The 140,738-nt window shown below is 40.8% G+C and overlaps 14 protein-coding genes across 20 annotated transcripts in view; 8 read left to right on the top strand and 6 right to left on the bottom strand.

Moving 5' to 3' along the window:
• The window catches only part of LOC147145950 (WD40 repeat-containing protein SMU1-like), an 8,451-nt gene extending 5,798 nt beyond the window's left edge, over positions 1 to 2,653 (bottom strand). The window contains exons 1-3 of the mRNA XM_086033476.1: positions 2,495 to 2,653; positions 1,061 to 1,271; positions 45 to 197 (exon numbers count right to left, since the gene is read on the bottom strand). Of these exons, the coding sequence (XP_085889602.1) occupies positions 45 to 197; positions 1,061 to 1,271; positions 2,495 to 2,520 (390 nt within the window). The 5' untranslated portion in view covers positions 2,521 to 2,653. The remainder of the gene's footprint in view (positions 1 to 44; positions 198 to 1,060; positions 1,272 to 2,494) is intronic.
• Positions 2,654 to 4,072: 1,419 nt separating this feature from the next.
• On the top strand, positions 4,073 to 7,623 carry LOC147145949 (perilipin-2-like). Its single transcript, XM_086033101.1, has 7 exons — positions 4,073 to 4,149; positions 4,238 to 4,264; positions 4,459 to 4,654; positions 5,987 to 6,069; positions 6,325 to 6,565; positions 6,651 to 6,787; positions 7,221 to 7,623. The coding sequence occupies exons 2-7, from the start codon at positions 4,247 to 4,249 to the stop codon at positions 7,572 to 7,574; spliced, it is 1,029 nt and encodes a 342-aa protein (XP_085889227.1). The 5' UTR covers positions 4,073 to 4,149; positions 4,238 to 4,246; the 3' UTR covers positions 7,575 to 7,623.
• Positions 7,624 to 9,977: 2,354 nt separating this feature from the next.
• On the bottom strand, positions 9,978 to 13,397 carry rps6 (ribosomal protein S6). The gene is made up of 6 exons (XM_086033103.1): positions 13,251 to 13,397; positions 12,564 to 12,695; positions 12,058 to 12,268; positions 11,258 to 11,404; positions 10,484 to 10,641; positions 9,978 to 10,107 (listed from the first exon to the last, which is right to left on the bottom strand). Exons 1-6 carry the CDS (start codon positions 13,254 to 13,256, stop codon positions 10,012 to 10,014), a joined length of 750 nt encoding a protein of 249 aa, XP_085889229.1. The 5' UTR covers positions 13,257 to 13,397; the 3' UTR covers positions 9,978 to 10,011.
• Positions 13,398 to 13,995: 598 nt separating this feature from the next.
• On the top strand, positions 13,996 to 30,629 carry acer2 (alkaline ceramidase 2). The gene is made up of 6 exons (XM_086033102.1): positions 13,996 to 14,341; positions 14,597 to 14,711; positions 15,671 to 15,812; positions 16,192 to 16,329; positions 25,184 to 25,321; positions 28,742 to 30,629. The coding sequence occupies exons 1-6, from the start codon at positions 14,228 to 14,230 to the stop codon at positions 28,926 to 28,928; spliced, it is 834 nt and encodes a 277-aa protein (XP_085889228.1). The 5' UTR covers positions 13,996 to 14,227; the 3' UTR covers positions 28,929 to 30,629.
• A 408-nt stretch (positions 30,630 to 31,037) lies between these two features.
• LOC147145946 (tetraspanin-5) lies at positions 31,038 to 40,973 on the top strand. The gene is made up of 10 exons (XM_086034353.1): positions 31,038 to 31,487; positions 33,739 to 33,789; positions 35,336 to 35,482; positions 35,572 to 35,742; positions 35,858 to 35,983; positions 37,514 to 37,561; positions 38,131 to 38,247; positions 38,345 to 38,406; positions 38,834 to 38,886; positions 39,231 to 40,973. Exons 1-9 carry the CDS (start codon positions 31,404 to 31,406, stop codon positions 38,844 to 38,846), a joined length of 819 nt encoding a protein of 272 aa, XP_085890479.1. The 5' UTR covers positions 31,038 to 31,403; the 3' UTR covers positions 38,847 to 38,886; positions 39,231 to 40,973.
• Positions 40,974 to 44,555: 3,582 nt separating this feature from the next.
• Positions 44,556 to 57,070, top strand: mttp (microsomal triglyceride transfer protein). Its single transcript, XM_086034270.1, has 18 exons — positions 44,556 to 44,761; positions 45,662 to 45,849; positions 45,984 to 46,127; positions 47,762 to 47,869; positions 47,947 to 48,063; positions 48,154 to 48,293; positions 48,803 to 48,953; positions 49,274 to 49,431; positions 49,565 to 49,733; positions 49,825 to 49,932; positions 50,035 to 50,247; positions 50,535 to 50,746; positions 50,842 to 50,939; positions 51,345 to 51,466; positions 51,559 to 51,786; positions 53,226 to 53,350; positions 56,028 to 56,198; positions 56,276 to 57,070. The coding sequence occupies exons 1-18, from the start codon at positions 44,701 to 44,703 to the stop codon at positions 56,421 to 56,423; spliced, it is 2,661 nt and encodes an 886-aa protein (XP_085890396.1). The 5' UTR covers positions 44,556 to 44,700; the 3' UTR covers positions 56,424 to 57,070.
• An 8,163-nt stretch (positions 57,071 to 65,233) lies between these two features.
• Positions 65,234 to 69,197, bottom strand: LOC147145944 (uncharacterized protein C4orf54-like). 2 transcript variants are annotated; one of them, XM_086034018.1, is made up of 2 exons: positions 66,209 to 69,197; positions 65,234 to 66,154 (listed from the first exon to the last, which is right to left on the bottom strand). In XM_086034018.1, exons 1-2 carry the CDS (start codon positions 69,137 to 69,139, stop codon positions 65,234 to 65,236), a joined length of 3,852 nt encoding a protein of 1,283 aa, XP_085890144.1. In that variant the 5' UTR covers positions 69,140 to 69,197. The 2 variants fall into 2 exon arrangements, with proteins under 2 accessions (XP_085890144.1, XP_085890143.1); XM_086034017.1 differs by having other exon boundaries at positions 65,234 to 69,197.
• A 5,883-nt stretch (positions 69,198 to 75,080) lies between these two features.
• Positions 75,081 to 80,842, top strand: LOC147145943 (leucine-rich repeat LGI family member 2-like). Its single transcript, XM_086032463.1, has 8 exons — positions 75,081 to 75,383; positions 75,599 to 75,670; positions 76,109 to 76,180; positions 76,283 to 76,354; positions 76,493 to 76,564; positions 76,812 to 76,981; positions 78,590 to 78,754; positions 79,281 to 80,842. The coding sequence occupies exons 1-8, from the start codon at positions 75,217 to 75,219 to the stop codon at positions 80,114 to 80,116; spliced, it is 1,626 nt and encodes a 541-aa protein (XP_085888589.1). The 5' UTR covers positions 75,081 to 75,216; the 3' UTR covers positions 80,117 to 80,842.
• A 717-nt stretch (positions 80,843 to 81,559) lies between these two features.
• On the top strand, positions 81,560 to 89,741 carry LOC147145942 (coiled-coil domain-containing protein 149-like). 3 transcript variants are annotated; one of them, XM_086032464.1, is made up of 13 exons: positions 81,561 to 81,874; positions 83,143 to 83,304; positions 83,393 to 83,431; positions 84,822 to 84,929; positions 85,723 to 85,839; positions 85,924 to 86,096; positions 86,164 to 86,236; positions 87,093 to 87,177; positions 87,292 to 87,436; positions 87,521 to 87,597; positions 87,814 to 87,849; positions 87,927 to 87,968; positions 88,380 to 89,741. In XM_086032464.1, exons 1-13 carry the CDS (start codon positions 81,824 to 81,826, stop codon positions 88,826 to 88,828), a joined length of 1,557 nt encoding a protein of 518 aa, XP_085888590.1. In that variant the 5' UTR covers positions 81,561 to 81,823; the 3' UTR covers positions 88,829 to 89,741. The 3 variants fall into 3 exon arrangements, with proteins under 3 accessions (XP_085888591.1, XP_085888590.1, XP_085888593.1); XM_086032465.1 differs by lacking the exon at positions 87,814 to 87,849 and having other exon boundaries at positions 81,560 to 81,874; XM_086032467.1 differs by lacking the exons at positions 87,814 to 87,849; positions 87,927 to 87,968.
• Positions 89,184 to 91,824, bottom strand: LOC147145941 (extracellular superoxide dismutase [Cu-Zn]-like). Its single transcript, XM_086032468.1, has 2 exons — positions 91,663 to 91,824; positions 89,184 to 90,510 (listed from the first exon to the last, which is right to left on the bottom strand). Exons 1-2 carry the CDS (start codon positions 91,674 to 91,676, stop codon positions 89,877 to 89,879), a joined length of 648 nt encoding a protein of 215 aa, XP_085888594.1. The 5' UTR covers positions 91,677 to 91,824; the 3' UTR covers positions 89,184 to 89,876.
• Positions 91,825 to 91,864: 40 nt separating this feature from the next.
• Positions 91,865 to 103,699, top strand: LOC147145940 (ATP-dependent RNA helicase DHX15). Of its 4 annotated transcripts, none has more exons than XM_086032462.1 (14): positions 91,865 to 91,990; positions 93,780 to 94,128; positions 94,216 to 94,409; positions 94,492 to 94,651; positions 95,096 to 95,314; positions 96,324 to 96,491; positions 98,668 to 98,754; positions 98,877 to 99,026; positions 99,104 to 99,212; positions 100,168 to 100,359; positions 101,833 to 101,955; positions 102,265 to 102,455; positions 103,046 to 103,215; positions 103,285 to 103,699. In XM_086032462.1, the coding sequence occupies exons 2-14, from the start codon at positions 93,880 to 93,882 to the stop codon at positions 103,400 to 103,402; spliced, it is 2,130 nt and encodes a 709-aa protein (XP_085888588.1). In that variant the 5' UTR covers positions 91,865 to 91,990; positions 93,780 to 93,879; the 3' UTR covers positions 103,403 to 103,699. The 4 variants fall into 4 exon arrangements, with proteins under 4 accessions (XP_085888588.1, XP_085888586.1, XP_085888585.1 ...); XM_086032460.1 differs by lacking the exon at positions 91,865 to 91,990 and adding an exon at positions 92,130 to 92,376 and having other exon boundaries at positions 93,822 to 94,128; XM_086032459.1 differs by lacking the exon at positions 91,865 to 91,990 and adding an exon at positions 92,133 to 92,376.
• Positions 103,700 to 104,222: 523 nt separating this feature from the next.
• LOC147145939 (solute carrier family 22 member 7-like) lies at positions 104,223 to 110,954 on the bottom strand. Its single transcript, XM_086033530.1, has 10 exons — positions 110,920 to 110,954; positions 110,398 to 110,772; positions 110,218 to 110,321; positions 107,731 to 107,885; positions 107,422 to 107,590; positions 107,124 to 107,247; positions 106,933 to 107,042; positions 106,633 to 106,847; positions 106,445 to 106,553; positions 104,223 to 106,286 (listed from the first exon to the last, which is right to left on the bottom strand). Exons 2-10 carry the CDS (start codon positions 110,722 to 110,724, stop codon positions 106,079 to 106,081), a joined length of 1,521 nt encoding a protein of 506 aa, XP_085889656.1. The 5' UTR covers positions 110,725 to 110,772; positions 110,920 to 110,954; the 3' UTR covers positions 104,223 to 106,078.
• An 11,935-nt stretch (positions 110,955 to 122,889) lies between these two features.
• ndnl2 (necdin-like 2) lies at positions 122,890 to 128,776 on the bottom strand. The gene is made up of 10 exons (XM_086034445.1): positions 128,431 to 128,776; positions 127,248 to 127,367; positions 127,119 to 127,182; positions 126,482 to 126,561; positions 126,239 to 126,333; positions 126,097 to 126,173; positions 125,970 to 126,012; positions 125,833 to 125,895; positions 123,929 to 124,043; positions 122,890 to 123,171 (listed from the first exon to the last, which is right to left on the bottom strand). The coding sequence occupies exons 1-10, from the start codon at positions 128,479 to 128,481 to the stop codon at positions 123,082 to 123,084; spliced, it is 798 nt and encodes a 265-aa protein (XP_085890571.1). The 5' UTR covers positions 128,482 to 128,776; the 3' UTR covers positions 122,890 to 123,081.
• A 5,884-nt stretch (positions 128,777 to 134,660) lies between these two features.
• The window catches only part of cygb2 (cytoglobin 2), a 13,693-nt gene continuing 7,615 nt past the window's right edge, over positions 134,661 to 140,738 (top strand). Inside the window, exon 1 of the mRNA XM_086034447.1 lies at positions 134,661 to 135,264. Coding sequence (XP_085890573.1) covers positions 135,074 to 135,264 — 191 coding nt within the window. The 5' untranslated portion in view covers positions 134,661 to 135,073. The remainder of the gene's footprint in view (positions 135,265 to 140,738) is intronic.

Below are 140,738 nucleotides of genomic sequence, written 5' to 3'. Positions count from 1 at the left end.
ACACCTGTGATCTGTTTTTATTGGGAACCTTGATTCGCTCTCACCTCACGTGGGTCAAAGTAGGAGAGTGCGAGCAAGTGTTCCAGGTGGCTGTACCTCTCGGGCTGGGTCTGCTTCAACATGATCATCGGGTCGGTTTGTCTGAGGAGTGAACGGGCGGCGCCCACCTCCCTCATTTCAATCAGCTCCATTACCACCTGGAGATGGAGTGATGTTTGTAGGAAATCATACAGCATAATAATAATACACTCAGCACTAAAGCTGCTAGGTTAAAAGTAACCGAGCCAATGCTGTGCTATTTATACCCACTCAAAAACTCACGCAAAAAACAGTTGGGTGAAAAATAACTCAATTTTGGGACAAAAGTGGACCAATCCAAAATGTGGGTAAATGTGACCCAACTTATGGGGTAGTTTTGTACAAAACAACCAAAACAATGTCTGTTTTGTACAAAACAACCAAAAAAAATGTCTGTTTTGTACAAAACAATGCAATAAGGTGGGTCAAATTGACCCAATTAGTGGATATGTTCTTTTTTTTTTATCCAAAATGTTATTTTTAGAGCGCATTGAGTTGAGGATTTGACTCAGCTGGGTGAAGATTTTGATTCAACAAGGGTAAAAACTATTCATACCAATGAGTTAAAGTTACAAAGAAATTGGTTACCAGATCATCAGTATAGCAGTGGTTAAAAATAAAGCTAATTGTATTACCAACATTTTCTAAGAAGTAACAATAACCACAGCAAGTCACTCGCATGATATTCTGACATCAATGTCCCTGGCTGACACAACCCACCTATGTTTAAATTCAGGATGCGGACCTAGGTACCCAATTGGACATTAGCTGTATTGATTTATCAGTGTATTTATTATTGTAGTAAAAGTTAGTTTGCTGTGCTGTAAAGCTGCTCAGAATCCTATTGAGAGCTGTCTAACATGTTTAAGACTATTTCTGATGCAGAACAGCAAACAACGAAAATCACATCTTTAAATGAATATAGGTCTTGGATAATGTCAATCTTAACCAAGCATAACCACATGCATTGTGTTTATGTCACCTGTTCGTAAAGGTCAATTAGTGTGTTGTCGGGCAATTTGAGAGATTCAATTGCGAGCAAGACCGAGTCCCAGTGGCCTTTTTGGATGTCTGCGATGAAGCTGTCGATGCTCTCCACTGTGTTGAGCGAGACCGTTGTTTCTTCCTGTAATGTGGTCAAGGTTCTGTAGAGGTTGTTCTCCTTTAGGTATTGCATTATCAGACGAATGACACTACAGAGAGAAAGCAAGAATCTAATAAATCCATTGTATGGGTCTAAACACCAAGTCTACTCCATGGGCTGCAACTTATTATATAGTCTTGATATTTACATGCTATTCTGTTGTATACTTTGCAGTCTGTTAGGTTGCTGATATGTGTCTCTTTGTTTAATTGTATCAGATGATATGCAGAAGAGTGTTAATGTTCATGTTCTCAATAAAATAATATTCAATATATGTGCTGATTCAAATATTCTCCTTTTAAAAAGATATTAATGTTCATTATTGATGTTATTTAACAAGATGTTCATTATTGTGGTTGTATATTTCAGTGATGTAAAAAAAAAAAAAGGGCAAAACAAAAACATTAAGAACACCACCTATCAGTTCACACTGCAACCACGTTAATAATTAGCATATTGTTTAAGTAGTATCAACTGTCTCAATCTGAACATTATTATCTTTGCATGTAAAGGCAGAATATTGAATACTAAGCTTGTATTGGATATCTGGATACTGTATTGTGCAAGTGGTCATGTTGTTGTGGCTAGGTGGTGTTTACCAACAAAGAGCATCGAAATTCTATACAGTATAGGCTACTACTACGACTACGACTACAATACTACTACTAATGATAATAATATCTATCAATTATCGTCACCGCTTATCCTCACAAGGGTCGATAATAATAATAATAACAATACTTTTTGAAAAAAAAAAACGATAAATGGGATATCAATACACGATGGATTGTACAATGACAATTGTACCTCCTGTGCATTCTCACACGTGGATCACATGTTGCCAGCTATAGTGATGCTGATGTTCTTCTCTCTTAAGACAACTGTCCTCATTAAACCCCTTTTACCCTTGTAGGAAAAATTACTAGAGCACTTTTCCCCAAAGGAAGCAAATGAATAGGAATTATGGACCATCAATGGCATATTGTACTTACAGGCTGGCACTTTAATTCAACAGGCACATGCATATAAAAACAACATACAGTACATGCAGTATGACTTCCTCGCAGCATGATCATACAGCACAAATAATTAAAGGACGAAATGAGGACTCGGGCATTTGCGAAAAAATGTGGCTGAAGCTCAAATAATAAATAGACAAACAAATATTGCCAATTATACTTCTGAATCGTGCATTTTAAAAATGTGTAAACGTGAAACAATTTAGGTGCCCCAATTAATTAGCAATTAAGTATGAGTTAAAAGTGTTCTTACTCCGAGGGCTCCATTTCCACGGCCATGCTGACGTTGTCTCCTGCAAATGCGGCAACAGACTGAAGTGCTTGGCGGCTGTGTGCTTGTCAAAGCCACGTGCAGCTGGTCCACCGAGGCCCGCCCACTGCACGTGTTTCTCGTGCGTGTCGTTCGTCTTCCAACAACAGTCCCGAACCTTGTGACTGCCCCCCCGCCTCCTGCATGCTACACAAAAGACCGAGAGGCTGCATCCCCACCCTCTTCACTGACGCATACCGACACATTGAAACATTTTCCGGCCGAGCACGTTGCGATGATACTGCCGCATCAGTCAACATCCTCCAGCATCAGCACCACGCGGGGACAGCCCACGTGGATCAGAGCGTGCACGGGGGTCAAAACTTGCATGTTTAGAAGAAGAAACGTGATGTTTTAAACTTACAAAATTTATTTATTTACCAAATCTGCATGGACGTATGTATGTATGTATGTATGTGTATGCACACAGCGTCCCCAAAAAGTATTTTCCGTAGGTAAGGATGTGAATACTTATGTACGTGATTTCTTATTATTTTTGATACATTTGGAAATAAATACAAATTCCATTTAAAAAGCCAGCATAAATAAATACACCGTTTTTTTCATGGGTTAGTTTTAGGGGTGTCGTGTAGAATTGAGTTAATACAAAAATATTAATTCCATTTAATTTTGGAAAGGGGCTGTAACGTAACAAAATGTGGACAAACTGAAGCACTGTGAATGCAGCCGGGATCGAACCTCTGAACTGTGAGGCGGACGTGCTAGCCAGTCGACCACCGTGCCGCCCGGCCATTAGCATTTATTCAATGTATTCAGCACTTAAAATTTCAGTGATTAGAAGAGTAGAGTAGAATAGTAGCAGAACTTTAAAGTCCATTGAAAAAAAAATATATATATATTATTATAGTCACGGCCGCACCTCCCTACACGCAGATCATGTACTGTCCGAAGGGGCCTATCGTCCGTGGGGGGGGGGCCCATTTTGATGCTCTACCAATTCAGCGATCGGAAGAGCGTGAACGCTCTAACAACTAAGCACTTCACATATCGTCCACATCTCCAAATGAAATTTTGCTTGGGGCCCTAATTGAGTCAGTGGCGGCCTTACTGCGATATCGATTTCAGACTTTTGACTGTGTTCCTGCTCACTCTTCCTGTCCATTTGCTGGCATCCATCCATCCATCCATCCATTCATCAAGGGAACAGCTCTGGGAAGCAAATTAGGTTATGTATTTATTATTTGTTTCATTAAGTAATTGGTAAATTGTAAATAAAACATAGTAAAATAAAAATGTTTTATGCAAAATTTAATTTTTACTGTTTTATTAAATACATCAGTAGGCTACTTGTCGTTTTGTTTGGAATGGCGGCGTACCCATCAATCAAAAAGCAAATATGGCCTTTGGGACAAACGTTTGTGCACCTTGCTGTAAATCGTTTCCCGCAGACATGAATCGCATTTATGTGGAGTTTCTGACAAAGTCAAGTGTAATTGGGAAAATGAGAGACCCTAATAATAATGCCTATATGTACACCTCGCGAGATTTGCGATTCACCGAGACACCAGTTGGCGTTAATTGGCCAGTCGCCGAAACGTGACATCCGAAATGTTCCCTTAAATGGTGTTTCGATTGCGGTGAGTCAGCGACCTATTTCCGTTTTGTAAAATCTTGAAAACCAAAACGTCCTGTCATGTTCTTTTGTTGTTCCCTCTTTGCTTTTAGCTCGCCAACATGTCGCTAAACAACCAGGTGAGCTCAATTCACGACATTAACCCTTCGCATGCTGCATCAAAATTCTTCACAGGCGGCATTATTATGACTACGCTTTGGATAGCTTCACTGCAGCACACGTTGGCGATTACAGGGCACCAAATGAGACAGAAATGGCCGTGTGGCTGTTTTAAATTGCAGTTCAACTGTAATGTCTTGTCTGTGTGCCGTAGACCGCTGCTGCCAGATTGGCCGAGCTGCCCCTGGTTCGCTCTGCCTGCGCCAACCTGTCAGTGTTGTACGGGGACACAAAGAGCAGCAACGCTAGACTTAAGTGTGTGTGTGAGGGCCTGGAGAGCAGTGTGACCATGTTGGGCTCGACGGCTTTTCACCGAGTGTCACCTGTCATCACCAAACTGAAGCCACAAGGTGTGTAAATCTTTTACAGAAGTAAAAAACAAAATAAAAGTACAGACTGAAGAATACTTTTTGTACAAAAGTTAAAATATATTTTACAGACACAACCGAAGCCGCACACAAAATAGTTTACATCCTTTACAAACTTGCATATAGTGATTGAGAAGAAAAAACCCTGCTTCATTGCAAATTAAATTCAGCAAGGATAATCAGGACTGGACTGACAACAGGCCAATTAATGGGCTAAACTAAATAGCACACTGACACAAAACGGTGCATTCTTGGGGCCACTCAGGCCATGCACGGGTAATATATTGGTTCTCCAAATCTGTTGTCATCGTCATTAATGCGCTCTGGTTTATCTTTCAATATCTAGGTTGTTTTTATGTCCTGATTGTTGAAAAAAAATACTCTGATTTTAACAAGTAATTTGTAGAAAGTCTAAATCTGTATGGAGTAATCCAACATCATTACACATTGCCAAAACATTTGTTAATTGAAGATTGAATTAGGACAGGGGTGGTCGGGGATAGGGCTGAAGTCTGCTAACTCGGCAAAATTGGTCAACACAAAAATATCTGCCTCCAAACTACAGTGTAATCAATCATTTTAAAACCTGGAGGTAATGTTTGGCCACTTTGGTGTTGCCACATGGACATTTGTTGCTGCGGACGCTCTTTTCCAGCGACAACTGTCCGTGGAGACGAAGGTGCCTACGGTTTGGGCTTGCTTTAGACTGAAAAGGGACAAAAATATGGTTTTATGTAATTACCGTAAAGCGGTGGCTGGAGGAAATTGGAGACTTAAACACTTGGACCACGTGACGACAAACCGGCGGTAGCTTCGCCGGCTGCTTGGCGGACGCCTGCTGCTAAAGGTAACAACAACACAGCTTTAAATTGGTGTTTTAAAGTGAATTAACAATAAACAAAACTTAATATTTGTTACAGTACGTCTTCCACTGAATTGTCGTGCCTGCTCCGTACGTGTTAAGTTACCTCTCCAGCTAACTTAACTTAGCTTGCTACCCGTATCTCATTGCTAAGTGCTGAGGAGTGATGTGTGAGTGACTGTGGAGGATTATTAATCAACGGAATAATCAATTCTAAAAAGATTTGTGTCAGCCCTAGTCTCAATCGCCCGAATGTGCGAGTGTGATTGGCGGCTCCACAAAAGTGTGCAATAACCAGTGATGTGTATCAGAGTAATTCTGCTGATTTATTAGCTGCTGGATTTGCCTTGATTTACAGTGAATCAGTATCTTTTCAGATGGGAGATAGTTGTAATTCTATGCAAGTGGTTGATGCCCTCTCACTGACCTCAGTTTCTTTTGCATCTCCCTAGTTTCCTTTGCCAATGATGTTGCGTGTAAAAGTCTGGACTGGTTGGAGGCCACGTTCCCTGTGCTGCACAAACCCACAGACCAGGTGACTATTCATTAACTTCACATTTTATCTTACCAGTGGCTGGTCAAACATGGGATAAGCTTCATGTCAGTTATGCGTTCAATGGCACATTTTCATTTTGACTGAGTGAAAATGGATAGGTAGATGGATGGATTCTGATGAGGTCACCAAACAGCAATTGAGAGTAATATTGTCCAATGCAACTTAGTCCCTTCTCCCCCCGTCTTTTTGAATGTGTTAAAAGGCAGCTCTCACGCTTTGACGTTTGTCTCCTAGCTTGTGGCTGGTGTCCGGAGTAAGGTGCTGGAGATTCAGGATGCAGTGAGTATTGCGGCCTATGGAACTGTGGACTGCGTGCAGCATGCAGTCACATGTATCATAGCGAGGGTGCAGCAACCGAACGATGAGACGCTAGTGGGAAGGGCCGTCAATGTGTCCAGCATGGGATTGGCTTCTGCGCTGAATGTATCTGAGGCTCTGGTGAACCGAATGCTACCACCTACAGAGGAAGAAAAAAGTAGGCGGCCGAGAGGGTAGGAAACAAAAATACTGTATTATGGCTTGGTTCTAAACGAGAAATGACATTTATGCCGAGTTTATAGAGGAGGAGGACGTCTTGGCGGAAGATTCTGAGGCAATCACGGTGGAGAGAAAATACTCTGTGCGACTGGTGACACTCTCCATTACGCTGTGCAGGAGAACCATTCAGCTGGCTGGAGCCAAGATACAGTCTGCTCAGGTCACTACTCAAGTTGGTTCACTATCCAAAAAAAGAAAACATGCAGGACTTAATGGAGAGGCACATTTAGCACAAGTGAATAAATTCTGCCTTTATAAACACTACTGTTTTTCTGAGAGGTGCTTACAATTAAAATAGTATGCTTTAATATTGTGGTTGTATTAGTGTAGAATAGCACTGTCTTATGTATTTGTGGGCTTTTGAGAAATGTTCTGCCCATGTTTGATTAAACAATTTAGATTATTTTAGGAGTGTGATTGGAGAAAAACCTACTCAAAATAATCTGCTACTCTGAGCACTGACAAATGGCACTCAATGGGAGTAAAACAGTCTTGTTGGAGGTCTGCCTCATGGAGTTTAGAAAAATAATGTATAAAAGAAACATTTTTGATCCGATTGAATGTGTGAATTTTCACCACTGTCCTATTTGCAGATCATGGAGGTTTTTTCCACATCTTCAGGTCAGCTTCGCATCATGCAGACTAGCTGGCTGGCCCTGGCATGGAGCCTGGAGAAGCTCCCGCTACATGTACAGCAGCAGATTGTGTCGACGTTCTTCTACTTCACACAAATGTACAACCTAAGAGTCGCCCAACAGGGCTGCTCCAATCAGGATACAAGCGTGTGCATCGGTGCAGCGGTGTCAGAGGCTCCACACAAGGGCATCAAGAATAGTCCGGGACCAAATTCTAACTGGCGAGCAAGAAGACCCGACAGTATCTCAGTGTTTGAGAGCCGACCAACTCCATTAGGAAAAGAAGTGGGCTGCGTTGACAGGTTTCACTGAGTGGTCGGTGTACTGGAAGTACATGTAAATAAAGGCATTTGAAGATTGATCGACTCATTCAAATGTATTTCGGAGCTGCACTAAAACCATGTTTATTTTTATTTGTATTTAACAAAATAATCACATGCACTTAGTTGTACGAAATGAAACTGCAAAACATGTTCCAAGTTTAGTTTAACTTCAACGAAGAAGGGTGTGCGATAGTTTTAGTTCCAGAAAGTGAGTGGCCTCACAGCTCCCAAGACGAATGGACCTGCACCACCAGATTCTTGAGTGTTCAAATATTAACATTAATTCCATATCCTCCTGACTACCAGCAGTTCAAATTTGTTCTCTGCAGATGACATTTGTAAACCTGAATATCTCCCACCCACTGCATTCAATCGAAATGCGTCCTACTGTACTACATAGAGGACATTTGGAGCGTTCCAATGATACCAAATGTGAGGGGGTGTGACTTTGTTAGCTTTGATTGCATCATCAAAGAAAATGGCTTCCCTCAGTGCAAGCACATTTTATGGGAAGAGGAAAAGTGTATCAATTTTTTTATTAAACAAATTTTGGCTTGAAATGTTCTTTTCATGTTTTCTGTAAGACTCTTAAGAACACAAAGTGTTGTTTGAATTATTTGAACTATTTCAGCCTAGTATTTAAACGTTTAAAAAATGTCATCCTGAGTGTACATTTGTAATTATTTACTCCATTTTGCTCCTTTTTTTCAAATGACAAGAAAGGGAGTCATTCTCAAAAGCAGAGAGAATTTTACTCCAAATTGTTGATGGAAATTCAGAAATCTTTGTGAATTCTATTTACATGGCCTGTCTAGGATAGCCCAACATTCAAATGTATCGGGCCTCTGATACTAGAGCCCCAAGGCAGCCACCTGTTCTTTGACAGGTACTTTACAAAAATCCACCTTCTTGACACTCTGATGGCAAAAGGACTGACAGGGACTGGACCCCTCATGAATAACTGGGTTCCAAAGGACTGCAAGACAATAGGTGATAAGTCCTTCAACTAGAAAGAAAAAGGGTCATCAGAGATTGTGATGAGACGAAGCACACCTGAGCTTGCTGTCATAAAGTGGTTGGATAACAAACCAGTGGTCATGGTATCGTCTGCCTAAGGGGTTGAACCTCAGGATGCATGCAGAAGATGGTCCAAAAAAAAAAACTTTGTCCAGGTGTCAAGGCCACTGGCAAGCGCAGAGTACAACACCAACATGGGTGGAATGGACCTGGTCGACCGAATGTTGAGTTTCTACAGAATGGCCTCTCGCACTAGGAAATGGACAGTGCGTGCAATATTCTACCTTTTTGACCTGGCAATCACCAACTCTTGGCTTCAGTATACGAGTGACTGGCAGTGACTCGGGAAGAAACCAATGAAGGTGCTTGACTTCAAACTTCTCCTTGGTGAAGAGTTAATTACTCGAGCCCAAGCAGAAATCACAAGTGTCACCAAAGATGACTATACTCCTCCACGTCAAAAATGGAAACGACAGCCAAATGCAGCTCAGAGACACTACCGTGGCATCCACCTTCCAGATGGATGAAGCACATGCATCAAGGTGTCGCAGATCCGGCTGCAACAGTAAAACATACGTGATGTGCACAAAGTGCAAGAGTTTCCTTTGTGTTTCCAAGAGAGGGAATTGCTCTTTGAAGTATCATACCAAATAAGCACAAAAGAAGCAGAAGACAAAGAAGAGATAATGGGCAGTTGCGTTTATGTTGAGCCCTCTCATGTTGACTTTTTGATATTTTCTGTTGGTCTAACTGGTTGCCAACAAAGTTCTGTTTCACCTGTATCGTGTTCCGATGTCCATTGTTGTGGACACATTATAGCTTAAAAATACACATTTCTTTTTCAGTATTCCAATTTACAAACAATGGGGAATTTCAAAATAAAAGTGATTGGACAATTTTTTTCCCGCTGGTAGTCAGGAGGCTGATCAACATTTTTTTTTTGAAACTTTGAAGAATTTATTTGCATTACATGGTTGCAAGTATGTATATCGGATACTTGACCAGAAATGGAAATGTGTGCCTCTTGTATACGTTGAGCCCTCTCATGTTGACTTTTTGATATTTTCTGTTGGTCTAACTGGTTGCCAACAAAGTTCTGTTTCACCTGTATCGAGTTCCAATATCCATTGTTGTAGACACATAGCTTAAAAATAAAAATGTTTTTTTCAAAAGAATGTCTTTTTCAGTATTCCAATTACTTCACAAACACTGGGGAATTTCAAAATAAAAGTGATTGGACAATTTTTTTCCCGCTGGTAGTCAGGAGGCTAATCAACATTTTTTTTTTAATTCTGAAGAATTTATTTGCATTATATGGTTGCAAGTATGTATTTACCTATTGAAATTGTGTTCTGAAAAGGACGAAACGGCTGAATGTAGACCAAACATTACTTTATTTGACTCAGAGTTCACTTTTGGCTGGACTCCGACTTGGATGTGGATGCTCTGAGAGAAGAAAGGCGGCGCCTCTTGGCGATCTGTTCCTGGCGCTTCTCTTTGGCTTCCTGGTGATGTGAAGAAAACACGTCAGTAAAAGGTTTCAAAACATAATTGGACATTGTAGAGAAAGTGTCACAATGTGAAGAACAAAAATATTCAGACAAAACGTTTTTGCATATAGCATTGTAGTTTGGATGGCTGATAAACGTTCTCCATATAAATGACATTGGCTGTTAAAAGGTATTTAAATACACAATTCTTATTGGCTATAATTCAAAGGCATATGCTAAAAAGAGAACCGGAGAAGTTTAGTGAGGTGTACATGCAATCAAAAGGGCCAGAAATGTTGAGTTTGGCCCGACAGCCTCATGGGAGCATTACACTCAACTAAATGCACGACTATTTGTGTTAAAGTGAGATGAGGCATGCCCTCCAGATTACCTTCATCCTCTTAGCCAGCAGCTTGGCATATTCGGATGCCTCCTCCTTGTTCTTCTGGGTGCGCTTCCTCTTGAGGGAAATGCGGCGGCGTTTGTGCTGCAGCACACGAGGGGTCACCAGTCTCTGGATCCTGGGAGCCTTCGATCTTTGCTTCTTTCCTGAAAAGATATTGACTGCCCCTTAGCACTCACTTATAGAAAATGAGACTAGCGAGCAGACAGTTCATTGAAGCTAAGTGATACATCGCGGGCATCGGGCTGAAACCTGCGCATGGCTAAATTGGGTACATTTCAGCCCCCCTACAAATCTATACATATGGTCAGTGTCGTATGTTATCTTTTTTGACAAATGAATGAAAATGGCTTGCTCTCTTTGACGATGTAATATTAATGGGTTCACAAACTTGCCACTTTTGGGATTTCACTGAAAAGTGCTGGTTTCTGACAAATGAGAACTGTGCCTGACGCCGGCAATAACAGATGAAGACGAAAACATGCCCTTTGATGCTATGATGTAGAGAACATGAACCATTAGCACAGTCAGTCACTTATTTCATATCCTCAATCACCAATTGCGTGTTATTAATTTAGATCGGATACTTGACCAGCAATGCAAATGTGTGCCTCTTATTACAAATTGATAAACTGCCAGCACTTTAAAGATCTGCACATTGTTTTCAATAAGGCTGAATGCCTTTCATTTGAACTGGTTTTAGAGTAACAGTTTGTCTCATTCACTGATCACGGCAGCATTTCTTTACACCTAAAGACTGACCTTCCTTATTCAGGGGTCTCCTCACAACATATTGTCTGACATCATCCTCCTTAGCCAGGTTGAAGAGCTTGCGGATCTTGCTGGCCCTTTTGGGGCCAAGGCGGCGGGGGACTGTGCTGTCAGTCAGCCCGGGGATGTCCTTCTCACCTAAGGGGAGGGTGGAAAAAGGTAACTTGTACGGCGAAATGTGTTATTCAAGAATCAAGAGTTCTCAGTTCACGATAAAACAGTCAAAGCTTTGATAAACAGTTACGGTCAATGTGAGAGGCCTGCAGTTTCAACCAGCCATTGTTTGGTCTGGTCGTATCCGGTGAGTCCTCTGTGGTTACTCTAGCAACACACTGTCCCTCCTCAATGACCGGAGCAGTCAAAAAGGATCCACTGGTGTGCCATGATTATACCAAAGATTGATGGTCCCACAGACGCAATGACATGTTCCCCATATTGTTTTTATTTCACCGATGTCCACATTGTGTGTGTCACTTGTTTTTGTTTGATAAGTTTCCTTAATTTGGCAGCGTGTCAGCTCATGTGACGCCTGCATATGACGTGAAGATTACATTCTCGACGCTGATTGGCTGTCGCCAAAGAGGGTCGGACTGGGACAACGCGGGCCGTTTAAATATGCAAACGGAAACTCTGTGACAGTTAGGTTATGCACAGCTCTGGCAATTACTGCACGTTTTTTTTCTGACGGCAAGAGGGGTGTGTTGTCTGCAATTCATTGTTTTTAACTTCTAACTAAACCTTGTGCATTCAAACTGTCAGCACAGCAACACGGCATGCTCCTTAAATGTTACCTTTCTTGACAATGACCAAGTTGAGAACACTGAGATTGGCATCAACAATGCAGCCGCGGACAGACTTGCGCTTGCGCTCGCCAGTCCTGCGGGGACGGTAGCAGGAGTGGCCCTTGCTAAGCAGCAGGCGCACGCGGCCGTGAGTCAGCACGCCCTGCTTCATGGGGAAGCCCTGCTTGTCATTGCCTCCGCTGATGCGCACCACGTAACCCTGAGAAAAGACAAAGGAGTAGGGGTTCAGTAAACTCACATCAATTCTATGTCAATCTTAAAGATACATTCCTCTGTTCAAAATATTCACATATTTGGCTGACAAGGCATGAGAGAGAACTGCAGTTTCAACCAGCCACTGTTTAGGCCTGGTCGTATCCGATGAGTCCTCTACAGTTCCTATAGCAACACCCTGTCCCATCTTAACGACTACAGGTAAGTCAGAAAGATACCACGGTGTGCCACATAGATGGAAATGACTTCCAAATCACAATTTGATTTAGATCACAACTTACCTTCCATTCATCTCCAAGGGGGTCAGCAGCCACCTCAGTGGCCATACGCTTCTCATAGAAGGTACGCAGCTTGCGTTCATCGTCTACTTCGATGAGCTTTTGGCAGCCAGTAGCAGGGAACGAGATGTTTAGCTGCAAGAGAACAATGCATTTATGGTCATTGATGTCCAGCTCTACATGCCAATCAGATGAGCTAACTAGCTGAGATTGCAAGTTTAGTACCTCAAAACATACTTTTGTTGCCACTTAGCTTACGTGGGGACCTTAAACGTTCAATAAAGTTAACTCCTGCAACGAAGGCCCATTGCTAGCTTCATCGCTAGTCATGAAGCTGAAGCTAATCATGCCCGAAAATACTTTCTAAACAGCAATTGTCGCGTTTGGCAAGGCTTCACCAACGACCTGAATTTACAATCCATACATTGTGCTAAAACACATATTTACGAACAGTCATTGCGTCTTTAACTTCGACTCGGTGCACATTTCTATGTGAGCCGCCATGTTTCAATACTAGACAACCTACAGGGCTAGCTGGCGCTACAATCAAAGCTCATCCTCAGCGACGAGCGTACTAATGCCACAGGTTTTGGGACCGCTTCATTTTTAATAATCACTAGTCTACAGATACGGTAGTATTTCAGAAAATCTTGTTTAATACAGACGTATACGCTTGAGAAAACGTTGTACCTTCATTTTGCCAAACCGGCCCAACGACGGTCCGCCACGAAAAAGAGACCGGATATCCGCTCCAGGATCTCACATAACCCTGAAATGTTCTCGCGATATCTCACGTTACACAAGTTTACGAATTAAACATCGTGACGTTAACCCACGCGACATAATGAATAAAGTTAAAAAGGTTTGCTATATAAGTGTGCTTTTTACGTACTCACTACGGTTGTGGCTGAAAATAAGTCAAATGAATCCAGTTCAATATTTGACGTGTCTACCAGGCTTTTGGAACAACTTAAGGTCCCCAGTGTTTGTTATCCATAGAGTTATGCAAAACCAAGAAAGTTACCTTCACCTTCACCATGGTACGTCAGCGTTTGAGCAATTCAAACCCTGCTGCAGACATTCAACAGCAAAAAACGCGGTGCGTAAATTATCCATCTGCATTGGATTTGCCTACTACAGTATAAGAAAAACGCAATGATCATAAATAATACTTATATAGTACTATCTTTATTGTCATTTTATTACAAGATGTAACAGCATAGAATGGTAAACATTACATTCATTATTTTAGTTGGATGACGCATAGTTGATCTCATAACTGACGGATTAATTACTACTGATAATAGTTAGCATATATCGATGTTTTTTCTTCCAAAAAACAAAAACAACCAAAAAAATGTGTGCGGACTGAACCCTCCAATCAAAACCAAGTACTCTTCGGCTGCAAACAGTAACTGAATAAGTGTCAACGCGATGACGTCCGGGGTTACGTCGGACAGTAATTTTAGTCAAGTCACAGTACGGACACTAGATATTAGGCAGTCAAGAAAATCTTCGCATCATTTTATGTGCATGTGTTCGCCACTATATATTAATTATCTGGAGACCAAAGACGAGACATTACAGATTTATCTCGCGTGTTTTTGTTTTTGCGTGAAGGGACGACAACAAGCGTTGTCTCTCCCTCGAGCGCAACTAGTCCAGACATGAGTAACGTTAATCTGATTTTCTGGGACCACTTGCAGGCTGGCAGCTCCGACGTGGATTGGTGTGAAGGCAATTACCTTATTTACCCGGGTATCGCTGAATTTTACAACACGGTCAGTGTGCACTTTTAGCAATAACCGTGCGTGCTTTTTTGTTTTCATATTAACGCAGCTCGCCTTGTCATTAACAACTGTCACGTTTCTAGTTGAGTTTTTCTTTGTATTGAACTGCTGCCGCTTTCAAGACTTGATGTTTATCGTTTGGGCTGCAGCATCAAGTTACACATGTCAGTGTAGAGCACTCGCACGCTGGAAAACATCTGCCTGTGTGCTTTTTTTTCATGGGTTTCCCTTTGTTTGTCATTTCAGATCAGCAACATTTTGTTTTTTGTTTTGCCGCCCATATTAATGTGCTTGTTTCGCCAATATGCAACACATTTCAACAGTGGGATTTACCTCATTTGGACCCTCCTGGTCGTGGTGGGTAAGTTGGCTTGAGTGACGTGATCATTTCTGTGTTATGATGACCCATTTTCTGCGCCAACAGTCAACTCAGTTACTGCAGCAAAGTAACACCCTGTCCTCTACAATATAGGGATTGCATTTATAGATGCACATAAGATATGCAGTTTACACTCAGGTTTATGAAATTCATGACACAATAAGAAGTTTAGGTTGCTATGGATTTTCAGTAAATGCGAAGTTTATCCAGAGTGAAAGGAAATTGTGTATCTAAAGGTAAATAAAGATCAATAGATTTGAAATAAAAATATATACCTGTGATTTGTGTGTAAAATAAAATTACAGCACTCTTCATACAGGTGTAGACAGAAGTTAAATCATGTTGGAAATAAGATGTAAAATCAGTAAAATATGTTGTTATACGTATCCGATATAGGACTACATAGGACTACATATGAAAGCGATCCAAGTCGCATTTGAAAAAATCGGAATTGAGCCGTCATAAAAAAATCAGATAAAGGTCGCATATGGGCAAAAAAATCCAATCTGGGTCGCATTTGCCTGCGGTGTGAACCTAGCCTTAGAGGAAAGACACACAGCTGAAAACTTGGCTGCTCTCCTGCAGAGTGTGATGGGTACGTGGGCACTAGAAAATAAAGTCTTCGCCTGTGTGCATGATAATGGAGCTAACATGGTGGTAGCGAATGAGACCCTGCTGGACTGGGAGTTGGTACCATTACTCATTACATTATTCATAATAAATGCAATGCATTGCATTGGGAAATGTATCAGAAATGTATTCCTCTTTCAATTGTTCACCTTTATTCAGTCAGTTGTTGTTATATTAATAGAATTTAAATTAACAAACTGTCCAGACACTGTTTGGAAAGGGGCAGGTCTTCCAATACACATCACATCCAAACTTATTGGCACATTTCAGTTTTCAAATGAGTACATCTCTTTTGACACTTCCCACTATAGGTATCGGATCAACATACTTCCATGCTACCCTCAGCTTCCTGGGCCAGATGCTGGATGAGTTGGCCATCTTATGGGTGCTCATGTGTGCCATCGCCATGTGGTTCCCCAAAAGATACTTACCCAGGATGTTCAGGAGGGATCGGTAAGGCAATCATTATGGTTGATTAATGACCTTTAGACTCTTTAACCTGATATTAATTGTGTTGTTACCCCTAAGTGCCTGGAATGAGGGATCTGTTTTTAGAGAAACATTTTTCTATTTGGACGGATTGAAGTATTGAGCAGCTATAGTATATGCCTTATGCTCACTATTCTGTCACAACACATGTCCAGTGCTGTCACACCTTCAGTTTAATAATAGACCATTCTAAGATAGCTGACACCAGTAAAAGCTGCATCACATGTCCTAACTTCTCTTTCCATTGTCACACAGCCCTTGTGGTCGTTCTAATTTCCCTTGCAGCTCTTCTCAAGTACAATCAAATCTTATTTATCTAAATTTGATTTGCTCTTTGCTCTAGGTCGAGGTTCAAAGTTGTCATCGCCATCCTGTCAGGGATCACTACAGGGTTGGCCTTTGTTAAACCTGTTGTAAACTCCTTGTCGCTCATGACGCTGGGCATCCCATGCACCGCACTGCTCATCACCGAGCTTAAAAGGTCAGTTGTCCACTGGTATTTGAAACACTAGTGCTAAATGCATACGGAGTCATGATTTGCTACCAGAGAACAATTTGCCATCACGCCCCATTTTCCGCTGTATGGTATCTATTTGGTTCAACAAGGCTCTACTTGCTTTTGACACTTTTCTGTTTGCAAAAGCAGATGCTAAGCAGGCACTGTGAGGTACTTTTTATTAGGCTTTACGCGATCAGGGTTTTGTGGTTGATCAACGATCAGAACGTTAGGAAAAAAAAAAGATACTCGATCACCAACTTGATCAGAAGATGGAGCAATATATCTGTTTAAACAACTTGTATATTTACTTTACAGTCAACCCCAGCCATAGTGAAAATTAATTGGAAAAAATAATTTAACCCCCCAAAAATTATTCAAAAAATGCTGATTAACATTAAATATAACATGTAATAGTTATATATTTACAATATCTCCTTCCCTGACATTATTGGGAAAAAATATATGAACATTATCAGTCATTCAGGTGGCCGGGGCTTTTGCTAAAGCTAATGCTATCTTGGTTCAACAGCTGTAAACAAGGCCATACACTTACTTACAGGAACAGCTACTTACTACAGTAAGTAGCCTACGCCTGCTTTTTTGGTTGTAGGAAGCTGGCTGTGTTGTACAAGTCTCGGTGCCCACAGACTGCAATGATTATTTTGTTCTACATTGTTTGTCCACTTTTTAGCTAGCGTGTATGTGTAGCTGTGCGGTGTAGCTGTACAAATTCGGCCCTGTCTAGCAAGCTGCATTGACTCTATGTGTAATCGTATCACGAGAATAGCTCAATTCACATTTGGCATGATTGCAGTATATCCCATATTCTTGTTTAGCAAATGTTTAGTGCGTCTGTCAACAATGGCGCTATTTCCATGTTAGTTCAAACACCACGCCTGCTTGCTGCTTGCATCTGTGATTGGCTGAATGCGCGTGGCCAGAAGTTCACGTAATTTACGGTGATTAATGATTAAAGAGATGTTGAGATGAAATAAATAACACATGTACTGTTACTACTTCTTTTTTATGTAAATAAAACGGTTTTCTGACTTTTTACAAGTAAATTAAAAAAAAAAACCTGAATGGTATTACTTTGTGTTTGGAAAACACGACAAGGCTAAAAATAGATTGGCTTTTGGGCTCATACATGATGGAAGCACAGATTGACCCCAGAGTGAATAATGTTGTATTTGCTGTAATGTCTTATTTGGCGGATCCGATCAATGACGTCATTGATAGATGGCGCAAATTATAACATTACAGTTGATCAGCAATTTTGCATGAAATGCAAAATATTGACCGATTTTGATCCACTCTATTAGATCGATGTAAAGTCTACTTTTTCTAGTACCTGGTCAATGGGGGTCCCGATCACATCAACCACTGCTGGTCCCTCGAACTTGTTCGTCATAAATGTGGCATAGTAATTTTTATGATACGTTTGTTGCTGTGCTTTTTCTCTGGAGACTGTAGCATTTCACTCCACAGTCTCTCCTGCAGCACTCAATTTTCTTACTCCCCTGAGTCTCCTCTCGAATAAACTTGTCTCCTTAGTGTGCTCAACAGCCACATGCTGAGAAGTTAAATACAGCAGACCATTTGTCCTTCTCCAGTGTTGTTGTTTGTTAGCGTGTGTTGTACCAACTGATTTGTTGAATGTGGGGTTTTTTTTTCTGTATTGTTTAGATTTTGAAAACTAAACTGCAATTAGAGCTATGTCAAACTGAGCTGAGGAAAGACAGTACTCTGGCGTTAAAAACAAAAAATCTGCATTACTGGTGGTCCCATGTGTGGTAATAAACAAGAACAATTACATAAATATGACTGGCAGAACTCAAGCATTGCATGCCATGCTGTTTATAGAGCAGTGTATACAGAAGGTTAACCAAAGGTCAAGGAAGTGTTTTAGACTAGAATGAATTGCTAGGTTCTAAGGTAGTGCTTTACATAATCATATTTCCTCATTAAAAAGTCCATGAAATTTCCTACAGGATCTCTCCATTAATACAATAATTAGTGGTTGTAATACTTCTGCAAATGCTTTGAAGATGGTGTGAATTCTGAGCCTGCCAAAGCAAGAAGACAACAAAAAGAAATACAAACCATAAGTGGCGGCAAAAATACATAATTTTGAACGGTTTGACTTTGCTTTTGGAAATTGATTGATTATTCTTGCGAGTCCTAGACTGATTAGTGTTGAAGCTTTGCTGGCAGTTGGCACTTTCTCAGGGCCACTCTGAATAACATGCTGCCTCCCTCGGGAAGCCTGGATCGAGACCATGCAGGGCTATTCCTAGTGCAGCCTCTACCTCCACATCTAATGTGGAGAAGTCTCTTGAAGAAAGGACCTTCCTTTAAGAAAAGAAAGTTTCTTAGCCCATTGACCCCTCACTCTTGTCATCCTGACACGTGATTGACTGGTGATCTGTCCAGGGTGTACCTCTCACCCTAAGGGACAGATTAATATGTTTGTGTTTTGCCTGTTTGTTTACATATCATCAACATCATATTTTGAAAACAAATGTAAACACTGAATGGTTCTAAATACTGGTTTTCTGTGAAAGCAGTTTATTACTATTCAAATCCGCTGTGGACATTCTTCAAAATGCGCCACTAGTACTTTACTACTTAGCGGTACCCAACTGCGTGTGCTTACTTCCATTGCGAGCCCCGGGGTTGGTTTTGTCGTATTGTATAATTATTTGGGTCCAACAGACAGCCCTAAGTCGCATTCAACAAGTTATTTATTTTCCACATTTCCCTTCGTTCACGGCCTTCAAAATAAAAGCACACCAGCAAACCGCTATACACAGCAGGTTTGCTACAGCGTATTTCCGGAAGTAGAAGATGCCAGAAGAAGTGCATGAACTCCACCTTGATGTGACAGCGTCATACTTCAGTGTTGCGCGCAGCTTAATATACTCCCGGACACAAGTTGCTTCATAACAGTTAAGTTCCAAGTCGGGGGGTGTCGCTTCAAAAAGACAGCGACAAGAATGGATATCGTATCGTACCTGCTACAACCATAAAGGGACCGAGATGACTAGACTGCATTTAATTGTATTGCCAAACTAGTTTGCTTTTGCAGCAGCAACGAGCTGCGTGCTGCATCCTCTCCCCTCCGTGTGGGAAACTGTATGTCATCGCAACATGTGACATAACGGACCGATCAGAGCAGCAACAATTCCTGATGGGTGCGTGGCATGTGTTGCAGACCTGTCGCCAACAGCACAATGCGTCGGTCACGTGAATCAATGCGGCAGTTGTCGCTCGCGCCGACGCTGGAGTAGAAAGAAGCCTAAAAAGAAGCCTTTCACTGAGTAGGCTGAGATTAAATTTGGCCGCCTCGCGACCACGTCAAACGTATGAGGGCCGATTAGTAGGCCGGACTAAAATCCACTTCCGGCCATGCTGAGTCCAGCCATTTAAAAAAAATTGTCACCCATACGCCCCCCTGCCCCAAAAATGGGCATCCGGCCGGGTCCAGCCCAGGGACGGACTGCCCAGCTCTGCAAATCTCTGTGTTGTGTCATTGTCCCAAACGCTTTTTCAAAGGTCTTACAGCTTTGAGAGATGCAAGATTACAGTAAGCTGATTTATTGACCCTGTAGTATGAGGTGGAGGCACAGACTTACCTTGAAACCGACGACCTTCCTTCTGCAAAGATGTATTACGGTGATTAGTTTTAACATAACGTGCTACCTTAAATGAATCTAACATTACTATTGTCACTCATAATTGTTGAAAAAAAAAAATCCAGAATTTCAATATAGGTAACAACAATTAAGCCACACGGCTTCTGCAGAATGTCAAAATACTTCTCTGCATTTTGAGCGCTCAAGAGTATTAATAGATTTGTTCTCAAGCTATTTTCACCACTTTAATTTGCTTAATATTGTCTAAAAATAACAGACAGTGGGGACAGACAAACTATCACTTTGTAAAAAAAAAAAAAGTCAAATTGACCGTATTTGGAGATATGTGATTTCCGCCTGTCAGCGATGATACGCACATACAGTTGTGTTCAAAATAATAGCAGTGTGATTAAAAAGCTCAACATCATCATAGTAGTTCTATAGTTTTTATTTTCATGCATTAGGAACACTGCTCATGTTATGTATAATATATTATTATATAACTATTTAGCAGTTTTTGGATTGCTTTAAAGCGGAGCCTCAGAAGGGATCAAGCCTTCTCTGTTGCTGGTCCTTCTCTTTGGAATGACCTTCTATTGAATGTTAGGCAAGCCCCCTCTCTGTCCTTTGTTTAAAACCCGTTTGAAGACACATTTCTATTCTCTGACTTTTGATCGGACCTGAAATTGACAGTTTTCGTCTGTTTTCCTCTGTCTGTTGTATATCATGTTTTATGTTAATTTATTGCTTTCACTTGTTGTACTATGGCTATGTTGTTGTTGTATGTAAAGTGCTTTGTTACAGCTGAAGCGGTTGTGAAATGCGCTATATAAATAAAAATGTATTGTATTACTGCCCACGTTTACATGGCTTTTAAAAACCCCAATACTGCCAATATTCAAGTTTTAAAAGTTTTATTGGCTGCATGTAAACGCAGTCAATGACCCTGAATTGGTGTAAGAAATAAATTGCCATAGATTTTAAAAAATTACTATCAGCTTCTAACTTGTAAACACTTGGACAGCGTCGGATAAAACACATTTCTGGCAATGGCTGTAATTTTATCACAAAGTGTATGCGTGTACTGTATGTTTTTGTGTATTGTCAGGGGCCCAAATGTCAACATGCAGTCAGCAGTACATTAACTACCCCTTTTTGACCTTCTGTACTTGCATTGTTGAGTGACTTGGCCCAAAGTCATTACAGAGGCGTATGATGCAAAAGAATGTCCCTGAAAACACATAACAAGCCAGCTTTTAGTCTGCAGCCTTTCCCTCTGTCATTGCAATTTGGAGTTGTTTCCTTTTTACCGTCATCCTCACTCACCATGGCTACTCTTACGACATCAAGTCTTCTATTGTTCAACCTGATAATAATTCTTGACATTATTGTCGGTGCCAGTCATCCACGGAGGCGGCTTGTTTTTGTTGGGGGGAGAATTCCTGCTGCCCTATTCCGTCTGACTTAGACCTTTGCTAAGTACGTGATATGTTGTTTATTGCTTGCCTTTGAGTGTATGACTAATTTCCTCTCACTTGCATCACATCCACTGGGACACACACACAAAAAAAAAACAATTTGATGTAAATAACATTCCAGTCCACTGTGACATGACTAAATGTGAGGGCAATCATTTGAATCATAGGATAATTCCATGAAAAATCAAAATCACGTTTAAAGGAGAAGTGAAAAATGTTCTTTACAATAATATGTTCTATGCGCCTCCACTAGTCTAAACAGGGCATTCTGATTAATATTGCATTTGAGGAATATGAGTTAAGCAGCAAAATCCACCGGATTTTATCCATCTCAGGGGGCGGCCTTTTTGTCACTTGCTGTTGACTGAAAATGACATCATAGTTGCTCAGAGCTCAGGTAACGACCAATCACGGCTCACCTTTTTTCCGAAACTGAGCCATGATTTGAAGCCATATTTTGGTTAAACTTACTTCCGGGGCAATTGACTATAGAGCTAGAATCAGGCCAAATAAAAAATAACTGGTAAAGAGATAACAAAAAGTAAATCGCCCTTTAGACTACAGTTGCCACGTCCATTTGATTGATGAAATGTATTATCCTTCAAAATGGAGAGATTGCTTTGAGAAATGAGGAAAAGAAGCCATAGCCTATACAGTGTATAGTCCCATGACTTCATGGAGATGACAGTCATGCAAATACTGCTATTTTGGGGGTGAAAGCAATCCTCACCCATTTGTATTTATAATAATAATAATAATGCTGAAACTTTTTGGTTTTGTTGTCAGTAGAACATTCACGAAGTCTCCCTGTCACTTCCTGTTTTCCCTCCCAGCATTTCATTGAGATTCCACCCAAGATAGACATGCCAGCCCATTTCACCACTTATCTCTGCCTTCAACTGTCACACATTCTTGACTTTCACTAGCAGGACCCCCAAAACAAGTCCTGGTGCTGCTTCTTATCTTGCATGCTTCTGTCATAGCTGATAGTCACTGTTAGTACAGACGTTCAACTGAGAACTAATGCATCTGGCACATTGGGTTTGTTGGAAGGAAGCACTTGTGTCGGTCGACATGTCCTAAGAGCCAAGATAGATGCTTCTGACTGTCTTTTGGCCGAAGTTGTCCGTGTGACATAACATAAGACATTTCCCTTTGGGAGGAAATATCACAAGCCAGCTATTCTTCAGTATTTCCTTTTGCCCGGGAGTAGCCTCTCCTGTCTGCCAAAAATCTTAAAATAATAGATTGATTTATAATGACCGAAAAAAAAACATAATGTACGTGGCCCTTCATGCGCTCCCTGTCAAAAGGTTATGTCAGGTTTTTATTTTTATCATGTTGCAACTGAAATATTCCCCTGAATTTGAAACCACATTTAAAATAAAATTCATTTTAATTTGTCTGCTTACGGTAAATCTCCTTTTGTGCAGCTCATGGTGCCTGTATTCATAAAAACTCGAGCTATTCACAAAACACACAGTGAAAAGTTAAAAATCCATTATCAGTTATAGATTGCCTGTCAGTGGATAAAGCACAATATACTGTATAGGTGGTTGTCTGTTTTCATAAATAGCCAGTCTAAATAATGTAGACATTTTTGATTAAAGAAAAAGGAGCATGCTTTGTTCCTTAATTCCTTAACCCGTTCAATCCTAAAGACATATTTATATCTTTTTACAGTCTAGCCATTCAATCCGAGGAACTTATTTATATATTTTTTCAATTTTTCTCAAACGTTAGGGTAAAAGAGCGCCTGAAAATGCCTGGTACTGAATTCCTTGAAGGAGGCAAATTATTCAATTTTTTTTCACAACTTAAAATGGGTGTCTTAAGGTAAAGTCTGTGATACTGTATGTTTTTGTCAGACCGTCTCACAGATTCAAGAATTAATGTCATTTAGTCTGTTTTTTTTTTTTGTCATGCTGAAATTAACCTGTTTTGAGGCATGGTCCTGTCTTGCACAAGTGAGCCACCCCGTCCTATATAGTGCTGGGCCAATGGCATTTCGTTGTTCATGACGACTTAGGGCGGAGCTCATGGTGCTGGACATTTGAAACCCAAGTGTAAAAAAACAAATATTGAGAACGAACTACGAAGCAAATGCGAGACCCGAACAAGATAGTATGGGTTTCATTTTCATCATCAAGCTGTTGAATTTGTGTGAACATCTGTGTATGTGGCACATACAGTAAGTATGTGCTGCTGATCAGAAGCCGACACTATTATATTAAGCTAATTTGTGCATACAACAAAACTCAATGAAGACTTTTATCCCCTCAAAATTCAGGAGGCAGGCAAGTGTGAGTGACTCCAGAAACTTATAAATGGAACTAACAGCAATATATTGTGAACCATCAAGAACTGAATTAAACCAGGAAACCAGGAAACAATTAGATGTAGTTCGTAGAGGAGCACAAGACCAGGTAAAGAGGTGATTTACTGGACCCTTTTAATTTCAAGGAGGCCTACAACTAATGCAATTAATAAGCTGCACAAAAACCTCAGCTAGTCAGTGCTTGGACCAAAACTAATCAAACCTAGTTCAAAGTCAAAAGAAGCTGGGTGTTTTAGTATTTTTAACAAATTAGGGCAGTGTGTAGATGCGTTAAATATTGAGATGAGGAGACAAAGGCGAACTGTGTATCTTTTTATTTTCACACAAAATTGATTCAGAAGTGACTCAGATCAAGCAGCAAGCTACTCTCTTTCAACCCTTCCACGTCTATCATGCCTTTGAAGTCTATCATCCCGTTGAACCCAGTCCCTTCCCTTTAAAGTACAGGTTGCTGGCCAATGTATCTCTCTTGTAGGTCAGCACAGCCACAGTGTAAACTAAGAGTTATTGCAGACCGTAGCATGCTAGCAAGACGTAGCTGGGTTAATGCTACATGTTGTTTTGTGAGGGTTCTACCAGCTGGTCTTTTTTTTTTTTTTTTTTTTTTTTTAAATCCTTTGTTGCATACATTCTATGCGCACTGTGTTTTGACCTTGTTCACCCGTACGCTTATCATTTCTACACCATGACACTTTAACTGCTGCTTGTCTTTCATTTTACAGCAGTAGTAAGAAACTTTGATGCACCTTTTTTTTTTCTGTCACGCCAATGTTAATTTATCCTTGAAGAGAGGGCGTCACAATGAAAAGCTTGTCAGTGAGAGTGAGTTTGTTACAGTGGCTGTACTGTTCAGCCAGCAGCGGGCTTATGTGTGTGCGCATGCTTAAGGACACAACTAAGAATAGTTTTGTATCAGCAGCATTGTGGATTAGTCTGTCTCACTGTCACTGACTCTGCGCAAGGGCACATATATGTAGATAACTAGATCAGAGGATCTGGCTTGCTGCTCTTCTCAATGTCTTTATCAATATCTTTTGCCATGTTTACTAATATTCAACAACACGTAAAAGCTCTCCAAAGGCCAAACTATTCAAATTAATTAATGTTAAAAACAACAAAACAAATCATCAGCAACATCAAACGCATTTATACCTGGTGTGCACCACTCATAAAATATGAATATATATATATCGCAATACATGGGATGGAATACGATTCAAGGACGGTAGATTTTGCATCAAAACCAATCTTCCAATCCAAATTGTTTTTTGTTACATTCCTTGATGATACACAAACAGACGTACTACATGTAGCACTTTGTGACAGCCATTCTTTGGTGTATGCCGGTAGTAGTTGTGGTTCTCAATGCTGTTTATTTGTCACAGGTGTGAAAACCCACGTGTGTTCAAGCTGGGTCTGATCTCAGGGATCTGGTGGGCTCTCGCTCTACTCTGCTGGCTCAGCGACAAGATTTTCTGTGAAATGTGGTCATCTGTCAACTTTCCCTATCTACACTGTGCTTGGTAAGATCACATCACAGCAGAAACCAACACAAGTTACAGCAATGAATATCTCTTGCTGGTTTGAAACTAAATCTATCCTGCAATTAGACATTTAATACATTTAATTCTAAAACGTTTTGTGTGCACACAACAAAAGCAGTTTTATGTGGAACATGTACTCATAGTATGACGTTGTAACTAGGGATGGACATAAATGAATTGAATAGACACTACCATATTATGTTTAATTGAATCACAAAGACATGACACTATTGTCAAGGAAGAAGCAGCTGGCCACAAAGAAGAGGAAACAGGCGAGAATAGGAAGGCAGGGAGGATATTTTAAAAGGTTGTTGGCAATGATCGATTGCCCCGTTTACCGAAAGACAGGGACAGGCTACAGCACACACGAGACCCTTGTGAAGATAAGCGGTTTGGATAATGGACGCATGGAAGTAGTATTGATAAATACAACATACAGTGCCCTCCATTATTATTGGCACCCCTGGTTCAAATCAAGCTCCCCTCGTGGACATTCTATCCCCAGACCACAACCCAATTGAAAACCTCAGAATAAGATAAAGAGGAGAGTACAGATGAGAGGACATAGGTCGCTGAATGATTTGGAGAGACTGTGCACAAAGGAATGGTTGAAGAGCAGAGCCCTATTTATGTATTCTCCCATCTTGTGAAACTTAAAAGATTAGGTGCTGTTTCGTAGGCAAAAGGGGTTTGGAAAAAGCATTAGCATCAGGGGTGCTAATAATTGTGGAACACATGATTTGATGTAAAATAATTATTTCTTAACGTGGGATTTTATTTTCACACTGAATAAATGCACTTGAATTAAAGGTTAGGTTTTCCTCTTTTTTTTAAAATTTGGTCCTATGTTATTCAGACAAAAACAGAATTTATTTTAGGCAAAAAAACACATCTTTAACCAGGGTTGCCAAATATTATGGAGGGCGTTGCACCGTATATACTGCATTGCTATGACTATAGATGCCATGGTAGTGACCGTCATGCATTTTTGATTGGCTGTTAACTCTGCGTGATTGCGATACCAAGTATCTGCAGCAATATTGGTGGATCAATGTTGCCCACTCATAAGAACACCTGACGCTGCCTTACAGCTGAGTCGGTGTCATTTACACCTCTCTGGTTGCGGCACGGTCAAGTTTAATTAAAGACTAAATTGTGCGCAGGTGTGAGTGTGAATGGTTGTTTGGCCCAAACCAATACCCACACTTGCATCCTATGCTCTTCGCTGAAGTGCACACGTAGTCGAAGGGTTCGAGGGATGCGGGCTCAGCCGAAGTGCGGAACAAGGGCGCAAAAGGGGTGGGGCGACAGAGCACTTCACAAAATTGGGACACCTGCACACTCCGTACCCTCGGCGGGAACGCGCAAATGAGGGGCACAAGGGTGCAAGTGTGGATATTGGGATTAGGCCATTGTCTACATGTGCCCTATGATTGCCTGGTGACCAGTATTGGGTATACTCACCTCTCCTCCAAATTCAGATGGAATCGGCTCCAGCTCACCCATCACCCAAATATGGACAAGCGATTTAGATAATGGATGGATTTTTCTTTAGTAGACAAAGTACATTTAATCAACTGCCCACCCCTATTTTGTTACCACAAGATAGACTACACTACTTGCACAAAGGAATACTGGAGAAAATCAAGATCTTCTCTGTTATACATTGGGGTCGTCTACAACAATTTCATCTTTCCAGGCCTTTTTTTTCCTTTTTATTTAAAAAAGAAAAGTTCAGTTTACATTTTAGATTTCATTTCTTGAGAAGATGGAAGCAACACAGTAGTGAAGTGGTCAGAAGCTGCAAAAGAAAAAGGTTCTGGGTTTGCATGATTTCCTGATACTTCTCTCTGAGTACTCCGGCTTCTCACTGAACAAATTACCCATAGATGTGAATGTGAGTGTCCATGGTTCAGGGTTATTAAAGTTGATGAAAACAAATGAAATAGCTAAAACTAAAATTGACAAAAACATTTTCATTACCAAAATAAAATAAAAACGACAATGCTTAAAAAAAAAAAAAAAAAAAAAAAAAAAAACTGAAACTGAATCTTACGTTCATAAAGATGACTAAAACTAACTATAATTATAATGAAAATGCCCTTTGTTTAAATCTTTGTTAATGAATATCATAAGTGAGCTTTCGGGGTTCATTTTAAATTGGTTTATTGTGGTACAGTATAGCTGTATGTCCGTACAGAACAAGGTAGGTCAGTCATTTGAAATTTGTAGTTTACTTTATTACACGGCGGCACGGTGGTCGACTGGTTAGCACGTCCGCCTCGCAGTTCTGAGGTCGTGGGTTCGATCCTGGCTCCGGCCTCCCTCTGTGGAGTTTGCATGTTCTTCCCGTGCCTGCGTGGGTTTTCTCCGGGTACTCCAGTTTCCTCCCACATTCCAAAAACATGCATGGTAAGTTGATTGGACACACTAAATTGCCCCTAGGTGTGATTGTGAGTGCGGATGTTTGTTTGTCTATGTGTGCCCTGCGATTGGCTGGCAACCAATTCAGGGGGTCCCCCACCCACTGTCCGAAGACAGCTGGGATAGGCTCCAGCACGCCCGCGACCCTTGTGAGGATAAGCGGCATAGATAATGGATGGATGGAAATGCTAATGGAATAGCCTATAAATCCAGTAGGGCTCTGAGGTCTGCAGATTTAGAGCCCAGAGTTCAAAGAAAACATGGTGAAGCAACATTTAGCTGTTGTTCTACACGCAAATGGAATAAGTCAGCTCAAGTGTCAATGTGTTTAAAACCATCCCCCCCCCCCCACACACACACACACACACCGATGATAAATCTATTTTAAAGTGAAAATAAACCCATACACATTTTTTTCAAGAATATGTTCCCAGCAGGCCCACTAGTTGAAACATAGGATTCTGATTGCCCGAAGACAGCTGGGATAGGCTCCAGCACTCCCCACGACCCTTGTGAGGATAAGCGGTATAGATAATGGATGGATACTTTGTTACACAATACTTAGAGCCACACCCTTTTTTAAATTTTTTAAAAAATTTTTTATCTTGCACTCCACAAATACCATATAACAACATAAATACAACAAAAACGAACAAAACCCCTAAACTAAAACGAAGCATTTTCTGAAAAAGCAAACTAATAAAAATTAACAAACTTGCTATAAAAAACGGATTAAAACAAACTAGATTAAAAAAAAAGGTTTGAAAATCCCAAACTATTAAAACCCTGCAATGGTTGTCTCTCTCTGTACCTCAGATATGTGATGATCAGTTTGAGGTGCACCCCACATCTTGCCCAAAGTTACCCCCCCTGTAACCCTAAACAGGATAAAATGATATTTTTATTCCTCTACATTTGCAAGTGAGTCTGTTCTTGTACTTTTCTCCTGTTCATTCACAATTATCACTCTTGCAGGCACATCCTCATTTGTCTGGCTTCCTACTTGGGTTGCGTCTGCTTCGCCTACTTTGACGTTGCTAGCGAGGCCCCGGAGCGAGGTCCAGTCATCATGTTCTGGCCCAATGAGAAATGGGCCTTCATTGGCGTCCCCTACGTTTCATTCCTCTTTGTGCACAAGAAATCGGCTATCAAGGTGACTTAAGGTGATCCACGACTGCTCAGCTGGTTGCACTTTAGCATTTCTCACCGGGCCTTGTCCATGCAACATTCATCACCACACCGGTTGCCTCCAATGGATCACAGCACGGTCAAAAGAACAAAACGTGCCACAAAGAACAACGTAATCTGAGGACATTTCTGGTGGCTTCATACGATGTCAGTGTTTTAAACATGCCATGAAGCTTGCCAGGAGGCGCATGTGTTATGTTATTAAAGTATTATGCATTGTCCGCTTTATTAAATGTTTTGCACATGGTATGTTAACTCAGAAAACATCAATGTAAAGTATCAGATTGCCTTGACAAACTCCAGCATCTAATAGGTGCACTCTGGCCGTTATGAAACCAGCATTACAGACAATAATGCACTGGATACAACAACTGTGATTATGACAATATCCAAAAACCAGCTGCTCAGACTTCAGTGCAACTGATGTCTTTAATACCAGCATGATAACGTGGTTGACTGGAAAAATACTCTTGTACTTTACTAGCCAATGATGTCTTTCTATATGAATGAATGAAAAGCCATATAAACAAAAAGTGAATGTTGACATCAAAATGGATTGGATTTAGCAACGGACAAAGAGCAAACCACTATCACAAAATTTCAGGTCAAGCATCAGTATTTCATTTTAGTTGTTCAGCAGTAAGTACCTTTCAAATGTTTTGCAACTGTTTTACATTGTATTTGATGGAAGTGTTTTTTTAATTTTTTTTATGTAACATAGAAGAAATCTCAACTCATGTCTTGTTCTCTGGGGTTTGTTTATTTAGTCCAGAAATACAATGTTAGACTATAAGTTTTAAAAATGTATGAGAATTATGCACAAAGCTTAAATCAAACTGGATAATGTGTTGCCGAAGAAAACAAAAGTGCAACGCTCTCCTGTAAACATGGTACAGTATATACTGTATGCTTTGTATGCTGTGGGCATTTATTCCCACGTAAGGGAAGCAGAGTTGGCTAATTGCTCTAACCAAGTGCTTTATTATATTACAGTTCATAATTGGACACATTTTTTATGTCCAATTTAAGGCTTTTTTTAATACCAAAAATGAGCTGTATGAAATTTGAAAAAGAAACATGGGTGCTAAAAAGCTAAAAAACAAAACAAACTTCACCTCAAATGATTGTATTCCATGTGAGAAAACGGCCTCAAGCTAACTCGCATGCACACATGAAGGGTCAAACGAATTGCCACAGACACTCAAGTTTTGATATTACAGAGTGATATTTAAACCCCAAAATATTTAATCTTTCTCACTCTCTCTCTCTCTCCAGCATATGAAACATGAATGGTTTTGTTATTTTATTAGTGTCTTTATTGCCAGAACAATTATATTTTTATTGTATTGCAGATATACAATATTACCAATGTGAGCAATGCCTCATGGAGCTGAAGAATACATGATTGTGTAATTTTGAATGAATGCAAAGAACATTGTGCAGAAAATAACTTAAGTAATATTTGTTAGCTTTGTTTTATGATCACAAAGAAGTTGTGAAATTTCACATGGACTTTTGTGTATGTTGATCTGTTTTTTTCTTCATTGGTGACACAGACCGCAGCACAGAATTATTTATTTTCATAATTTATCCTGTTTTGTAAACAAACATTTGTAATGGATTTAAATATTGGTACTTTATTTTATGCAATAAATGGAGCCAATGACTACCCCAACCTCTGCTTGGATCCTCATCCGTCATCAATGAAACTTTTGTCCACTACGAGGCAGCGTTTTCCCACTTAATTATTTCCGCCAGAACTCCAAACCCAGCCAAGGGAACTGTTTTCAAGTGCTGGTTTCCTATCTACATACACCCAACCACCTATTTTCCAGTTACAATATATAATTGTAAAAACAAAAATAGGTGACTCTTTGGCCCCACTAGAACAAAACAGTAAATGTGTTCCTCTTATTGAGACACACCATTTTTTTATTGTACACATTTTGATTTACAATAAGGTATTATTTGTTAATTGTGGCTGAATGGGGATATTTTTACTCTTCTCTTTCTCTTTGAGTCACTTGATTATCCACAAAAGCAAAATTGATCAAGTAGACTCAGTTGAGGAAGTCCCGCCCCCTGTGAACATCGTGAGGTCTCATTTGTTTCCACGAGCGTCAATCAAACAGCCATGTCAAGATTGTGGCTCAAATAGAAAACCAGCGAATTCAATCTGCTTGAATTCTGTGGATTTTTCTCGCCGCCAACCTTCAGGGACTCACATTTTGAGCAAAGTGATAAGTGTCAAGAGACGGGCGTGTAAACGCTCCTCTCCGCGCGTTTTGTCAGCGCCTAACGGGATGATGTTTCAAATTAGACGCTGGAACAGCTGTGAGAGTCGACGTTAAAACCAAATAAACGGGTGTTTCCTCAAGCGATTGTTTTTGCCGGAGGACCATCGATGTGATTTCTAGGCAGCGAGGGCGGCGGAAACAAAGCATCCAAAATGATGTCAGGAAAGCATTTCAAGGCTCACGAAGTCAGCTGCTGCATCAAGTATTTCATTTTCGGATTCAACATCATATTCTGGGTAAGCGCTCCTCTTGCTGCGATGTGTCTTCAGGCCTGGAACAACATTCTTACTTGACATGTGCAGTCTGCCATTAGTGGAATCTTTCATGAATGTGAGAATCGTGGACGAGCCGCCTTTCATCGCTGCAACAAAGCTTGCTGCTTGGGTGCACTTGCTGCCTCCATCAGGCTATCGGATGGCTTTTGTTTTAGTACACTGCTGCGATAGCAAGACGGCTACCGCTCCTGTTTACATCCAGCAACACTCTTGCAAAATGGGAGTTTCATGTTTCTGTGAGGGTCCTCTTGTTCTCATTAATCGTCCAAGCTGTCGGGCTTCAGGACATTAATGAGCCCTATTTCCAAAAGGTACAGTTTTTAATGCTGCCTTAGGGCTGGTGTCAAAAACGACAATGAATCATAAACCATTCTTTTTAGAAAACTATCTTTAAAAAAACAAACAGATTTGCCGAACTACATTTTGCTTATTTGACTTATATTTTTACGTCGTCACTCGATATGTATCGTGGTTTGTAATTAGCTTCACTACATCGCGGATTTTTGTTATTGAATGGGGGATTATTCATATATCATGGAATTTTGCAGTGATTTTTTTTTTCCAGTTTTGAAGTGGATATTTTGCCGGGAGATGTAAACGAGCCGTTTTGTTTAACGTGTTTGTTGACTTGAACAGTTATGCAGTTGAACAATTTTGATGTAGTTTGTGAAGCATCAAAATAATTGGCAGGATGATTAGGGCCCCAAAAAACTAAAAGGTTATGTTTAGGGTAAGGATAAATAGGGGTTAATAAAAAGAGTTAAAATGAATTTTGAAAAACGAGGCTGGGGTTGGAATTAAGAGGTTCAACAGTTTAACCTATATATATTTTAAACAAAGTTAAGGTAATCAAACTGGGAAGCAAAAAAATTTGCCCAAACGGCCACAACTGGAACCGGGAGCCAGTTAATGTGCCAGTTTAACCGTAACACAGCAGTAAACACATCACGCTAAAATAACCTATTCGCTAAAATAACCTATTCTAACCTACTGTAATTACGGTGAAATAGCTGATTCATGGCAGGCCCAGAATTCCCCTCTCCGTCGATTGACCAATCAGAGCAATTCATGCCAAAATAACAGCAGGAGAGTTGCCTGTCACGGCAAAATAACCAGTGCCTTACATTTTTCTACACAAACTCTTATTGCAGAGCAATTAAAGTGTGAGTAAAACACAGTAAATGTCTTACATATAGGAGAGAACTTAATTTGTGCCATTGGAAGTTTTGAATCAGATCAAATGGCCATGATGTGGGGTGTCTCAAGGGTCAGTCCTTGGACCCCCTCTGTTCAGTCTGTAGATGTTACTTTTGGGTCAAATGAGTCAGAACGCCAATGCTGGCCATCACAGTTATGCAGTTGACACACAGCTACAGTATATCTATTAATATCCCCAAATGACAGCAGTTCAATCAAGTGTATTGTGTCAAACTTTAGAGCAAATTAACAACTGGATGAACCAAAATTTCCTTCCACTAAACCAAAACAAAACAGAGGTCATTGTTTTGGGCAATAAAGAAAAGAGGATTGCTGTTAGAAAACACCTGGAGTCACTGTCTTTAGAAACCAAAGAACAATCTTGCGTTTCCGACTACCAACTTCGACAAACTACCACAAAATATAATACATATTTTGGCTTAAGACCACACAGAAAAAGAATTGTGAATCACATTTATACATTAACGCATGATGATATAATGCATCTGACAGTTTTGTCGGTGATGTCTTGTGAAGATGTCAAATTCGTTTTACTGAATAATAAATGACACCTCATCAAACATGACAATAAAACATAATTGTAAGATGTTATGTAAAACATTCATTCAAAAACTACAGAGGCAAAGGCTTCCATTATAATATACTGTGTTGCATAAATTACATAATTTGTGATTTGTGTTGAAAGTTTTGGAACTTACTACCAGAATGTATTTTCATCTCTGTTAGCCACCAGTTGCACTTCCTGGAATGTGTTTTTGAGCTTTTAAGCTGTTAAGTGGTAGTTTGAGCTGGAACTTCCCTTTATTCAGTCAGTCATGATTTATTTGGGCTGTTGAAGATGTTTTCCAATGTGGGAGTCTCTTGCTGATGCTGCAAACTGATTTTTTTTCTTTTTTTTTTGGGTGCAAGGCAGTGAGGGCAACAGTTTGTTGCCCAGTATCCATCACAGAAGAATAATCGTCTTTTTTTTTTTTTTATCTCTCGTCCCATCCAGTTCCTTGGAGTGGCGTTCCTTGGCATTGGATTGTGGGCATGGAGCGAGAAGGTTAGTTTCCATGGATTAATAGTTTCTTATTATTCAAATACACAGATCAATCACATTTCTCAGTTGTGGTTTACGGCCACCCAAAGCTCAACCTTATTGGACTGAAAAAAAAGTGTCTGAACTATGAAACCTTCACTCCATTTCTCTTACTGGTGTTAGAATTTAAAAATCCAGTGGGGAAAAAGAACCCGTCTTATTTAAAAATAAATAGAATTAGATATGAATTAGAATAATCGGCCGGATGATTTAATCAGACATCATTAGCCTTTTTACATTAAAACATTCCAACATAAGTCAAAGATAATCATGTCAAAATAAAGATTTTCACCGATTTTTCTCTCTGTGGTAAAGTTTAACATAAACTAAAGGACAATTTATTGTAAAACAGTCAGATGTTCTTCCTGTAATTCACTTCTTTATTGTTGTAAGTGTTAAGGAGTTAAAGGAGAAGTTATTTATTAAAAATATTTTTTTAATTAATTGCCCAATTAATTGGTTATTGGATTTTTTTTTTTGTCAAAATAACGGAATCAGCATCAGCCTAAAAAAAAACAACATATTGGTCGGGCCGTTGAGATAATGGAGGCATAGATGTATCTACGTTACAAACAGTTCAAATGAAATAGAATCAAAGTAACACAGCATCATTTTCACACTGTGTGATTGATTATTGATATGGTACTGTATTTTGTTGGGGTTTTTTCAATGTACAGACAATGGACTACAGATGTTGGATCCGTTAAACTTAATGTATGTTGTTTACAACAATAACAATATAATATCCCTGAAAGGGTGATACCAGTATTTATTTGGGACCATTATCCAGTTTGGCATTACCAGTGGGATTCCAATATTATATGTCGAAATACCGGTACTCATACGTCCCTATGAAATCTGATCATATTGGAATTTGGTGTCACAGCATTTTGTGGCCTTGAATTAGGGCTGCTCGATTATGAAAAAATGATTAATCACGATTATTTTTGTAATACGGTAATTAAAATCATGACTATTCAAACGATCATTTATTTTTGGATAAAAAACAAGAAAATGTTTAAATGTAAAAAATGTCAAGGCAAATTTCTTTGAAACACTATAATTATGTAAATTCCTTGTTGGACCAAACCAAATTTATAAAATTACTTATTATAAAATAAAAAAGGTGCAAATGTATAAATTCAACTATGATTTCCTTGTGTAGAGCAACATAGTGTGTTGGATATAAATGCATATTCATCGTTTTTTACAATTATGCCAATTTTGCAATCGTGGATTGTAATAATCGTAATTGAATTTCGATTAACTGCACAGCCCTACTTGAATATGGACTAAATTCTGAATATCAATGAAACGTAACCCCCCTTTTAGCAACTAGGATCCCAGGTCAGAAGCTTTCAGTCAAACAGTTGAGCCTGAGTAGAGTTCTACTTGTAGTCAATTTTGATTAATGCGTTGACAACCAGCTCAAATGACTTAACACAATTTTTTCTTGCTCTTCTTTGGTTATAATATCTCCTTCTCACACTTTGTTTTACTCCCACACCAGGGCGTTCTGTCCAACATCTCATCTATCACAGACCTGGGGGGCTTCGATCCAGTGTGGCTGTTCCTGGTGGTTGGCGGAGTAATGTTCATTCTGGGATTTGCAGGTTGCATTGGAGCACTGCGAGAAAACTCTTTCCTGCTCAAATTTGTAGGTGTCATCATCAAGCAAATTGTGGACAGCTCAAAGTGTTGCTTGTTGTTTTACACGATTGGCTGACTGTGATTGTGTGTGTTCAGTTCTCGGTGTTCCTGGGTATCATCTTCTTCCTGGAGCTGACGGCAGGGGTTCTGGCCTTCGTCTTCAAAGACTGGATCAAGGACCAGCTAAACTTTTTCATCAACAACAACATTCGAGCCTACAGGGATGATATTGATCTGCAGAACCTAATTGACTTCACCCAAGAATATGTGAGATTCAGCGTTGGTTTTTAATCCAATTGGAGTTAGTTTTGTGTTTATCTGGACCGTGGGACTTCTTGAAAATATCTCTGGGAGTTATGTTGCCCATTTGACCTTGTTGCAGTGGGAGTGCTGCGGTGCTTTTGGAGCTGACGACTGGAATTTGAACATCTATTTCAACTGCACGGATTCAAACCCGAGTCGCGAGAAATGTGGTGTGCCCTTTTCCTGCTGCACCAAAGACCCAGCGGTATGTCTTTCCCGCTCAGTGTCTTGCTCCTTCCCACACAGTTGCTACCCATTCACTCGAAAACAATCTTGCAGACTTGGGGGCTGGACGTCTTACAGTCTTGCGTAGGTCGAGGTCTGGCATGCAGAAATATTTAGACTGATTGTACAGTACTTTGAGGGGAAACTGTCAAGCTCCTCCCTGTTGCAGATAGTTTGGTTATCTGTGTCCTCCAGAAGCTGGCTGCGGTTGTCAACTATTCAGGCTGGCGTCCAACAGGACATCCAGGCCTCTCTATGTGTAGTCATTTCACTCTCTGCTGGCTCAAGACAGTTTCGAATGTGTTGCTGAGGAGGCCTTTAATGTCTGCACAAACTGTGACAGTACTTGAAACAAAACAGACTTGGCAACCAATGTTTCTTTCATGTGGTAACCTAAAGGCAGTTTGCAGATGCTATCAGTTGGCAATGAAACCAGGCTTGCTGTTCCTGGAGGTTATCATTGCACATGGGGTTGAATCGGCAGTTTTTCTTCTTTTTTTCTTTTTTTTAAGCTGAATGTCCAAAATCGAACGTCCCAAAAGTGGCACGATTCGGAGTTCAACAGAATTTTTCTGAAAAAGCATGCCTCAAACACAAATTTGGCGTCATACGTCAACGTCAGGATAGCTGTGCATAAATCTTGTGAGACTCCCACTCACAAGCTAGCAAACATGTTTTTTTGGCCTCCCAAGTAACCATGTTGAATATACAATGATTTAAACGGCGCATACTGATAAAACAGCCACAAAGCACAAGATGTGTACGTGCTGCCTACTGACAGACATACACTTATTAGTTCCAAGTTACAATACCTTTACAATGGCAACAGTTGACAGTATTCTTTTGGGGATTATCAAAGGATGAGTACAGTCGTTGACTTTATTCTTGTTGTATTATACATATGGCTAGCTACTCTTCATTACAGTTAGTACCGTTAAAATGTCAATTAAAGTACTGTCCGTAAAGTTACTGTGTGCTGGTTACTTCTATAATGTGACAGTTTGACCCTGGAGCAAATAAATTCACTTAACATTACGTTATGGAAAACATTTTTAAACAATTGCAACCGGCAGAGTTCAACATTGCTTCAGAGGTTCAGTAATATGACTCAACATTTATTGGGTAAGTCTGATTTGCAACAAAACTGCAAAAACAAACACTGTGTCAGTCATATGTCATTGAAGCACTTTTGAGAACATGAACATGAGCACTTGGAACATAATTTCCACCAACAATTGGGTTAACCAGACAAGTAAGTGTGGAATCGTGATGGTAAAAATATGAAATACAGACAAACGCGCTAGGAACCTTGTGATTTTTTTTTGCTTCTTGATCAGATTAATTTCCTGCTCCAGCTTTGTAGCGTTTCCCCTCCTGGTTATTTTAAATATTCAAGCTGTGTAAAAATGCAATGCTCACCACTGCCTGTTTTTTTTTAGCAAGCAGAAACTAAAATACTCTACTCTTGAACTGGTAATTAATTATTAAACTTTTTTTTTTTTCTTCTTAGGAGGACGTCATCAACACACAATGTGGATACGATATCCGAGCAAAAATCGTGAGTGGAAAAACTTGAATTCCTCAGAATATTTGCTGTAAAGTTACAGTGGTGTTTTGTGACATGAAAGCAGTAAAAACCTGATTGGTGAATGTTGTTTCACTTAGTTTGCTACTGATGCATGATGTCATTAGGTTCTCCACCCTGGCAACAATATCCTCCTTTCAGTACATTTCTGTTCACTCCTCAAAATCTAGCAGCTGTGTCCCCATCAGTACCGATGTGGTATTACTCATGCTGCAGCAATGCGGTGGGATTTGAAACACCCCTCCCCCCATCATTAGCTTTGGCCTCACTCCCTCACCAGGATCGAAATGTGAGGAAAGGCTGAGTTTGTTTTCTTTAACTTTGAATGTGAAGAAAAATCCAGTTTCCTTGCAGAAAAACAATGTGCTGAATGCAGTACAATCAAGTGACAATAGTGCAACAAGTTTTCACTGTGAAAAGCTTCAGGGAGACAGAATTTACACGGCAATGCCAAGTGTGCATCAGTGAAGCTGCAAATGTACACTGTGACCCGAATGCAAATGTAAACAGTTGTGTTTCCTGTGGCTCTCTGGGCCTTTCAGGACTCAGAGCAAAGGACATTTATCTACATTAAAGGCTGTGTACCACAATTTGAGAAGTGGCTTCAAGACAACCTGACAGTGGTGGCAGGCATATTTATTGGGATTGCATTATTACAGGTGAGAATCGACGAGTCACATTTTTGGGGATGGAAAATTGTAATCATTTAAATTACATTGTATGTGTTTATTTTATGTATCTATATATTTTTTTTAGATATTTGGCATCTGTCTAGCACAGAATCTGGTGAGCGACATTGAAGCAGTAAGAGAAAGTTGGTATGTTTCTTTACTTTTTTTCTATTAAACCATGACTTCTCTGGGGATTACTTTTTTAACGGCTTAATAGATATTTTATTGCTCTGGCATTACATTTTGTCTGTCATGGTTCGGTACAGTTACTACACACAAGAGCATAAAGTGTGCTTGCTCTTACCTTTAAACTTTCCAAATCAAAGGAAGATGGAAGATGGGGGAGTGGTCTTGTGCTGCCTTACAGAAAACTTGGGAAATCGGAAAATTCTAATGTCAGACTGGGGGGAAAAAAGCCTTGGAACACTACTTGATGTCACACGCATCACAGTAAAAATGTAACATTTTTTTATCTGTAGTAATTGTATGTATTTGTGGGGGGGGGGTACACACAAGTGCTTTTTTTCTGAATATTTTTTTCGCAATACGTCTAACTGTGCTTCATCTTGTGCAGTTTGTTCACCTAAGGCTGCTATATAATCTCCAGAGGCAAGAAGGATGTACCAGGTAAGCCTTGAGCAACATGTATGAATATGACTGAATTGTGGCGCAGTGTGCGAGGTTCTGCATCTAGTTTTTATGAGTGGCTGACCATCAGCCTTCAGTTTTGCTGTGAATCGCAATTGGAGCCGCAGGTGATTGTTGAAAAAAATGCCATGTAATGTCACATGGGATTTCACAACAAAATGATGTTTTTGGGTATGAACCGAAATCTAGCCAGTCGCCGCCCCAGTCATGAATGGGACATGTCAAATATCCACAATCTTTCCTTTCCTTACATTGGAGCCACCCCCCCCCTTCCCCTAATTTAGTGCTTTTCAACTAAATCTTAAAATGTATTTGTTTTACAGGACTCTTCAGACTGTACACCAGCAATGAATGGAGACACTTTAATCAACTTCGGTGTCCAAAATGAAGAGACTCATTTTTGTGTAAATAGTACATGTAGAGTCAATTTGTGGACCTATTTTTGGAGGACGCACAAACTCTGAAATGTCTCGTGAGTACATTGCGTCAAGCAGATCAATGCAGTGGGCGTCCATTACAGTGGTGAAGTCCAAAAGCTTTCAAACAACACTGTTCTCTAAGGGAAGCAGCAGAGAAGACTGCCATCTTGCATTCTCACAAATACAAAAATACTTTGTATTGAGAGTGCGCACAACTTTACAGTTGTGCTGTTTTTAATGCTTCTTGTACAAAGTTAAGTCTATTTTGAGGAAGCACTGCATGGCTTTTGTCTACTGGGGGGACATTGGCTCGCCTATCTGTAGTACATTCAAGTATTAGAACATATTTGTAAAATTAGTGGCTAGTTCATGGTGCGTTTGGCTGGTTAGCACTTTGTGAAATGCTGAATGGGAATTTGAAGTTGCCAAGAATTAACTTGAGATTTATTTATGGCATCACCTTACCAGACTGTGACATTCAGTACCTTAAGTCAGGGCTCTAGACTAACTTTTATTTATTTTTTAAACTAGGACCGCAGTGACCCCTACCCTAAATTTTAGAGGCCCTAAAACTAAAGTAAAAAATTAAAGTAGAAAATGTAGGGGCACACAGTGTAAAGTGACTTGACTTAACTCAACGGACTTAAATCATCACATTTCTACTCATTTTCACTGTTAATGATGAAGTGTGGAGCAGATGTTTGTCAGCAACAAAAAATATATTGAAGAATAATCAGATAAATACATCTGCAATTTTACTGGTTGTGATGCGCGTGTCTATGAAAAATATCACATAACACTGTCTTAAATTTTAGGGGCAAAATGTCCACATTTTAGGAGCAGTCTGGAGCCCTGATAAGTAATCCTGAGATGCGTAGATAAAGGTATATAATGAAGGTTGTACTATTTTCGAACATCTGGAAGAAATATAAAAAGGCGTCATCGTCAAAAGTAAATCTTAAGCACTTTAATCCTCATGGAGGAATAATGACGCTTATGGGGCGAATCAGCTACTGTTGTGATTCTTCATTATAGTTCAATGGGGGACCACTACAGAGGGATTTTTTTTATTTTTTTTAAATCGGCAGTAACTTCTGCTGCTCTATCGTCAACCAGTGACGTCATCCATACATAACTGCTCTCTTCGCAATTGCTATTTATTTTGGTCTTAATGTGTTTTTGTTTGTGAACAAATGTGTTTAACTGATAAAAAAAAATGCTCATTGGTCTTACGCATTCGTTTTCACAGGAAATTGAGATCTTTTTAAAGCTTGTGTTGTATAATATGCTGATATTTGCACTTATAGAAAATAATTTATAACTTACACACAAATGGCATTTAAAAGTAAGCCACACGCACCATCACCAGCATTATTTAAATACTGCAAGAGGCTTTCCAGGGTTTTGCAGTCACATTCTCTTTTTTGTGCTCTTTTTGAATCACCAAAAACATAAAATGATTGTTAATGTTGATTGATCACACTCTTTCTTACCACTCAGTGCCAAATATAATGTAAGTTCTGCATATTCCTGGTTATAAGTTATAATAGTGTTTCCTAAACTTTGTTCTGTCCTCTCTCTTTCTTGTGAAAAACTGGGTTGTGGCAAGTTGTAAATATATCAGAATAAATGTGGGTCTTTGTATAACTTCTGTAAAATGTCATCCTTTCCATATAGCACATCCTTTTCGTTGTCAATTTACAGCTCAGTGTTAGCAGAGTGGTTAGCACGTCTCTCGAGTATTCGGCTTCCTCCCACGTTCCAAGAATATGTTGGTGTAATTGAAGACTTTAAATTGTCCGTAGGTGTGATTGTGAGTGTCAATAGTTTATATGCATGTGCCCTGCAACTAGCTTGTGACCATGCACACCCCGTTCGCCTAAAGTCAGCTCCAGCTCACCTGTGACCTTAATGAGGGCAAGCGAATACATAAAATGAATTGCCTTTCATACAATAGATCAAGGAAATGTAATCAACTGTCCATTCTTAATGTAATTAATGCACCGGGAAAGTGCAGTTTGAGTACAAAATGTATGTGAATGCTGAAGAGCTGATGTTCAACGGGAAGGCTGTAGAATTGATTAAAATGAAAGAAACGTTGAGTGTGACACTAAAAAATGTAGTATTTGAATGATAGAGGTGCATTTGCCATTAATATGGAAAATGTGGACTTTTTAGGATCGTGCAAAGAGTAAAGAGACGTAAAGAATTTCAGCTCAATATTTCGTATTATCAAATCTACACGGAACATGCTCTCTGCACTTTTAAAGTGACCTGGGGGAATGAAGTGAAGTGACCAGTAGTGAAGCAGCTTTGAGGCAGCCCAATACTGTCATCTAGTGGCTAAAATTATTAAATTACAAATAATGTGCACACTTTATACAGTAAATTGTGTGTCATCTTCCACACCACTTATCCTGTACAAGGTCGCCGGGAGGTTCTGGAGCCTATCCCAGCTGACAATGGGCGAAAGGCAGACGACCCTGAACCAGAGGCGGAGCCAGAACGTGGTTAATGTGTGGGCCTGGAAAAATCAGGGTGGGCCTGAATATTTCTCTCATTGAGCACAATCCTCCTATCCCGACACATTGTATATTCAAATTAAATGATCAACTCAATATGAAGTTAAGATCTTCCTTATACAAGCACAATTATGCCATTCTTAATATTCAGTAAAATAAAAAACACAAATTCAAAAATAATTTAGCGAAAATTTTAAAGTATATATTTTTTTCATGAATCTCATTGGGTGGGCAGTCTGTCAATCTGGGTGGTTCTGTGCACACCCAGGCCCACCCATGGCTCCGCCCCTGCCCTGAACTGGTCGCCCGCCAGTCGCAGGGCACACACACAGACACCGTCACTGAGCGGGAACCGATTCACACGCTGCCCGCACACAACACAAGCGTGTGTATCATCAGTGACCAGAGTACAGTAAATTAAGAAATGGAATTTAACGACGACGCTAGTTGGATAGCAGATGTCAGCAAATTGAACAAAGAATATCGAACAAACTTTGCTGTAATTGGAATCGTGTAAATAATCAATTTATGAGGAGTCGTGGATAATGTGTTCATGAATGTCTTCATGCATAACTGATAAGGTGAGGTTGCCGTATGAAAAGCTAATTGTCTAACATAGTTCAGCTAACATTGTTTTGTAGTGTTCAAGAATAAACGAATCACTGAAATGTATTTATGTTTTTACACGTAAAAATAAATACTGGTATTAAATACACACATTATTTTCAGGGGTTAGTTAAGATGGTGACTAATGTTTTCATTTGGTAGTGCTCAAACTGAGGCACTCAGTGGAATTTAGTACTTATTTTTAAATCAGTTTTAAGTGTACTGTAAACAGTTTTGAAGTCACTGTGTAATAGTAAAAAAAACGCAATTTTATGACGTAAAATTCACGTTGCTATGTCGTTCTGTGTCACCAAAGCACTTTGCAGAGAACAGATGAATCACAATTTTCTACAACAGAGATAATTTGTCATTTAGATACACATTTGATAAGAATAGCTTTGACCTGCAAACCACTGACGTGACCTTTGTTCAGATGACAGAGCATGTCTTTCAGGATTGTTATTATTTCAAGCAATTTCTATCACCATATATTTGAATACTTTTGTTCCATTTTTATATGAAGTTTTTTTTAAGTAAAATGTTGGTAAAACAACTGCTCAACCACTGCCTTATTGTTTTTGTGGTTCAAACATTTTTCACCCTTGTAATACTTTGAAATTCAGTTTTTGCAACCTGTAGGGGCAATCAATTGCGTATCTGAAAAATAACATTGGAATTCATTTCCTTAGAGTTACTTCCACGATACCATTCTGTCTTTTTCGGGATTTTTCTTTCCCTTTCCTTCTCTCATTTCATTGTTCAAAAGGTAGTGTGACACAGGTCATAACATATTTCCTGAAGATTACATGCAGCAGATAACGTGCAGAGGATTAGTTTGCACCTTCTCATGTAGTCCTGCCAAGACAGAAATATTTATGTATTTGTGATGCTGTCAGCTTTCTTGTACAATATGACAGACAATTGTAATGTAATACAGAATAATTACTCAAGTATTGTGTACTTCAGTATTCCCATGATGTAATGACTACACAACAAAAATATGTTTTTAAAGTAAGTATACTGCTGTGATTTATGACTTCAGTTTGCATAGATGTTGCGTGTGTATAAATACGGTACATACAATTAGGTTAAAACAGAACTAGCCGTGTACTTCAAAAACATAATGATGCCCATTGTGTCAAAGTCTGTCTGTTGTTTAGCTACCATGATGTTGCTCTTTACACCACGAACTAGTCAAGACTGAATCAAGAATATCTCTGTTGGTTGCACCAAAGTCATGGACTGTACGGTATTTTGTGTCAACAGTTTTAATACGTTATAATCTGTCACTCAATTCTCAATTGACAGAATCAACAATTAAGGAGAGCGTCGTTTTTTTTGTTTGTTTGTTTTGTTTTTCCTGTGGTTTTTTTTTGGCCTGTAGTTGGCAGGGACAAGTTCCAGTTCAGCGTGACCCAGAATTAGCTAAGCGGTGTAGAAAATGAATGGGTGGAATTCAGAATAATGGGTGAGCTCTTTGTAAATACAGTGGAAAGTAATTCATATTAATTGAGGCCTCGCTCCGGATACACCCATGAACACGTTGATTATATCCCCTGTGACTTTGTGTTTGTTTATGCATCTCGTTTCAACACCAGACTAAGCACACATAATACTGTCCTAATTTCCCAAGCAACTTTTAAGAAATTGCTTGAAAAACTAAAAAAAAAAAAAAAAAACTTTCGAAAGAGCTGTAATTTGAGTCAGCGACTGGTTTCACTCAGCACAGACCTCCTGCCACTTTGCAGCAACAAAGTCACAACTGTTCCACTGAGAAGAAAACAAGACATTTTCACATGAGGACGTGTCTCCACATCTACTAGGTAAATGGACTCATTCACACTTTTGCCATTTTTTTTAAATGCAAAATGAACAAATTAGCTTTTTGTATTCATTTGCTAAATATAAGGTTTATGACTATCAATCAGATATTCCCATTTCATTGATTGAGCACATGATCTCATGGCCAGACGGGCGGCCACTGGTGCTTGAAAAGGGGGTCCTGGCTGCACCAATCAATAGCACAAGTTCCTGTCAAATCTGTGCTCATCAGGTTAATGATTTGCTTGTTATCTCGCATACTTAGTACTTGAGCGTGGAGTTTGGAGTCTGCCCTCCCCTCCAATAAAACATAATAGGAGAAGCTTTGACTTTCTTTGCCTCTTTTTGGCCCTGTAGTGCCACTTCACACACAGAGACACTTTTGTGTGTCACTTCCATTCATTTGGCTGCAGAGTGAACACACAATGTTAACTATTGCTGTGTTCTTGCTTTATGCAGCCTCCTGTGTCGCAACGCCTACCAGTGGTGAGTACTCTGTTACTCTGCTTAGTATGGTTGCTCTGTTTGTGTGTTTTTATTTGCAAATTTCGGATGTTTTATTCTATATGCGGAAGATGCCACTTAATCTGGCAACTTAATTTGACCGTGTGTCACTGTAATGTCATCTCATTGTCAGTGGAGATTCTTCCTGCAAATAAATGAATATATGTGTACGTTTTGTAATGACATCAAAATAACTTTGATTGGGTGCTCCTAGCTGATCTTGCAAGACTTCTAATTAGCTGGAGCTTTGATTTGTCCAAATCAGTGAGTGGTGATGCAATCATATACTGACACGTCAGTCCATCCTCACTCATTTCCAGACTCATATCTGACACTAAGCTTGTCATTAATAGCACAGAGGAGAAAATGCTATCTTCTATCAGGGTGAACACACCCAGTTAAATGGCTGATTGAATCAGCTCAGCAATGGCAGAAAACCTAAGTTGTGGCAAATGACAAGTGAAACACGTTTGGAAAAGGAAAGTTGCACTGTGCTGTGCTGAGCGGTTGCTTAACATGATCTAGATAGGAGATGCCCCTCAAGGGTGTTCTGTGGCGCATTTTTATTCAATGATTTAAACTTTAATCCTAAATTATTCATTGTTTTAAAGACTCTTACCAAAGTTTACGACTCACAGTTTTTCCCACTGTTAAACTGTAAACCTAAGCCTTAAAAGCTAGCAAAAATGTGATCTTTTTGTCTGCAAACCAAGTTCATTTTGGATGGCAAATGCACAGGAAGAAAGTAAAAGCTGTAGACATTTGTCAGTATGCTAATTGGAATTATATGATCGGATGATGATCAGTCGTTTGTGTCTATTTACAAATTGAACTGACTGCTGCATTGTTTGTTCATAAGCTTTGGTGGCTGTGTTTCTTCAGGTGGTGCTGCAGGACCCCAACTAAATAACAACCAGCTGTACAAATTCAGCTACAGCACCGAGGTGCTGTTGGACAGGGCGAGGGGGTCGAAAGGGGGCAGTGCCGGTTACAAGATCTCCAGTGATGTGGACGTCAATCTGGTGTGGAGAGATCCCACCAACAAGGATGAGCAGTTGATCCAGCTGAAGGTAGTCGCCTTGTTGTTTTGTTTAAAAGAAAAAAAAAAAAAAGCAGCGCACATGATTTCATTTGCTTATCGTTGAATACTAAGCTTCAAATTACACAAACACAATTTTAACCTGATTCCGTATATGTATGCTAGATCTCCAATGTGAGAGCTGAGCCATTGTCCAATCGATCTGAAAAGAAGAATGTCCTCCATGGAACCACCATTGAAAGTCTAATGGGCAAAACCAGACTGGCAGCCCTGTCCAAGCCTTTCTTTGTGCACCTGAGAAATGGAAAGGTACTCTTCAAAATCAAAAGATTACATGACCATAAAGGGATCTGTATTCATAGACAGCGCAGGCTGTGCTCCAGTGTAAAAAGTGGCGTATCCTGATTTTTGTGACAACGCAAGCCTCGATTCACTTGTTTGGGAAAAAGCAGACTAAATAATCACCCTACTGGCCGCAACACAGCTATGGATGTAGGTGAGCGATCACACACGGACACGTATGATCTGGGTGAAAGGCAGTCTCCAAGTTCCCACTTCAGATCTGTGAGCTCGCTATAGCCAACTTTATATTATCCGCCAATGAAGGTTTGCTTGCAGTTCCTTAAGCCCTTATCACACTGCACTTATCAGGGTTGTCAGGGTTCATCATCAACAAACCCATTCATTGTGTATGTGGTGAGGGGCAAGAACCACAGAATACAGTGTTGCTGGGTGGCACAGCACAGCAATGGACCTAGAATTAAAAAAAATAAAAAAATAAACATTCGAGTGTAGCATTGGTGACGTCAGACAAATCCTCCTGAAGGAGAGGGTCTGACAGTAATTTAGTGCTCTTTTGGCCTGACTTATTTTCAGGTAGCAGCATGAGGACAATGTGGCATGAGATTCTAGTTAAGGTAAGCCTTTTTAAACTAAAAAGATAATCTTTTCCAACCAACCGGGACTTGTCAGTCAACAAGATTAGGGAACGAGGATTTTGGGTGCAAGTCCAAGCGCAACTGTTTTTGGTCTCAGTTTTTGTAAAAATAAATTTCCCCCAAAATGCGACATATACTCTGGAGCATATGTTTTTTTCTTCTTCATGATACATTTTTTTGACTTGTGTAGTTGTCTCTGTTGGCAAAATGCACGCAAACGATGCGCCGGGTACAGTCAGTGAATGAGGGCGAGGCAGCCTCTTCAAATATCCACGTTTTTAACCAATTACAATAGCTTGTAAAAGGGCATCCAGGGCCTTTGCAACACAAACTATCTTGCAAACCCGATAAAACGACATCAAAGATTAATTAAAAAAAAAATGTGGAATGGGACCTATAGAGTATCGTGCATGTCATGCAGGTAACTAAGTGGGTCTCAACTGCCCAACACCACAATCTTTATTTCACAACAGCTTTAATGTGTTGAGTTTGTGGAATAAAGTTTGAAAGAGTGACACTAAATGGGCTTAGCACCGTTCTTCCCAGTGGAGGTTATTAATGGAAATTTAAGGGGCCAAGAACACACACACAGGACACAAGCAGTGGATGATCTATTTCTGGTGTCCTATCTGATGTTGTGGTTGAATGCCAAATAAATGACATGCTTATAGGGGACACTGTAGAATGATGTCATTTTTTTGGCATGACATGGAGCCTAACCAGAAAATATGATATTAGTTTGTTATGTGATATGCAGTGCTCAATATAAATGAGTGCAAACCCTTTGAAAAGTAAGCTTTGTATCCGTTTCTCTGTGAACACATGAGCAATTTTCAAAATGTTATCAACATTGCAAGAAAACCACAAGAAAAACACAAAATAAATTTGTTAGAAAAAAATACATGTGCGCGAGCCCGACCGCTGGTTGCTACATGTGCAGGTCAAAACTATAGCATTCGATGTTCGAAATTTACACAAAAAAAAAGCTTAATGTTTGTGCTGCAGGTTAAAGCGTTTTATTCCTACTGGACGGAGCCAGCCATCATCAAAAACCTTAAACGAGGGGTGTCCAGTTTACTGCAAGTGCAGCTCAATACGGGAAAAGTTATTGAGGTAAAAGTTGTAATCAAACACAAAATTTTATTAGATGCGCTTTTGATGAATTAACGGAAGTAATTGTGTGGGAACAGAATGATGTGTCTGGAAGGTGCATGGTTGCATACAAGGCGGAAAACAACCAAGTGACCCGGACAAAGTTCCTGGAGTCGTGTAAAACGGCGGAGACTGGATTCACCACACACAGCCAGGTCAGTTAGTGGACAACCATCTCCCCCAGGATTCATTCTACTGATGTGTTATCAACACCCCTTTCATGGGCCGTGGCTTCCCCGCCTCAGGTTTTGGGCGTGACCCGGAAAGCGAGCTCCGTCACCGTGTTCACGCTTGAAGATGGTTTCATCCGCTCGGCTGTGGCTGAAGAAAAACACTGGCTGATTGTCAATGCCCACAGGTCTTCGGCTGCAAAAGTTGTGTCCAGGTAAAGGGTTAAAGGGGAAGTCAACCCAAACATATTTTTTTCAAGAATATGTTCTATACAAGCCCACTAGTTGAAATAAGGCATTCTGATAAATTAGAGTTAATCCACCCGTTTTTAGCCATCTCTGGGGTTGGCCATTTTGTAACTTCTGTCGACTGAAGATGACATTACAACTATTCAGGGCTCAGGTAACGACCAATCACGGCTCAGCTTAAGAAAACAGGTCAGCCGTGATTGGTCGTTACCTGAGCCCTGAGTAGCTATGATGTCATCTTCAGCCAACAGAATTGACAAAATGGCCGCACCCTGAGATGGCTAAAAAGGGGTGGATTTTGCCGCTTAACTCATATTCCACAAACGCAATATTAATCAGAATGCCGTGTTTCAACTAGTGGGCCTGCTGGGAGCATATTCTTAAAAAAAATATGTTTGGGTTGATTCTTTAAGAGAAAATGTATTAACAACGCAGCCTCGTCGGGCAGACGCTAAAGTCTTTTCTGGTTTCACAGGCAAAGCTTCACACTGGTGGGGACAGAAGCCGGTCCCCTGGAGACCGCTGGAAAAGATGCGGCCGTGGTTGTCAAGTCCATCGATGCCAAGATAGCGGCCGTCGGTATCAAAGCGGAGAATATCAAAGCTCAGTGCAAGACTTGTCCATCAGTGAGTGATTCTATTCTTATGCAACGCATGCTTTTGCAACCATTGTATGTTGTTGTGTATATACACATGGTTACTGCGTATATTTACAATGGTTTTTGATTCTGAATGTTTGCTGTTAATGTTATACATTAACGGCTACATTATGCCGCCGTCTCTGTGTGACCTATATCTTTGCTGCTGTAACGATGAAAATTTCCCCACTGTGGGATCAATAAAAGGCCTTCTTATTCTTATCCAACCGATAGACATTCAGTTAGTTCATCTTTTCTTGTTATTTGGTTCCGTTTCCTCATTAACTCACTTTGTCTTGTCCCTCTCAGCTCTTTGAACACTGGCAGGCTCTACAGAAGAAACTGGAGCCGGACAGCTTGTCCAAGGCCACGGCCCCTCGCAGCTTCCTGGCGCTTATCCAGAGCATTAGGAAGGCAACCAAAAGCGATATCCTCAAAGTGCTGAAGAGTGCCAGCAAGACATCTCTGTAAGTAGCTGCAACTCCCCTCCAAACTTTCCTTTAGCTTGTTTACTTCCCCCTGATTTAATCGCTCTCATTCAGTGAGTTAGCAGCTGATTTGAGATTGCGTATTCATTCCAGTTTAACCGTTTAATTGTAGTCCTCAGGTGGTGGATGCTGTCACTTCCTCCCAAACAACAGCATCTTTGGATGCCATGATTGAATTCCTCAACTTCACAGATGCCAAAGGTCTGGTGCTGCAGGAGAGGTTCCTTTATGCCTGCGGATTCGCCTCACATCCTAACGAGAGGATGCTCCGGACGCTGCTGGTGCGTGTGTCAAAATAAATAAATAAACAAAGATACAAACAAAACACCGCAAACTAAACTTTGTTGTGTTGATGCCGGCGTTCTGGTACAGGACATTTCGAAAGGAAAGATCGGCAGCCCCGACATCAAGGAGTCAGTGGTGATTATTTTGGGAGCCCTGGTCCATAAACTGTGTCAGAAAGGAGGATGTAGCATACCGGTGAGCTGCAAGGAAAAGTTAAAATTACAACGGTTCTATAATTTTAGGCTGTACAGAGTTTGTTTAGTGCTTCTGTCCAGCTGATGATCTTCAAATTCTCAGACAGTCGTTGAGGTCAAGAAGATGATTCTGGAGGGGCCAGACAGCACTCAGGAAGAGTCCGAGGTCCAGATGTTCCTCTTGGCTCTGAAAAACTCTCTGCTCCCTGAGGCCATTCCCACCTTTACCAAATACACAGAGTCAGAAGTGGGCGCGTACAGCACCATCGCACTCACCAGCCTGCAGAGATACGACGTCACCCTCATGACTGATGAGGTAAATGATCAGCGCCAATTAAAAAAATCACCCTGATCCAATACAAAATAAAAGGACTGTAAATCTCAGCTATTCACGAAAAGTAAAAAATTGCAAGTAATCGACACACAAACTATTATCCCAAAACAAGTTCCTATCATTGCAAAATCATCTTACATTACCCTTAAAAATAAATGGTTCGCAAATTCGATTTTGGAAAAAATGCACCAAAATGGAGACAACGCTTCAGAGTATAGGTTGGTAGGTGAATATGCGAGGTATTACTGCATTCATTTCTGTGATTTCAGGTCAAAAAGACGGTGAACAGAATTTACCACCAGAATCGACGGATTTATGAGAAAAACGTGCGAGCTGCCGCTGCAGATGTCATCCTCAGCAGCAATCCCTCGTACATGGAGATCAAGAATCTCCTGTTATCCATCGGACACCTGCCACATGAGATGAACAAGTACATGTTGTCGAAGATCCAGGACATCCTTCGCTTCAACATGCCTGCCAGGTGTGTATTGGAACAACACAATTAAGAGTGAATGTTGCTCAGTGCGGAAAAGTAATGTGGAACAAATATATATATGGTATTACAATTTCTTTCAGCAAAGTTTTGAGACAAGTCATGCGGGATATGATTTCACACAATTATGACCGGTTTTCAAAATTCGGGTCATCATCTGCATACTCAGGATTCATGGCACGTAAGTGGTTGATTTTATAAGGATTCAGAACTTTTTTATTATGACAATTTCCCCGTTACTGTATATGTGAAAAACAGCTTTGACAAAATGTGATTGTAGTTCATCCCAAAAATGTGTGATGGAGTTCTTCCACACTTAACCCCTCCTAGCATACCTTTCTGGACCATATTTTCCTTACAGAGAAGGAGTTGGGAAGTGCTTTGTTGATTGATGTTTTATATGATTAGATCTCTTTTTCTATAACTTGGTCCATATAGTATATAATGTATTTATTCATATTTTGTTCAAAGTCTCAAATATCATAAAGAGCAATTGGCATGAAACCTCTATAATGAGACCAAAAAAATATGTGCACATTCCTGCAAAATTAGTACTGAAATGGTTGGCATAATTTACTTTCCACAGGATCTGTTGATGTCACCTCCACATACAGTTTGGACATTTTGTACTCCGGCTCTGGAATCCTGAGAAGAAGCAACATGAACATTTATGGCGCTAGTAAAGGAGCAATGCTACACGGACTGCAGGTTTGAATAATCATCCACTTTGGCTAAACATAAAAGCCATGTTTGGCAATCAACGTGTTTTGTTTGACTTGTTTACTTGTGTTGTGGTCCAGGTTGCGATTGAGGCGCAGGGTTTGGAGTCGCTCATCGCCGCCACACCGGATGAGGGCGAGGGAGAACTGGAGTCGTTCGCCGGGATGTCGGCTCTGCTGTTTGATGTCCAGCTAAGACCTGTCACCTTCTTCAAGGGTTATAGCGACCTCATGTCCAAAATGTTCTCCATGAGTGGGGAACCCATGAATGTAGTGAAGGGTCTCATTCTGCTGACTGATCATTCTGAGGTAAGCAACGAACACACGTAGGCTAATTGGTCCGTAAGGTCAACAGTGAAATTGTGGTATGGATCAAGAGACCTGCTGTTTGTTTCTCAAATTGTGGCTCAGTTGCTTAGCTACGGGGCCCCTAACACATTCGCAACAGATTCAAACACCGATGAGATGGCTAAAAACAGGATTTTGCTGCCTAACTCATATTCCACAAACACAATATTAATCAGAATGCTATGTTTTCGACAAGTGGGCCTGATTAGAACATATTCTTGTAAAAAAGAAAAATAGGTTTGCTTCCCCTTTGATGAATGTTTTGAGAACCTATAACAGCCACGACTTAACTCGTCATCCTTTAGTTGGTTGATCAGGCTATCAGGTATGTTTGGCATTTTTAGGTTCCACAATCATTGCCACTATGAGCGTTTGAACCCTACCAAGAACTAAACGAAGAAACTGGAAAATGTATCACTTGAGCTTGTGTTTGAATCTGGTGCATTTGTGTTAGTATCACGCACATTACAATCTGGACTGTGTATGCTAGTATCTGCTGTAAATGTATTAATATCTGGTGTACATGGGTTAGTATCTAGTGAGCATTTAGTAGTATTAGTTAGTAGTGCATGCACTAATGCACTTGGATGGGTTAGGATCTGATACGAAGGCTTTAATCTGTCTAATGTGGATGCATTCATATCTGATGTAAATGTGTTGGTAGGCTATTGGGTGTGGATGCGTTAGTATCTGGTGAGCACCTGTTAGGCTCTGAAGCGGATGCGTTAGCATCTGGCGAAGATGTGCTAGTATCTCGTGCTCATGCATTAGCATTTGATCCGCATGCGTAAGGATCTGGCGCGCACGTTTTAGGAGCTGTGCGGGCACATTAGTATTTGGTGCAACTGCACTTGTTAGCATTTGGTGAGGATGTTATTTCCTGGTATCGCTGTGTTAATATTGGTGTATACAAGCTAGTGTCTGGCGCACAGGCATTAGATATGGTGCACGTGTTGTTTTTTCTACAACGGCTACATTCTTAATGGCGAGATAATATGCAACAAAACAGTGCAAAAGCCAAGAAAATTCTTAAAGTATAAAAAGTATCTTACAAATTTCTTTAAAATCCACATCATTCTGAAAATGTTCAACCACAGAGTTTTTTTTTTTTGTTTACTTGTTGGTTGGTAAATTGCTAAAAAAATAACTTAAAACCATAAATCATTCATTGCTGCATGCGTTCTCAATCCTGCATTGTTTTCATCTGACCTGTCTAAAGGCATGGTTTTTTTTTTTAAATGTCATTAATTTTGGGGGGCATTTCAGTGCATTTCTGAGAGCGTTACATATTTCTTACAGTTAAACATTGAGATCTTGAAACATGGGTGACTGTGTATTTGATGTCAAGGCACAAAAATAGCTATACTTCCTTTGCTTATTGTCTTCCTTTTCACTCGCAGGTCATTCAGTTGCAGTCTGGTCTGAAGGCAAGTGCAGAGTTCCAAGGAGGCTTAGCCATCGACATCTCTGGCGGCATGGAGATTAGTTTGTGGTACAGAGAGTCCAAAACCAGCGTAAATAACAGGTAAAGTCCAGAAAGCGTGCAAGGAAAGAGTCCAAAGTCAAAGCAATGCCTTTACATGACGATAACACACCTCGTATACATAATCCGTGGTATGTTTGTTAACAACTGCATACAAGTGTGATGGAACACCTCTGGAGACCCCCATGGCAATTCTTAGAAAAATAACCTTTATGGTTGTTTCAGAAGTTCCAGCCATGTCACGGCGCCTCAAATAGACGCGTGTTGATGTTGGAGTCATGTGAACTCGCTATAAGTGTTGTCTGATTCACTTGTTCCACTTCACATGTTGGAAGTCATCCAGTATTGTGCTTCACACCTATCTTGCTTAGAGGGTTTGCATGAAGCGTGACGTCAGTCCTGTCTGGCTCGCTATTTTAGAACATAATACACAACAGCAGGCGCAGCTATCGGATGTCTTGGGTGGGATTTGATGGTGTGTAGTGCCACTGCATTGAAATGTGCTGCGCCAAATCACTGTATATTTTAACAAAGTAGTTGCAGAAGTCGAGTGTTATTTATGATGCATTTACTGTAAATGGCTGCGATTACTGTATGTGCGGTTGTGCAAAAATATCAAACAAATAGTTTTGTGCGCTATGTTGGTGTGGATGCTTCCAGAAAGCAATGTGGAAGTGGAGGGTGGTTTGTCTTAAAGCGGAAATCAACCCAAACATATTTTTTTCAAGAATATGTTTCTAGCAGGCCCACTAATTAACATTAACATTGCTTTTGTGGAATTGGAGTTAGTCAGCAAAATCCACCCCTTTTAGCCATCTCAGGGGGCGGCCATTTTGTCATTTCTGTCGACTGAAAATGACATCACTCAGAGCCCAGGTATCGACCAATCACGGCTCAGCTTCAGAAAACAGGTCGGCCGTGATTGGTCGTTACCTGAGCCCAGAGTAGTTGTGATGTCATTTTCAGTCAACAGAAGTGACAAAATGGCTTCCCCCGGAGAAAATGAGTGGATTAACTCTTATTCCACAAATGCAATATTTATCAGAATGGATTGTTTCAACTAGTGGGCCTGCATAGAACATCCATCCATCCATTATCGATACCACTTATCCTCACAAGGGTCGCGGGGCGTGCTGGAGCCTATCCCAGCTGACTTTGGGCCGTATTCGGGGGACACCCTGAATTGGTTGCCAGGCAATCGCAGGGCATACAAAGACAAACATCCGCACTCACAATCACACCTAGGGGCAATTTAGAGAGTCCAATCAACTTACCATGCATGTTTTTGGAATGTGGGAGGAAACCCACGCAGGCACGGGGAGAACATGCACTGCATAGAACATATTCTTGAAAAAAATATGTTTGGGTTGACTTCCACTTTAAGGTGCTAGTTTGTGTTCACGAGCAGAGCTTCTCACTGTTAAAGCGAAAGGGGACTTGACCTGCGTGTGCAAGCGAATGGCAGAGGCAGGTGAATGGATCAACATAACTGTGCCTCTTTCACCCTGATAATAGACTGACGGCCTATCTATAGACACAGAACAAACCACACACACGCATCTTTGCCAGGGCATGCCCCCATGGCCAAAGTTACAGACAGGTGGATTTTTCAATGGAATCTTATGCGTGTTGTTGCACGTATGCGTGAAGTTGCACGGAAGGAGAGCGAGGCAAACAAAAAGGGAGAACGAACGCAAATCACAGGCAGCCATTTTGTTTGTACATCGACATTATCAATTGTGGCGATCTGTGTTACTTAGCTAGGCGCCATCCATTTTTGAAATGAAATCAAACACTGCCGAGCAAGACAAGGATTCACCTGAGACAATCCTGAACAGTAGCAGTCAAGACACTGGCAGCGGCTCACGCCTTTAACTCAGTGACTTATATCATCATGATTTTTGCTGTCAAAATACAATTAAAATTGCATTCATCCAAATAGCATACAAATATTTGTTTAGGCAGAACACTGGCCTACTGGTTAGCATTTCTACCTGACAGTCGAACAGTCCCGGCCTTCACGTGTAGAGATTGCATGTTCTCCCCGAGCGTGCGTGGGTTTCTCCGACTTCATTCAACATTCCAAACGACACGCAGATGAATTGAAGACAAAATAAGGGGTGGGAAAAGTATAATCGGCACACCCATTGTTTCCATGATCATGAGTCCTATTTATTATATTCATTTAAGACATTGTTTCATAGAATTGGTTAATTATAAAGTAAGAGGAACTCAAGTCAAAAATGTTCGAGTCTAAAAATGCTATTGTGATTAATATTGCATTTGTTGAATATGAATTAAGCAGAACAATTCACAGGTCTTTATCCATCTCAGGGGGAGGCCATTTTGCATCCCGGTGCCTAACGGATTCAGTAATGACTGTCACAGCTCACCTGTTTTCTCGGTTTGGTCATGTGATGTTCACTAGCTGAGCCCTTCTGCGCTGTGATGTCATTTTCAGTCAGCAGCATAAGGCAAAATGGCTAAGATGGGTAAAATCAGGTTAATTTTTGCTGCTTAATTCATATTCCATAAATGCACTATTAATCAGAATTCTGTATTTTTGGGGGGTTTTTATCAATAATTGCTGGTAGTGTTTTGAGTTACGTTTTCTTTGGGCCTCACGCAGTCATAAGCATGCAGAATGCAGATGATACAGTAAGTGAATGGAAAAGAGGAGAATTATTTTCACCAAGCCTGCCTCTGTGGTGCTTTGCAGGGGAGCGTTAGTGGTCTCTGGTAATGTTACACTAGACATGGACTTCATGAGTGCCGGTTTGGAAGTAAGCTTTGAAACAGAGGCCTCCCTCGACTTCATCACGACAGTCCAGTTCTCGGAGTATCCTTTCCTGGTGTGCATGCAGATGGACAAATCCACCTTTCCCGTCAGGTAAGAGAATCCCCAATCAATTGAACTCCCTCCCCTCCGAAAAGAAATATAATATCCCAATCCTTACGACTTTTCAGCGAGTACGTCATGAAACACGAGAGCCTGTCATCAGGGAAAAGCGTGGTGATGCGAAAGAGCAAGAAGCTGCTCGTCCCCGGCTCTGAATTCCCGCTCCACAAGGAAAACTCAAACATGTGCAAAAAGGTTTTTGACTCCAGCTGGTAAAGGAGACACCACTAACTCCCGGGAGGAAACTTCCATGTTTGGGGCATTTTCTATTTCTCCTCTGTGAGGTTTTGGTGCATTTCAGCAAGTATATGTCACACCTCAGCTTCATGCCGTGAAACACCCAAAGAGACAAATGTGGTGAATGTGTTTTTTTTTTTTTTTTTGCATATGCAATGTTTACATTCCTGTGAGTATTTAAGTAATCTGACTTTTTGTTTGCAACTGAGACTTCTTGTGTTGTCTTGTTATGGCTTTATTTGAAAATATATTTATGTTGGGCACATAACAGTATAAAAATGGGTTGGATATGTAATTGTTAGATCAATCCCACCAAAAATCTTATTTTATTAAATGTGTGTACTAAGAAGGAGCAACGTGTCACCCTTTCACATTTAAAAATAGTATGGGCCCATTTAATGTATGGAAACAGAATGTACCATAGTAGAAATATGACATTCACCATTATGTGTTTTACACTGTACTTGCAAGATCTGGGGTAAAAAACAACAAACTACAGTTTAAAAATGTTTTTATATAATTGCCCTGTAAATGTTTGATGAGCAGTTATGACCTCATTGCCATCTTTGGAGATCACTTTGTTTTAAATATAATTGGATGGAAATAAACATACACTGGTAACTCCATGTCTGTTGACATACTGTATATTTAGATTGGATTTTTTTTTTTAAATCAACAGTACACTCAGTAAGTTCTTACCTAATGCACCTCCATACTGTTTGCACATCCATATGTAGTAGGCCCACAGAAGCTTCTTTTTTTTTTTTTTTCCTTTTTTTTTAGTATGTTAAAGGAAGGCTTTGTATTGGCCTGGTTGTGACACACACTAGTTTATCCAGGTGAGGAAATACTTATTTTTTTGTATTCTGACATCAGAGCCCCAATTGGCATCCAAAACCAACAACTGAGCCTTGTTGCAGATTCTTTGAAAAGCACAGAGAGCAGCTGGGGGCAGCTGCCAGTCTCGTTGCTGCCATGGCGACCAAGTAAACACAGTCGCAAACGCTCAGGTTAAACTTAAGCCTCAGCCGGGTGATGTTTCAGTGTCACCACAAAGCTAAATTTGCATGCTGGCAAGCCAGCACATGTGCTCCTCTACCGCTGCCATAAATCTGGATGATTGCTTTTAACACTCACTATGAATTCATTAATTTGATTTTTTTAGCCTTTCAAACATTCAGTCGCTTGAACTCAGATGATGAACCAACAGCATGCATATAGATTTTGTATTCATTATTATACAGCTGTACTGGTATTAAAAAAGTAATAAATAAATAGTATAAGGATGTATGATATTCCCTCATTGTTTTTTGATGCATTTGCTTAAATTTGTTTGCTGTTTTTCCAAATTATTTAAATCTGGAATTTAGCCAGAATTTAGTTAATATTCAACAAATTCTGTTAAAATACTGTATGTATTTTCATTTATTTATATATTGATTTATGTTTACATATTTTATGTTGTTAAATTATTTCTTGCCACCACTACGTAATTCTAATCATTCAAACCGGCAACATTTATGTAACACAAGTACATTCTAATACATTTTTAGTTTTGTTGCTGTAAGAAGTATTAAATAGCTCACCTTTTCTGTGAGCAAAGGATAAATGTAAAATGTGACTTTATAATTTAAACCCATTAAAATAATGCAAACACCTTCAGTAGCTTGCATTTTGAATTTATTCCAGAGTTATGTAGGCTTGTCAGTCTACACTCATTTATATTCAAAGTCAAACATGGGGGTACAGCACTTACTTCTCCTTTCAAAATGTTTCTCTGCTGTCATTCCGACCTTGTGTTTTTTCCCTGCACATGCCACACAGCTCACACTATGCAATGGAACAACACCATCACATTAAGATGTCATTACAAAACAGCAGATCCTCTTTGCACTTATTTCTAACCATCAAAACTTCCAACAACCCTCTTTGTTTGCAAGCAAGTGTCCATATAGACTTTTTTTTTTTTACTTGGTATTAAACCATATAGTCAACTGCTTTGTTTAACCTTTAAGAATGTTTTATTCATGTTACTTTGACAGTTTAGGGGAAAATAATCCAAAAAAATGTGCCTGCAATCCCTATGTATACAGTCATTCATCACTGTCAATGTTGAACAGAGATAATCCAAGTGCATTTAGGTAAATTAATATTCATTAATACAAATTATACAACAGATTAAAAATACACATGTAGGTATGATGGCCTTTATGTTCATATCATAAATACAACAGGTTCAATTGAGAATCATTCTTATCAGGGTCTAAATTCATATAATCAATGTTTTACAATAAATAATCAAATAAGAAACATTTGAGCCACAACTTGGCATGAAAGCATACAGAGCAAAACGTCTGCAATGATTTTCTTTCCTCTAAATTGATCAATACAATTTATTTGCACAAGTCCCGAATTACAGATTCCACTACTAAGAATTGCGATTCACATATGCACGTTTTGTGCAGCGTTGCACTTCCTAATGCATCCAGTCAAGTTGCAATAAAGCGCAACCTAGCCATTCTTCAGACATCCTTCCAAAATATTACACACACTCATACAAACTCTTAAGTAGGGCAATTTAAATAAAGTTGTGTATCTTACACAATGACGGCAAATAGACTGACCAGCAGATCCAATTACCTTTAATACAATGGGTTGGAAACCTGCTAAAACAACAGTCCGGATTATTCCTACACGAGATACAGGCTGGTGTTTGTAATGGCTCATTGTAAAGTCAAAATATTTTATCAGAGAAAAATATCTATGAATGAAGTAATCCGAGATGTGGTCAGAGAACACAACTGTTAACCAACGATTGGGGGTGTTAAGGATTGTTTGTACAAGTTGATGAGAATAGTGTCCACTGTAAAAGCACACTAACGGGCTTGTTCTCACAAGAATGTTGTAGGAAGCGCAGAATCCGCCGGCCTGTGCCTCGATCAAATTCAGCAAAATCGCATTACACCTCCTGCGCCACAACTTAGACCTGCTGGTCTAAGGTCTAGTCTACTTTCTGGCACCAAATCGGCAGGTGCCCAAGGTTTGTGTGAAAGAAAATGCCCAGCGTGGTTCAACAGCGGTCTGCCAAATTCTCAAACACGGCCAACTAGACTTGCTCCGAAACCTATAGGAAAATCAAGATGGCCAGTTTTTACGCCGAGTATATGTGCACTGTCTACGAAAATACAGCCCATGGTGTGTACCACACTAAACATGGACTGGGGAAGCAAGGGAGGGAGTTGTCTCACAACTGTGTTTGTTTTTTTTGTTGTTTTTTTTAACAGTGCGGCACCAACAATTTTGTCCACTTGTGTATGTGCATTGTGATTGGCTGGAAATCATCCGGGGAATATCCTGCCTTTTTCCCAAAGTCAGCCGAGATAGGTTCCAGCTCACTGATACTCAGTTGATGGTTAATCAAGGAAATGACGTCAAGTCATATTTTCCTACTAAATTCTGGTGAGAACGCAAGCACGCGGCGTCGGTTCGCTCCTGTTCACAGTGAAGTAACATGACTCCTCTTTGTATGCTTGCAGAATGATGATACACCCTGCGCGTGTAGCACACATGCACACACACACATACATGCATGCAGCAGACACACCGACTCCAACCTCATTTACACTCAAAAGTGTCGAAATAAAATAAACACAAATAGAGGAAGTTATCCCCTAAAATCCAACAGGAGTCCCGGCTCCGCTTCGGCGCTTTGACACACTTGATGTGCTTTGTTCGCATTGTGTCATTTAAGGTGCAAGCTTTCTTCACTTATAAAACATAGCTCACCCATTCGATATACTTCATTCAGTGCTACAGAAGTGCAGGTGTAAACAGCACCGTGGCAGTCATGACACAAAGGATGCATGTACTTCAAGTAAAACAGGAGCTTTTAACTTGTAAACAATTGCCTATTGTCACTGTGAGCAGATGATGTTCAACAACACCACAATGTTGTGACACTATGCTTAAAAAAAAAAAAAAAATCTAAATCCACATTTAGCTGACTTCACTTCAGACAAATGGTCCCTGTTCTTAATACTGTGTATGTCTTACTCTTTCTTTATTTCTGGTGACCAAGTGGCTTTTTTCCTACACTGGTAAAGCAACACACGTTGATTCAGTGTTTTTACCTTGCAAAGTGCTGCCATGCAAAGAGACTAAACTCGTATTGACTTTGGGTAGAGGATGTCTTGAAGAACAGAATGCTGGCTGGGGTTGAATGAAGGCAGATTTCTCCATGGAGATGTCTACAAATGAAAAATAAGAAACTTTGTTTAAAAACTAGGATACAACAGTCATATATTGAGTTTGTGTAGACTTTTGCTCTCGAGATGCTTTGTCAGGCCTTCACTGCAGTCTTCTTCACTTGTCTTATTTCATTTCAGGAAGTGAAGAGCATACTCTATTGGTTCAAGATCAGGTGAATGGCCGGAAAAATATTACATTTCTTTGGCGTCAAATATTCTTGAGTTGCTTTGTGTTAGTTCTAATGGGGGGCAAAGCAAGGTTACATACGGCACTTTCTTTTCTTTAATGTGGCCCACAAATGATTTACCGGGTACATTATAAAAAGTTCTTCGGTATTTGTTGCAATAATTTAGGTGGGGGGGGGCGGGGTTCCCTGAAATTGAAAGCAGGGATTTTTTCTTTTTTAAATTGATTTATCTTAAAATAATTGGTTGATTGATTGTGAAAAATATCAATTAAATTAAATCATAATGAAATCTTAAATAATTTTCTTTTTAGAGTAAATAAATATTTTACTTATTTCATATTCAAATTTTAACTTTTTCTTTTAACCTCAACTACAAATGGTCTGCCCCATCGGCCTGTGAGCACAAAAGTTTGCCTACCCCAGATCTACACTGAAGACCTTGGGAAGAAGCTTTAGATTAGTTTTATCTGACTTTCTTGTTCTTCAATGTTACCAGTGCACTGTACTGTGAACTTTACATTCATGACATGTTGTCTCCCTTCTCCAAGATATTATTTCCTTTTGTCAATTGCTGTGTGTATTTTTATTCACAGAGGACATGATTCTGCCATCATCCTCTTTCGTTGTCCAAAGCCAGTAAAGTATGCCTTTCACGTACTGAAGACAAAAGTGAAGGTGCAGTGAAGGCTTGAAATTCTCAATTGAATGTCCACAGGATCCACACTTCAGATTTTGCTGCAAGTATTATAGATTATTATTATGTTTACAAACCATGCTAAATTTCCAGCTGTTCTTGAGCCCCTGATAATGGAGGTATCTCCATGAATCCATTTCCTTCGTGCCAGGTGCCACATTTGAGTGTACAGTACACATAAATCTGCTTCAGGGATTCAAAACACAGTTTAGGTGGTTTATGTAAGAGTAAAGGCAGTACACTGCTCTCCACCCCCATCTGCCCGTTTTGGACTGGGCAGAGGGGGAGGGGGCTATAAAAAATTGACCCCGTCCCAGCCCGGCGGACTCGCTTCCACGGCGGCGCAAGTAGCAAGAAGCAGCATCTGATCTCTCCTAGCAGCTGTCCTCTCCCTGCATCAGCACAACAAATACTCTACATTGACCTGACCTTTTCCTCCTGCTTCACTATGCCAGCCATGCACCCCCCTCGCCCCCTGCACACACACACACACTCACTCAATGACACATACGCCATCAGCTACGCACACACTGTTCCACTTCACACCACTACTAAAGCCCACACTGAGCCCCTGGCTGCCACACAACTGACAAGAATCTCACAAGCTCACGCAGTTGTATTCTTATTCTGACACCTTGGTTGACAATGGAACAGGAACGGATTACAACTTTACAACTGTTAATGAGTCAACCCTTCATTTTTTAAATTATCCTATTGATAGACTATGTACAGTATTGGCTTTTTTTTTTTTTTACAGTTTTCGTTTTGACATTCTAAACCAGTAAATAGTCTGACACATTTAGCGTGATCACTCCAAAAGTACAAAACTAATTTTCACAAATTTTGTAGAGGATTGGTGCCCAAGAAAAGAAGAACAAAAAAATGAAAAAGTCTGTTATCCAGCAATTATAAGAAGAATGTTAAAGCTGCCAGAAATGATTAACCTTTTTATGGCAAATCCTTGAATGAGCATCATTCACTGACATACAACTCTGGTATTTAGCCGCACCCATCTGTCAATTATAGCTGCACCTGGTTCTGATTGGAGCTCATTTGGGTGAATTCCCTTGCAGGAGTTTATCAAAGGCCCAATTCCAATAGCCACACTTGCACCCTACAGTTTGTACACAAAGTGCACAAAAATTGCAGAATTGGGACACTTCGGGTGACGTCATCGACGTATGCCCCTGCATCAGCGAGCATGGTGGCACAGATTGTTATTTTGGCAATTTTGCTGTTTAAAATTATAATAAAACGTCAGTAAAGTAGAAGTAAAGTAAAACTCGGTCTTGGGCTTTCAGTCAATGGGAACTATGGCTCCATTATTTGGACTCCTGCACAACATGCAGCGCATGCGCAGAAGGTTGCTAGGTACGGCAGCTAAATTAGGACATAATACGTAGGTGAATATAACACATCGATGGAAATTGCACATATACATATAATAAACTTTGTAATAATTGGATACTTACACTTGAAGAGACATTTTTTTCGGCACAGCGTCAGGAATTCCACCGAATGTCATCAGTTTCCCGCTATTTTGGTCAAATCCGCAATGAATTGTGGGTCATATTCTTCGGTTAACGGGCCATGGATGCGGATTTCGCCGAAGTGCGGAGCAAGCGCGCAAAGGGGGCGGGGCAGCAGTGCACTTCGCAGAATTGCGATGCCCTAAGCACTTGTACCCTTCGCAGGGACGCGCAAGTGAAGGGCATAAGGATGCAAGTGCAGGTATTGGGATTGGGTCAAAGTATGAGCCCAGGCATTCCCCCAAAGTAACTTCTCCAAACCTGACTATAACTGTTGAATCCCGAGCATGGTTTGGCTGCATTTTAAACTTGTTTATGCATCCTGTTATGTCCACCCAATTTTATGTACTGTATACTTATGGGTGTCTGGGGTTGATTTTTTTCTAACTTTCCAAGGGTGTTAGGGACGTTTATCTATATTTTCACCAGAATACACACAATTGCAAAAAGTGCTGAGTTTTGGGGCATGATGAATAATTTGTGCTTTGTGTATCAAGCAGCAGCCAGACAGATGGCTCAAAGGTCTGTGTTAACAGAGGCCTTGGATCTGTAATTCCGGGTTCAGTACGAAAATTCAAGTCATTAATTTCAGCCAGCAAGTGAACAGCTCTCCTTTCCTATGTTTTCTTTTTCTAACATTCAACATCATAATCAAACAAACATAAACAAAGTCACCTCTCACTATTGAAATAGTCCGACGGTGCTATCATGCAAAATCGGGAACTCGAGGGATCCGGTTGAAAATCCCATCAAGCCGTCATGTCTATTAACGCTGACATGCCACAGCTGAGCTAAAACCTCAGAAGACCTCCAAACACCCGCGCTCACGTCGCTTGACCTTAAACTGCTTGAACTCACCATTGAGAAATGCAATGCAGACATGTCACTAATTAATCATTAATCATTAATAACACTTTATTTTGTTCCGTTCCATACCATTTATAATGAAAAGGAACAAATATAAGTGCAACTTCATATCCAGTAAAAGGGTGATGCATTCAGAATGCAGACAATGGACATTTACAGCAAATTTTAACATCTTCGATGATGCCTCATAATAGCAAATATGCATGATCAAAGATGACCAAAGATGACCATCATGTATCCCACTGGGCATGTCAGTTATTTATGATACTGTATATGTACAGTACCAACAACATCCAAGCTTGGATGCTGCTGTCAGCACATCTAAATCAGGTGTCGCCACCATCCTTCTGTCTGGACAACGAGCCATTTATAAGATTACATCAGCTGTCTACAGTACATACTGGAAATGTGTATTCTTGTCAATCACTCTTCCTCTACACTTGGAATAATAATAAATACAAATTTTCCATTTTAAAGGGGGAAATCAACCCAAACATATTTTTTTCAAGAATATGTTCCACTAATTGAAACACGGCATTCTGATTAATATTGTGTTTGTGGAATATGAGTTAATTGACCCGTTTTTAGCCATCTCAGGGGGCAGCCATTTTGTCACTTCTGTCGACGGAAAATGACATCACAACTGCTCAAAGCTCAGGTAACAACCAATCACGGCTCAGGTTCAGAAAACAGCTCAGCCATGATTGGTCGTTACCTGAGCCCTGAGCAGTTGTGATGTCATTTTCAGTCAACAGAAGTGACAAAATGGCCGCCCCCTGAGATGGCTAAAAAGGGGTGGCTTAACTCTTATTCCACAAATGCAATATTTATCAGAATACCTTGTTTAATCTAGTGGGCTTGCATAGAATATATTCTTGAAAAAGATACGTTTGGGTTGACTTCCCCTCTAAGCAGCAAAATCCACACCTTTTTAGCCATCTCAGGGGACGGCCCTTTTGTCACTTCTGTCGACTGAAAATGACATCACAGCTGCTCTGAAACTGACTGAAATCACAAGTGCTCATTTTACTCAGTTTACAAAAAAATGGAGATGTCTGCTTTGGCTTTTGAACACTTTACTGCACTGAACACAACCAATATACCGTTATGCTAACGCTAAAGTAGTTGATGCGCTTGCCATGACAACAACAAGCCAGCGGTAGCATATAAAGCTGCTATTTTGCAGGTAAAACTTTGGCCTAGTGTTGAATGTGCCTGTTTGGGGAATGTGCCGACTTACATGTGCAATGAGGCGTCTTCTTGGTCATCTGTGCTCCACCACAAAGCTCATCGTTGTTCCGTCGAAGGAAGGCGGGGCGATGATTCTTGGACCTTGTTGCGTTGTGATGCTGATAATCGGCTTCCTGTCTGAGCCGACTGCGCCTCCTATGAGCGAAGAGGGCTTCACGTGTCCCGGCGGGGCCTCGGCCGTGGCGCTGTAGTAGGGGCTCTCCGCTGTCGGAGCGTTCACTTCCTGCTTTGCGCTCGCGGTGTTTTTCAACTTTTCTCTGTCTTCAGAGTGACCCTGCGATGGCGGTATCAAGGTCTGAGCTTGCAGAGTGGGCGAGGGGATGAATCCCGGGTAAATCATGTAGGTGGGTGCGAATGCTCCCGGGCTCAGGGCCAAGGGCGGCAATGGGAGGGGCACGGGGGTGACGGGGGCGATCGGCGGCACGGGTGAATGTGGCACGTCCACGTACTGGCCCGTCTCTGGATCAAACAGTCGCTTTGTGGTGGTCTGGATGGGCGTGTCCACCAGGTAATAATGTCCTGTGGTGGGGTCGAGGAGCATTTTGCGCTGCGTTTGAAGGCCCGCCTCTCCGCTCAAAGGTGGAGGTGACAGAGTGGCAAAAGGGGGTGAGAAACACAACACTTGCTGTGTCGGCGGGCCCGCTGCAGGCTGGTGGTAGATAGATGAAGCTGGGTGATCAGCCATTAATAATCTTTTCTGCTCGGGTGTCTTGACGTCAACTTGTTGGCTGATGCCGGGCTTCATCTCTGTGTAAGCTGTCTCCTTGTTGGCCATTTTGATCTCGTTGGTGTACGCCAGGCCCGGCATGGTTAAATAGTTCTCTGAGTCGCTTTGTGTGATGCTAGGATTAGTGGGACTAATTTGGACCTTTCTCTGTTCCACCTGCCCTTGTCTCCCAGGTTCTATTTTGACAGAGAAAGGTGCGGCTGGCGTCTTGGAGCTTTTCATAGATTGTAAAGCCGTGCTTTGTAGCGCAGGGCTAGCAACCGAGCTAATGCTGACGTGCGCCTTGTTGCTCTTGCCGAGATGAAGGACGCTTTTGTTGCTGAAGGTTTTGCGCTGCGCCGGCTCAACACGTACGACGTTCAGCGCACCGTCTTGTCTCGTTTCAGGCGCTGCTGTTGTTTCTTCTGCTCCCTGCTCTTCACGGGCGATGAGCGACATCACGTGGCTGCCCGTGATTGGCTGCTGAGGCTGAGCTTTGCGTTTCCATTCGTTTCGGTCAAAAACGTAAAGCTGCTCCATTGTTTTGACAGCAGCTTTGAGTTTCTCCAGTGCGGCTTGTTTGGGAATTCGAGGCTCGAATCGCTTGTCAGCCGCCTCGCCTGCAAACTTCTCCTGCCTTTGTTTCAATAGTTTTTCAGCTTCCAACTGATCAGGATTTGGTTGCTTTGCGACAGCAAGTGGCACTTTGCTGGCGGCACACTGTGGCAGCGCATCGGCTTCTGTTTCTTTGGGGGATTTGTTTGTCTTTACCGAGTGGCATTTAATGACAATGGGAGAAGGCGATACTTGTTTTACTGGCTCCTTTTTGGCCTTCTCTTCAAGTTTCTCTGCAGGTTCAACCGCACCTTTACTGTCGCCATTCTCCAAAGAAACAAAGCGATATGAACTTTTCACCAGTTTTCGCACATCTCGGACACGGTAAATTGGTGTTTGATACTTGCACTTGGTGTCTCTGACGTCTCGAACTGTAAAATTTGGGATCTTATCCGAAGCAGACAAAATATGGCATTTGGCATCACCCCCTCCCCGAAATGTGTTGACAGAACTTATTTTAGGGGTTAAGAGATTGGCAATATTCAGGCCCCCTCCTTTATTTTCCTTCACACTTCTCAGACATATTTTGATCTCAGGTGTTTTTCCGCCTTTGTCACTTTCTTCTTCAGTAGTCGTGTTTGCTGTCTTGAGCACCGTCTCACATTCTGAGCGTTCCTTCTCTTTGGAGAAACGCTGGCAGCTCGGCATGAAAAGAAGTTTCGCAAGCATGTTGCTCCTGTCTGATTCCTCCTTCGCTTCCTTCGCGGCTGCTGAGAGCTCAGCCTCCTTCAAGGCTTCGTCGTCCTTCCAGGAATCAAACGCACTGCTTTGACTGTGACTGATCCCCGTTTTAGGCTCCTTTTTGCCTGAATCCTCTGCGGCATCAGTGCTTCTCTGCTCTTCTGCGGGCTCACAAGAACTAGGCCTGCTGCCCTCCAAAGGCTGGTCATCTCCAGAATTAGTGTAACCTGAGCCCGATTCAGAGCTTTGCCTTTGAAAGCTCCTCCTGTCATTCCCTCCATCCAGAAAGCAAGGGGAGAGCGCGGGGTATGTGTCCGAGATCTCACCTCTCTCCATCTTACGCTCCTGCTCAAACTGCATCTTTTTGGAGATGACATTTTTAAGCAGGCTTGACGCAAAGATGGCCCTCTTATGTGTGTTGCCTGTGCTGTCTGTGTGGTCATACTGCATTTCACAGCCTGACCTGGCCAACACTGCTCCGCGCACCTCCCCGGACCTGCTCTTGGTACTTTTGGGTCGCCTAGTGGCCGCTTGTGCGTCTAAATTGCACTGGACATTCAACGTGACCCCTCGCTGATCTTGTATCTCTGTACCTTTGCACAAAGACGCTTCCTGATGAAAAGTTAGTCTCTTGTTAGCCTGATGGGCTTTTTTACTCTCCACCGTTTCATTCATTTCCAATGTGGCGCTGGAGGTCTTGTGCGCAATGACGCTGCGCTCTGCCCCACGCGGGATGTGTCCATAATTCCAATCCACGTAAGCAGACCACTGGTTTAGGCCGTATTCCGACATGGACGACTCGCTTGAAGTGCTTAAATTAATCGTATCAAAGTAAGGGCACGCCAAGCTTCGGAATGACCTAGCGGTTAAATTACGCACCTCCTTATCGGCGTCATCCAGCTCGCTGATGGAGCTGGAGGCGCCACTGGAATATTCATTAATGTCCTTTCGTCTTAATTTGGTTGCAAGGTGCTGACGGCCGGGAGCGGGGATGAAATACTTGGCTCTGTTATCTCCCAGAGGTCCAGCACTCACGAAAGAAAAGTGGCTCCTGTCTCCAAAGCGCTTGGCGCCCTCGTCCGTAATGCCGACAGGCTCCTCTCTGGAGGTTTGAATGGATAGGTGGATTTTGTCACCGACGATCCGTTTTTTGCACACACTTTCATCCGAGCTGGCGCATTTCTCCGAGTCGCAAAGATCGCTGTCGTCCTGCTCCGTGCTCACGCCGAGTTTGGCAATCTGACCCCTGCCCTCCAAGATCAGAGTCCCGGTTCGGGTGTCGTCGCTTTCAAACGAGGCGTAATCCACGAAGGAGTACACCAAGTTGTCGTCCTCAAAGTCCCAGCTGGCACCGCGGCCGAGGTCGTAATCGACGTCGTGATCGAGTTCGGTCAGCTGGATTTCATGCGTGGTGATATAGTGAGACTCGTCCTTCAGCGTGTCCGTGCCGCTGTGGTCGGACAGAACCGCACTGGCACCGTCGTCCGACTCGGTTCGGCTGTTCAGGTACATGTCCGTGTACTGGAGCTCGTCCCCCTCGCTGCTGTCGCTCGGGTCCGCTTCCGCCTGGAGCCGCGTCTCATCCCCGGAGTCCTCCTCGTAGGAAAGTTCAGCTCGAGTTTTAAAAGTGGATCCACTCGGGTCAACACCGTCACCCATGTCCACAGAGTCCTCAGAGGCCGGTCCGCGCAAGCCCTGCCTCGAACCGTCACTTTTGACAGACAGCTGGCTCCCCTCGCCGGTGAACGTTACTTTCACTGTCTTGGCGCCTTCCGGTCTCATGTCCAAATCCACGTAGTTTGACTCAGTTTTTGTCTCAAAATGACCCCCGGTGTCCTTGGCCTTGTCCCCTGGGAGCAGCGTCCTGTGAGGTCCGGGGCCATCTCGGTAAGTGAGAGTTTCCTCCGCTGCTTCCATGAGGTCTGCGATGTTGACCCGACACAGGACGGAAAACTCTGCCGGCTGCCAGGACGCAGGCACGGAGAGCCACGAGTGAGTGGGAGATGGAGGGGAGGGCAGGGGAGAGGGTGGTGGCGGAGAGAGGGTGGGACCTGTGGGGGAGGACCACCATCATATCACAGCTTCTCTTAACTTTACCGTCAAGTTTATTTGTTGCTGTTGTTGTTGTTGTTGTTGTTGTTGTTGTTCTTTACGGAGTTAGTTGCATGTGACTTTCTAAACTGTTAATTCAGGACCCACAGGAGATGAACAGCTCCTTAATAATGCCTTTCATCAATTTGATCATTTTGCAAAGGTGACAAAAGTAGGCTACTCACCCTCTGTACTTGAGTAGAAGTTGACCTAGAAATACTTGTCTGGTGTCAGAAAGGTTCCATGACTGGTGTCACAAAAGGTTTTATTTCAGACCCAAACTACAACCTGGTGTGAGGGCCAGACGATCAACCAACAGGCAGAGAGATCCTGTGGCATTTGCCTTTGCTACGTTCGAGAAGAGGCGAGAGTTGAGGCAGCACAACTTGTGGCTGCTTCACCATGACGACACACCTGACAGTTCAGGGCCCAGAAAAACATCACAGTGCTGAAGCATCCTCCCTACTCCCCTGAAAGGACTGCATGTGATCATTTTTTTCTCTATCCATGCATGCGGAGGATATCTGTAGAATCATTCCAGGAGTGTGTGAAGGCGTGGCAGAGAAAGCTGGAAAAGACTCCAGGGGGATTAATTCAAGGGGGGACAGTTGTAGTTTGTTGTTAGGATTTTAATTACATCTTTCTCGAGACAAGTCCTGGAACTTTTCTGTCTTGTAGAAAAACAAGCCTATTGTGCAAAAATTATCTTCCTGTGGCCCTTTGCTGCTTTGCCTTCCCACAGCAGCTGATGTTCCTGCACTTAGTTTTTAAATCATTATGTAAAGATACACTGTCTTGTAAAAAAGCCTTATGTTCTATGCAAGCCCACTAGTTGAAACAAGGCATTCTGATAAATATTGCGTTTGTGGAATAAGTGTTAATCCACTCGTTTTTAGCCATCTCTGGGGTCGGCCATTTTGTCTTCTGTCGACTGAAAATGACATCACAACTGCCTACAATGACCAATCACGGCTCAGATTCAGAAAACGGGTCAGCCGTGATTGGTCGTTGTGAGCAGTTGTGATGTCATTTTAAGTCGACAGAAGACAAAATGGCCACCCCCAGAGATGGCTAAAAATAGTGGATTTTGCTGCTTAATTTATATTCCACAAATGCAAAATTACTCAGAATGCCGTGTTTCAACTAGTGGGCCTGCTGGGAACATATTCTTGAAAAAAATATGTTTGTGGGTTGACTTCCGCTTTAATAATATAATAAATAAGGAGTTGCAACACTTGATTACCTGATCCAGGACTTTCATAAATAATGCAGCAACTTTATTTGTATTACCTTGTTAATCGTTGCAATTGAGTATTTGTTGCATTGTTGAATTTGGTGTATGCATTCTTTCTTACATTACGTGACCACGCACCATTTAAAGGCAATACTGTATCATCCTGTCTATATTACTGCTGTATGTCCTGCAGAATGACAATATACACAATAAACGGAATACACAATCTAATTTGAGATAACTAATGCATTACGTATATTTCATGAGTAAGGGAATATAAACCCCGTATGGCTCTGATCTCTACAGACTCGGGTCAATTAGTAGAGCCCAGAGTTCTAAACAAATATGGTGAGGCAGCATTTAGCTGTTATGCTGTACAAAAATGGAAGAAGCTGACAACAGAAGTGAAGTTATCCACAAGTGTAAATGCTTTTAAATAATAATGCTAATAATATTGCATCGGATTTATAAGGCGCTTTTCTGTGAACGTGAGTGTGCAGTAAGGTATTATACAACTTGAACGAAGCGGTGCCTCGGAACTCAAACAAGCGGACATTTTTGGGAGATTAATGTCAATCAGCGTTTGAGGCACCCAGTGCTATCTTTTCCGTGGAAACTGGGTCGAAATCGGGTCTCTTTGAGTGTGAAAGGTTGCCGACCCCTGCTCTAGTAAGACAAACTGATTGAAGACACAAGTGTGGCCTCTGGAGTCATGCAGGACCCTGACTGGTGGTATGCAGCAAGGCGAGGCAGAGCCACCAGTTGCTCTGTGTCACGGGCACATTATCGAGGCCAGAGGTCACCGTTATGAAGCCTTTGTCACCTGCAAATCGTCGTCTTATCCTGTGTCACTAATGTGGTGTAGCTAGCCACATGCATATTTATCTCAGTGTACAAACGTTTTTTTTAAGTGTTTGCTTTTAAATGAGTTAAAAGTGCATTTAATCAGTTATAGGTTACCTTCAATCGAGAATGATCTCTATAATGCCTAGCATGTTAAACCATTTCATTTTGTTATATCGTGGCTATATTGTTGTTTGTAAAGTGCTTTGTTACAGCTCTAGCTGTTATGAAATGCGCTATATAAATTGTATTGTGTTGTATTGTTCCATCAGAGGTTGCAACGACAAGTTACTAGCATGACTGTTTTGTTTTTTTCCACACCAAATACCCTTCCAGATACAAACCACCCATTTTTTAAAATCCAGGCTTGGAACCAATGGATGGGAATTGATCCCATGTCATCTCCACTACACTATCACTGCAGCCACCTACAAATGAGGAAAGGGGAAAAGGTATAATGTAGTGTCGTAGCAGTTGCAGCTTGATGGGTCATCCCATTAAAACTGAAAAACACAAAAGTCCATCACCACATAGACAGGAAGCTGAATTCAAAAACAAGAAAATATAGTAATTGTAACAGTCTAGTAGTCTAGCTGGAAACTATGTGGAAGCAGAACAGAGTGCCAGCTATTAAAGCTTCCGCCACGCATGCCCACATGTGAGCAAATACAGGTTGAAGCGATCTCCGAGGAGAACATCCACAGTGGTAGCTATTTAAAATCAAGACGTGTGCAGATCAGTTTCTTAGGAAGGATACATTAAAACAGCAGGTGTTCAATTATGAACCCCATCCATCATCCATTGAGACGTCTTTTCAAACATTAGATGCTGATTCGGAACAGAGTCATGGCCCAGAATCGATTGGAAACGTGTACCTTAGGTAAAAAACAGTGGCCTGAAAAGCAAAGCAGCAAATCTCCCGGTGTGAACAAGCGTGGCAGATGTGCAGAGTTGACAAGTGTTTGTCACACAGCTGTCTGTCTACTCAAAGAGCTGACAAATGTCTTCCAGAAGGTGACAAACACTCAGAGATGAGTCACACTAAATGCCAGGACACTTTAACTCGTAATTAGACAAACCATTTCTGTTGTTATGACCACCAGTGGAAGAGTTTGATTATATTATTGTATATAATAGTTTTTAGGTTAACTAAAAAACAAGTTATTACTGTTGAATGTTGACATGTATTATTACCTCTCCAGTTTATAACTATTATGCATACATATCCATATCCTATGTATCTATCTATCTATCTATCTATCTATCTATCTATCTATCTATCTATCTATCTATCTATCTATCTATCTATCTAGCTAGCTATCTAGCTAGCTAGCTATCACCCATCCATCAGCTGTCTATCAAGCTGTCTATCAACTGTCTATCTAAAATTAACTTGTGTTGTTGTGTTTTTATTGATTCTCTAGTTTATTCAAATTCGAATCAAAATATATTTTTAAAAGCATGCCGTGTGTCTCCAATTTATTTTAGATTTTGAATCCCTGAACAATCATTTCACTTTATTTCAATGCCACATGAGCTCAATATGAGGAGGATTCAAGTTTGCTGAACTAATGAACACGTTTAACAGCAGCTTGTATTGATTAAGTTATGTCTGCAACATTTCTGAAAACTAAATATTTATGAGAGGTGTCTAAACCTGAGAGTAAAAGGTGGAAATGCACATAAAACACTTGATGTGAAGCACTCACTGACAGCAAACCTCTGTAGGTTGCACCCCCCCCCCCCCGCCCAGGGGTCAAAGGAAGATTCATGGAGAGTTTGCCTAACCCACTGAATGTCAAATTTCGGAAAGCTTGAATACTATCAAGCAATCATGTTTGTGAGGAAAACGTTTAACTGACAAGGGCTGTTTTACAAGTCAGGTCAATAACACTTAGCTGAATTAAATAGACATTGTTTTTCTGCCATTACTGTATGCATGTAACACAGAGTAATGGATTAAAACCTTCTTGGATCAGTGTTTGATTTTTCCAATGTTATGATGACCATATACTGTACGAATACGTTCATTTCACTCGGTTAGAGCACAGACTGATACAACAACAAAAATGGGGGGAAATTGTGGATTGTTTTATTTATGTTGGTTTGTCTATGTGTTAAAAAAAATCCTGGCTCAGCAGCTTTTTTACAGTCAACATTCAAGACTATACAACCACAAAAAATGACACAAACATGGCTGTGTAACATGCAAACAGGATTATAATATGGAAGGAATATTCTAACAACTGATTTAGAAACTGTAATCAAAATGAAATCTTTTATTTAGAATAAGGTCAGTAATCACTGCTGTCCATGTAAATGTATCCAATGTTGCTTTTCCGTGGCCGTGGGGTAACGGGGTCACTTTCATAAAGTACGCAGGCATTCGAGACACGGGCAAAATGTAACATCTGTGGTGTCAGGGGTCACAAGCGACAGTCATCTCTGCGTGGGTGTGAAAGACCAATAATACAACGAAGCAGGTGTTGTTTACCTCTGACGCAAAACACTTATGAAATGTCAGTTTCCACGTATCACTGAAAGGTATTCGACAACAAAATAGCAATATAGCAAGAGTCTTGGTTTTGGCTTGCACGTGCCCACATTGTATTAAAGCAAGCAGCACGTAGAAGCTATAACAGCAATGATTGATGCAGAGCTGTGGTGAATTATGCCAGCCATGGAAGACATGTACGGTTGCTCCCTCTTGGGGATGAAGATTCAGTTTCATCGTCCTCATCAACTTCTTGTCCTTAAGCATTTTTGGCACCTTGTTAGGACCTGCAGAGATCATCCCCCCATAAAATAAGACTTTATTTTTTATGATTAGCATGTGTTTTGTGCAACTTAATTCAAACACACACACACATATATATATATATATATATATATATATATCACACACACACATATATATATATATATATATATATATATATATATATATATATATATATATATATATATATATGTGTGTGTGTTATATACAAGTATGTGTATGTATGTATGTGTATATATATGTGCATATATGTTTGTGTATGCATACACCCAGGGGCGGAGCCATGGGTGGGCCTATGTGCAGAGGCCTACCCAGATTGACAGACTGCCAACCATGTGAGATTTATGAAAAAATACATACTTTAAATTTTTAGTAATTTATTATTAAATTATTTTTGAATTCCTGTTTGACTGTGTTTTTTTATTGTATTGAATATTAAGAATGGAATAATTGTGGCTGTCTCAGGAAGATCTGAACTTCATATTATTCAGTTTGTCATTTTAATTGAATATACGAAGTGTCGGGACAGGAGGATTGTCCTCAGTGAGAGAAATATTCAGGCCCACCCTGAATTTTGTAGGCCCACCCATTAGCCACGTTCTGGCTCCGCCCCTGTATACACCACAGACAATTTTTGTGTGTATGAAATGAAAATGAAAAAAAAATAACATCTTTGTTTAATGTAATAAATGGTTAATTGTAATTCATTAAGAATAATACAATTTAGAATGTGCACGAATTAATTTTTTTTGTTTTGTTTTAATGGACTATTTTTCTTTTTCTTTCTTTTTTAAACACTTCATGTACAGGTACGCGTTTTAAAAATCAAAAGCTGCCCTGAAGAGCCATGTGAGCTGGTTGCATCAACAATGTTGCTCTTGGGAGGGCGCAGCCGCGTGTCAGTCGGTGTCAGGACAGGAGTGTCCTCGACTGCTGCATTCTCGATGTCGCCCCGACGGATAAACGGCGGCTGGTAGAGCGAAACGCGCTCATTTTCTCCCTTCATATTACAACGACAACTACAGGGGAGACGAAGTAACGCCCACTATGCACCGACTTCTGCTCTTCTTTTTTGCACTGCTGTGTATTTGCAGCGCTAACAAATGGAAAAAGAATTTTAAATGTCCTTCAGGATGTTCGTGCACGAAGGAAACCATCATGTGTGTTGGCACCTCGCACGTCCCGCGCACAGTGCCGAGCGACATCAACTCGCTGTAAGTAACATCTCTTAGCACGATTTACGCAAACTGTGTTCAGATTCAAGACGGTTGTCATGTGAACATTGAAAAATGTTATGAAGTTGCATAGTTCCATTCAAGTGACCTTCATTCCTCAAGACATAACCTTCATTCCTCAAGAGTTCCAGTCATGGCTTTCTCTGCTGGGGCAACAAATGTGCCAGTGTGCGTTTGTTTTATTCCCCATCCAGGAGCATCGTAAACGGCTCCATTGCAGAAATCCCAGAAGGGATGTTTTCACTCATGCCTTCTCTACAGCTACTGTAAGTGTATTTGTGAACTGACACTAAGCACAAATTATTATATAAATTTCTATCTAGAATATGCTTGTGCAATCTAATAAGCCTATACATGAGCGGAATCAAAATGTTTTGTTTTAAAGGTAATAAATGTTCTGTTTTGAGATTTTCTTTGTGGCTGTATAACTGCACTGCATATAATGGGAGCTAAAAAAAACCCATAACCAACATACTGGATTGAAATTTGACATATAGTATAATAAAGAGAAGTTTGTTTTACAATATTGAAAACCAACCACACTACAAAGAATTTTCTTATCTACCTCTTTGACAAAATGCAAATCATTATTATCTTTTAAGGGCTGAATTTATGGTGATTGGTGCCTAGTAAATTGTGCAAGAGTACCAAATTTTGTGTCTAGTCAGTATACAATACAACACACCTATTCTCCTATTTTGCAGGCTTCTAAATGCAAACTCTTTGACCACAATTAAAGATGATGCTTTCTATGGCCTTCCACATTTGGAATATTTGTAAGTCATTTAAAGTAGCACATGGGCATAACTGTTCAGAAAAGCCAATTTTGTATCGAGTCCGCTTATTTATGCATCCCTATCGTGTCATTTGCTTAACAGGTTCATTGAAGGGAATAAGATTGAAACCATCACCAAAAAGGCCTTCCGTGGTCTGCGAGATCTAACCCATCTGTAAGACAATTTACTCCGCATTTGTATACAGCCAATTCTAAATCACAAACCATCCCTACCATCTAAATCACAACCAACTCTGAGATATACAACAATATTTCCTGATGTTACTATTCTCTCTTTGGGGCTCATGTTTAGATCCCTTGCCAATAACAAGATGAGGTTCCTGCCAAGAGACCTGTTTTTTGACTTGGATTCATTGCTGGAACTGTGAGTAAGCACTTTGTCTATGCAGTGTGTGTGTGTGTGTGGGTGTGCGTGTGTGTGTGTGTGCGGGGGTGTGTGGGGGGGGGTGTGTGCGTGTGTGTCTTACTGCACTTCTACTTCAGCTGAGTCAGTCTGCACTTTGTGTTCGACAGCATTACAGTATCCAAAATGAATTTGAAACGTAAATATCAAGTTGCATTTTTACTGCTGTTGTAGCATTAATTTGTTTCTTCCCCGTGTCCGATGTCAGAGATCTACGAGGTAACGCTTTCCAGTGCAGTTGTGAGAACAAGTGGCTGATGACGTGGCTGAAAAACACAAACGCCACAGTGTCAGACGTCTTCTGTGCAGGCCCCAGTGACATGAAGGGCAAGCGTCTCAATGACCTTCCCATAGCACCAGGCCAGTGCATGTCTACAGGTAAACTGAAATGAAGACAAAGCAATCACTGGTGTGTCCAATTGGGCTAAAGGCGCCTTATGTGGAGAGAAAGAGAAGGAATGAATCAATGAAACTATTTAATAATTTAGCATGACCTTACCCAGTGGAGGTCACTACGTCAAAGAGTCCATGCTTGCTGTACTATCCTATCTTTGCTCTTTACATTGACAGTTAGCCCTGGCAGAATCCGAATGGAATTTCATTCGGATTCACAGGGGTGGTATATTCCTTTTGCCAATCCGAACAAGCGTCATGTAAACAGTTCAATTGGAATAGCCTGACTGCGTCCGGTCTGTGCATGCTTTGTCTTGACGTACATGCGTAGTGATGTTGTTGCATACCTCCCTGTGTGGAGTTTGCATGTTCTCCCCGTGCCTGCGTGGGTTTTCTCCGGGTACTCCGGTTTCCTCCCACATTCCAAATAAATGCATGGTAAGTTGATTGGACACTCTAAATTGCCCCTCGGTGTGATTGTGTGTACGGATGTTTGTTTGTCTCTGTGTGCCCTGTGATTGGCTGGCAACGAATTCAGTGTCCCCCGCCTACTGCCCGAAGACTGCTGGGATAGGCTCCAGCACGCCCGCGATCCTTGTGAGGATAAGCGGTATAGATAATGGATGGATGGATGGATGGATGGATCACGTGACTTGTGATTCGTGTTTACATCGATCTCCTCGTGTCACACGGCTGTAACACGGGTGATCTGATTAACAGGGAGGAGCAAGTAAACAGCGGATTGGAATAGATCACATCACATGTAAACAGGAGACCAGAAGACTGATTCGGAATGATTTTAATCCGAATGACAAAAAAGTCTCTGAGTAAACCCGGCTAGTGATGCCAACCCTAAAAATGTTCGTATCGTTTAACCATAATCATAAATACTATGATCCCAAAGCACTTTCCAGCAGAACTAAACCCCCCAAAATTCAAAGCAAAAATACAGTACATTGTATATGCCAGAGGGCGGCACGGTGGTCGACTGGTTAGCACGTCCGCCTCACAGTTCAGAGATCGTGGGTTCGATCCCGGCTCCGGCCTCCCTGTGTGGAGTTTGCATGTTCTCCCCGTGCCTGCGTGGGTTTTCTCCGGGCACTCCGGTTTCCTCCCACATTCCAAAAACATGCATGGTAAGTTGATTGGATACTCTAAATTGCCCCTAGGTGTGATTGTGAGTGCGGATGTTTGTCTCTGTGTGCCCTGCGATTGGCTGGCAACCAGTTCAGGGTGTCCCCCGCCTACTGCCCAAAGACAGCTGGGATAGGCTCCAGCATGCCCCGCGACCCTTGTGAGGAGAAGCGGTACAGATAATGGATGGATGGATGTATATGCCAGCACCAGAAAACGAAAATCATATAATTGATCTTTTATTATCCATCCATTTTCTATGCCACTTATTTGACTTTAGGGAAGCACGGGTTGAATCCTGGATTGGCTGCTAGCCAATCGCAGGGCTTTATCTTTTATTGTAAATCTCATAAAGAAATGATTGCTCGATTGATTGAAGAATACACGCACTTTCACATTATAAGCAAATTTGCAATTATCTTGACTTGTCCATTTTTTGGTGTCTTTGTCCCTCTTCAGACTTTGTGCGTCACCAGTCAATTCCGATTCAGTCCATGTCAGCGGACATCTTCTCCTTTAAGGAGGACATCTATGTGGCCATGGCTGCACCCAATTCTAACAGCTGTGTGGTCATGGAGTGGGATCACATCGAAATGAATTTCAGAAAATTTGACAACATAACAGGTTGGACCACATTTATTTTGACCAAGGCTCTAGTACAAAACGTCTTTGATGTAAAGCACTTTTTCCTGTTTTTGAAAGCTGCAGAATATGCTAAGCAGTGTTTTCCAACCTTTTTGAGCTAAAGCACATTATGCATTTTACGTTAGAAACAGCTCACAGGATAGAGCCAAACAAAAGTGTCACAAAAACTATAGACCTATATACAGTGAAATAATGATGATTTTTGTCTCAACTTACTCACCCTGTGTGAAATCTGGGCCTGTTTAATTAGATATGGAGCTATTATTCTGCTGTATGAGTGGCAACATTTGGATACACGGGTAAATTGGACCTTCATTGTTTTGCCTGTCACTATACGTGGCTGGCATGGATAGATAAACAAAGATGCATAATTTGTAATATATAAATACATTTTCAGTCTAATCAAGTGAAACAGAATAATTTGTTTTGGCGCACCTGATGATCTCTCATGGGACAGTGGTTACGAATCACTGTGCTGCTGTTGACAGACCATTTCTCTCCGCAGGACAGTCTGTCGTTGGGTGCACGTCGGTTCTGGTCGACGAGCATGTCTTGATCATCGTCACGCAGCTCTTCGGGGGCTCCCACGTTTACAAGTTTGATGATCAGCAGAATAAGTTCACCAAGTTTCAATCCATCGAGGTCCTCAACATCTCCAAACCAAATGACATCGAGGTCTTCCGCATGGATGGCGAGTGGTACTTTGTGATAGTAGACAGCTCCAAAGCGGGTCTGTCTACTCTTTACAAGTGGACCGACCAACCAGAACAGAACCAAACTGGCTTTTATACTTATCAGTTCCTCCATGAATGGTTCCGCGACACAGATGCTGAGTATGTTGAAATGGACGGGAAGTCCTACCTCATTTTAGCCAGCCGCTCTCAACCGCCTGTCATCTACTTGTGGAACAAGAGCACCTTAAAGTTCATGCTTCACAGTGAATTCCCAAATGCGGATGACGTGGTGGCGGTCAAAGCTTTCCGAGTGGAAAATGAATTGTATCTGGCTATGACCTGCTACATCGGTGACTCCAAAATACTCAAGTGGACCAGTAAGCAGTTCACAGAGATGCAGACGCTTCCCTCTCGGGGGGCGATGGTCCTCCAGCCTTTCTCCTTCACGGATAGACATTACCTTGCTCTAGGCAGCGATTACTCCTTTACTCAAATCTACCTCTGGGACGCACAGACCAAAACCTTCCAGAAGTTCAAGGACATCTACGTGCAGTCTCCACGGTCCTTTACTGCAGTCACCATCGACCGCCGGAATTTCATCTTCTCTTCCAGCTTTAAGGGCAAATCAGTGGTCTTTGAGCATATTGTGGTAGATTTAAGCTTATAAGGCAAAATACCCACTATGTGTCTCAATCCGATAGCATGTGAGTCTAGAATACTCTTCCATCATATTAAAGAATTACTGCACTGTAGCAGGTTTCCAGAGGAATTCCAAAGCAAAAAAATGAACTTCTACTGTAATTGCTTCTGGCGAGCTTGGTGGCTCCTTGCATCAGTGTACGAATGTCAATGCAATGCAACTAAATGTTCTGGATACATGCACTGTATGACTATGCTTATTGTACAACAATGTCATCTTTTATTGTAATTCAATTATGCAAACCTTAGTCAAGAATGAAAGACGCCGAAAAAATATATTTGCACTTTGGCAGATTATTCAGATTCATCTGTGTACTTTCCTGGGATTTACTCATCTGGTAACTTTGGTGACTTGATGTGCATGAAGAAGTTTTCTTACTCTCACTCGGAATAGTGGAATGTATGACTTAAATATTAATAAATATCTAAAGCTCAATGCACAATATATGTTGACCTATGCAAACACAAGTCTATGCTGTTATTGAAACGCTTCTTATGGTCCCTTTTTCAAATTGTTTTCTTTTAATTACAGACTGCAGTACAGTAGTTTGTTTATTTTAGCCAACCTCTTAACTTGGCCAAGGTGTGTTAATGATTACCTGTATCTGATGAATGTACTAGCGATGCTAATAGTAACATTTATTTCATATAAATCAAATCCTTTTATCGTGTATTAAAGAACATATTGACCAAAGTTCACCTGGTTGTTTTTCTTGTCTTGTCTTTAAATGTGCTATTTCATCAATATTGCAAACAGAAGCTATTTTTGCCCGGACATTTCACATTCAGGCCGCGTGCCATCCTCAAAAGAAGAAATGTGACCATTAATGAAAGATTTTAAAAGCATAAATCATTAATATCATAAAAATCTTATTTTGTATGGGGCTATGTAAATGTATATTGTGCAAAACACTTGCAATTAAAAGACAGTTTTGAATTTTCCGAGGGACGGCAAATGAGTCATGACGCAACTCTGACGTTAGAGGAATGGGTGGGGTGGTCCAAAGATCTTCGGGAATGCAAGAGATGATATTTAGGGACGGACAACGTACAACATCCGACCATCCATTTTCTGAAACGCTTATCTCACTAGAGAATAGCAAAAATTCACATGTTTACGTCACTTTCATTTCAGCGATACTAACGCCTTGCAATTGCAATTTTGTATGTCACATTTCAAAACAGTTAGTCAGTTATAATGTTATCTGTTGTAATATTGAGATACAGTAATATACATGTGTTTTAAAATGGAGAGTGTCAGCTTGAAGTTCTTTCAAGTGGCAACAGACGAAACAAATTGACATGACTCTAATCTAGAACACAAATGACCAATATCGGCCATATTTATAAACCACGTGACGTTAAAACAACGTCAGGGGATGTTGAAGAACCCGTACGATTGGCTGAAAGTGACACACGTGACTCGTGCTAACGCTAGCCAGCGAGAAATCAGTTTATGGCATTCGTTTTGGGTTTAGCCGCTGTAGCAGGAAATTGCAAGAAAAAAATGCGCTACAGTACCATTTCCTGCCTGCAAGAACATCTCTGATGATGACGCCCAGCTCATCAGCGTTGATGACACAAAACGGATATGGAAGTGTTTTGAACAGAAAGGACACATTAATTTGACTCACATTTTGACGTCAGTGAGGTTTTTCGTGCATGTCACAGAGCGATGGATTCCTCCAGGAGGAGCGACGGCGACTGGCAGGGGATGGTCAACGAGGTAAAAACAAAACTCCACTGACATTGGAGTTAGCGTGATTTAGACTGAGCATGGACCTGACTACTAGAATCATGCGTTTTGACGCTTGTTAATTGTGCTATTTGGAAATAATGCCGGTTGATTGGCTCAGCTCGAAACAGAGCTCCCCTTGCCTGCAGGGCATGTGTACAAGGAAGTGATTTTTCCCTAAATGTGCACAGCGCAAAAAGATAGTGCTGTTGTCCACAGTGATTTTTGATTAGAAGCTTAATTATCACCAAGTATTCGTACAATCGTGTTTTTGAAATGATGAAATGAAATTACGAGCAAAATGTGCACAGAGGAAACTCGGGACAGTGTAGAAATCCATACAAGGCATCCTATATATGCTAAAACAAGAATGGCAATGGCTTACTTTTATATGGAACATTCAATTGGGCATTATGCATCCATCCTTTTTCTACAGCTGGTTAGGATAACACCGGGGTCACGGGTGAGCTGGAGCCTTTCCCAGCTGACTTTGGGCCAAAGGTGGACTGGTCAACAGCCAAGTATTCATAGTATCCATACTCACATCTACGCTTATGGACCATATAGTGTCTTCAATGAACCAACCTGTCATGCATTTCGCTGGCATGGGGCAGAATCTTTGTATCTCCAAAATCATCACTATTCAGGAGATCCCAAAAGCTGCATGTTTGTTCAACCATTAACATTGCATCATCAAAGAAAGTAAGCCATTTTCAACACTTTTGATTGGTCAATAATTTGTAAAAATGACACCCACACCTGTGGATTGACCAATATCATAGATTTCTGAAAAATTATGAAAGGTACCATATTGTGACATTTGACATATTGTGACATGTTTGGATGCTGGGGGGAAGAAGGAGAACGTGGAGAGAAATACATTTAGCAGCAAAGCCATCAATAAAGACACTTGTTTGTTTCAGTGATTTAATTCATCAGTGTGTGGTGGACTAGTCGTTATGTCTGGCACACAGTTCGGAGGTTTGGGTTTCAAGTCTGGGCTAGACAGCTACGGCCTTCCTGAGTGAAGACAACTTAATGCTATGGGTTCAGTATATACTGTACCCCCGCCTTTTGCTAAAAGTCTGCTGGGATAGCTTCCAGCTCACCCACGACCCCAATGAGGTCAAGCGCTGTAGAAAATGTTGAATTTCAAGTTCCAGATATTATCTGATTATTACATTGTCCTCTGTCAACATTCATTTTCTTTACATCTGAAAATGTCCTATGTAATGACATGAGTATCCACACATTCACAGTTCCTAATTTGTAAGCGGAAGTTGGAGAGCAAGAAAGAAGCTCTGCTTATCCTGTCCAAGGAGCTGGACACATGCCAGCAGGAGAGGGATCAGTACAAGCTGATGGCCAACCAGCTTCGCGAGCGGCACCAAGGACTAAAAAAGAAATATAGGGAGCTCATTGTAAGACGACTGCAGTTATTATCATCATCAGACACCAAAAATTGAGTTTCCTCTGATGCGTTGCATTCTTTTAACTTCCCAAATACAGGATGGTGATCTGTCTCTGCCTCCTGAAAAAAGGAACCAAGTAAGTTCTCAAGGGCAGTTATTACATCATTACACAAGCCCACTCTGAAATTGATTGCTCAGTTCTGATGGATTTAATTCGCTGTCCTATGATGACTTCAAGCCCATTTAAACTTTTGTGTTTACTTGTAAGAAATGGTGGTCCCCAGCCAGTAGAACTAAATTTTGTCATTATTATGTTCTCCTGTAGATGGAGTCGACTGACGTAGACATGTTTCACAATGATGAAGTCAACTTTTTCAGCTAAATGTTTGAATTGAATTTCAGTGAGAAATGGCAATCCGGTACATTTGACAAAATCAATCATCAGTGTGTGAATGAGGAAACAGTGTTAAACTGCTTTGAGTACGTAAAGTAGAAAAGCGTGATACAAGTGAAAGCCCATTTACCACTAGTATCTGCCTGAGCTTCACCAAACAACTTTTTTGTTTATTTAAATGTCGTTCTCCTGTCAGCATGTTTGACTTGGAGCAACACCAATTGAAAAAACGATCTCTGATCCTTCTCTTTTTGCAACCACAGTTTTTTTTGTTTTGTTTTTTTAACTGAATGAGCCACACTAAGGCACGTTTAGTTACCGTCGTGCCTCTTGTTTTTCATTTCGCTGTTTCATATTTATGGCCTAAAAGTGTTTTACATAAAAATATGACGTTACTACTGAATTAGAGTACAATTTTGATAGACTGATGCCATGGTAATAACAAATTGGGGTGAGGATTCGAGGAACCAAACTCCATTGGGGACTCCCTTCACATTATGGCCTAAATTGTGAGGCAGCAGGCAATCTTTTAGCCTGTGTTTATTTTTATATGCAGTTACACTCAAAATTATTGAACCTCAACTGTATCCTTTATTTGCCAAATCTACGAACTTATAATAGATGGCCACTTACAATAAATAATGACCACTTGTAATATTAGTTTGGTTGGGCTATTTAAATTGTTCTTTTTCATTTTGGTTCATGCTGAATCACTGTAGGTTTGTAAATGTTCAAATAAGTACGATTTACAACAAAGGATAAATGGCTTCGACTGCAACTGAATGTTTTTTTTTTTTTTAAATAGCAAACATAAACATTACTTGTCCCATTACCACAAAACGGTGTGAAGCAGCAACGCAGTTTGCTTTATTTATTTATTTATTTTGAGCAATATTTCCCTAATAGGCAGCTAGCCTGGGATCAATTTCACATTAATGCCACATTCAAAATTAAACCGTGATTGTCAGTCTGCCCTAATCTTTATGATGTATTAGTCCTGAACCTAAATGAGCAGTATAGAAAATGGAAGGATGGACATCCAGCCTTTGCCTGACCTCAACTGACTGCTCTAGTGTAATTAATTGTCTCAAAAGTTCACAATAATGACTTCATCTTATGGTATCTTCAACAGGTGAATTTAGCGCAGCTACTGAGAGACTCAAGAGAAAAAAGCAACCGTCTCTCTGAGGAGGTGAAAGAGCTGAAGCAACGACTGGCTGAAGCTCAGGGAGACAACAAGGTGCGTGACATCACTCAGCGCACTCAGGATGTCAAACTCGAGGCACGCGAGCTGAATCCACCCCACCATGTCATTTTATGTGACCCACCAGAGCTTAACATGCATATTTTTGTCTTTACATAAAAGTCTGTCGTATAAACGTTTTTATTAGTACCTATACAAATAGTCTGTTAACTGGATGAGTTAAATGCAATGTCATATTCCATGGGTGTGACATTTGTATTGCGAGTAATTCACATCTGTACTTCTCTTTTTCCAATTTTAATCATATGTAAATTTATATTTACCAGAGTGCCTTGTTTCAACTAGTGGGCTTGCGTAGAACGTATTCTTGAAAAAAAATATGTTTGAGTTGACTTCCTGAAAAAAGAACACTACGTACATCCCTATAATGCACATCAGTTTTGTAACCTGCCCCCCGGAATCCTGGCAATCGTTAATTAACAAACAACTAAATAAATGCAGAAGTAAAGCAATTTAACCAAAGCAAATACATGTATATGCTTTAATGGGGGGAAAAACCCCATGTTGTCTTTTGTGTAATTTGGTGAGGAAAAAATTGTTCCAGTCTGTTCAAATTCAATATTTCTGTCAGTACTGGACCATTGCATTCAACAAATGTTAATCCTGTTTGGTGCACAACTTAGACTCGGTTTTAAATTTTGGCCCCTTGAGTGATTTTAGTTTGACATTCCTGACTTCATGCATCGTGGGGTATGCAGTTGTATACTCAAGAACATGTTGGCAAGTCTCGAAGAAGTGTTCATACTTGGATGACTTTATTGTGTCACAGCTCCTACGTATGACGATCACCAAACAAAGACTGGGAGACGACGAGGTAGGCGCTCGCCATTTCCCTGCACACGAGCGTGAGGACCTGGTCAAACAGTTGGAAAGAGCCAGAGAGCAGGTGAATACGACTGACTACTTATGTTTTATCAACCCATATGAGCTCTGACTACATCGAGCTTTGTGTGTGGTGGGGTGGCTGTAGACTGAGTTGCTGGAGCACAGCACAAAGTCTCTCACCGATGAGCTTCAGGACGTACGAGCGGAGCGTGACGTGTTTCAGCAGAAGGCTCATCGCCTCAATGTGGAGATGAATCACATCGTTGGGAATGATGATGTTCGGATTTTGGATATTGATGCACTCTGCATGGAGAACAGGTTTGTTAGCGTTACAAAAAGTTGTCCGTGTTGAAGGTTTCGATGACTTGAGTTCTGACTTCTTCAGGTATTTGCATGATCGACTGTGTCAACTTCAGGAGGAGGTCACCTTGCTCAAGACAAATCTGGGCAAGTACAAGGTACATTTATTTATTTTCATACGTTATATTAGCTTTGACCACCAAACACACACATATTACACATACACATTAGAAGCGAAAACAAACTTGATTGCCTTCAACTTGGAGGCCGCATCGTCGGCATTATGCTGCATTTTCTGCATGATGAGGGTGTGCATTTGAGAAGAGCAGATTTGAATAACGATCTGAATGCTTAAATTGATGTGGATTTGTTTAAAATGGGAACAGTTAACAATTCAACTTGGAAGCCATCCTAAAATTCCTGAATAAAATCATTATTATGAATCAACAAGAAGTTAAGAATAGAAGCCAACGTAACGCTCCTGGGATCGGGACAACATGCAAATAAGTTGCATCTTTGTTTAAGCAGCAGGGATTCAAGCTGTGGAATAAATTTGGGGCTCATCGTCAGAACTTTATATTTAAACATTATATCGGTTTGAGTAATGGGAGGGAACTATATTTTTGTTATTGCCATGGTGACCATATATTACCTATTGCAGTGTTTCTCAACCTATATTGAGCCAAGGCACATATTTCTCATCAGGAAAAAAATCTCACGGCACACCACTTTGGAAAGCGATTCACAAAAAGTGGCTGTCCAGGTTGATTATGTACCTGCTGTTATCTAGTGGAAGTACATTTTATTGTTTTGCCTGTTACTATATGTGGTTGGCCTGAATATATTAACAAAGTTTTTTTTTTTTAATAGTCTTTTACTGACTGATTAAAATGTAATTTACACTTCACAACTGTAGGGGGAGACCAAGAGTTTAAAAAAGAAAAGAAAAATTGAAAAGACAATTTTTGTTCTTTCTAAACTGTTTTTAATAATGTATGTTAAAACTCATTTTAGAGTGCACTGGAATCCAAGAAGAATGCCAGAGTTTGCGGCAAGCCGAACAGCAGTGCACTCACCGGGGTGCTCTCAGCCAAACAAGGTCTCATTCACTGTACACTCATCTCCCCATGACTTGAATTTTCTGGGTGAGAACTGCCTGTCTCGTGTTTGTGTGAGGTAAAGCTTGCCGGCTGTATCTGTTGTGCGTATGCAGTGAAGGAGCTGTTGTCTGACGAAAGCGGGTGCACGCTGCCCGTCACTGCCCAGTCGATCTCGGACCTGAAGTCTCTGGCCACCGCTCTCCTGGAAACCATCCACGAGAAGAACATGTTGATTCAGCACCAGCGACAAATTAACAAGTACTGACTGTTATCTTTTTCTGGCCTATTGCAAGTCTTTGTCAGCTTCGTGAGCATGTTTATTAATGGACCTCTTATCGCCAGGGTTCTTGGAACTCGAGTTGCAGAATTGGAGAAGAAGCTCAAAACACTGGAGACGTCTGGATTGTGGAGCCTGCCAGGTAGATGCCAAATCTGTCATCAGTGTCTTTCACTAAGGGGAATTTGTCTATGCAATAATAATAATAATAACAGCATTGATTTATAAAGCTCCTTTATCTCTATCTGTATTCTCCTTTCACTTAATGTGGTTGAAAAATGATAAATGGTGGAACTCAGAACTTGTATTCAATATGCTAATAATTTGTTCCTTTGCTTTTTGCATTTTGCTCCCAAAGGCCTCACTTACCATATCTCTGTGGGCATATGTGGAAGTATGTTTCTCTTTCTTTCTTTTTTGTTACCGTGAAACTATAAAAAAGTTAAATAACACTGTTTTCCTTCACAATAGAGGGGAAAAAAGGCTGCAACACTCAGCCTCCAGCAACACCAGGTTAGCAATAGTAAGCATGAAGCAGGGGCGGAGCCAGAACGTGGCTAATGGGTGGGCCTGGAAAAATCAGGGTGGGCCTGAATATTTCTCTCACTGTGCACAATCCTCCTGTCCCAACATATCGTATATTCAAGTAAAACGACAAACTGAATAATATGAAGTTCAGCTCTTCCTTAGACAACCACAATTTTGCCATTCTTGAACAAAACACAAATTCAAAAATAATTTAATAATAATTTCCTAAAAATTTTAAAGTATATATTTTTTCATGACTCTCACTGGTTAGGCAATCTGTCAATCTGGGTGGGCCTGTGCACACTCAGGCCCACCCATTGCTCCGCCCCTGGCATGAACATATTAATTCCCTTGCCAAGTGTTACTCTGTGATGCATTGTATGCTTGTTCTCACAGGAGAGTCAGAGCAGTGTTCATCAGAACCTCCAATACAAGAGAATGAAACGCCAGCACAACTTCCCAAATCGCCCCAGTCGTCTTTCCCTTCATCCGAGGACGTGCCATCTAGTCCTCACTTAAGACGCTTGCCAAACAGCGATGAGCTCCGTGAAGGCGACCAATCCAAGGATAACGAGAGTGCAGGTGATGTCTTTCCCTCCTCGATAGACGTGAACACACCCCTTCTGTCAAACACCGCTGAGCGACCATCTGTCACGTCCAACCACACAAGCGAAACTAAAGATGAAGAGGGAGTGGAGAACGTTGAAACAGAATGTATCATCATCGAGGAACATGTTCAATTTCCATCCCACGCCGTCGCATCAGTTCCCTTCGAAAAGGAGCAGGAAATTCGTCAAGAACAGGGTTTTTTTATCGGGACAGACGACATGGCATGTTTTGTTTGATACGCTGGAGTTTCAAAGGGGTTGATAACATCCAAACAAGACAGTTGTGCTTCCACACTAGCATTGTACATTCCAGAATACTTCTAGATGCTGCTACTTACTTAACTTAGATTTTGTTTAAGGAAGCACATAATGATATACAATGATTGTGCTTACAAAGCAAAGAGTCATGTAGATTGTTGCTCTTGTCTGTGATCATTTTAGTGTGTCTGTGCCAAATTGTGGCAAATAATAGCCTATATGAAGAAACGTTTTGAATATGTGGACTCCTCGGCAAAGTAAAACGAAACACAATAGTACTACTCAGAAACCGCTTTGCCAAGCAAACACTTAAATAACAGTCAGACAAGGCAAATGAGATTGCACATTGATTTTAATTCGGATCACATCAAATTAAAATAGGATTTGATATATTATATTTTTCCTTTTCTCATGATGAAAGATGGATTTGGGTACATTTATTTTGAATTAATTTAACAAATTAATCGGTGATAATTGGAAAAATAGCCGTGGCAGACACAAAGCACCATTAAAACAAATCAAAGAGCTGTGGCAGCTGTGTAATTTATTCACAATATTGTCATTTGAAGCCACTTAGAGTGAATGTCTGCTGTTTGAACATTTTGTCATTTACAAGTATTCATTGGTGAACACAAAACAAACTGTGATGACACCTTTTAAAGAATATGTCTATGTAAGGTAACTCAGTGTGGCACCGTGGATGAGTTGTTAGCACATTTGCCTCAGTTAGGGAGTCTGAAGGTTTTTGGATAAGGATGCCACTATTCCATGTTTTAATTACAAGCACTGGTCCTTGTTTGTGGTGAAATAACTCAAATGTATTATATGTTGTGTCCGTGTTGAAATTTAATTTCTTCAAAATAAACCAATTTTCACACGTTTTCTCAGCAAAGCGGGCTTGTTGACTTGTGCAACAAGCTGCGATTCACTTGACTTTGAAGGTAAGCTAGTTATTCATTTGTCAGACTAAGAGCATGTAGCCAAAAATGGAAGACTACAATACATGAACGGCAATGAGCAAAAATAGTTAAATTCTCCGCAGGCGCCTATTGATTGGCCCGGAGTATGTCTTCCAGAGATTGACAGAGGCAATCCCAATAACGCAGCACCCGAGCCTTCGTCCTGCATTTCCGTGAAGCAGACTGCCAGCATCCCCCCCAAGGCCAAAGTCATCCCGCCTCTCATGAATCACCACTGCTCTTCCAAGTACAGACAGACTGCCAAATAGCGTGGCCTCGGACTCTAACGCTGCATTGATTTTGCCTTGTTGGGGAACAAAGTGTCCTAAATCTCCGGGGTGGTTGGGGTGATGGACACCTTGAGGGTTGTAGTGGCCTCCGGTGGAATCGCACCCCTGCTGCAGGTCTCCATACTGATGAATGTGCACCGCCCTGGGCTCCGGCTCGCTCCCCACGGGGAATCCATGGAACCGGAGAAGGACTTTGAGCTTTCCATGAGGATAATCCTGCTTAAAGAGCACTTGGCCGTAGACTTTGGGCAAACCCTCAGCCAGTGAGGAGCTTGGTCTCACTTTACAGGCTGCATACAGAGTGCCATTGTTTTGCCAGACCTCTGCTGGAGCCAAGGTGTCGGTGTTGGCTGAGGCGCACTGACAGATGGGCAGCACAAACAGAAGTGACGCCCCCACTATACACTTTGGCCTGCAAGATATGAAAACCGTGAATTATAGTACAAACCCAAATTGCAGTGATGTTGGTAAATATAGTGTGCAACGCAAATGAAAATAAAACAGTGTTTGGAAAATCCTTTTAAACATTTATTCAGTTGAATACAATACATAGACAAGATAATTAATGTTGAAGCTGAAAACCTTTTTTTTCCCCCAACGCCAAATATTCTCTCATTTTTTAACTTGATGCCCGCAATACGTTCCAAAAAGCTGGGACAGAGGCATGTTTACCACTGTGTTACATCACCTTTCCTTTGCTCAACACTCACGCGTTTGGGAACTGATGGCTAATTGTTGAAGTGGAATTCTTTCCTATTCTTGCTGGAGGTACAACTTCAGTTCCGCAATATAGTCCCGGCTCGGCGTTGTCATATTTTGCGCTTCATAATGCGTCGCACATTTTCAATGTGAGAAAGGCCTCACTCTTTTATTACGAAGCCACACTACTGTAACGTGCAGAATGTGACCTGGCATTGTCTTGCTGAAATAAGCAAGGATGTCCCTGAAATGGGCTGGCAGCATATGTTGCTCTGAATCCTGTATGTAACTTCCAGCATTAATTAAAGGACACTTAGCCCCCCAACCCCTCCCCCTTACCCCCCACGCATACCTTTTCAAATTCGTAAAATTCGTTGTAGAGGTAATATAGATCACATTAATGGTGGGGGACAAGAATCGTTACAAATGACCTTGGTCTTTTGATGTTATTACAGTATAACAAAAAACAAGAATTTGAACATGTGCCGGCCGTGCATAGACATTTATAACCATCTTCCACTGTAAATTTTCCACTGCCAAGGTGCTACGTATAGTGTACGTGTTCTAAAACAGGGTCAATGATATAAAAGACTAAGTACAATGATGTGGTCTTGTATAGTAGGTAAAATCGACATAGTTGTGCAGGTTTTGTGAAAACATACGTAACCGCTGGACAAGTGCACGGTGAGATCAAATAAAAACGGAAGGTGTATGGAGTTCCATTAGCCTATAAATATGTTACAGAGATCAAAACGGCAAAATACAGTACTATCAAAGTTGTGGAGTTGGTAGTGTGACAGCATCATACACAAACTCTGCATGGCCTCCGTAGTTTTAGTTAGCCTGCTAAGTTAAACACACTCACCAGTACTGATGCATTGTTACTAAAATTGAGAAAGCGGTGCAGATCCAAATAATACACTTCCACTCGCGAGTTTTGCTGCAGGGACCGTGTGATGCACAAAATGATGTTTTTCGTCTAAGTTGAATAATAACTGAGTCAGTGGGCGTCGCTTTTGCTGAGGGTGGAGCGCAAATACACGTTTGATTAATTTCTATTTAACTGGTTAATGTCATAATCTTGTCTGGGTGTAAAGGCACTGCGTTTTAGGACAGGAAAGTCAATGTAAATGTTGATTTTACCCATATGGATTCCGCCGTGATATAGTAAAACGGAGCAGACGAAATATTTGGTGAGTACGTCCCTTGTAGATTAAAAAAAGGACCACGAACTGCTAAAAAATCACAAATCATCACAGAACTCTCGTTATTTAAAGCGGGGAGATTTGATGCTCGTATTATGTCGGGGAAGTTTGCATTTCGGGAGTGTGATGTGGCGAAATTGACACATTCGTATTCCGGGACAGTTGTTGGCGGCAATGTGCTTAGCGACTACGACGCTAGAGAACAACACAGACGAGGAAGAACCTAATCAGGAAACGCCGTTGCATTAAACCGGGTGAAGTAGTGGCCGCCGTTATTCATTATTAAAAGGTACACCGTGTTATCTCCTAAAGATGTCCAAAAGACATCGTTTGGATTTGGGCGATGACTACTCCAGTAAAAAGAGATCTGACGGGTAGGTGAGGCGCTAACTGAACGACTCTGTTGAAACATTTTAAGCGCTGGTGGACTGTTGCTAGTTGGATAAAAGCCTACGTTGAGGTTTAATGGGAGACAATATAGCTAACCTTGGCGGTTTCTATTGTTGTTGACACGGCGACTTGCAGGTGAGATATTTAATGCGCCCAAGGCAATACAATGAACGTCTTTGGTGCATTCTGTATTCGCTAGGGCCACTATTAGAGTTTTCGGCACGTGTATGAAGTTAGCGGGATGCTAGCAGCCATACTTGCTAGCTAAGCTAACTAGCTAGCACGCCAGCCCAAGTGGCTAACGAGAGCATTTTTAAAAATTATGTATTTCTTTTTTAATTAGGTAATCGCACGTCTTACCTATTTTGAATTGTACTAACCGAGCTCCCTTTAACACATTTGATATAATATTTTATCCGGCAGTGTATTCAAAACATAATTACTGGTAATGTTTAATCAATTATCATTGGAAAGAGGTCAGCTTGCCTTGTGAAAATTCATATTAAAGTAAGAGGGATCAACCAAGAGATGATTTGAATGAGGCTTCAATGTAGGACACAAAATAAAATGTCCGTTTTTTTCCCCCATTCCCCACCATAATCCGATTGCACTTTCGACTGTACAAAAAGCAAGTGACAATGACGTTAATCAATATAACGTTTTTGTCATTTTTCCTCTTCTGGGAGTAGATTCTTATTTCTCCTCACAAACACGCTTTGAAACAGCACATCAACTTTTACAGTAATAACAGGCTACCGTGACTTATGAGTAGCCCAATTTAAGAGTTTTTCAAGTTTGCTGTGGCTTTATTTTGTTTTTTATTAAATGTTTTGAATTATTTTGTTTTGTGTTTGAGATACAGATAAGCAGTATACCAAGTGTAGGGTAAAAAAAAAAGGTCAACAAATCGGAATCTTTTTTATCATATATTTCAGCTATCTTTAAAAAGCATCATGTTTTGGGCAATTCGAAATTAATCCTTCCACCGGGCTCCGTTTTTGTAATGCACAAAATAATGTGAAAATTATTGTTCTCATGTCATCTGTGTCTTAACAGGAACTATATTTGCATTTCACTTTTTGAAAAATATTTGCTGGACAGGTCAGAAAAGTAAAAGTCATTATATAGCGACCAAATCACTAAATTGTTAAATCTGTGCTTTTGTAAAGTAGTTCCCCTCTGTTCACAGCCATTTGTTTAGTTCAGGCAGTGCATGTCACTGGGGGCGTGTGTTGAACTAGATTTAAAAAAAAAAAAAAAATGTCTTGACAAATAATCCAATTAATTGATAAAATAGATGAATGGCACAGCCCCCCTATTTCAAATTATATTGGAATATCAGCATAGATGTGAATTATTTAACTTTGCATTTTATTGACACTGACAGGCGTGAAAGAGACTCTGATCGAGACCGCGGGGATCATTCCAGGGACAGGGACAGAGACCGGGATCGCGACCGCGACAGGGACCGGGACCGCGAGAGAGACATGAAGACGACAAGTGCGCCACCTAAAAGCACGCCGGCCATTATCGCCATGCCTCAGCTAAAACAGATGGCCATGCAGCAGCAGATCAATCCGTTCACCAACCTGCCGCACACGCCTCGCTATTATGAGATCCTGAAGAAAAGGTTACAGCTTCCCGTGTGGGAATACAAGGAAAACTTCAGTGACATCATCACACGCCATCAGAGCTTTGTCCTTGTAGGAGAGACTGGCTCTGGCAAGACGACACAGGTGAGAAAACCCGTACACAAAAATGCAATTCGAGTGGGATTTCAATCTTTTTTTTTAAGTTCACAAGACTTTTGCTTTTGCCTGTAGATCCCTCAATGGTGCGTGGACATGGTGAGAAGCATCCCTGGTCCAAAGAGGGCAGTTGCCTGTACTCAGCCAAGAAGAGTGGCAGCCATGAGCGTGGCCCAAAGAGTGGCAGACGAAATGGACGTGATGCTCGGACAGGAAGTTGGCTACTCCATCCGATTTGAAGACTGTAGTTCTGCCAAAACAATACTGAAGTAAGGCACTGGCTCCTCTCGTTTATTATAGACAGACACCACACATTTTCACCTGTCTGCTTCCATCTCCTGTTCCTTTTAGGTACATGACAGATGGCATGTTGCTAAGAGAGGCGATGAATGACCCTCTTCTGGAGCGATATGGGGTGATTATACTGGACGAGGCCCACGAACGAACATTAGCCACCGATATTTTGATGGGAGTGCTGAAGGAGGTGGTGCGTCAGCGAGCAGATCTCAAGGTTTGTATGTGCTCGCACATTTGGAATTTGAGGGGCACTCATTCAAATGAATCTCCAATCCTGACACCTTCATAGTAGAGATCGAATGGTGTGAGAATTTCATAGTTATCATGAGCAAAAGAGTCATGACTATCAGTCTTGCCACAATATTGCTAAAAGTCCATCCATCCATTATCTGCCGCTTATCCCAGATCGGATCGCGGAGGCAGCAGCTTCAGCAGGGAAGCCCAGACTTCCTAAAAGTCACATAAACAAAAACTAAAAAAATAAGACACTCACAGAAAGTTTCATTTTAAATTTAAAGAAATGAGCAACCCAATGTGTTTTTGCACATTTAGAAATAGTAAACAGAAGGAGGCAAATTTAATTTTCATTTACATTCAAGACATTTTCATGGAGAATTTAGTCAAAAGAAATGCTCACCAAGGTGCTCTTTTTGATCAGGTGATAGTTATGAGCGCAACACTGGATGCAGGGAAGTTCCAGGTGTACTTTGACAGTTGCCCGCTGCTGACGATTCCCGGCCGCACGCACCCTGTCGAGATCTTCTACACGCCCGAGCCGGAGCGAGACTACCTCGAGGCCGCTATTCGCACAGTCATCCAGATTCACATGTGTGAGGAAGACGAGGGGGATTGTCTTCTCTTCCTCACCGGTCAAGAGGTGAGAGCGTGCTTGACATTTAACATGCATTCATACAGCGGAACCGATTGGAGGTTGACACCAATTATTTCCCATCAGAAATAACTGATGATTCATTTCAGGCTCAAACCAGCAGCATCATAAAAACACTTTTTCAACTGTACAGTCAATGACTTAGGGAACATTAATACATTCTCTCTAAATATTGAGAGAAATTCACTGCTACTCAGTAAAAGTAAAAACTAGTCACCAAGACAGCACCCAATGAGACGAAACAGGAAAGTGCTAAGTGCTAGTGGTGTTATTCCTATGTTGCAGTTAAGTTAATTTTTTTTTGCTTCTATAGTTATCACATTTCCATCACTGTGTGTTTTATTCTCTTGTGGCCTTACAAAAAGCCACAGACAAAGTCGACCAGTTGTGGACTTGATACTTTGAGGTAGTACTTAAACACATACTGATTTTTAATGTCGTAAAAATGTCTGTATTTTGGGCTCCTGGCGCCAATGTCGGTGTATGCAACAGACTGCGGTCGCATTGCAAAAAAAATCCGATATGTGGTCCTATATTGGATACCTATGAAAGTGGCCAAAAATTTTGACTTACTAAGAAGACATGATGCACCTTTTTGAGCCAAATAACATGCACTTCAATCGGACATTTATCATTTATTTTCCCAAGCCACGCAGAGCCGCAATGTGAGGATGAAAGCGGAGCCGCAGGTTGCCGAACCCTGTTAACCCATTTTTAAAATGAGAGACCTCACACATAATGAGCAAAGGAACGATGGAAAAAAATTCAACACAGTCCACCCATACCATCTGATAACCTTTTGAGACATCCGAAATGGGCATCTGCTGACTTTCTGCAGTAGACAGAAAGTGTCATTGTCAAAGTTGCATGAGATTTTAAAGTTTTGTTAAAATGAGTCATATTTTTCAGACAATTTTGGTTGATCTCCAAATTGTAGCTCTTGATGAGCATTTGACATTTCTTTAGCTGCCTCAATAATAAATGTTTTCCTCTGTAGGAAATTGATGAAGCGTGCAAACGGATCAAGCGTGAGGTCGATGACCTCGGGCCTGAAGTTGGAGACATCAAAATCATTCCATTGTATTCCACGTTGCCACCACAGCAGCAGCAGAGGATCTTTGAGCCACCACCCCCACGGAAACCCAATGGTGCTATCGGAAGAAAGGTATATTTATTTTGTAGTTCAAAAACTATACCTAGGGCTGGGAAATTAGTTCAAAATAAATCCTCACTGGTGTGTACTGCCAACACTAACCTGGCTGTGAAAAGAGAGAAGCTAGTTTAGGAAAACAATCGGTTGTTGACAACAGCACTTTGGTACTATGTGATTTTCACCCGCATATTCATGACTTGTGGATTCATCTATTCCCGAATTTCTTTTTGGACCCATCCTCTGTTTGTGATTCAGTTTGTGACTGTATTGTGTGACAAATATTTCAAATTTCTGAAAGTTTTTTCTAATTGATATTTCACTATGATAGAGTGGACATGTTAAGATTGACAGTGTCCACTGTATCAGTGCCCACTGAATAAAGACAAAATGCTGATCGTAATGTCACTGAAAACATCTTTGGGTTTCTTAAAGGGGAAGGTATCCCATAATGGCAGGGTGGACAGCAAATTCAGGGACACATGGCGAATTTCATTATGACTATGACTAGGGCTGCTCGATTATGAAAAAAATATTAATCACGATTATTTTGGTCATAATTCAAATCACGATTATTTTTTGCGACAAAACAAGAACAGGTTTAAACGTGAAAAATATTAAGACAAATTTCTTTGAAACGCTATAGTAATTTAAGTTTAATTTAAGTTAAATAATTTTTTTATTTAAAAAAAAAAAGTGCAAATATAGAAATTAAAGTATGGTTTCCTAGTATAAACAAACGAGTTAACTTGCTATATACTTATAAATTGTCAAAGTAGTAAACTGCTTGGAGTAAAATGCCAAATTTGACGGAATAACAGACATGCTATTCATCTATACACTTAGACCTTTGTCTGGAGCCTTTTTTGTTTTGTTTTTAAAGTAATATTTACACATAGTAAACAAGGTTAAAGTAATTTGCTTCTGATAAATTACAAGTTTAATATGCTGATTGGGTCAAACTAATTTAAATGTTGACTGTTACATACTAGTACGTAATCTATACAATTCTTCTAAATCACAGTAAGGCCATATATAAACTGTATTACAATATAATGACCAATAATATGTTTGCAAATTGCATTTGAAGCAATTTGAAACAAAAATGAACACAAAAAATTTGACTTCATATTATAGACTACACAAGAAATGTAACTTAAGTCACAGTAATAATGTTTAGCATGGTTTCTATTTTTGTGCTAGTAAAAGTAGTGTATATTTGCATAAGATATGTTATTTAAAATAAATCCCTCGTGCCGATTGCGAAGTGGAGTCTGTGCAATAAACATTTGGAAGCCTTGTCCGGGCAATAGATTCTGTTATCTTTTTGTGTCCCTCCAATGTTGATGGGTGGGCGTTGCTGCGTACAGTGATTCAACGACTGAGATTTGCGTTACGGACGACGCCAAATCTAACTCGGTGTTTTCTTGCTTTGGTGTATCATACCATCATCGTAAACCAAACGATGGTTGAATAGATTCGTTGTGTTGCCGGTGGATGCAGAGACAACTTTACACGTCTTTGCTCGCCGTCTTCCACGGTAAACCCAAAATGTAACCAAATAAGCGATTTCGACTTGCCATGCTTGTTTACGAGTCGTTCCTGTGGCGGGTCTTGTGCCATTTTTACGTCTGTTGCTCTGTTAAAACGTTGAGTAGGAGCGACTTGCGGGCTGGCTGGCTAGCTATCTTGGAGACGGCAGCGCGGTGGAGTAACTCGTGTGCGCGTGCCTCAAAACAACTCAAAATTAGTATTAATAATCGTTTTTTACGATTGTGCCAATTTTGTAATCGTGGAGTGTAAGATTCGAAATCGTAATTGAATTTCCATTAATTGCACAGCCCTAACTATGACAACTATGCATGATCAATGATCACAGATCAAATAAAGCATTGTGGACAATGAAACGTTCTTGGGCTGTGAAGAAAAAAGTCAACCAATTGAGGTCAAAATATTCAAAATCTACTAAGGGATCAAGCCCAATGACACTGTGACCGAAAGAGTAACGCGCTATCAATTGCGTCAGCAGAGCATCCATGTGTGCCGACATGCAATAAGTACACACAAAGATACAATAAAATAGAATTTTTGTGAGGGGAAATAAACAAATCAAAGATTTTATTTTAATGTCATATCGCCCAGCCCTAATCCCACCTTTCATTATTGGTTTAATCGTTTGTTTGTTTTTTAGGTTGTGGTGTCAACAAATATTGCAGAGACGTCTCTAACAATCGATGGCGTCGTCTTTGTCATCGATCCTGGTTTCGCCAAACAGAAGGTGGGCGGTGCAGTAGCACTTACTGTAACAAAATAAGCCCCAAATGGTCATGGGGGAACTTCACTTGAATCAGGTACTGGTAAATACTGTACATAATGTGATGATTATAAATTTGTGTGCAGGTGTACAACCCTCGCATCAGAGTGGAGTCGCTGCTGGTCACCGCCATCAGTAAAGCTTCTGCCCAGCAGAGGGCAGGACGAGCTGGCAGAACCCGTCCAGGGAAATGTTTCCGCCTTTATACAGAAAAAGCCTACAAAACAGAGATGCAGGTGACAGGCTCAAATAAAGTGTTCTTCCTCTTCATTAAGTCTTCGAAGAGCTGTACTAATCATGCTCTCCTTTTCAGGATAACACATATCCAGAAATCTTGCGTTCTAATTTGGGGTCTGTGGTGCTGCAACTGAAAAAGTTGGGCATCGATGACCTTGTGCACTTCGATTTCATGGATCCACCAGGTAAGCCATTCCACTTTACAAAGAGCTCGGATCTATATTGAGAGCACCGACACCTGACTTAGGAGTTTTTGGAGATACGAGCTCCCGTTTGGACATTTCTTTGCTTTGACTTGCAAGTGCACATTTGAGATAAGAGCGCTGTATGGTGGCAATAAACCCAACACATTTTATGAGCAGCAGTTTGGCAAATGATGAACAACTCATCAAAAAGAACCTTCAATTTGTGAAATGCCACTCCCATTTGAAGTCAATGTAAACATTACACCTTGTATTTTAAATCTGCCAAGTAACTGCCAAAAGGAAGGCCCCTCCAGCTTGATGCTAATTTGCATCTGTATTGCGGTGCTTTAGCCCTACATGCAACGGATTGAACTCAAATGGCTCAGCAAAATATAGGCAGACATTACAACAACACTAAGTTATACTCTGTCCTCTGCTAGAACTATTAGTGCCGTACTGATGACCTTAGAGAAGAGTTGAGATGTTATAAATTCCACTTGAATTCTAGGCAGGACACGCCCCGCCGCGATACAAATGGATCCTGCAAAGCGGCAAGGACTGCCTAGAACTCAAATGACATTTGTAAAGCTCAATAAGATGAACGATACTGTTTTCCCTCTGTGTGTTTGATACTGTCCCTCGGTGGCCGATATGGACACAAGAGAAGGAGCAGCATTTAATTGGTGCAGTTTGACAGAAACGGTTGAATTCTTTTTAATGTATGTTTTTATAAAATACGTGGTCCACTTTCTTTACGTGAAAGTAGACTTGCTCATTCTCTCTGGCCCTTAAAGGGGGCAACAATCTGAGGAAATTTCATTATGCTAACAAATCTAATATGAACAATAAGTACAATTTGGTAATATTATCACCATTTATCTGTGTGGTAGAAAGTGTTCCATCCCTAAGTGAATGTTGTCATACGTACATTTTTTTCCCCTCAACCTCCTTGCAGCTCCCGAGACCCTGATGAGAGCCCTAGAGCTACTCAACTACTTGGCCGCTCTCAACGACGACGGCGACCTGACCGAATTGGGCTCCATGATGGCAGAGTTCCCCCTTGACCCCCAGCTGGCCAAGATGGTCATCGCAAGCTGCGAGTTCAACTGCTCCAACGAGATTCTTTCCATCACTGCTATGCTGTCAGGTAATGGCCACGACTGGACCAGCTGATGAATCCACAGCAATTCACAAGGAGTCCAAAGGGTCCCAAAACTTGAGCCGTGGAAGGCTATTAATGCAAAAATGAAATTAAGTTGGTGGATTGTGCTGTTTTTAGTTTGACTATAATAGATTTTCCAAGGCCAACTCGGATTAAATGACTACGTCTCTGAAGGTTGACGACATACATTAAATGTGTCGAATATTCAGACTTCACAGGCCAGCTAATCGTGGCTTTCAAATTTGAAAATCAGTGGCCTCGCCGTATCATCTTTATGTACTAAGGCACACTTGCTTTGTATTAAAGATTGTGGGTCGTTTCAGGTTAAAACTATTGGACAAAAAATAGTCCAAATGTCTTTGGTGAGAGCCAAAAGCAAGAAAATGTCAATTGATACATTTGAAGAGCAGCTGAACTTATTTTATGTCCCTGTAAAGACAAAAATGAAAATGTCGCACAAGTTTTAACACACCGCAGTGAAGCGTTAATAAACGGGACAAATTTGAATAAATACATCGACAAGTATATTAAATCAGACTTGAAAATGGTTCCAAATCAAGACCTTCACTCAGCTCAGACGCTGTGGCCGTTGCTGCTGAAAACGTTCCCCGCTCACCTCGCAGCTGTCAATCAAATACCTTCACATCCCAATATGCTTGAGTCGCGAAAATAGATCCACTTCAACCCTCCACTTTTTGGGATTTATCCTACTGAGTCATCATGGGACTTTTCCTTGCCGTGTGTAGATGCGCTGGACACCGCAGGCTTAACATGCTTTTGGACACCATGGACCAGAAACACTTTACCGGCTCTTTAAATAAGGTTGAAAAAAATTGATAATGTGTGTGTGAACTTATAAATTACAAATAATATTGAATTAACGTATATGATATAACATCCAACAAAAGGAATGTCAAATGTTTAGCAAGCAACCACATGCAACTTTTTTTTTTTTTAACCCCGAAAACTAACACAATTTTTTCTGTTTGGTATAAGATAAGATGACAGAAATAATTAGATAGTCCTTGTGCTATGTTATAAATATCTTATCTCGCAAACACTCATACCCCCAAAATTTGTTTTTGTATCTGGGGAAAAAAAAACATGTCTTTTGTTTTATGCAATCAAATGAAAAATCAAGTCTATAACATATATCATCTAATTGGCAGGGACTAAAAATAGAATATTTCTGTTTCTCACAAGTGTATGAATGTATCGATTAAAAATGAGCAATTTTCCTAATACTTTGTAGTTGTGTAAAAACTTTTGTTTTCCAGATGTGCATTAATGAGCTTCCCCCAACCCTCTCCGAGCTAAGGCTGCAGGCCCCCCCCCTCGATAGAGCTTGTGGTCGTGCCACTTCCAGCTGTCACGTCTTAGGCTTTTCTCTATTGTTTTGTGAATTTTTGACTCATCCCTATGGGCGGCTTTGTTGGGGCCCATACCAACCTTGTTTAGTCCCACAGTGTTTTGTTCGCCCCACGGAGGCTAAGAAGGCCGCCGACGAGTCCAAGATGAGGTTCGCCCACATCGATGGCGACCACTTGACTCTGCTCAACGTCTACCACGCCTTTAAGCAAAGTGAGTGACAGTCACACTCAGACATGTACAGCGAACCCTCGTGAATATTCTCAAGGTTGTCTGGTTTTAATGAACATTTTTGGTCAAGGGAAATAAGCCGGTCCACAACACAAGTTTGAACTATGAAATAATATATTCCCCAAAATTCCCCACGTTAACTTTCTGGACATTTACCAGCAAATAGTTTTGAGTTTGGTTGTACATAAAAAGTGGTGCGCAGGTGAATTTGCAAATGATGCTACGCAAATTGGCGGGTGTGCTCTCTTAGCTTGAAATCAGCGAACGACTCCTCTTGGTGTTCCTTTCCAGACCACGAGGCGAATCAGTGGTGCTATGACAACTTTGTCAACTACCGCTCGCTGATGTCTGCTGACAACGTGCGGCAGCAGCTGTCCAGGATCATGGACCGCTTCAACCTGCCCCGCAGGAGCACAGAGTTCACCAGTCGAGACTACTACATCAACATCCGCAGGGCGCTCTGCACCGGCTTCTTCATGCAGGTTAGTACTACTAGCGTACGTCACATAAAAAAGATGCTCGGTGGTAGATGTGCCCTAAATGTCGGACTGCAAGCTGTATTTTTTTTTTTTTCCCCAGATGCATGCATATTTGCAATTTTTTCCCCACTCCCAGAAGTGTCACGTTCTTAGCTTCTGTTTGCAATTGCTGTTTGCGTTTAAACCAATATGTTTGGGTTGATTTTCCCCTTTAAAGGTCGAAAGACGCAACAGTGCTTCCATCTCTAGTGGTAGAAAACACGCTTATGCAATCCCGGCCTTATGGGTTAATGCTAACATATATTGTGAAACACCATAGATGGGCCAAAGGAAATTGGCATCACCATTGCAATGATTTGTTACTTTTAGTGTAACTACAGCAGTAACATACAAATAGAAAATCCAACAATACTCAAGACATTTAACCTCTGTGCTACCTGTCACACTATTGTCAGACTGTGCTGCTTATAAACAAGTGATTTGTAGATGGGGCCTGGAATTTCGGTTTTTAAATGTAGTGAATGTGGCCTGTATACTGTTTGGCTCAAGAGACTGAATTTTACAATATCATTTACTTGCTGTCTATACTGCAGGTGGCTCATCTAGAGCGAACCGGTCATTACCTCACAGTCAAAGACAACCAAGTGGTCCAACTGCACCCATCCACAGTTTTGGACCACAAGCCCGAATGGGTGCTCTACAACGAATTTGTCCTCACCACCAAAAACTACATTCGCACATGCACGGACATTAAACCAGAGTGGTGAGTAACAATAACGCAGTTTGGGTGTCATTTCAAATGAGGTTTCTCATTCTGTTTCTTGTGTTGCAGGCTGGTCAAGATCGCCCCCCAGTACTATGAAATGAGTAACTTCCCACAATGCGAAGCTAAACGACAGCTGGAACGAATCGTTGCCAAACTAGAGAGCAAAGAGTATTCCCAGTACTAAACATTAACCAATAAGTGTCCTGAGATGACAGCGTACCACATAGTTTTAGATCTTTCTGTATCATCGTATCTTAAAACTGTTGGCTATTTAGCATTTTGATTTTGTTTTTTATATATTTTGTTAGCTTTCAGTTGTGTCCTCACATTGATGTCCATTCTTCAACTGTAATGCCAGAAGGAAATATCAGCAAGCATTGGATCGCTATAAATATTTTCAAAAAGAGTATTGTCTTGATGTTTTCCTGTAGGGAATTGCTGACTGCTGGCTTTGTTTCTTTAATAAAGGAGCTTTGACTTACTACTTTTTGATACTCCTGTATGTATAACCATTTGAACGTAATGACAAAAATGCACTTCATGTATGACAAACGACTATTCTACAGCATTCATTTACCAGTTGAATGCAGGAAAGATCACAGTTCACTAGTCAGTGGCAGAGCTAGAATTTTACACTAGTACGTACTGGCCAAGGCCATCAGGGTGTCCGCTACACAAAAACGTGGAAACACGTTAACATCCATTTTTATACCAAACCGAATACAATTAATGCACACCTGTACGTTTGCAAGCACACAAAATGCACATTTTACATCACAAACAGTGATGTCAAACTGCTTATTTCGAGCCTTTATACATTCAGTGGGTACGGAAAGTATTCAGACCCCTTGAAAATCTTCACTTTGTGTCATTACAGTGATTTGCCAAAATCAAAGTTCATTTTATGTCTCAATGTACACTCAGCATTCACAGAAAAAACGGAGATTTTTTTGCAAATTTATTAAAAAAAAGAAAAACTGAAATATGTGGTCATAAGTATTCAGACAGCACAGTTGTTTTTTCGGAACATTTCCAGGACAAGGCGTGATTTACAGTTACAGCGGAGACATGTCACACAGGTAACATTAGAAACAAACGCCGGGTATTTTTAAGGGGCAAGAAGTGGGAGATGAGCTTAACTGCCCAAAAAAGGATCTGCTTTCTCTCAATCTTCAATTCCCGGTGGTCGCAGGCGGCGTTGTGGGCAACCGGGCATTATGTCCACAATGCGAGCAGAGTCCGCGCTGGTAAATTAAGCCGCTGAGACACAGCAGCAGCATTCTGACCTTCACGCGAGTAAGGTAGGAGGACATTATTTACAGCAATGTCCATGCGTGTGTATAAGTGAGCAAAGACATGGCAGACATGTTGTCTGCCGCACTTGGTCTACTCATTCGCCAAAATGTATTTTGTGCCATCCAAAGACCATCTGGCGGTACATCTTTCACATAAAATGTCAAAACTCACTCGGTCGACTTATTTCATTGTATTGACTGGAAACAACAAAGCTTCATTCTTTCAGATCAAGCTCCAGTTGCATTCCGTTCGACATAGTCGTGTGTGTGCATATCCTTTTGCAAAGTAGTCCAACGTTTACACACGTGACAGTTATCTAGCGATGTGTTTAATGTGACCAACTATTATTTTTTAAAACTGTTTTTGAAGTTAAATATGCATGGAAAATAATCAAGTTATCAAAATAATTCTAGACAAAATATTAACTTTTTACTTCTGCAAATGGCATACATATGTGAAGTACAGTATCCCTTTGTTTTTCAAACTTTTTTGAGTCAAGGCACGTTTATTCATTGAAAAAAAAATCCCGCGGCACACCACCAGCTGAAATTGTGAAAAAAACAAAAAAAATCTTATTTTAACAATATAAGTGTTATATTGTTTATATAAGCATTTTTAACACCGAAGAATGACGTTATATTATAACGTCTTGCATAGGAATTAAATAAACACAAAAAAGAAAAAAGTATTTTATAATGTTTCATATTGATACTTATTATGAAACATGGGCCTGTTTGGATAAATATGCGTCATTAATTCGGCACAGCTGACAAATTCTCACGGCACACTAGTGTGCTGCGGCACACAGTTTGAAAAACACTGAGTTACTGTAGTTGACGCGCTGTGTAAGTAATCTTCAAATAGCTGTTGTATTCACTTTTTACCAGTAGAGGATGCTAACAGACATTCTACAGGTATTATACAAGTCCGATCCTGGGCCACACCCTCTGATTCCACCAGTGTCTCTAGTCCAGGTGTAAAAAAAAAAAAAAAGATCACTTATTTATAAGATTTAATCTGTATCAAATCATTTTCATGCTATTATTTTTAAATCACACTTGCAGTGGTGTAAATTTGGTAATAATATTTGGGGCGGGGGGGAGTAGTATAGGTCAAAGGTCAGCATTGTAGCATTGACCAAATCATAGCATTGTGGAGAAAAGCTAGCAGGAGAAACAACAATGAGGGGATGATTTACCCCCACATAAATGTATGAAATTTGCTACTTAAGAAGTGCATATCACTGGTAGCCTTTCGCATTAACCAGTGCCCATAAGTAGCTCTCAGTTTCAAGAGGGTTGGTGACCCCTGCTCACTAACTAAACAGACATAGACATGAGTGAGGATATTGAGCTGAAAATAGCACTTTGCTGTAGAAAAACAAATAAAAGTTCACATTTAATCCCTGTTACTTGGCCTTGCACAGTAGTTATCCCTGAAAGTAAAACGAAATGACAAAGCTACTGCACTTAGTCCTGTTGGTCCAGCTTCACAGCTATGTTGAAATTCTAATCAGAGGTAACATTAGAGGTAAAACTACCAGCAGTAATGATCTTCCGGCCTATCACCTCCCCTCGACATCATCGATGATCTCCGGCAGGCAGCGGCCGCGTGTCTCCCACAGCTGCGATGCCACAATTACCGCCAGGACAGCCGAGAAGAACAAGACCAGCTGGGGGAGCGCCTTCCACACGTCATCCAGTAAAAGGATTAGAGGAGCGAGGGCCACACCGATTCGGGCCATGAAGGAGTTGTAGCCCATCCCGTTCTGTCTACAACATAGAAAGTATAGTATAGACCTTATGGGATTGCCAATAAGGCGACACGTGCCAGTAACTTGCATGGTGTTACTGCACGGACGGAAACAAGTCACCGCCCGGTGAGGGGAAGCCTGGAGCCTGCTGATGAAAGGTAAGGTATGCAAGCGCACCTGACGACAGTGGGAAACAGCTCAGAAGAGTAGAGCACGGTGGTTGAAAATGACGCTGCAGCAAAGCCTTTTCCGATGATTGCCACCGCTGTTCTCAAGGTAGGCATATCTGGGGGAGGGTGACAGGCATCATTAAGTACGACACCATCTCAATGACGGATCAATCCGTGGAAATGTATAACACCAACCTTTTGGTACCACGATGTTGATTCCTAGAGAGACTGCGAGCATCATCAGCATCCCCATCAGCGTGCGCTTCCTGCCAACCCTGTCCAGTAAGAGTAAAATGGACAGCTTGCCCGGCACTTCAACTGAAGAGTACATCAACTGAGTGAGGTAAACATTGAGGCCAAAGCCGCTGATGTTGAAGGTGAGGCCGTAGAATGCGATTGCCACGCTGAGCCTGGAGAAAAGAGAGTGGGCTTTAACCTGATGTAACAAGAACCCACAAATGGATGCGGAGGACATCGTTTATCTCGCACACAGACCAAAGCGAACCAGTGCATAAGGACAATCTTCTCATTTTAGGTGTTCTCATCAGGTCCAAGTAGGAATACACTCGGCCTTTCTTCTCTGCCACAACGATGGAGGACAGAGTCTGGGAATGTCAAAGCAACATTCTCGATGACTTTGATCGTTCGAACATTTGCATTACCATCATTATGAGGACGATGCGAACCTCAGGTTGAAGTCTTTGACATAACGCCTCAGTTCTGTTCATTTTGGCACATTTGACAAGACACACGTGAGCTTCCTCCAGCTTTCCGTTGGCAATGAGCCATCGCGCTGACTCTGGCATCCACCTGGAAGTTCAACACAAAATTGAAGCATTCAGCTTTGACGGCCAAAATATTGAAAATTGACTTTATATATATATATATATATATGTGTGTGTGTGTATTTATTTATTTATACACACACACACACACATACTGTATATGTCTTTCAGTCGGACAAAGACATCCTTTTTGTATTACCTCCATGTCAAGACACCCAAGAGGACAGGCAAAGTGACGCTAACAATCAGCCACCTCCAGTCGGTCACAAGGTAAGCAATTGGTACGAAGAAAATGCTCCCAAATGTCCAGGAAATACTGTCAATGATCCCAACCATCTTTCTATGCTGTATGTCCACCCACTCCACACCTGGATGAAGATTACAAGGCCACACGCACGCACGCACGCACGCACGCACACACAAGTGTAGGATGGATGAATGAAGCAACATTTGAAATAGTGGTTGAGGTGAACACAAAATGCCATATGAGGATCAAGAATTACTGTACAGAGAACCACAGAGACGATGACTATGCCAGTCAAGCAAAAGCCGGTAAGGAATCTCAGCACTGCGAACATCAGGAAGGATGTGGCCAAAGCACTGGAAAGAGCAAACAGCATTCCGGAGAGATAGGATGTCAGCAGCATGATCCTCCGACCAAACCTGAGGAAGTCAACACAGTCAAGTCATTAGATGACCCTTATTGTAGGCTCTTTGGTCAAGGACAAAGATGTCACACACATAAAGAAACATATTTCCGCCTTTATTATCCAGCCATCTTCAAAGTTAGTCCATTTCGCTTTTAAAGGGCCCAATAGTTGGGCCTCTGGATCACAATGTTAGCACAGATAAACATTAGTTACTGATAACAGGCACATGTGCAAATATTTTGACAGTTGACAAATGTATTTTGCCGGCTCGGTTGTGATGTGCTGCCTCCAGGAGTGAAATTACAATCACATCTTTATGGGGAGATGCTGAAATTTGCCAGCGGTGGATGGATAGATGGACTTTGTACAAGCACCGTTCATTGGCAGTCTGGACACAGCGGGGTGAACATCTGCTCGGTTGGGAGTCTCAGAATCTACACAAGTCTATAGAATGACAAATAGCTTCTTCTCAGTGTTGCTAAGTTGGCAACACTGACCAACCTTTGCTTTGTTGCAGTGCCTTAGCGCTTCCCATGGTCGTCGTGGCAACAAAAGTCATACTCTACATTTGCAGGGGACAGTACCGCTCCCCGTATTCTTTGTGTATTTTGAAAGACCAGTGCGAGAGACCTTTTATAAAGACATGTGAGAACTTTTTGAAAATTAAAAATCACGTCTCTTTTTTAGCTGCAACTTTCACCTTGTCACAACATATGTGTTGTTGAGTACATTTTTTATTCAGGTTTCCCTTTAGAACACAACCCATCTTTTTGTTGGTTGGTTTTGTTTCTTTAATCCTGGTTTGGGACTGGCTGTGGCTGGGTATTGAGGTAAGATAAGATAAGATAAGAATGCCTTTATTGATCCCACAGTGGGGAAATTGTCATTGTTACAGCAGCAAAGATATAGGTCACACAGGGACGGCGGCATAATGTAGCCATTTATGTATAACATTGACGGCAAACATTTGGGATCAAACCTATGTCAATATAAGCAGTAACATGTGTATATACACACCAACATACATTTACATAAAAAGTATGAGAAACACTCATTTTGGCCTGTACATAGTACAGAGGAAAAATACTCTAAGCAAGTGACAGTGCCGCAGTGCTGTAGTGAAATGTAAGGAACAGCATTGGATAAAAATAAAACTAGACTAACGGTAGTGGGGAATGTTGAGTACTGACCAGGAATCGAATCAGCCATGTCTGCATGGCAGCTTGTGTGTCCTTTACAAGGTGGAAAATCAATGTGTAACAGATCCTTTTAGGTTACGTCAAAGTCTATATAACTATATTTTGCCCTCAGGTGATAACAATTACTGCAATTGGCTGGCAACCAGTTCAGGGCGTACCCGCTTTCTGCAAACGGCTGGCATATAGGCTCCAGCACGCCTTGTGAGGATAAGCGGATTGGATAATGGATGGATGGTGATAACAATGAGAAAAACAAAACTTGCTTGTTTTTGGTTGGAAACACCAACTCTCAAATTTTGTCAATCCTTTCACATTCAACATACCGTCAGATCTCTTACTAGGTAACTGTAAAAAAAAAAAAAAAAAAAAAAGAAAACGTAAACAGTTGCACAATTTTATTGGATTGTCTTCAGATTTGGACACTCACTAGTAAAAAGGTAAAACAAAATCTTGTTCAATCCAACCACTATTTTAACACATCACTAAGCTTCACCTGCTACAAAACTTACAAATGAAGCAAATAAGGTACATTTTACTTATATGAGCCATAACCACGTGAAGCCCTGCATAAATGGACAATAATCCATGAGACGCAAACTCAATCTATTTCTAAATAGGGAAGTCAAGTCAATAAAAATTCTTTACAATATGTACTATGCACCCCGCTAGTCTAAACGCAGTGTTCTGATTAAATATGAATAAATAAATAGATAAAAAGATAAATAAATAAATAAATAAATAAACACCTGTTTTTAATCCATCTCATGGGGCAGCCATTTGGCCTTTTGCTATCGACTGAAAATGACATCACAGTTTACTGTTTATTGACTTCAGATATTCCAAAGAAAATTCCCAACTTGACTCCCCCTTCAACTTGCCCATGTGCCCTCAAATCATAATATAAACACCCAAAACTTGTTTGTTTTTAACTAAGTCAATACCTTGAAAATTAGGATACATTCACATGTATTGATTTGATTTGATTTGATTTGATTTTACTCTGTGAACACAGTGTTCGACCATGATCATAACTTTCTCGGGGAGCCTTGATAAGCTTAATGCTATTTGGTACGTATAACACCATGAAATGCCACAAATCTCACGCCGATCAAGTCGACGTGAAAAGCAAAGAGTGCGTTGTGTTACCTGTCGCTCAAACTTCCAAATGTCACTGCTCCAAACATCACGCCAACAAAGAATATGGTGGCCGTTGCTTGGCTTCTGCTTCTTTTATCACACACCAGGTCCCACTAAAACGAACACATTCACATTTGTACAGTGGAAAACCAGAGGCGAAATTTCAACCATTGCGTAATGCAGGATCACCTGGGTGGCCAGAGTGGACTTGAAGGTGGTGTTATCATACACCCATCCATCCACACAGGGCAAGGTGGGCACCTGACTGACGTCGGACGTGTTGATCAGTAGGTGATATTGAGGCTCGGCAAACATCCGACACGAGCTGCGGGTGCCGTCCTCCTCCAGCGGGATGTTGACGGTGAGCCTGTCTTCCAGGGACAGGTTGCTGAAGACCCCTTCGTCGTCCAGGGCGGCGACGTGGCAGCGGTGCGCCGGAACGGCCGCGATGAAGCTGTTGAGAAGGAAGTGGCAGGCCAGCGAGAAGCGGCTGACGAAGCTGATGACTACGATCATCTTCTGGAACCGCCCGAATCCGCCGATGTCAGAGATGATGTCCTCGAACTTCATGATGAGCACCAATGTGTGTTCCAGGCATACACACAAACACACGCAACCACCAGCGTTCCCACACAGAAAAGGTAATTGAGACCTATAGGATGAACCTCTGATCCAGTTCAGCATTCACAAAAGCCAATTCATACTTTCCACCTCCACGTGTATGCAAGGATGGGCGTTGGTCCATGTGACGTAACATCGTCTTCCAGCCCTTGCACGAGGATTGCGCGGATCCCCCGCGGTCTCAGACGCGCAGCCCAATTTTTGTGAGTGGGACGACAAGTGATGAGCGGATCAATACTGATACATAATATCGATACCAGCTCTTTCACTAAAATTGACTGTCAAATCACAATATCGATACTTTCGATACTTAAGTCGTTCAAGCGATAATTTACAGTACAGAATGACAGTAAAAAGTAACAGAACTGTGGAGAATTTCGTAGAAGACGCGCGGTTGGAGGGTACTACTTTTGTCTTACGCTTAGCCTATGAACCCTGTCATGTGAGCGCACTGCTGATGTTGGAGTTGTTCAATACTGTCTGTACGTCATGGAATAAGTTACAAAACAAATACACACTTCAATAACGCACTGCATGATTTAAACTTGGGAGGGATAATCCGTTTACTCAAGGATACATGCATTTAAAATGGATGTTAGACTAGGTGTCATTGAGTTTTAGATTATTATTAAATTATATAATTGCATTAAAATATCTATGTTGAATTTAGAAAAAAATATACGGTATACTGGAAAAGATGGACAAAATATAAAATGTTATCTGTAAAATATATAAACTGGTGTAAACTGGTTTTACAAATGATGGCATTGACAAATTTGTACAATTGTTCTGGCATTTATTTATTCAATTAAATATATTTACTGGCAACGTCAATTGGAGTCATTCAGTAGACTATTATAGAAGAGCAAGTGCCTGACTGGTTGCTACCTCAAAATAACAAATTATTTTAAATAACCAAATAAAAAAAATACTAATGACTAAATTACTCTGTTTTGTGTGCTTTCTGAAACTATTCATCCACCATCATCCATCCATCCATTATCCGAGCCGCTTATCCTCACCGGGGTCGTGGAGACGATCCCAGCTCAGCCAGTAATCGGGGTACACTCTGAACTGGTTGCCAACCAATCGCAGGGCAAACATAGACAAACAACCATTCACACTCACAGTCAAACCTAGGGACAATTTAGAGTGTTCAATTAACTTACGATGCATAGTTTTTGGGATGTGGGAGGAAACCGGAGTCCCCGTACAAAACCCACACAGGCACGGGGAGAACTTTCAAACTCCACACAGGAAGGCCTGAGCCTGGATTCGAACCCTCAACCTTTGCACTGTGAGACATATGTGTACATTACTATTTTCTTTTTCATTCCTTTTTTTTAAAAATTATTATTATTTTTTTAAAGATTTACCAGACAGCAGACACATTATATGTGATTTTGCTTATTAAGTTTATGGGCAATGTGTGCACATTATACAAATGGCGGTATTATGGCAACAAAAATATAAAGCCCTAGATAAGGCTATGGAACAACGAACACAAACTCATTAAAACTCATTTGAAAAAAAAGTACCATCAGAGACTCATAAAGCTGATAGGAGAGTATCCCCCAAAAATAAACTTGCAGTGTGAAATTTATTACTACCAAATGTGTAATTATGCCTACACACACACGCACATTAGTGGTGCGCCAATACGCAAGAGCACTGTAAACATGTTCGCACCAGATTCAACTATATGTCAGAGGGATTTTGCGTAATAAGCGTAATGCACTAAAGAGGTTTTCAGTCAGCTGAACTTTCAAGGTAGCTGCTACACACAAACGCGTGTTTGGGGCAATCTCCAATTGCCCACGTCATTGCACATTTGCAAGGGAAGAGCTTGCAGTTTACCTGCCCATGTCATATGCACGCCCCAGTATGTCCATTCCATAAGGCGTACTTGGGCATACTGCGCCCGGACTACCCTGATTTTAGTGCAAATAAAGAATGCCACTAGGTTTGGCCGGAAAAAGACTACTTCCATCCCACAACGGCGCACAATGGCACAAACGCCACATTCGGCCCAATTCTACTGCCGCAAAGTCGAGCAAACTACCAAAAGAAAGAAAACCCCACTCATGCGCACAGTCAGACTGTGCTTCTTGCTAGACTTGCACTTGGCACGAAACTAGATCCCTGGGCCTCATTTTTATGTGGCATGTTGACTGATGTGACAAACTGAACTCAATAATTTTGTTATTTATTTGCATCAAAGGAATGATAGATCGCTAGAGGCTGATGGTTTGGCCCCATGCCTACGCAACAAACCAGAACACCATGCTCATAACTGGTTATTTGATAACTGAAGTTGAGAAGAGGATGGTAAAGAAGCGTATTGAATAATAAGAAAAAAGTTCAACATCGTATTAAGTGATTATGTTCACATTTTCACATAAAAATCTCACGTTGTATTATTAGTAGTAATAATTAAGTCTTAAGTTGTAATGTGACAAGTTTCTTGTTATCACGTGATATGTTTTATGTTAAAACGTGAAAAGTTTCACGCTATCGCGTGAAAAAGTTGGTATCGCGGGGATGGTCTCGCCTCCTGTTGCGGAGTAGAATAGTGTAGATGGATTGGCTACTTTATTTAATGTGACATGTATTGGACTTTAAATCACAACTGGTAAACATACTGTAGTCCCTAATTTAAGGATTTTCTTCACTAGTATTTTTTTTAACAGTAAGTGCTTAAACTCAATGTAGTGTTAACAAAACGGTTGGAACATACTAGACAGTACTTTCAACAAAATATTTTGGCATGCAGATAAATAGTTGTCTTAATTGGCATACCGTAGTTTTGTTTGATGTAATGATTGACATATACTAGAGTAATATTTACAAAATATTATCAAGTGAAGATACAAAGAGATTAGATGACTGACAAGAGGGTTCATTCCGTTCATTCCGCTATGGAACAAATGTGTTCCAGGTGCTGTGACCTTATTCAAACATGCTGAAAATAGGTTGCATATGTGACCATTTTGGTCACAGTCTCGCCGTGTGATGCTTTAAATGCTTTGTACTGTAAATTCAGTAAATCAAAGCGGTATGTGCCATTGACAGATGTTTCATAAGCTGCGAGGGACTCGCAACATCTGGTCCTTAGGGCCACCATATTGGCGACCCCTGTTAGACTGGTATTTAATCAAATAAATTACTAGAAGAAACAGTCTACACAAATACCAGCTATAATAATATTGCTTTGGGATAACGTGAGTCTTAACACCAATTAAATGTCTTGCATTTATTGTAGATATAATTACAATGTTTATTTAAAGTTTGTTTGCTATGTTTTCCTGCTGGTTCCCTCTTTCCTCCCCCCTCCTCTCCTGCTAGAAGAGGGGGCTAGTGGCGATGATTGACTGGTTCAAAGATAACAACCTTTGCATCAATGTGAAGAAGACCAAGGAGTGGTCCAATGACCACCAAGGTCATTGGCTTTGGCTACCGCCCAACTTACACTACACCTGACTCCTTTTGGCCCCTCCCACAGGTGGTGAGCACACGCGAAGAGGGACCCGTCTTACCTTTTCGGGCTGTGCCTGTCCAGAACTCATGATTACAGGCCCGGCCACCAGGTTCTCATCATCGAGCAGCATTTCCAGGCCTGGCTCCAGAGCAGGGGCCTCGCTGACCCGCGCCCTGGCAAGGGAAAATGTCCATATTTTGGACTCGTCATAAGGGATCTTTTTAGCCATGCTAAGTCTTGGACCTGGAACCTAGGACTTACTGGGTTAACCTGGGACCTTGTGCCATAACACGTGGAAATGTGTTTTGTTGTTATGACAATAAAATGCCTTGAATCCTTGAGTTTTCTGTCCCTGAATCTGGGCAAATTCCTGCAGCTGTCCCATTCTCTTCTCAACTTCTGTTATGGATTAAACATAATGATCTAGGAGTTGCTGTTAGTTAAATAGGCATGCACGGAGCAAAACTATGTGCCTTGTAAAGCCATCAATCGTTCCAATGATGCATGTAGGCGAAACAATTTTGTTTGTGATGATTCTAACTGTATAGCCCCATGCGCTTATTAGATGCTTTGTCACGTTCTCCTGTTAAAGGCCTCTGCCATTGAACCACATGAACCACATGGGCTCTGTGGCATTTTGCAGAATGCATAAGTGAGACGTACAGGTAAGAACAGGTACATATGACACAACCCTATGAGCTGCGTGTTTAGGGTGAGGCTAAGCATCAAAGATTCCTTGGCCTCTGGATCTAAGGAGACCAAAAATTTCAAGCTACATTGAGAGAAAGCCTTTCTCCCTTGATTGTTTTAATCAAAGGCTCTGCGCCAATAAAACGTTTTGACATTGACAATACAGTAAATATAATACAAATTATTTGAGAAAGATGAAAGTTATGATTTATTTTCAATGTATATGTATTGCTTTTAAAGGGAACGTCACCCCCTACCAACGTGGCCGCCATGTATGCACGATGCTTTGTCGATGTGCTACATCATATTCTAGTATATCTGTGGTGAACTATAACATGACATTTATCACGTTAAAATACAAAATTGATCACGTTATGATGTGAAATTTATCACGTTAAAATGTGAATCTGAACTTTTTTTGGGGTTGTGTCATCCATATGCTTCCATGATGGAAGCAGTTGCCAGAATTTGCTCAGATTCTGGGAAGAGGGGCGCGCTTGTTCTACACGTTGCGCCAATGGAGCTCAGAGCTGTCACGTGCCAGCACAGCACTTTCTTGGCTCACCATGGACTTTGAGTCACTTCTCTAGCCAATCGCTCAGGTTAAATATTTCACATACATTTATTAAATATCCCTGGTCAAAACCTTGTACCTGCAAATCTATCACTTGTCAGGAGACCCCAAAAATGGTACGTTTGTTCAGCTATTAACATTGCATCATCAAAGAGAGCATGCCATTTTCAACACTTTAAAATTGGTCAGTAATTTCATTGGTCAGTAAAAAAAAAAAAAAATAAAATAAAAAAAACACCCACGCCTGTGGCCTGACCAATAATATGTTTTTTTATTTTTTATTGTGAGTTATGAGGTTTTAGCCTGATGCCGGTGATATATTAGACATTGTTGAATATCAGCATGTGTAGCACATGTGTGATAGAATAGAGAAAAAGAGAAACCGCCTGTCAGCATTATCTCATGTGTGAGGGTACGTGCTAACAACTGCCTAGGGCAATTAATGTGTGCATAGTTGTTTGAGGTACGTGAAGTGCAATGGCTCTGTTCCCTTCTCGCATATGTGAACAGGACCTGAAATAACACAAATTCATAAACCTTCGGCTTTGATGTTTATTTGTTTGGTCAAACAGTTCGTATTGTTTACTAAGTAAGCAGATGTGTCCAAACAATGGCCTGGGGGGCATTTGTGGCCCGCCGTCCATTTTCTAGCATATAAAATAGAAAAATATTTAGTTTCAAAAGCAAAAGTTTTCCTCTACTTTCTGCTGTCTGTGTCAAACTCAGCTCGGGGCAGGTGCGGATCTATTCTAGTGGGACACAGGGCTGTGGGCCACCCTAAAAATCATGAAAAATCCCAAACTTGAAAAAAAAAAAAAAAAAAGCTAAAATAACTCAAATACATAATTGGTTGACCGATCGGTTTTAGCATGTTAAATAAAGTCAGATAATGTCAAAGTGAGCCTTGCATCCTTTGGTTTTTCTGTGTGCGGCCTGCGAAGAAAAAAGTTTGGACACCCCTGGTTTAGCTGTCTTAACGTCATTGCCATATCATGTTAATAAGTCGAATGATTCTCGCTCTGTCCCTGTTTGTATATGTCTGTACCCTGTTTGTATGCGTCTCTTTTGCTCTTTCTTTGCATGCCAACGCCCCCCCCCCCTATCCTTAGCATTCCCCCCTTCTCTTTTTCCTTGAACCTAACCTCCACCACTCCTTGTTTCGTCTCTTTTCACCCCCATTATTGGCTTCTCTTCTTAATCCCTGCTTTTCTTACTCTATGCCTTTTGAATTGAAGTAAAACTATTCAAAGGCACCTCCCCTCACTTTTCTTGCTGCACTCCTCTAGTTTCTTTTTCTCTGACCTCCCTTTTCTTTTGATTGTTCCTCCTTCCTCTCCTCCTTTGATAGTTTTTTGCTCTTCTGCCTCATTATTATAATTTCCTTCTGTTCATTTCAATGCCTTTAGTTAGTCTTATTTGTTTTTTTAATAATCTCTCCCCAATGCTTTCTTCTCCTTCTTCCCACTTATCCTGGCTTCTTCCTATTTGTTTTTCTTAAAATTACTCTCCACAGCTAAAAAAGGAAAGATGCCAATTATGGCTTGAATCATCCTGAATTTATTTAGTGTGGGCCTTTACCCACCATCCACCCACCTCTTTTTCTTCATACGACAGCATGTGTGTGCATGCATCAGACCGACTCAAAATGGGATTGATTAATGATTACATTACAAACATGATTAATTAATAGTTATCCTCGCTGGCATTTTTGTACATCTTGGCCAGAGTTTTCATTTCAAGTCCTTTTTTTCCGCGCAAAAAGTAGTGTCTAGCTTGGCTTTAGAAAATATTTTGCCTACATACTCTCACTTGCAACTCAACAATGAATTCCACATGGCATTCATGCAGTGCTGTGTGTACCCTGCGGGCTGCTCAGCATGAGAAGAGGCCCTTGTCCGCCCAAACTGAGCCTGTTGATTATCCACCTAGAGGGGCTAAAACATGAAGACTTGGGCTCTGTCGTGTGGTTCCTCTTATTTAAAATGTCTGTGAAGAGGGAGTACGTTGTGAATTAGCTTCAAGATATAATCTGCTACAGTGCATCAAATGGTGACATTTATGTTTGGACTGCACACTGTCAGCCTTTAGACCCTCCTCACGCTTAGTTAGAGGTTAAATCCCAAAGTTATTCTGGCTCAGATTTGACTAATTCCAAAATTGTAATAGGCCTAGATTGAGAGGCTGATACCACTGAAAAGTTATTTTCTTTGAGAGTAGCTTGTCTGAAAGAAGCCACATATAAACTAAAATTTATGACTTGATGATGAATTCGCTCATGAAGGATGACTAGGAATAAGATGTGTTTGCCAAGGTATTTCAAAATGTGACTGTTTACATGTGACTTGTATGTTAAGTTAATGGGCACCAACAGTTACTTTCTTCCACTGATGCAGAGGAATTTTTGAGATTTTGTGTCTCCAATGAGGATTGATTGAAATCTTTTTTTTAATCAGGGATGATAACAAATTGCCTCAAAATGTGACAACCTTTTGTGAATTGCTAAAATGATAATCAAATTAAGTAACAAAGCTAGTGAGACTAAGATCCTTTTCCAGGACTGGACCTCGACCCACCATCTGGGATCTGATGGTTGACGGCATTCCAACGGAGGGAAGACAACAGTGGTGAGATAACCTTCTTTAAAGGGGGAAGTGAACAACTGGAAGTCATTGCGTGTTAGGAAATAAAAGCCCTGTCAATACTAGTCAATGGCAGCTAAATGAGGGACGGCGGAGTCCGACAAATTTAGTGAAAGAGAAAAAATGGCGGTGTCCTGTGTACACTCAAATTCTGTGTGTAAATGCAAATTGTTCGCAAAACCTGTGTGAAGTGTGTGAGTGAACAGTGTCATTGGGAATTAAAATACCACTAGGTATTTGATTCCATATAACAGAGTAGGATTGTAAACAGCAGACCGGTGAGGATGCAAAGGCAAGAATTCTCCACCAGAAAAGGTTGAAGTGAAAATTACCACAACAGAAAATTTGAGTTGCTGTCCTACTGATAAAAAAAACAGTTTTTAGAAAACCCTGGGTGTTGACAAACTGGACTAATTTCTCTAAAATGGTGAAAGGAAGTAGTAAAATAAAACCCAGGGATACACTGCAGAGTCAAGATTGGAAGTTTGTCGAAAAACAGGATCCTGATAAAATCCAATATTTCGAAACATAGATAACTGATCACGGCTTTAATGGTCAGTTAAATACACAAAAAATAGCCATATTGCAGGAATAAATCATTAAAAAATATATATAACAAATAAAATAACAAAATAAAACCCTAAAAAGAAGAAATATGATTTTAATTTACCAGAAACCACTGAGGTGGTTTAAGAAATTGAAGAAAAACTTAAAACAAACAGTACAAAAAGGAAAAATTTAGATAAGGAAATCACAGAAGCCGTTAAAATGGGCAGTAGAAGCGGGGGGGGGAAAAAGTCCAGGAGATGCTAAACAAAGGCTGTTTGAAAGAAATGACGATAAGACTCAGCAGGAATGCTGACAACAAGGAGGGGCACTTGAGACCTCTTGTCCTCTCCTGTCTGGCCTTGCGAGGGAAGAGATGTCACCAGCATATTATGGCCTTCCTCCAACTCCTGTACATAAGAATGTAGCAAGCCTATATCCACCTCTTTTAACCAACCAGTGCGGGGTGTCCCCTGCCAACTGCCTGGAGACAGTTGGGATAGGCTCCAGCATGCCCGAGACCCTTGTGAGGATAAGTGGCTTGGATAATGAATGGATGGATGGGATTTGTATCCCATGATTGAAGTGGAAAATCCTGCATTTGATGGCATCTGGTCAAAATAAGAGTGTGTGAAAGCAGTGGAAAGTTTAACACCTTATAAAAGAGCTGTAAAAGAGTGGATTAAGAAACATGATGTAAACCTAGCCACTCAAAGCTGGCATGAGTTCATAAATCAGGATAGATATGCTGAGGGTGCAATACAAAATAAAAAAAGGGAATGTAGGGAAGAAAACAGACATTCTGGTGTAATGAAAGAGAAAAGGAAGTGTATTATTCAAGAAATAGAGGGAGAAGCAGAGGAAGTGGTCATGGTAGAGGAGGTTCTTCAAAACTAAATGCGGGAGGTTGCTGGATCTGTGGCAATGAAGGACACTGGGCAGGAGACTGTCCTCAGAAAGGAAATATAGTTCCAACATTCCAACAAGACTAGATAAGTCTAAAAACAGACAAATTGTAAAGAATGATTGTGTTAGTGACATACAAATTAAAAAAAAAACGATACAAACCAATTAGAACAAGAAGACATGCAAGCAGCAGAAGTTGATCTAAGTTCAAGGTTGAAACCTGGAATTATTTTAAAAGTAGCAAGAAAAAGTTATGTTTTTTTATGATTCATGAGCATGTAGAACAGTGAAAAGAGAAAGCCACACACACACACCCACACAAATATAGATATCCAGAGAGAATATCATTATGAGAGTTGCTCGTCGAGCAGTAAATGTAGCCATCCTGAGAAAACCACTGGCTGTTTATGATCCAGAAACCGGAAATCATGTAAGAGCAGCTTTAGTAGTGGCTTTGCAGTGTCCAGTAACTTTATTTGGTGGGGACTTAATGATTGGATGCAAAGATGGAATGATGGCAAAAAGAGTGGAAACAGAAAGCCAAGTATGTGCGTGTGATGGCCATGGGACTCCACGATTTTATTGATTTTTGGATGTGGTGCAAATCACATTAAGGAGACCCCTGGTACTGATGACAAAGGAGCATGAGGTGCTGAAATTGGGAGTTACTGTACAGTAGGGCTGCCATGATTAGTCGACTAATCACGACGACGTTGACGATCAAAATCGTCGACAGTTAGTTTTAATCGTCAACGCGTCGTTTATTTATATATTTATTTATTTGGCACATTATTTTTCTCTCGAGACTGCCGCGTCTCGCTCTTCTCCCGCTGGCTGGCTTCCTATCAGCAACGCACATGCGCAGAGAGGTAATCGGGTGATGTAAACAGAAGCATTGAGGGTAAAGTAGTTTAAGAATTACACTTTAAGGGCTAATTCGTGTTGGCAACAGAGTCCCGAAAGTTACGGCGCATTTCACCAAATATACTCAATACAATGCAAACCTGCCTTTCGTGGCAGCACGATGGGGATGCCCGATCATTTAAAAAAGGAAGCGAGTTTGTGCTTATGCCTGATTTCATATCTGACATAGGCACCGTTGTGTCTGGAAGCCAGCTGCAGTCAGCATACACACGTTAAGGTGTGTGTTTGATGTAACGCTGTAACACAATGTCCTATTTGGTACGATAACACGTCGTAGCATCTTTTATGGATTAAGCAGCCATTATTCAGTAAACTTGCATTGATTAACAACCAAATCTCTGTATGTTTATGCCCGTGGTGGAAATCGAAGCAGGAAGCGCACGCTTGCTCTCTCTCTCTCTCTCTCTCTCGCGAACGGAGTGATACGTTCATGAAGTGGGAAATATCAACACTCAACACAAAAACGACACATGTGCCACTCATCGGGATCACATAACAATAAAACCAATAATTAAGTTTGTTGTAATATACCACAAAAAAAAAAGGTCTTCCTTTTTTTGTTACAGGTGCATACCATTTTGATTGTGTAGATCAATTTACCACTTTTAAATTATGCATACTAGTGAAGAAAAACAAAACCTTTTGGATAAAGTTTAAATTAACACAAAATTAAATACTAAAACAAGTGTTTATTTTAGTTTTCTTTAGCACAGAGCATTTTCCCAATTTACTCCTCTGATTTCACTACCTTCCATTACAAAAAAAAAAAGTCTTGATGCCCAAGAAGAGTGAAATCTGTATACAAGTACTTGTTTTTGTATTCATAGATAATTTCACTGTATTAGTGCAACTCTGCATAGTGTATAGTTTTGGTTAAATTTTAAAACGCACTAAAGAATTACAGCTAAAAATTTTAAGGCCATAGTATCGCCATCAATTTAAGTCGCTCCCTTATTTATAACCATGTCAGGAATGATGGCTTCAGTTGCAAAGTTTAATACAAGTTGAATATACTATTGTCTTGTCTTCATGATTAGTTTGTACATACAGAATTTAAACTGTAAGCTGAATGAGGCTTATTAGAAGAGCAGCAGCTTGCTCCTGCGATTTGCAGCGTTTTATATATTATGCGATTAATCGTGACTACTGTTAGTGATTAGTCGTCTAGAAAAGTAATCGTTTGTGGCAGCCCTACTGTACAGTATTTGTATTAGAATGATACCAGCGCAGCAACAGCAACCACTTTGAGTGATATTGTCTTGTCATGTCATGTCATCTTCCAAACCGCTTATCCTGTACAGGGTCGCGGGGAATTGCTGGAGCCTATCCCAGCCGATAATGGGCGAAAGGCAGACTACACCTCGAACTGGTCGCCAGCCAGTCGCGGGGCACACACAGACACCGTCACTGAGCGGGAATCGATCCCACGCTGCCCGCACACACCTCAGGCGTGTGTAACACTACACTATCAGTGATGGGCTCTCGGGAACTGCTGTTTGATAAATACCAAAGAATGTTAACAGGTCTTTGTGCCCTAGTGACTTTGTACGGTAATAAGATAAGATAAGAATGCCTTTATTGATCCCACAGTTGGGAAATTTTCATTGTTACAGCAGCAAAGATACAGGTCACACAGGGACGGCGGCATAATGTAGCCATTAATGTGTAACATTGACGGCAAACATTCGGGATCAAACCTATGTAAATATACGCAGTAACGTGTATATACACACCAACATACATCTGCATAAAAAGTATGAGGAACACTCATTTTGGCCTGTACATAGTACAGAGGTGACAGTGCTGTAGTGAAATGTAAGGAACAGCATTGGATAAAAATAAAACTAGACTAACAGTAGTGGGGAATGTTGAGTATTGCACGGTATTACAGTAGTGGGGAATATTGGGTATTGCACGATATGAGCTCAGGTGCAGGACTGCACAATTGCACTAATGTCCGCCAGTTTGTAGAGACTACACAATGTTCTTGTTAAAGAGTCTGACAGCAGCAGGCAAGAAGGAACGGCGGAATCTCTCCTTTGCACAGCGAGGGTGTAACAGTCTGTCACTGAAGGTAATAACCAGTAACAGTACATTCCATGTCTGTACAAGAGTTAACAACAAATCAACATTCAGCTCATGGAGTGCAAAATTATACAATCAATCATATTGTGATTTTATCTTTCATTTGGTGAGTAGGCAACTTTTAGCTGAACAATTTAAGTATTGTCACAAATGATCAATTTCACCATGCATGTTTTTACTTTTCTTGAGTGGGTGCGATTCTAATACATCAATGAAAATGCCAGTAAAGAAAATATTTTATTTTATCAACAAGAGGAAACTTGCATGTAGCAAAATAAAAACATTCCAAACAGATGTATGCTGTTTGGTATTTTAAGTTTAAAAGAGATCAAGACATGCCAATATTGTGAGAACAAACACATTCAAGCTTACAATAACATATACATTAATAAAACTTATAAAACCAAAATTTATCTTCGGCTGCTAGAGCTTGCCTGACTGTCTTGACTGTGAGCTTCTGTGTACTGATTTTTCCAACTCTGAGGATCCTGGTCATGTAGCTGACAAACACAAACAAATCAGTAGCATGTCAAATATTAGCTCAATTATACACACACACACACACATAAAAAGACATTTGCAGTTTTTATCTACCGGTAATCATCTGAAAAGTTAGTGCATTTCACCATTAAAGGGGATATGCAAAACTGACTTTTTGACTGCTTTGAATACAACTAGTTGGGTCTCTGGAGTATCTGCCCACTCACCCAGTGAATTCTACTACTGAATCTTGTTCATTTGCCCAATTTCAAGAAAATGATGCCTCAACACCTGAGACTTCATTGCATCGCCACACAGTCACTTGCTAACAAAGTGAAGATATGCGCTTCTTTTGGTTTTACTATTTCCTATTGATATTGTATGCAAGTTGCTACATGTATTGTTTGACAATTATCACGGACGGACTAACCATAAGGCCAACACAGGCAACTGTTTCGAGATTTCCGAGGCCTTCTAAATGTCTCAAGAAAACTGTTTACATTTTTTTGTTGTTGATGGATTTAACTTAATTATTGTTGTAGTCTTGATTCACATGCTTAACTCATTCACTGCCATTGACATATTTATTCGTCACAGTCCAGCCATTCAATCCCCGGAATTTATTTATATATTTTTTTCTTTTTTTTTTCAAATGGTAAGGTAAGAGGGTCCTTAACCTGGAAATGACTAATAACTGCATACTTCACCACTAGTCTAATAAAAAAAAAAAAAAAAAAAAAAAAAATAATAATAATGAAAAAAAAAAAAGATACTTACTTCTGCCACAAATTGAAGGATTTTGGCCTTGGAGACTTCCACGTCAGCACGCGGACCCCAGAGAAAGTTGTGTTCAGGTGGGTCAGTGTGGGGAATAAGCACATACTCCAGGTACCTGAGTGTAGACACACACACACATACACTAATATGACGCATGAAATCGCTGCATTGTAGCTCTAAATGTCAGGTTTTTTTTTTTTGTGGTGGCAACACCTCTGCAGTGGAGACCGTAGAATAAAAAAAAAAAAACAGTGTTTGGAGTGTGTGCACGTGCACACACATGATGACTTCATGCCTGCATGTGCGCGCTCCTCCATGTTGCTGTGTGGTGTGGTATAAACCAGAATCTATGGTCTGACAGAAGCTGGCTCTGAACACACCAGTGCTGAACATTTGATGAACAATAAATCAACAATGGATGCATTATTATAAAAATACTTAAATATTTTTGGGAACAAAGTCTTTATGTTTATAAGAATCAGCACATAAAAGTGAGAAACACTAACTTTGCAATGTAACAGGATGCACAACATAACCCTGTTGAGAAAGATTTAATTGTGCAAGCAGTAAAACCCACCTGTCATTTTGTCACTTGCTATCTAATGAAAATGAAATCACAGTTGCTCAGGGCTCAGGTAACCGATTATGGCTCAACTTCAGAAAACAGGTGCGCCGTGATTGGACGTTACCTGAGCAAATGTGATGTTATTTTCAGTCGACAGCAAATGGTAAAATTGCCGCCCCATGAGGTGGCTAAAAATCATATTCCACAAACGCAACACTAATCAGGATGCCGTGTTTAGACTAGTGAAGGCACATAGAACATATTTTGAAGAAAATCTGGGGGTTGACTTTCCCTTCAAAGTTAGTATTTAAACATTTGAATTAAAACCAGTGTTTTTCAAACACCGAGCCATGGCACACCAGTTGGCCACGAGATACTACATTGTAGTACTCTTTCATACCAGTAGGTAGCAGCAGCAGCAGGTAGCTAATTGTCTTTGTTTAGAGACAAGCGAATTATCCAAACAGGCCCATGTTTCACACTGAGTAAGTATCAGAGCTTACCTGGGCCGGATGCCCATTTTTGGGGCGTAGGGGTTGGGGGTGGGAAATTAAAAAATAAAAAATGGCTGGACTAAGCATGGCCGGAAGTTGATTTTAGTCCAGCCAACTAATTGGCCCTCATGCGTGCGACATGCTCGTGAGGCGGGCAAAAATCATATCAGCCTACTCAGTGAAAGGCTTCAGCACAAGCGGCAACTGCTGCTATAGGGATTATGGTATTGCCCCTCCACCCCCTTGTAATGGTATGCCGCAGTTGCAGGTGGGAGGCGCGGGTTACGTGATGTGAGAATGAGGAAATACAAACGCGCTTGAGCGCACGTTGCTGTCTCACATGTTGCGATGACATACAGTTTCCCACACGGAGACGGATGAGCCACGCAGCTCGTTGCCGCTGCTGCTGCAAAGTCCCATCACTCCAAGTAAACAAGCTACTCACCCACGTTCCCCCTTAGCCGCCACCTTCCAGATCGTTTTTGCAATATAATTAAATGCATCATCTAGTCATCCCTTTATGGTTGTAGCTGGCACGATATGCATTGATGTCGCTGTCTTTTTGACGGACAAAAAATGGTCAAGTGCCCAGCTCTGATAAGTATCAATATGAAACATTATAAAATACTTTTTTCTTTGTGTTTAATTAATTCCTATTGAAGACGTTATAACGTCATTCTTTAATGTTAAAAAATGCTTGTATAAACAATATAATACTCTATAATATATACTATATATACTATATAATATAATATAATATATAAAAGGCACCAACTGAGAAAATGGTGTGTAATTAAAGTGCATTAACATCAAAGTTGTGGTGCCACTGCAAGCACAGTTGTTACCTTTGAGACACAAACTCATCTGTGATGACCTTCTTGACGTCGCCGAATTCCTCATGTCTCCTTCTGCAAGTATGGTTTGTCATCATCACCAAGTTGAAGTCAAGCGTCAGTGGAAAAATAAACAATGAAAATCTTACGTGGGGTTAATGCAGAGCTTCCCGAGCATGTTCCATACCAGGCCTGCGGGCACGAAAAAGACGACAAAGTCAATCACATTTGTGAGACACACGCCAGAGACATAGCGGAGACCACATGGCGGCTTACTTTCTTTGGCCACGCCCTGTTTCATAAAGATGACACTCAGGATGACAAAGAGCAGTCCCGTCTTCGGGTTGGCCGAGCTGCAGTGACCATGTCAGACCGATGAGTCGCTTTCAAAAAGAAAAAGCATCTGTGGAAGACTTACCTGAAGGACAGGGCACCAGCTGTCGCCTCCAGTTTATTGATCAGGATGTACAATTGATTCTTTGTGTCTATACTAATCAATTTAAGGCCGAATACCTGAAGAGAGGATAAACGAAACAATATAAATTGTGTGATAGATGTGCATTTTTGGTGGGGACACAAAAGCAGAGGAAAAGTATTTTGTTCACAATAAAATATGTTGTTGCAGCAAGAAATGCCTGTGGAGCTCACAGAAGAGACAAACCTGCTCAAAGGTGTGCGCCACTCTCCTCATGATCTCAGGGTAGACATTTCGGTGTTCTTTGATCACGTGTTTCACCAGGTCTGAAACCAAAACAAATCAGCCTCGTCGCTTTAACCAAACACACTTAGGATAATTTGATTATGTTTTCCTGTAGTCCGTCACAGAAATGTAACCAAATGCCTATGGCCATTTCTTAAAATTCCTTTGTAAATCCAATTGTAGAGTCTCACGTTCCAGCAGGCTAGAAAGGGATATTGGGGTTCGGGTCGCAGTGGTGTGATGGCTAGATGCACGGCTGTGCGTTAATTGCTCGACAGAAATGTCACGTTTGGTTAGCACATCTGCTTTACAGTCGAGTTTCAGTGTTTAAATCTTGGCCCACATTCCAAAAACACGTTTGTTTCATTGAAGATGCTTAAGGTGTGCATCTTCAGGTGTGCATGGCTGGAGACAAGTGCACAGTGTACACCGCCACTCCACTAAGCCCAGCTGGGATCGGCTCCAGCTGGCCCAAATGAGGACTACGACAGAAAATTGTTGGATGGTATGTAAGAGTGGAATTGAAATCAAACAAAATGTGCCCTAGAGTGCAGAGGTCAACTTAAAGGTGTTGAACAGAGTTGTGTCTCCCGTGTACCTCCACGCCGAATGGGTATCTTCTTCTGATCTTTCACCAGGATGTACTGCACCACCTCAGCTGTCTGGGAAAACACAGAGCATGGTGGAAACAAAAATTCCCTTGAATGTTGGCCATTTGTGTGCGTACCTTTTGTTCAAGCTGGGAAGGCGAGAGCTTCTCAAGGCTTCTCTGGACCTGTGACGTGCTCGGCTGAGTGAAAGTTGCATCTTCATCCTCAACCACAGCGCCCGCTGTGCCGCTTAGTCTCTGCGAGAGAGGGCAAAGCTGGCACACTTGGTATCAAAGAAAGTCCTTTAACTGTTCGACAAGTGACTGTTGTTGTGTTTGGGTGAGCTTTCACAATAAAAGCAACCTGCTCTTCTCCCTTCGTGGCCTGTCCATAGTCTCCGACTGGCACTCACAAGGTCATTCATTATAAGTCAGAATGATTTTCAAAATTGGTGCTTTGTTTTCATATGCAAACTTGGAAAGCAACATTGTTTCCTGCATTGTGGAGTGTGACACACACGTTTTGGATGAACTGCTGGGTAGGTCCCTTAAAATAACAAAATGTTCCTTCTTTCTATAAGGCAATGTGTATAAATATTAAGATAAGATAAGATAAGAATGCCTTTATTGATCCCACAGTGGAGAAATTTTCATTGTTACAGTAGCAAAGATATAGGTCACACAGGGGCGGCGGCATAATGTGGCCATTAATGTATAACATTGACGGAAAGTGCAAATATCAATGGCATTGATTCCCTGCCAAAAAGTTGAAGCCGATTAAGTATCAAAATAATGACATACCCTGTACGCCGCTGTCACATTGGAGGACAATTGTGACCAGTTTACGTAATCATGAATTTATACCTTACAATTTATGGATTGTTTGTTTATTCTGGACTCTTAATTTCTTTTTCTCCATGCATGTTTGAATACCAAATTTAAACCCACATCACCTGACCGCCACCTGCAAGCTCAGTTTTGCTCCTGGGCATTATTATCATGTCGTCATCAACATCATTTTGTCTGTTCCTGTGTTTCACAATTTTTCCAATGTCACTTGCGACTCCCATTGACTATGCATTCATATGTTACCAGAAAATGATGCACTTACAATGCTTTTAAAGAGTCATAACTTTCTGAATCTTTGTCGCAGGAACACACTGGTATTGCCTTAAAAAGATTTACATGATGAATACGATGGTCTCATTTAATGAATCAATATGTGACATTACACACATAACTATAGAACTGAATTCAATACCACAGTGAGAGGGTCACTTCGCGTTTTATTACTTTGACTACGACTACGATTACGACTTACTTTTCTCTGTGAGGAGCTCTGAGTATTGGACAATCTTTTATTCTGCGACATGGCACCACAATGGTTTGTAAAAAGGTAAGCGGGAGACGTCGAGAAACCTTAAAACATCACTTGCACGCGAGGAGCTGTTAGCTGACCCAGCTAAGATTAGCAAACATGCCCTTACTATGAATATAAAAGTTCCCGCTTTTGTGGTCACGAACTTTAGGTACAAGATAGACTAACAACCGACCCCTCGCGGGTGAAGCCAGAGGGCCGCCATCTTGCGTTGCCACTGTTAATAACTTTTGTTTGTTTTGTCTGAAGACATTGTGAGGGCGTGTTTTACGCCAAAATCCCTGTATGAAGTTATGACCTCTCAAAGAACGAACATCGAACATTTAAGGTATATTATCTCAGTATCGTGACTGATCAAAGTTAGGTTTACATTTCGCAGCGATTTTCTTTCCTGATGGAATTAGCTTTCATTTCGTTGTTGATGGTTTTGGCAACATTAAGCAGTACTACTGGGAGACATACTTTAAACGAGAAATTGTAAAATTGCATTGCAATTCGATAAAATGTGCAAGTAACGCTTCTCCCAGACTTCGTGGTACAACCGTACGCCACACGTTGTGGTATTTTAGCCGTAGAGACAGAAAACAGCGGTAAAACGCCAAGGAGAGATTTCTATATTCAAGTAAGTCGAGTGGCAACGTAAGATTGTCGCCGGTGGCTTCACTCATCGCTGTCACAGCGCGACTAACCAACGTGCCTACGTGGCGGCCATCTTGGGGGGGACAACTCTCTCCATGAAAGGCAATGCATTTATTGACATTGAATTTCAGTCGTAACTTGCTCATTTATTAATCGATCTTCACGAGGTTTACTTTCGTCAATGCCAATACGTGTGCTTTCAATAGTTATAAGTAACGTGGGGAACAAAGCATCGCACTTTGTGATTTACCTGTTAACTGTTATTCCCAGGTCCCTTGTAGTAACTGTACGATGTTGTACGCAGCAGCATGCAGCACAATCTGCCAGCATTCTTTGTTTTCGATTATCTTGCCGTCCACACACAGAATGCGTTAGACGCCTAAGCCACTCCTGCCTTACCATCGCCGTGTGCATGCAGCTCAAATGAAGCATGTCACTACTACCACCTATTTTAATTTTTTTTCTTCTTCTTCTTCTTCTTCTTCTTCTTCTTCTTCTTCTTCTTCTTCTTCTTCTTCTTCTTCTTCCTCGTTTATTGGTGATTGGGAAACCAACTTACTGCTGCATTATCGACACCAACTGGAGAGGAGGTTTTAGGCAGTTTTTATCTCATTTATTTTATTTATTGATACTTTCTAGGGGTTTTAGGCTGTTCATGTAAAGATTTTGCAAGTTATGTTGTGTCGTGACTGAACAAACCTTTTCCCCGGTTATAGTATACTATTTAATTTGGAAAAAAAAAAGTATACCCTTTAATACAGGGAAATACTACTTACTACATTTTACAGCTGTTTGTGGTTGATATAGTGTGTGCATAATACTCTCTGATTTGTTAAAATACTTTTGCTCACTGCGTTTGAGGCCCACTTTTCACCCACCTCCCACCTCGGTTGTTTTAATGCTTTTTAAAGAAGCACTGGGCAAGAAATCAACGTTAATAAAACATTGCCCACCCACGGACACGTTCAGCCCACCCAGATAAAACTGGATGTAGTTCTGATGAATGGGGTATAAAAAATACTAAATCAAACCAACATTTACTTGTTTAGCCCAAATCATAACAACAGTTATCTCAATTAAGGAGAAAACAAAACACGTTAAAAGGTGCAGTATCCCTATGCGGGATTTTGACCCTACTTGAGCATTGTAGCACTTTTGTATCATACCAACTCTTTATGACAAGATTCTTATTCTTGTATAATATATTACCACTACTCCATAAATAATACAGTTGTGTGACATTCCACTGATGTATTCAGCAAATCTGTCTTGACGGGGAAAACGAACATTACTAAACCAAAACATACAGTAGAGGGCAGTAGAAGTACGTGGGTACTTTATCTATAAAGATGGCATCGGATATAATATTTATCTCCAAATTTTATCTAAGTTTGAGTGACACATGCTCCATCTTTTTTCATTTTGTCCTGATGAGTGTCAGAAAGAATAGCAGCCTTCGAAAGCTGCCATTTTGTAATATGCTGTGGCAGCTCCATCTCTCAATTGTAGGCTTAGTTTAGCCTGTTGCCTCTGATATGTCATCAGCGGCGCCCTCCACTATTCCTCTCCTGCTTTTGTCGAGACAAGAGCGTATCCAATACCTCAGTTTTCATTATTGGAGGCAAATTTGTCTTTTTCACTGTGACTGTGCCTGGTTGGATGGTGGTAAATGTTTGACCTCTATTGCCACTTTGGATCACCATTTTGGGTGACAATATACTACGTAATAAACCATTTTGTCTTCTTTGGTGGGGCAATAGCTTTGACAGCCAATGGGAAGAAGCGGTTTATTAGTCTTTTTGTTCTGAATTTGAGTTTCCTGTTTTTCTTTCAAGAGGAGGGGGCAAAACAGGGAATGTCCGGGATGTGTGGGGTTGATGTTTCTGGCTTTCCAAATGATGTAGTACCCAGACTAACCTGTGAGAGTAAGCTCATTGAAGAAGAAGGAGTAGTAGAAGTAGTAGAACAAGAAATTGCGCTTGTTCAGGGGTGGGAAATGTTTGGGCACAAGAGCCACATTTGTTTTTGAAAACTGACACATGTACCAGGCTATTCAAAGATGATGATGTTAAAAAAGAAACATCTTATCATTTTTTTCTTTTTTTTTTCTTTTTAGAACTATACTTTTATTATCCCTACTTATGTTTTATTTCTCTAATGCAGCTTAAATGTTCGTGTGACAATTTGACCCACTTTGTGTATAATCATAAAAAAAGTTGTCGTTATTTCAATTGTAGCCTAATTGTTTCTGTGACTATTGCAAAATCCGAAGAAATTTAAGTTATTATTATTATTTTTCTTTTTTTACAGTTGCACTAAAAACAGAAAAGTGTATGAGATATCTTTTTGTTTTGTTTTTTTACACTTACACTAAAAAAATTGAAAGTGTATAATAATATGTCGATATTTCTGCCCCATCTTAGCCATTTGTGTCACGTCCGGGTCATTACATTTGATATATATTGTAAATTCCAAGTTATTTATAAATATATAAAATGAAAATTAAAAGAAAAAGTCTGTCCTACATTTTTTTTTCTAGAGTTCTAAACTTTAACAGATGACTTTGACCCACAAATCAACAGCAGGGTTATGAAGGTTAATCAATTAATCAAATCTAAAACCGTCAGGTCTCCTGAATCTGCTCCTTGAGCCCCGCCCTTTTCTTTTCGCTGTGTGTGCGTCTGTGGATGTTAAGATGGCCCTGAACGCCACCTCATTGCTAGATCAACATTCTCTATAACGAGTTTGTGCATCCAGCCATTTTGTAGTGTTATTGCTAAATATTTTCTGATTCTGACCATACCATGTTTTTTGCATTCCCAGCGATGTTGTATACCTTGCTCCTTGGCTGCTGTGACTGTAATTTATCTAACTTCAGTCCTTTCCTTTTTTTTTAACTGTCTTTACTGCTTCAGCATAGCTAATGTTATCCACCGTTTTTATCTGGCCAATTTCAACAGCCCGTTTTGCTTACTCCACACCCTTCATATGTTAGTCTGTGTCGTCCTCCACAGTTGTCCCATCTCTCTACACTCCTCAATTCTGTGAGCGCTTCCACATATAGAACACCTCTGTTTTGCACTACACACCGCTGCAACATGCCCATATCACCGACATTTGTAACATCTCAGTGGTGGTGGGCGACACAGCCTCACGGGGAAACACATATGCCCCGCTGTTACTCAATCTGGCAGAACAGCCTCCTGAACCTCAAGGAGTACCGATACACGATCCACCCTTCCACACAATGTGTAACCATTCCCTTCACCTGAGCCCGGGTCCCCTAAAAACACGCTTACTTTCTTGACACCGATTTCCTCCTAAATCTTCTCTCCCACTTCTGGCCCTTCCCCGTGCTGTCCCGCATGCATCACTGTCGTCCAATTACCACAGTTCACGTCATCTTCCTCATCTACCCCTGAGTGGCCGTCACAATCCATTTCACTTCCAATCAATGTCATTGCGTATAAAACAGAAACGCTTTCAATCACCCATTACAAGCAACGCCATTTTCTGCCCAGACCTAAAGCTACCGCCCAGGTCAAACGTATTTGCTAGTCAAAAATGTTTACTCCACATTGGCAATTCCACGTTTCCGTAGCTGCTCCCTCCACCCTTCTCCTGAAGTCCGCAAACTGGGGATCAGTCTCAACTCCACCAAGTCAACCTTCTCCTACCGCAAAAAAATAAATAAAAACGGCCATGACTCACCGACTCTCTCACTTACAATTGTAATCCATGTTCTTGATCTCTTCTCAGCTTGACTACTGCAACAAAATCTCCTATGGGGTGCCTATAGCGAGGTCAGGCTCTAGTTATTACTTCATGACTCCGCTGCCAGAGTCAACCCTCATTTCCCTTCATTGGCTCTCAATGAATTCTTAGGTAGTCTTTAACTCCTCCAAATGAGATACTACGAGCCCCTCCATGTCTTGACTCCACTAACCTCCTCCATCCCTGTTACCTTTCCTGCTGCCCATCACAAAACACTGCAAGTTTGGTGACAGAATTTTCACTGACTTGACTGTCTTTTTGACATTTTAGCTTGCTTATCACAGTTTTTATTGCCATTACATAGTTGCTACCAACACCAACACAACACCATTCCAAAATCATATTCAATCCCTAATTTTGGAAGCTAAGAAACCGCAAGTTAATTATGTCGTTATTGTATGATACAGCACAAGTCTCCCTCCCCGTTTGTTTGTCTATTTATTATTATATATTAGGTAGGAATTAATTAACTTAATGATCTGCCGTCACCCACCACCTAATTTACCTGGCAACAGTTGAATAAGGTTGCGTTATTTTTTTTTCAACTTAAATACCTGCTTGGACGGTGTTAGAAATAAATTACGTGAACCCTCAATTTATAAAAATAATATCTCCAAATATTATCTTCAAAATAATATCTCCAAAATACATTTGCCCCTGCCTACGCATTTTTATGATAAATTATGAGCCAGAAGTTTTTTTTTTTTTTTTTACAACCCCTTCCCCCCCAAAAAAACTGTTTACTATACAATTTACATAATATTTGTGGGATCTAGGAGAGCATTAGATGGTTTTATTCAGATCTGCACATAACGGCTCGATCCAATTGAAATCACAGGTGCATGCTGAAACGGATGACTTTTTGGACACCACTTCATCACTCACCTTGGCGATCATAAAACAAAGGAGGCACATTATTGCAAATTGACTTTTTAATTGCTTGTTTACAAACAGTTGGGTCTCTGGAGAGGCTGCCTTCAATCAAGTATGAAAGCAAAAAGGTCAATCAGCACACTAAATACACAGCCACTAACAAGACAATGAGTCACAGGAGGGAATGGAATGGATGAGACATGAGTGGCAGAGCAAAAGCAGGAGGACATGGATGACACTACAAATGAGACATGGGAAAGGCACACAAAGGAGCACAGATGTTATAACACTGTGACAATACTATATCCCTAATGTAAACACAATCCCAACTCTCGGTGGGCATATGACGTGGTTTCAAGTCTCTTGCTCATCAAGTTCTTAGCAAGGTTTCATCCCATGGTGGTTTTGCAAAAACAAAAATTATGATTCAGTTACTTGTTTGGTCTGTAACACGTGCTGTGTTAAGAAAACAGGAAGGGAACGCCACACTGCGCACAGGCTGCAGCCTGCAAAGTAAGAGCTGCGGGTGATCGTTTTTTGTGATCGGCAATTGAAAGGCATTGATCGCCATATGCCGATCACATATTTTTCCACGGAAATTGGCCATTCGCAATCGGTGGCTGATCGTTCAGAGCACCAATAATGAGAACTATTAAAAAGTTTGAATGCTTTCTACAGTAAAAGTGCTCTTTAATGTACTTCAGGGTTTTTTAGGGTTCCAATTTTTTATTTACAGGATTTTCAATGACTGCCTTGTCAGGAAGCTGGAAAGATGTTTAAGGTCCCTGCATCTGCCTCTCTCTCACTCAATTCACTCTCTCTCACCGTGCCCCTCTCTCTTTTATTCTCCCCACCCTTCACTCATTCCATCAGGTTCCCTCACACATACAGCCTGTGTGAGAGGATGAGACAGACAGAGGACAAGTATGACAGGGAACAGCATCAGCACCACTGACAAGGATCTCCCACACTGAGAGAGGGGACAAAAAGTGAGGAAGTGGAGAGAGAGAGAGAGAGAGAGAGAGAAATAAGTTTCTTTTTTAAGGAGAGTGAAGAATAACAAAGGACAGCTGGGGGACTTTTTTTTCATCCTTTCTTTTTTGGCCATTATTGGTGTATTTCTTCCCTTTCCCCCCCATCTCTCCTTCTCCCCCTTTTCCTTTTCACTCCTCTTCTCATCCTGGTTCTTCTCCCAGCTCCCGCCGTGGGGTCTCAGCTCTCCGTCACCCTCCCCCCTTCCCTTGCTCCCTACCTCCCCCGGGCCCTGCTTGGAGCCTCCAGGCTGCTGCGCCGCAGGAGGATGTCTCGCAGGGAGTCTCCCCCGCTGCCCTCGCCCGAGCAACTGCTTGGAGTGAGGAGGCGGGAGGTGGATTGCGACGACCGGCCGGAGCGCACCGAGCCGCTGTCCGATGCCGAGAGGGAGATCATCCAGGACACTTGGGGGCATGTGTACCAGAATTGTGACGATGTGGGGGTTTCGGTGCTCATAAGGTGAGTTCTGTCAACAGGTGAAAGCTTCCAAATGTGCTCAAGGCAACTTATTACTTGGGAGCACTTTGTTAAGTTTAGGATGCTCAAATGAAAAAAATGCTTGTCTGAGGTTGCTAACAAACGGCTAGAGTGAGATTCTTCATGCCAGTGGAGTAAATGTATACTTTCGCATGTGATAATAACTTGGTTTGCGATGGAGTTCCGTGACAGTGACAGTTGCAATGCCTCGTACAATCACTAACCTACTCTTAATACAGGAGTAAAGGTAAAGGTTGGAAGTAACAAAGTACAAATACTCAGTCATTGTATTTATTTAGATTTTAACACAGATGGGCTATGTGTACCCTTAACTCCTTTGCCTAAATAGGCTTGTTACTTTTTTCAACCTCTACGGAAGATGACACATGTACTGTAAAAGAGTCGTCAATGCAGATAGGTAAAGACTCATAGGGTGTCTAGCTCATTTTTGTCGGGTGATGAAGCACCACTAAAGAGAATACAAACACCCCAAGAGATCCTGATTTAAAAAAAAAAAAAGTTGTGGAAACAAAAAATGCAGTGCGTGGTTGAAACATAACATTTTTACAACAAAAACACAGTACAACCCCTCTTGAGCGGCCAGCGGAGCATGATCTGCATAGAACAGTCACAGGGACATGCGGTCATGGTAGGCAAGTGAGGCAGTACCACCCCCTACCTTGCCTAAAAAAAAACAACCTTATAAATACTTTAAATTATGTTCATTTTAGTTCTATGGTCCGTGCTTTACATTGATCTTCTTTTTCAATCCAACAATTATCAATGATTTCATCATTGAAATAGCTGAATTTGTGTATTTACTTTTCAAATACATGGGCAGGAAGTGAAGTTAGGGTTAGGGTTAGCTAAGACAAAGTGTATGCTTGGGTTGCTGGAATATAGCGCCCCACTTTGGTCCTAAATATTGTTTAGGCCTATATGAGGACCTATTTTTTGGACTTCAAGGAAAGTATTGTTGTGACCACTGTGCATATGGGGAGGTGCCCTCGCGCCCTCCACTGACTAGCCACCACTGGTTTCAAACTGCAGTTTTCAAAATTAAAACCGGGACACTACAATTCCACTGAAAATCATATAGTAAAGTATGCAATAAATTACCACCGGGAACTATTTATAATAAATTTAATCGCTAGTCAATCTGGTGAACGGTGATAGGGTTGTTACTTTAGCTAATACTAAATGCTATCTTGGTTGACATTTTAACAGCACTAAACAAGTCAATGCACTCTACCATTAGCCCACCTTTTTTGCTCAGCCCCGGCAGCTATTGGAAGTTGGCTGTGCCATTTACCTTGTGCCGGTTTTGCATTGTAACATTGGAAATATGCCACCAGAAACGCTCAGCTTGCGTTGGGCCTGAGCAGTGACCGCAGCATTCGTCTAGTAGAAATCCATTTCCCATGATTCTTAGACACGGAAGCAAGAAGTACTTCTACTTCTTGTATGATGAAAACATACCTGTTTGTGATTACATGCGGGTGACAATGAGAATGCAAATGTGAACATAAATTGGAAGGAATTTAACAGTGAATCCCATTTTAATTAGTTTATCGCTTGAGTCTCTAGGACAACTGTGTGATTGACATACACATTGCCCAAACAATTGGCTTGCTGACTGGACAACCCCCGCTGACCCCCCCAAATAAACAGACACCGGGATGAGACCTGCGTGAATGTAGAAAAAAAAATCACTGGGCCTGGCGAAATCCGCTGGGAGTCCGGGACGTAGAACACAAGGCTCAAAACCGGGGCTGTCCTGGTTAAATTGAGACGTCTGGTCACTCTAAACAGTAGCTGTCAACAAATGAAGATGACGATGTTTCCGCCGTCTTTCGAAGCAGCAAGATTCCCTTTGGCCAAAACATTTTTAAAAAGGGGCACTGGCACATACATACTTTACATTGCAGTTGATCTCTCTGTTTTCTTCTCTCGATGGAGAAAGGTAGGACTTTTGGTTTTGCAGAGCTAAACGGTCAATGTCACACTAAGAAAACCCTTCAAGGACTGTTAAAAAATAGACAGCAAACCGCAACCAAGGAGAGTGATCTGACTGAGACAAACTGATTTCCAGTTCGGGGTGACAGAATCCCTGAGGGGGAGGGACGAAATGGCAGGGTGCATACTTTGTGTGTATGCTTGTGTGCGTGTACATGCGTGTAAGTGTGTCGTCTTATCTGGGGGAGACAGAAATATGTTTTGGCACTTCTCCCTTCACTATCTAGTTTTCTCTTTCATTCTTTTCTGTCTTTTCAACACATTTTGTCCTCCTTGAAGAAAATATAATTAAAAGACAGTTATTCATCTTCTTTTGAAAATCTCAATTGGGTGTGAGGAACGTTAAAATCAATTAAGTCAAAGCTGTAAGGCTGATTACATACTGAAGGAATTATCGCATGAAAGCTGATTGCTATTTTATCGATTTATGTATCTACGTATACATCATTAATTTAAAGCAACAGTATATATTAATTTGACCTAAAAAAATCAAGTCAATTACATACTGACTGATAATAAAGTAAATTGTACCTCAGACAATGTCATGGTAACTCCAGACCACCTACTTTAATAGACTTTTATTATTGGTGTACCAGCCAGGAAACCACTCAGTTAGCACTAGCATCAGCTAACCGTACAGAGTTGTTGATGTTTTCAGTACATGTACAAACTGTTCTGCACACTAAAATAATCAGACCATGTTTATTTCATGACGTGATATGGTTGTGATGGTTGTACATGAGCTCAGTATTATTTCAGATATCACAGGTGTCAAACTCAAGGCCCGGGGGCCACATCTAGCCCGCCATATCATTTTATGTGGCCTGCAAAGGCAAAGTATGTGCGTCGGCTCCATGTTACTTGCTAAAATACTACAACTGCAAATTATCTTAGTAACATTAAGATATTGAAATCATTTTTTGTTACCAATCCCCCTTTTAAAATAAATTCAAATATATATATATATATATATATATATATATATATATATATTTTTTTTTTACTGGCTTCTGATTTCAAAACTAGTTATTCAAAACTAGTTATCTATCAATTAGTTGTGTATGGGTTAATATAAAGTGATCATACATTTACAGTGTACTTGTATATGTGTTCACAGTCATCATGGCCTTCTAACGAAAACCGTTACTACCATAATTCCAGGGGGAAGACATATACACATACACGATACACATTAACAGTATGCATTTTATTTATTTATTTGTTTATTTATTATTTTTTTTAGTAAACCAGCTCATGTGAGTCCTAAAAATACAACATATATGGATCTTGGACTTACTTTTGGGACTTTTATATAATAAGCATAGCACAAATGCACAGAAATTGACATCTGTTAATACTTGAAATACTAATATATACAATATATAGATAATGTATGTACTAATGTCACGGCTCTTCTGTTTTCTGGGTTTGGTCAAGTGACATGTGCAATGTGAGCCAGACGGCACTTTGACATCATTTTCAGTCGACATTAGCGGGCGGTGCTGGAAAAATTGTCAGCCCCCTGAGATATCTAAAAATGGGTCGATTAATCAGATTAATTCCATTTATTCCACAAACGTAATATTAATCAGAATACTCTGTTTAGGTGCTTACATCACGACTATATATCACTGTAAGGCAGTGTATTTCTCTGTGCAGTGCCCTTAGTGCACAGTTGGTGGGAAGGTATGAGCGGGTGCTATATTTTTGTTGTTAAAATGTTGTTTCAAGTGTATCTGTATGGTTATAGGCTTTTTTCCAGCATGTTTAAAACGAGTGTACAATAAAAATAGAATAAGAATCTTTAAAATTTCAGTGGTGCTGGAATTCAATTTAGCACTGCTTGAGCACCCCCCCAAAATGGGCAAGAAAGGCCTATGTTGATGGTTGCTCCACTCTCGTTCAGCGGGTGATGGACAAAGATTGTAATTATCCACAGTTGACTGACAGTTCCTCGGTTACCTAACAACCTGAGGCTGACCCGGGGGTCACAGCTTTGCACGGTTGACATGTTTTTGTCGAGAAGCTGAGAGATCAGTGCACAGCAGCCACCGTGGGCATGAAGATTTTTTTTTTTTTTTTGACTTTCATGCTGCTCCATCTGCTCGATTGCATGGAGCAGAGAGTCAGTGGCAGCAGCTTCAGTTAATCTCAACAATGCATACAAATGCAATTGCACCACTGAATAAGATCTCCTCAGGCAACAGTAGTGCATACGGCAGACTCAAATTGTATTGTTGAAGTGGCATCTTGGTCAGTGCAGCCATATTACAACTGAAATATGATCCGCATCGTCACACTACATGAAGTTAAAGAGATCAGTCATCATCTGGGAGCTATTCATTTTTATGAATAGATAATTTTAGGGTGATTTTGATATTTGAAATTGTTATAAGGTGGTTATTTAGCTAGACTCTTTGTCAATATGCTCTCCATGTGAATAGTAAATGGATTACAGCTCTTTATTGTGACATGAAACGTTTCCAGGACATAATTTATTCGTCTTTCATCAGTCAAGTCAAGTCAAGTCAAGTCAAGTCAAGTCAAGTCAAATTTATTTGTATAGCCCTTAATCACAGTAACGTCTCAAAGGGTTTCACATGCCCATAGCTGACAACATACAAACAACATCCCCTGATCTTAACCCTCAGGAGGGCAAAGAAAAACTCAAAAACCCCACCTGGGGAAAAATGAGAGACCTTGAGAAGGGACCGGAGATGGGGGAATCCCCGTTCCAGCGCCTACGAGGATGTGGTCAACCTCAGATATTGTAGCAGTTAGTTGCTGTGGCATCGACACAGCAACCTCCAATTTGGTCGTCATCACCTAACTCCCAAGCCTGGGAAAAGGCAGAGAAAAGAAAGAGGCAGCAGTAAAGAGCCCAAAACAAATAGTTGAACTAAATGCAGAAGTGTACAAATAAGTCTTTAGTCGTGTTTTGAACATTTCTACTGAGGTGGCGCCTCTAATATCCGCAGGTAGGGCAATCCAAAGCACTGGTGCCCGAATAGAAAACGCTGTGGAACCTACGGACTTCTTAATTGGCTCTCGGGATCACTAAAAGGACGGCATTTTTGTGACAGAAGGTTTCGGGACAGAACATATGGTATCACTAGGTCGACGAGACAGGAAGGTGCTAAGCCGTGCAATATTTTGTAGGTAAGTAGCAAAACCTTGAAATCATATCTCAAGTGGACTGGGAGCCAATGTAAATTCTAATGAAAAAATGCAGTTCTAGTAATATTGTTCATATGATTTTAAAAAGACAGAGTTGAGTCGAATATAACACCGAGATTTTTTGCTGTTGCAGTTTGGGTAATAGTACATTTATCGAGACTGAGAGTGGTGTCCTTGAATAGGTGCTGATGACCTGCAGGGACAATAATCAACATCTCGGTTTTATCTGAGTTAAAAAGCAAAAAAATTGAGAGACATCCATT

This window comes from Filicampus tigris, chromosome 6, assembly GCF_054856515.1.
Source record: "Filicampus tigris isolate MCC_2025a chromosome 6, RoL_Ftig_1.0, whole genome shotgun sequence".
Taxonomy (NCBI): domain Eukaryota; kingdom Metazoa; phylum Chordata; class Actinopteri; order Syngnathiformes; family Syngnathidae; genus Filicampus; species Filicampus tigris.
Note: the sequence above shows the minus strand (reverse complement) of the source record. Positions and strands in the feature narration are given on the sequence as shown.

Coding starts and splice junctions, on each gene's coding strand:
- LOC147145942 (XM_086032464.1), top strand. CDS start 81,824: ATGGATTCCTCCAGGAGGAGCGACGGCGACTGGCAGGGGATGGTCAAC. Junction 86,097..86,163: donor GCACTCTGCATGGAGAACAG/GTTTGTTAGCGT, acceptor TGACTTCTTCAG/GTATTTGCATGATCGACTGT. Junction 87,437..87,520: donor CACCAGCGACAAATTAACAA/GTACTGACTGTT, acceptor TCTTATCGCCAG/GGTTCTTGGAACTCGAGTTG.
- ndnl2 (XM_086034445.1), bottom strand. CDS start 128,481: ATGTCGCAGAATAAAAGATTGTCCAATACTCAGAGCTCCTCACAGAGA. Junction 125,896..125,969: donor AAGCTCTGCATTAACCCCAC/GTAAGATTTTCA, acceptor CCATACTTGCAG/AAGGAGACATGAGGAATTCG. Junction 123,172..123,928: donor TCCTTCAATTTGTGGCAGAA/GTAAGTATCTTT, acceptor TGTGTTTGTCAG/CTACATGACCAGGATCCTCA.
- mttp (XM_086034270.1), top strand. CDS start 44,701: ATGTTAACTATTGCTGTGTTCTTGCTTTATGCAGCCTCCTGTGTCGCA. Junction 49,734..49,824: donor GGATGCTCCGGACGCTGCTG/GTGCGTGTGTCA, acceptor GTTCTGGTACAG/GACATTTCGAAAGGAAAGAT. Junction 50,940..51,344: donor ATACTCAGGATTCATGGCAC/GTAAGTGGTTGA, acceptor TACTTTCCACAG/GATCTGTTGATGTCACCTCC.
- acer2 (XM_086033102.1), top strand. CDS start 14,228: ATGAGTAACGTTAATCTGATTTTCTGGGACCACTTGCAGGCTGGCAGC. Junction 14,342..14,596: donor TCGCTGAATTTTACAACACG/GTCAGTGTGCAC, acceptor TTGTCATTTCAG/ATCAGCAACATTTTGTTTTT. Junction 15,813..16,191: donor AGGATGTTCAGGAGGGATCG/GTAAGGCAATCA, acceptor TCTTTGCTCTAG/GTCGAGGTTCAAAGTTGTCA.
- LOC147145943 (XM_086032463.1), top strand. CDS start 75,217: ATGCACCGACTTCTGCTCTTCTTTTTTGCACTGCTGTGTATTTGCAGC. Junction 75,671..76,108: donor ATGCCTTCTCTACAGCTACT/GTAAGTGTATTT, acceptor CCTATTTTGCAG/GCTTCTAAATGCAAACTCTT. Junction 76,565..76,811: donor TTGGATTCATTGCTGGAACT/GTGAGTAAGCAC, acceptor GTCCGATGTCAG/AGATCTACGAGGTAACGCTT.
- LOC147145946 (XM_086034353.1), top strand. CDS start 31,404: ATGATGTCAGGAAAGCATTTCAAGGCTCACGAAGTCAGCTGCTGCATC. Junction 33,790..35,335: donor TGTGGGCATGGAGCGAGAAG/GTTAGTTTCCAT, acceptor CTCCCACACCAG/GGCGTTCTGTCCAACATCTC. Junction 38,248..38,344: donor TTGGGATTGCATTATTACAG/GTGAGAATCGAC, acceptor TATTTTTTTTAG/ATATTTGGCATCTGTCTAGC.
- LOC147145939 (XM_086033530.1), bottom strand. CDS start 110,724: ATGATCGTAGTCATCAGCTTCGTCAGCCGCTTCTCGCTGGCCTGCCAC. Junction 110,322..110,397: donor AGTCCACTCTGGCCACCCAG/GTGATCCTGCAT, acceptor TGTTCGTTTTAG/TGGGACCTGGTGTGTGATAA. Junction 107,043..107,123: donor GTCAAAGACTTCAACCTGAG/GTTCGCATCGTC, acceptor TGACATTCCCAG/ACTCTGTCCTCCATCGTTGT.
- LOC147145944 (XM_086034017.1), bottom strand. CDS start 69,139: ATGGAAGCAGCGGAGGAAACTCTCACTTACCGAGATGGCCCCGGACCT.
- LOC147145949 (XM_086033101.1), top strand. Junction 4,655..5,986: donor CACCAAACTGAAGCCACAAG/GTGTGTAAATCT, acceptor GCATCTCCCTAG/TTTCCTTTGCCAATGATGTT. Junction 6,788..7,220: donor CCAAGATACAGTCTGCTCAG/GTCACTACTCAA, acceptor TCCTATTTGCAG/ATCATGGAGGTTTTTTCCAC.
- rps6 (XM_086033103.1), bottom strand. Junction 12,269..12,563: donor CCCTTGGAGATGAATGGAAG/GTAAGTTGTGAT, acceptor GTCTTTTCTCAG/GGTTACGTGGTGCGCATCAG. Junction 10,108..10,483: donor TGCTGGCTAAGAGGATGAAG/GTAATCTGGAGG, acceptor TCACATCACCAG/GAAGCCAAAGAGAAGCGCCA.
- LOC147145940 (XM_086032459.1), top strand. CDS start 92,315: ATGTCCAAAAGACATCGTTTGGATTTGGGCGATGACTACTCCAGTAAA. Junction 92,377..93,779: donor AGTAAAAAGAGATCTGACGG/GTAGGTGAGGCG, acceptor TGACACTGACAG/GCGTGAAAGAGACTCTGATC. Junction 102,456..103,045: donor GCACCGGCTTCTTCATGCAG/GTTAGTACTACT, acceptor TCTATACTGCAG/GTGGCTCATCTAGAGCGAAC.